The following is a 143708-nucleotide window of genomic DNA, read 5'->3' as shown; positions in this document are numbered from 1 at the left end:
CGATGTGCCTCATGTCTTCGCTCTGAAAGTTCTTTCCAGAGCCTGCTTCAAACTCTTGAGATGGGAGGAGAAGAGCTTGGAGGAGATTGATCATCAACAGCTGATGCTGGTGCCTGGAGAGTGATTGATGGGCCAGCTGCTGTTTGTTCAGCTGAGGAACTGGCTGGCAACTCTTCCAGGTCTGTTAACCCTTCCTGCTCCCCCTCATCAGGGCTCATGATGAGGCATGCCCAACACAACCCGAGCACACAGGGGTTTCGATATGGAGGACTTGGTGTAGGCTAAGAATTTCAGAGGGGGCCCAGCATGGCTTCTGGTCCGAGTCTCCAAGGTACTGGGGTTAGTTACAACCGAGGGCGGGTTCACTCTGAGGTGGCACATTGACCAGCTGTGGTCACGCAAGGCGCCTGGGGATGAGATCGAGGAAGACGGTGGGCCGCAGGACATACCAACCAGTGAGACTCCAACCTCCCCCAAACCGGCAACAGCTGCGATCCCAACCCCGGACCCTTTGCCGCAGCCGGAGGTACCCAGAGGCACTGAACCGCCCGTAGAAGTTCCAGCATCGCCAGCCCTTCCTCCTGTAGTTGCGGCTATCCCAGGAGCACAACAAGCCTGCTTACTTAAAGGACTATGTATGTCAAGGCTAATGAACTAGGAGGGGAAGGATGTTATGTATGTGGATTCGTGGAAGAACTGAATCAGGCGCTCCTGCCTGGCTTATTGGAGCCAGACGACCAGAACTTGGGGACTTGGGAACAATGGACAGCAGGATCCTGATTCCTGCTGCCCCGCTCCAATCACGGGTCCCTTGCTGGTTTGAATGGACCAATAGAGTGTTTGTGTGGGAACCCTGACGTGTATATAAGTTGGCCCTGTGGGCCCAGTCTTCAGTCTTATGCCTAGCCTTACAATGTAATCAATAAAGAGCTGATGTTTCACTGTTACCTCGACTCATCAATCCATTGAACCCACTATATTATACAGCCTGTTTCATCTTTCTATGGGAAGCCTTGCAGTGGTATCTTCAGAGTACAGCCTACTCCCCCCGCTATAGCAGTACCATCTAGCACATCAATAAAAAACACAGTCAGTATTTTTCATGTATAATTCCCCTCCACCTAAGACTAAAAGAAGAAGAAGGTCCTAATTGGATACTAAGGTCGTTTTCGCACTTACCTTATTCCGGAGCGACGTCCCTCTTCACCGTGCAGCGTCTGCACAGATTTCGCACTACTTGCTCCGCAGAACCCGGAAGTCCCGCGGCTTTTGCATCGCAAATGTAAACTGCCAAAAACCAGTTTACATTTGCAACGCAAAAGCTGCGGGACTTCCGGGTTCTGCGGAGCAAGTAGTGCGAAATCCGCGCAGATGCTGCACGCTGAAGAGGGACGTCGTTCCGGAATAAGGTAAGTGCGAAAATGACCTAAGATTATGAGGATGGGGGCGCTCAAACCCTCACTGGTTTAGCTCGCAATCTGTTTGCTAGCACCAAACAGGGAGCTGGTTGATCTTCATTCAGATCAGTTGTTAATGAACACTTGAAGCCAGTTCAGTTGGTCACTTTTCACATAATGAAAACATAGTGTTAGAAGCATTTGTCATGAGCCTGAGAAACAGACTTCTTGTTGTTGCACACCATTCATCATCCAACCATATAAATAAACAGTGAACAAATCAATCAGGCAGTCAGTAATTATAAACACTGTTTTAAAAAAAATTGTTTAGTGTTCATTTAAGCATATGTCATCAACGTTATTTTGCATGTGTTTCAGAGCATCATGTAAGGCTTCTCCCCTCTGCTCATCATTAAATTACCTGATGCAACTATCCATGACCCTGGATGGAATCATCTCACCAACTGCACAGATGAAAAAGTGCCCACAAGGCAAGGCAGTGGAATCCCACTGCCCCCTGCTACTGTGCAGCAGCAAAGATTTCAGCAGCTGCCCCAGGCAGGTGGGGGACAGGCGAATGGACTGAAAGTTTGGTTCATTGGTGATCACAACTATTGAATGCAGAATGCTATCAAACAACATCACGAAGTTTGTGGCATCCATACATGAGGTTTGAAAAGGGTTGAAAACAACTCCAGGGGTGGCCAACGGTAGCTCTCCAGATGTTTTTTGCCTACATCTCCCATCAGCCCAAGCCATTGGCCATGCTGACTGGGGCTGATGGGAGTTGTAGGCAAAAAACATCTGGAGAGCTACCGTTGGCCACCCCTGAACTAGACCAAGCCATATAGTGAAGTTCTGTACAACAGTAGAGAATCCAACAACTTTAATCCAGAAGTAACCAGATACTTGGGCAGTCCCCCACTGCCCCATAAAACCCCTCAAAGTTCCTGGAGATTGGTAACTTTACAGCTTAGGTTCCCTGCACCCAAACAGTCTAAGAATGCCACCATAGGGAGAGGAAGGGGTCCTGCCTTCTCACCCAAGCCATTTTCCTGCACTGAAGCAATGCTGGAGCAAGTTTATCCCCCCCTCCACTTTAGCTGATCCATCCAAACTCATGGAACTAATCCCCCATGTGCTGTTTTGGTGCAGGAAAACTTTAATTTTTAATTTATTTTGCGATTTATATTCTGCCCTATCCCATAACTTCTTGGGGGATGAGGTAGGAGTTCTTCCTCTGGGACAGTGTTGTGAAACTGTTAAGGCTCTCCTTTTAAAAAAAATTCCCTGCAGCTATTGTGTAGCTACAGGGAACCTGAGTTTGGTACCAACTCTAAAAACAGAAGTGTGTACTTTTGGCCCTTTGTCTGAGGGCTGAGTCACATGTTGCAAAGCTCATGAGACCCTCACATGGACTTTCAAGGGATGCGGTTCTGGAAGCCCCCTACTGGGGATTTAATTGCCAGGCACAAGCATGTACCAATTTGAATCAGGACCACAGTGTGCATACAACAGACCTTTAGTCTCCTCCCCAGTGCCATTTTCTGATTTCCAGGGAATCTCATTTTGCTTACTGGGGAATGTAAATATTCTGATGGCTACACATAACTTTTATCAATAGTGACTCCCCAAGGTCATTTCAGGTAGAGATAACAGTGCAAGAGAGGAGATCTAAGCCACTTCTCATCATGCATTGAAGTCCTGATCCAAATTGGGCCTGCACTCTCAGGCAAATTGAGTTCTCAGCATGGAACTTCAAGTGACAACTGATCCAAAGACCTTGTGGTGGCCACAGGTCCACCATGTGGACTTGGCAATGTGTGCATCTGGATTCTATGTAGAGTAGTTGCTAAACAGAGTAGCTCATGCTACAGTAGATGCTTCAGTCATCTCATACAGTATAAGGCACCTTCATATGTTGAACAGTCTGCTGGTGTGCTTCTCAGCCAGCCAGCGATTGAAGCATGGCTGACTGGATGGAAGCAAGCAAGTCTGCATGTTTTTTCAGTTTGGCAAAGGCCTCTGTTGTGGATTTGGTACCAACGGAAGGAAAGGGATAGCCCTTATTTTCCTTCCCATCTCTCAGTCTCAAATTAATTGTGGGTGAGACTGCTTTGGAATCATGGCTGAAAACAATTTGTATTCATCTTCAGAGTCTAAGACAAGACACACCGGGTGGCTAAAGTAGAGCAAATGCACCATTATCCTTCAGCTCTGAAGCCATTCTATAGCTCAGGCGATGGAATTCCAAGGAGGACTCATACTGTATACATACCCAGGAATTTGCAGGTCATAATAATTGCCTTCTGTATGGTGTTCTTATAATTTTATTTTTATTTCTTTTCCCCTACCCTCTTTCTTTATTCTGTATCCCTATAAAAAGTTAAAAATAAAATTAAAGAAAGAATTCTCAGGACATAACTCCCACGGGATCCCCAAAGGGTATAGAAATCACTTGTGAGACAGAGAAAAAGGAAACAAAAACCTCTTCTCTCTGATCAGGGGCTTGTGTCTCCCCAGAGTGTTTGCTTGGAGGCTTGAACAGTGAACCTGTCCTGGGTCCAGACTAAGGGTGTGTTCATACACACTAAATAATGCACTTTGCTACTGGATTTTTACTGTGTAAGAGTGGCAAGGTCCACTTGCAAACAGTCACTTTGTGGAAGCACCCGAAGGTTGGCCACGTCCAGGTGGAACCTGAAGCTCTCTTAGAATTTCAGCTGATCTGTAGTATGGAGAAAATGGCAGCTTTGAAGAACAGACTCTATGGAATCCCATCTCTGCTGAGCTCCTCCCTCCCTAACCCAAACTTCACCCTCTCCAGGCACTTCCCCTAAATCTCCAGGAATTTCCCAAAATAGAGTCAGCAATCCTAATCCAAACACCAGAGCAGTCTCTTTTTCTGCTCTGGTCACCCAGTTCCTAGCACATGGTAGGCAGGGAGTCAGCCACAGCATCAAGAAAAATGGCTATAACATTATGATCAGTAATGGTCTTGATTGAAATGGGAAAGGAATCCCAGACCTCTGGCATTTAAATTACTTGCTCTTTGTATGAATATTCAAATACCATCTATAGTTTGTGCATTATTTTCTTTCCTCTTGCCCTGTTTTAATGTTTAGAATATGAAAGAGTCACCTTGCAGGCTCACAGACAAATATGAAATCTGCCTTCCCTAGAAAACAGTTTCCCCAGCACCAATCCATTACGCAAGAGGACTTTCAAAATAATAAAGATCATTTTCACAATGATACAGTACCTCATCTCAGATTAATATTTCAGATAAATAGGCAGAGCGCTGAATGAGAACGTGGTTCAAACAAAGATTTCTATTGAGCAGGAAAAGATGAAAGACAGATGGGTTGTTAAACATTGCCAACATACCTTACAGAGCCATTTGGCGGTCACTGCAAATGTTAACAGAAGGCATTGTGAACCAGCTCCATTTACTAATATCACTTAAGCCAAAACTGGGGAAGGGCTGTTGCGAATGTCCTGTTAAAAGAGCTCAGTTCTAGGCAATTTTGCAGAGGGAAGAAGTATTTGAAGTATTTTATTTCTGTACCCCTCCCCTAACACATTATCCAGGAAGCACTCCTCTTGCCAGACATGTTCAGGTAGTGGCAGCACTTCTCCTCAGCTCTGGCTGGCTATTGCTTTGGCTTCCATTCTTCTTCCTAGAAACAGTCCCTAATGTCTGGCTATGTGATGAAGTCCCTGTAGGCATTGGCCTCTCTCTGGGTGGGATCACACTGGGAATTGGGTGCAGCAGTATCCCCGCTTTGAAAAAGCTGATTCTCCTTGATGTGAATTGCAGCAATCACACAGCCACCACCCTGCTGCAGGGAGAGCCATGGGCTGCACATGCTCAAGAGGAGCATTCAGACTGCTCCCGTGGGTGCAGGGCACTTGCATAATGCGCTCCGGCCATTCAGACAGCCAGGAAATGTGTCCTGCCTGAGTTTTAGGGATTTGCTTTTGGGAAATTCATCCTAAGACAAGGTAAGTGTGAGTGGGACTTGGGGTACAAGTGTGATCATGCACATTAAATCTGGAGGGGAGGCCAAATCTCTCATGTGAGTTAGCTAGGTTTGCCCTCATCACTGAGGGCATTGCCAATTTGACAGGGCTGCACGGCTGTCTGGAGGAGAAAAGTCAGTTTGAAAATTTAAAATGGCACTAAATGAGCAGAAAATTGAAGCTACGGACCAGCTGTGAATAAGGAGAGGCAGCAGGTGGGGTGTCAATAGTTAGGTTCCCCAATCCCCACTCCAAATTCCTACTTTCATGCCAAAGATGTGTGGCTGTGATTAGGACTAGAGCTACCATTAGGCCAACTGGGTGGCCTAGAGCACAGACCTCAGAGAGGTGCAGAACTGACAAGCGGCATTAGGGTGTGCAATCTGTCACACATCTATCAGGTGTAAATTTTCTAAGTAAAAAGGAGGAAGTTGAGGTAAACAATGTGAAGCCTGTCATAAATCTTCCAAGGGTGAATTCTCTATGCAATTGTCTAGAGCAGAATTAGCAGTTAGTAGCAATGAGATTAAGGAACAAAGGGATAATTAAAAAAAATGTTGTAGCAGGCTCAGAAGGAAGTAAAGAAAAAAACAGAGAAGAACAGGACTGTGGTTCATTCTTTTCTGACATATAATAAGGAATTTAGGTCCAGAAGTGAACACAAATCTTTTTTGACTAATATATGCTAACCCACAGGGATCTTCTAGAACATTCAATGGGTGACCTCAAAGTTGCTGTTTTACTGCAAAGGAACTTCGAGAACAGAGTGGAGAGAGAAATTGCTGAATTACAAATTATTATGACACTTGGAACAAACACCTCCCCAGGACTGAACAGGGATATTGGTTTTTTATTTCATTACAGATGCTAAACCCACTCTCACTGAGTATAGCTATATAGCCACAATATTCCAATATATTTATCTTTTAGAATATTTTATCAGAATGTTTTTTGTATTGACATACTCAAATAAGGGATATTGGCTGCTTATCACATTACATATACTAAACCCATCTTCGACTAGATTTTAATGTATTCTTTTTTTCTAATGGCAAACTAGAATGATCTTTATATGTATGTTGCATGTTAAAAAGTAAATTAGGTGGACAGGAAAAACCTCTAAGAAAGAAATGTCCTCATTTTAACACAGACTTGCAAGCAATAGAGTAATTAACAAACATTTATTACCTCATTCTCCCATTCTGACATGTTACTGTTTTACTGGTTTACCACGCAAAAGCTATCCAGACCCAATGTTCTTCCAATTTGTTAATTGCACTGTTTTGCTATTGGATTCTAACTTTATACCACTTTGCATTCTAAACCACTGCCTACCAGCTATAAGTAGCTCTGCTCACTATAACCCATTCCATTGTCTGATGAAATATGCATGCATACAAAAGCTTACATTCTGAATAAAACTTCGTTGGTCTTAAAGGTGCTACTGGACTCCTACTTTGTTCTACCACAGGAAACGTATTCACAGAAGATGGGATGGTTGTGGTGTTTCATGTTTACTCTGAAGACTGAAAGTTTCTGGGAGAGGATCCCACCTGTGGGAACCTCAGGGATCATGCCACTGTTTACTTGAGTTTATGTTTAGTCACTTAAAAAAGAATCCTACTTCCAGCCTGATCCTATACACTTTATTTTATTTACTTTATATATGGTCTACCTTTCTCACTGAGTCTCAAAATGGTTTACACAATGTAAATAATTCACATGCAATAAGACTAGGATTACAGCTATTTGAAACAGAGCAAAAATAACTATGCTTGGTATGTCAAAAAAATGATATTAATAAAGGTAGAAAGCAACCTAACCTCCAAGACAAACCAAGCTGAACACTTGGTACATGTGAGAACAGACTTAGCATGTGCACATTTCTTCACATACATTGAAACAGATTTCCTCAAAGATTACATGCAGGTAGTGGGGTTAGTTGTCAGGAAGATAATTAGAGTCAAGGTGCATAAGTAACAAAGCAATAAATACAGCAAGATTGGAATGACAATATGGTAGGACATGTAAATATCAGCAAACTGGCACACAGACAATAAAGGCATTAAGAACAGTTAACAATGCGAGAACCAAGTCTGAGTCCAGTGGCTCCTTTAAGACCAACAAATTTTTAATTTCTGGCTATAAGTAAGAAATGAATCACTTATTGTGTGTTGTGAGATAAGAAGCCAATATCTCTGTTAAGCCCTGGGGGTTCAATTGTCCTGAGTGTTGTAATAACTTTTAATTCAACAACAGCATTATTGACTTGATGATTCGTCATATCCCAGCCGAAGCTGGACGCTAGGCAATATACAACAATAAAATACATATAATAAATATTAAAACCAATTAGCTAAAAACAAAGTACAAACCCGATGATGTCTGTTATAAAGTTGCTATGTATGTGGACTCAAGGGAAGACTTTGAGTGTTCCTGCCTGGTTCATTGGAGCCCAAACCATCATAACACAGTTCAAGGTTAGTGTGGCTCTTGGGACCTTCCAGATTTTGATGGACTCTCTTCTTAAAGGTATCCCTGGGGTCCAACCGTTCTTCGACGATTTGCTGATAGCAGCAGCCACCGAAGAAGACTTCGCCAGCTGCCTCCAGACAGTGTTGCAGCATTTTGATGGAGCGGGGTTGAAGATATAATGGGAGAAATGTGTGTTGGGGGTGCCCACCATAGATTATCTGGGGTATACGGTGGACACCGGCGGCATTCACCCAGCCCAGGACAAAATAAAGGCCATTTGTGACGTACTTGCCCCCACCAACAAGGTGGCACTACAATCCTTCCTGGGCCTCCTCAACTTCTACCATGCTTTTCTTCCTCACAAGGCTGCGGTAGCAGAGCCCTTACACAGACTGTTGAACAAAAGGGCGCCATAGATTTGGGGTTGCTGGCAAGCCGCTGCTTTTCAGGCAATAAAGGACATTTTGACTTCAAATAGCTTGCTGGCGCATTTCGACGAGCAGCTACCCATCATTTTAGTATGTGACGCTTTGCCTTATGGGGTGGGTGCCGTGTTGGCCCATGTGTTACCGGATGACTGAGAGGTTCTGGTAGCGTATTATTCTAGGACCTTACAGAAACCGGAGTGAAACTACGCTCAGATAGACAAAGAGATAGGCATCGGGGCAGGGGTTAAAAAATTCCATGACTACCTGTACGGCCGGGCCTTCACCATTCTGACGGACCACAAACCCCTGCTGGGCCTGTTCACCCCTGACTGCCAGACTCCCCAAATGCTTTCACCGTGGGTGTTGAGGTGGTCCATCTTCCTAGCAGGGTACCAGTACCAGTACGACCCAGGAAAGGCGATGGGTCACACCGACGCTCTGAGCTGTCCTCAACGGACCGCGATCCAGCCCCGGTGTTCCAGGTCATGTAACTGTAGTCCTTCCCGGATTGCCCGGTTCACACCAAGGACATTGCCTGCTGCTCCACTAAGGACAAAACCCTCTCCCGGGTTCTGGACTGGATGTGGAGGGGGTGGCCTGAGGGCTGGGTGGGTGCGGAATTCTTGTTATTTGTGCCCTGCCAGGATGAACTGTCTGTACATAAAGGGTGTCTGTTGTGGGGAAGCAGGGTGGTAGTGCCCCCAGTACTGCAGTAGCAAGTACTAACAGCGCTGCACGAAACCCATCCGGGGATTGTGCGCATGAAGGCGCTGGCCAGAAGCTATGTGTGGTTGCTGGGAATAGATGATGCCATTGAGTCCTGGGTGGCCCGATGTCAGCCATGCCAGGAGACCTATCCAGCACCACTATGCGCCCCAGCCCAACAGTGGGAGTCCACTCGCAACCCCTGGTCCCGCCTGCACCTCAACTTCGCGGGGCCTTTCCAGGGGCATATATTCTTCCTGACTGTGGACTCCTCCTTTAAGTGGCTGGAAGTAGTACCAATAGCATCCATATCCTCCCAGGCAGCATTAGGGGCTCTCTGCAGGGTTTTTGCCACACACAGCCTCCCCTACACGTTGGTATCTGATAACGGGACAGCCTTCACCTTGGCCAAGTTTCAGGATTTCTGCGGCCGAAACATAATAAGGCACATAAGGTTGGCCTCCTTTTACCCAGTCACCAATGGCCAAGCTGAAAGGATGGTGTGGGCTATGAAGGAAACTCTCCTCAGTATCATCCATGGGGAGTGGGAAGCCCACCTCACCAAGTGCCTCCTGGCACAGCATTCCATCCCTAGTACAGTCACCAGCCTCAGCGCAGCCGAGCTTCTCATGGGCCGGCGGCTGAATACCCTGCTTGACTGCATGCACCCAGACCGAGCCCCAGGCCTACAAGAAGTACCAGAGGCTGTCCAAGCTTCCCGGGGTTTCAAAACAGGGGACTTAGTGTTTGCCAAAAACTTCGGGGGGGGCACATGGGTACCAGCTCACGTATCCAGAGTATTGGGTTCCATCATGTATGAAGTCACTTCCAAGGGAGGTTTCACGATGAGGTGGCACATTGATCAATTAAGGGCACATGAGACTCATCAATGCGTAGAACCCACTATATAATAAAAGTGCTACCAATTTCTGATTTCTAGACACTGCATCAGGGGCAGGGGTTTTCCCTTGGAGGAGGGGTGGGAAAGGGGTGCCTGCCTGGCAACCATTGCTGTCCTCAAACAAAAGCCTGGAGGAACCTCTCTCCCTTACAGGCCCTGTGAAATTGTAAAAGATCCCTATTCTCTTCCGGCAGAGGGTTCCATCAAGGACAACTGGACCTCTTTAGGGCCAGGGATCACCAGCAGATTCCGTCCTGCAGAGCGTAATGCTCTTCCAGGGACAATCTCCCATTCCAGTCTGTTTCTAAAATCCCTTTGAAATAAAACAGCTACTTTGAGGTCCCCCAATGAGTGCTCTGGGAGGTTGAAATGTTGTACAGGATTCTCAGTTTTGTGATTCTTGTTGTCAGATTTGTGTCCATTTATCCTTTGGCATAGTGTTTGATCTGTTGTCCAATGAGGAGAACTGAAGGACATTGTTGGCATTTAATAGCATATACAATGTTAGAAGATGAACCGGTGGATAAACCTGAGATGGTGTCGTTAGGTTCAGTGATTGCATTGTCTGAGTATATGTGACAGCAACGTTGACATCTGGGTTTATTGCAAGCTCTGGTATCAGTGTCATGTTCAAATTAGATGCATTATTGTGAGTGAGGAGTTGTTTGAGATTGGGGGGGCTGGACAATAACAGCTCCCTTTCACAAGTGACTATTAGTGATATTTTGTTATTGTCTCTTTTGGGCCTGTCTTAGAAGAAGGTTCTCTTTTAATTCTGCAGATTATGTAAAACAGTTGCTTGGGAGTGCATTTTTATAAATCTTATAGAGAACAGGGCTGTAGTCTATGCCACAACATACACTGTATATTGCTGATTTGTTTTATCACACTTCTGCAGCATTGTTTTCGATTTTTGTAATTCCATTTTCTGCATTGCTTGACATAGCATTTTTTTTTGCATTCTAGTAATTTTTGTTAAGCTTAGTCCTATAGTATTATTAGATCTCATATGCTATTTGATTACAGTATTCTATACCATGTAGTCCATCTTGAGTCTCAAGTAGAAAACTGATAAAAAATTTATACATAAATAATGTAAATAAATAATGATGATCACAACTATACTCATTTTGCCCCTCCAATAAAATTTTTCTGGCTATGGGCTGTGTATGGAAAGAAATGGGCAATAAGACAGCTTCATGGCCACAAGAAAGGAGAGGAAAGTAGGAAAATCCTGCAAAGGAGCAAATGCAGGGAAAAATACCTCTGTACTAAGAATTTTGCAACTGCTCCCACACCCTCCTCTTTCCAGGCTCCGGCTGGGCTCCGGCTGGCATGGAGCTCCTGCAGGGGCCTCTGCTGGTCGCCACTGACCACCCAAGGAGGAAGGAGCACACATTTCTGTTGCCCTCTCCCCTCTGGCACTCTGCCCTGTTTCCTTCTCCTGCTACTTGTGAGCAGGAAAAGAGAAAACACAATGCCTGCCTCAGATAGGGTTGCCAAGTCCAATTCAAGAAATATCTGGAGACTTTGGGGGTGGAGCCAGGAGACTTTGGGGTGGAACCAGAAGACATGGGGGTGGAGCCAGGAGAAAGGTTGTGACAAACATAATTGAATTCCAAAGGGAGTGCTGGCCATCACATTTAAAGGGACCACACACTTTTTAAATTCCTTCCCTCCACTGGAAATAATGAAGGATAGGGGCACCTTCTTTTGGGGCTCATAGAATTGGACCCCTCAGTCCAATCTTTTTGAAACTTGGAGGGTATTTTGAGGAGAGGCATTGGATACTATGCTGCAAATTTGGTGCATCTACCTCAAAACGAAGCCCCCCCCCCACCAGAGCCCTAGATACCCATGGATCAATTCTCCATTATTCCCTATGGGAATCGGTCATCATAGGGAATAATAGAGTGCCCAGCAGACATTTCCCTCCCCCCCCCTGCTTTCTGATGACCCTAAAGCGGGGGAAGGGCCTCCAAACCAGGGGATCCCCTGCCCCCACCTGGGGATTGGGGAAACAAAGCATAAAGCTGCTGTGATATTCAATATCCAAAAAATTAAACCAAGAGTCCAAAATTAAAATTAAACCAAGAGTCCCTCTATTCCTGCAATCAAATAATTAATAAAGATGTTGAACAAAACAGGCCCCAGGACAGATCCTTGAGGCACTCCACTTGTTACTCCTCTCAAAGAGGATGACGAACCATTCACAAGCACTCTTTGGGTGCGATCTGTCAACCAGTTACAGATCCACCTAACGGCAACAGGATCCAAACCACATTTTACCAACTTGTCAACAATGATAGTATGTGAAACCTTATCAAAAGCCTTACTGAAATCAAGATAAACAATGTCTACAGCATTCCCCTGATCCAGCAAGGTAGTCACTTTCTTTAAAAAAAATGAGATCAGGTTAGTCTGACATGACGTGTTCTTGAGAAACCCATGCTGTCAACCTACGCCAGGCTGAGTGGGGTGAAGGAATCCAGAGATGGATCAGAAGACGTGCTTGGTGCCTCAAGTTCTTTCACTGTATCAATTGTCACAGGGAGGTCGTGTCGGAGCGACAAGACCTTATCTGCGAAAAAACTGCCCCTATGCTGATCCTAGGTTTGAACTTCATACCCTCATTATATGTTCTGTTTTTATCATGTTGAGCACTGTTTCCCTCAGAAGAGAAGACTGAGGAAAAGCAGGAATTGACCAGTTCCGCCACCTCTTCATTACCTGTTACAATTTCACTTTCCTGCCCTCGCAAGGGGCCTATCATGTCCTTGCTCTTTTTCTTACTCTGAACATAAGAAAAGAACCCTTTTTTGTTGTTTTTAGCATCTTTGGCCAGCCTAAGCTCACCCTTGACCTGGAAATGACACCACGGGGAATGACATTATTTCCTGTCTCCTGGCTCCACCCCCAAATTTTAGTGGGCCATGAAGGAGAAGTGTAAAAATAACTGAGCCATGGGGGGGAAATTTTGGGAAACCCTGCACTAGTTGATCTGTTCTCCACCAGCAGCAAAGCCTGGAGCGAAGGGTCACATGACATGGGTTGACACACTATAGCCTCACTATTGCTCACCCCATGATTGGCTAGCTTCACTCCATGCAACATGCTCCACCCTAAACCCAACTGTCTCCTGGTCTTGCTTAGCTTGACTAACTAAGGCTTATTCCTGGACAGATCTTAAACTTATTTAGAAAATATGGTCATTTTTCTAGGAAGCAAATGGGTATCTAGAGCTCAGTTCTGCAAAGACAGAAAGAGCTAAGGAGCAAGCAAGGGAAGATGGGTTCATCCAGAAATTTTTTTAGAAATTGGTTAGCGGGGAAGGGGAGATGCAATTAGCCGTACCTAGGGTGCAAAAAAGCCTGGCACCAGTCCTGGCTGTGATCATTCAACAGAACCCTACTAATTTCTGCAAGATTTTGCCAGTTGCTGACCCAAAGTATCCAAGTTAAGAATGGTTTGAATTCAAACAATGGTAATTGTTATTGGAAACAAAAGATAGTCACAAAAGTTAAGCTCCCCCCAGTGTCCTTTATCAGGGCTTTTTTTGTAGAAAAAGCCCAGCAGGTATTCATTAGCATATTAGGCCAGACCCCTGACAGCAAAAACTCGTTAGAATATTAGGCCACACCCCATGGTGTGGCCAGAAGTGGTCATCCAGCCACACCCACCTCATAGAGTTTCTGGTGATTGATTTCATGTATGTGTGTTCTCACACAGCCCAATGAGATGCCTTGTTTGCACCCCACCCCCCAACACAGACCTGTCATCTTTGCATATTGCTCCACAACAGGTTCTTTCAATAGGAAGCAAACCAAACCAATCCGTCATTTATAAATAATGTGTTTTTAAGAAGTATTAACATTTGGCGTTCATTTTCATTCATGTCATTAAGTTAGTTCAGGTTACTGAGTTTTCACACTGCATACTGGGAAATGCAATCCCCACATAATAGAATTACTTTATAAATACCTTCTCACTGGGACTCTAGCTGGATTATGCAGTGTAATTGTAATTCTGAATATGGCCCTAGATGCAGACTGATAAATTCACAGAACATGGTCATGTTCTCTCTAAAGCACAATTATACAAGGAATTTGTAACTGGACAGTAGGAGAGTGTTGTGTCCTAGGCTCAAATGGGAGAACTGTTACTTTTGGAGGGAACTGTTACTTTTGGAGGGAAGCCGAACAAGCCAGAGCTTGAACCAGGGTTTCAGAGAAGGCCTAAGTGTGCCCAATCAGGGGAAGGATTGAAACATAAGTAGCCAATCAACATCCAGGCTCATACTGTACCCTGATAGGCCCTTAGGGCCCTGTAAATAGCCAATCCGTGTAGATAGTTAAGGACCAATCAGAAGGGGGCAAGAATTGTATAAAGGAGCGGGAAGTTTGAACAGAGCTCAGTGTGTTGTGTGTGTGTTCCTGAAATCACTCTCCGACTCTGGTCTCCTACTGCGCCGACCCCAGTACTTTACAGAGAGACACTGAAATCTTCTGTTTCCCATCTGAAGAAGGGAGCAGTAACTCATGAAAGCTCATCCCCACCACAAATTTTGTTAGTTTTTAAGGTGCTACTGGTCTTTTGCTCCTTTCTACTTATAATATGGTGGGTTCAATGCAATGAAGAGGCGAGGTGGTCGTGATCATCAGCTCTATTAGGCACAGCATAGTATAGGGCTGCACTCTGAGACTGTCTAACCAGGCCCACGGGGCCAGCTATATACAACCCAGGGTTCCCGCGCAAGCACGTTATTAGATCATTCAAACCAGCAGGGGGCCTGTGATTGGAGCAGGGCAGTGGGGATTTGGATCTTGCTGCCCATTGTTCCCCAATCCCCAAGCTCAGTCCTTATGGCGCCAATGAGCCTTGCAGGAACACCCAGTAAGTCTTCACTAAGGTCCGCATACATAGCACTACCATTACAGACAAACATTGCTACCCGTCTTGATCACCCTCCTCCATCAAACATGATGTTTAACTGAAGTTTAAATTAGAAGTATATATGGGGGAGAATTAGGGTCAGGGTCTCCCATGGTAGCCATTTGGGACCTACGACATCTTTCTCAAAATTTCAAAACATGCCCACAGGCTCAACAAGGTGTAGGATGCCTGTTTTGGGGTGTGAAGATCTTATTTTCTATCATTTCCCAAGGGGAAGGAATGGGGTTTAAAAAAAAAAAAAGAGCTGCACCATAGAATATGATCCCCTCAAGCATTGGGTACTGTGGCAGACCAGTCCTGCCCCGGCCCATCCCAGCCCTTCCCAGCATTCTGACCTGAAAGGGCTGCTCCACTTTGCTCCTCAGGATATATGCTACCACCACTGTCCCTGTCCGGGGCTCTAGTTGGGTGGGACAGCCTCCGAACCTCCCTCTGGATTCACTAGGAACCCTACTCAGGGCTTCCCATGGAACTTTGGGGCTCCCCTGGAGAGTTGGCAAACAGCTATTTCACCACTTCTCTCCACCCTAGGGATTTTCCAACCCATTCCTAGCCTGGAGAGGAGGCGGCTGAGAGGTGATATGATCACCATCTTCAAGTACTTGAAGGGCTGTCATATAGAGGAGGGTGTGGAATTGTTTTCTGTGGCCCCAGAAGGTAGGATCAGAACCAATAGGTTGCTATTAAATCAAAAGAGTTTCCGCCTCAACATTAGGAAGAACTTCCTGACCGTTAGAGTGATTCCTCAGTGGAACAGGCTTCCTTGGGAGGTGGTGGGTTCTCCTTCCTTGGAGGTTTTTAAACAGAGGCTAGATGGCCATCTGACAGCAATGAAGATCCTGTGAATTTAGGGGGAGGTATTTGTGAGTTTCCTGCATTGTTCAGGGATTGATGACCTTAGAGGTCCCTTCCAACTCTATGATTCTATGATTCCAAGCAGTTGGGGGAACTAGGTGGTACAGAGGGACTCCACTTTAAACAGACAAAATATTTATTTACAAGATATAACTATGTACAGGCATTTTAAAATAGTGAACAGAAGAAACAAATCAAAGTAGGGAAAAAACGCTCCTTCTTTCCCTGTTCTAATACTTGCCCTAACTAGATGACATGCAGGACAGGCACCTGACTTGGACTGTTGCAAGCCTGACCATACCTTCTTCAGACTGTTTCCATACTCACTGCCTGACTGTCCACTTTAACTGTCCGTTTTCCCGCCCAAAATCTCCAATATAAAATCCAGTTCCCGCCTAGGAATTGGTCTACCTCTTGCAGCATTCTGGGACGTCCTGTCTCTCTAGAAGGCTCCCCCCAGAATTGCTGGTTTCATACAGGAGGGGAGGAGGAAGAGACTACGCCCAAAGTCTGCCTAGAGTTTAATAAACTCCTCTAGCCAACACCCAGTGAAAGACCAGCCAAAATGGTGTTTCTCCACAGGTACCGCTGCATGTGAAGCCCCAGGACTGTAGGCGGAAGAGAAGAAATGTCACTAAATTTCACATGGTGCATCCATCTCTGTACTGAAATGACCCCGCCCTTGGAAGCAGGGTGCAGCAGCCTCTGCACCACCACCTCCTCCTCTTCATGTTTCTTGGACTCCACAAACTGGTTATATTCCAAGAACATCGGCATTTCCGGGGATGTAACTTCTTTTTGCAATATTTTGTAAAATTACAATAAATGTCTATTGCAAACAGATTAATAAATAGGCTGCCTAGGCCAGTGCCTAAGGGCTCCACACATCCGTGGGGCCCTGGTGTCTCCATTTTTACAGCGCAGGATTTTGCTTGACCCGATGACCCTCCAATGAGCCCAGCCACCCCACTGAGCCCGCCGAGCCTCACATGGCTCTTTCCCGCCCCCTCCAGGTACTGAGTGGGCCGCAGGCACCAGCACCACCTCCCAGAACCTGGCAGGTGTCAAGGTGGGTGTCAAGGTGACTGGACTTCCCTGCCTAGCTGGGCTCAGGGCTGGGCCGCTGCAAGGAGGATGCCTAGGGAGTGGGGACAGCTGCTGCTGTGTCCTCTCCATTTCATGTGCATAGGGTGGCAGGTAGAAACAGTGACTGCACAGAGAGAGGAGAGAGAACCACATGTGGAACCAACTAACTAGGGAGGTCAGAGTCTTGCGGGACCTTGCCCAGTTCCACAAGGCCTGCAAGACAATATTATTTCAGTTAGCTTTTAACTGAAACCACTGAGATATTAGATTTAAATGCATGTCTAAAAACCAGGGTTTGGGGGGGGGTAGAAAAATCCCAGCAGGAACTCATTTGCATATTAGACCACACCCCCTGATGTCACTCCTGTTTCACATAGGGCTTTTGGTGGGAAAAGCCCAGCAGGGGTTCATTTGCATATTAAGCCACACCCCCTGACACCAAGCCAACCGGAACTGTGTTCCTGCTCAAAAAAGCCCTGCTAAGAATACTGAATGCCATCTGTAACTAAATGGAAATTAGCACTAAATTGTTTAAATTGTTTTAACTGTTCTAATTTAATGCTTAATTTGTTTTATTGTGACTTTATTGTGCATCGTGAGCTCCTCTGAGCCTGCTTCAGCAGAGAGAGTGGGATATAAATCGAATAAACGAAACTAAACTATGTGCTACCCCTGTGCTCTTGCCTGCTGCCATGCTGTCCGTCGTCTTTGCTGCCACCAGTGGGATCTTCCTCCCTCTGTGTCCTTGGAGCCTCGGCAGAATTCGCTTTGGTTGCTTGGCCAGGAGGAGGTAGAGCTTGGTTGGAGTGGAAGAGCACTGTTGCTGCCTTTGCTGAAGGGGGGGGGGGGCAAGTGGGTGAGGGAAAGCGAAGGAGCCCCTGCTGCTCTGCAAAAGTGAAACCATGTCCCCCTCGTGAGTGAGTAAGGGGACCTTTGCCAGTCAGTCTTGGCTGGGGAAAGGGCTGAGCTCTCAGAAGAGGGTGCCTTGATTGCCCAGGCGTTTCCAGAGGGGTTTGTCCACTTCTGAGCAAAGGGAGGATAGGTGAGGTTAAGCAGAAGTAAGAGAGAAAAGAAACTTTGGCCCTTTCTTGAGTGCCCCTAAGGGACTCATGACTTGTTTCCTTAAGGCCACGTATCTTCCCTCTCCCCCACATCTTTTTTTTTAAAGTATTAAGGGGCTATGGGACCCGCCCTTGAGCTTCCAGGTGCTTTCTGAAGGAAGCTTAAAAGTAAAGTGACAGTATATTTAAGAGCATAGGTGTTTCCAGGGCCTCCTTTTAAAATTTCTTTTTGAGGAACCTAACATCTTTTGAGCTGCCAGTGACTTCTAACCTACTCTGTGTTGCCAACAAAAAGCTTTTGCAAAGGAATGTAAAGATTCTTGCACTGCCATTTCTGTTCATGGGGAATCTAAATTTTTGTTGAAGGGGTTGGACTTCCTTCTCTGAACTTGTATTTTGTGGTGAGATTTAATTTTTGAGAGGAAAGGTGTATGTATTAATAGCAGTCTGTCTGCATGGTGAATAAAATTTGTCCTGCCTTTTAAGCTATTTATGATGATATAGTTTCCTGAAAGGCAGAGGGTGTCATGTAGTTAAATCACTTAAGTGGCCTTATCTCTGTGAGCATCATTTGCTGTGAGCAGTATGGTGTTAGCAAAAAAAATTATGACTCTTAACAAAACCTTATCATTTGGGGAGCTCTATGCATATATTGCTCTTCTGTTTTTGTCAAAATAGTTCTTACCAGAGCTTTAAAAAGTGTGAGGAACAAACTCTCTCCATACTTTAATATCAGTTTAATTTTCCTTGTACTTTGATACTATTAATACTATTTCAAAACCTTGGTTTCTTACATTTCTGTTGTGGTGTTTTGCCATCAAGTCACAATATACTTATGGTGACCCTGTAGGAGTTTTCAAAGAAGAAGATGATATTGGATTTATATCCCGCCCTCCACTCCGAAGAGTCTCAGAGCGGCTCACAATCTTCTTTACCTTCCTCCCCCCCCCACAACAGACACCCTGTGAGGTGGGTGGAGCTGAAAGGGCTCTCACAGCAGCTGCCCTTTCAAGGACAACCTCTGCCAGAGTTATGGCTGACCCAAGGCCATTCCATCAGGTGCAAGGGGAGGAGTGGGGAATCAAACCCGGTTCTCCCAGATAAGAGACCTTTGGCTGATCCAAGGCCATTCTATAGGGTTGCCAAGTCCAATTGAAAAAATACCTGGGAACTTTGGGGGTGGAGCCAGGAGACTTTGGGGGTGGAGCCAGGAGATGTTAGGGGTGGAGCCAAGATCAAGGCTGTGACCAGCGCCGCAGCCGCAGGTTCCCGCGCCGCAGCCGCCGCCTGAGGAGGAAGCTGTCCCTTCCTCCTCCTCCCGCTCGTCCTCCCCGCCCTTCGGCCCTGCCTGAGGCTGGAAGCCTGGGTGAAGCAGGGCAGTGGCGCAGACATGGAGAGCGGGGCCGGGGGCTCGGGGCCTCCTCCTCGGCCTCCGGCGCTGCCGCGCTGGTGCTGGCGGGGCTGTGGTGCCAACGCCGGAGGCCGAGGAGCTGCCTCCGGCGCTGCCGAGGTGCTGCTTCCGGCGCTGCCGAGGTGCTGCTTCCGGCGCTGCCGCGCTGGTGCTGGCGGGGCTGTGCTGGCGGGGCTGTGCTGCCAACGTCGCCAACCAGCGAGGCCCTCGGCCGACAGCTCCTCCGCCACCGCCGCCGCCTCCTCCTGCTGCTGGGCGCCGGCGGGCCCGCCGCCTGCGGCCTCACTGGACTGGAAGGGGGCGGCAGCGGCGCGGCGGCCTCGCACGCTGCGGGACGGGGCGGCTCGCCATTTCCCCCCTCTCCCCCCGCTTCCATTTTGGGGGGGAGCGGGGGAAAAGGGGGGAAATCCTGGGATCCCCCGCCAGGGCGGGAGGGTTGGGACCCCTACCATTCTAGCAGGTGCAAGTGGAGGAGTGGGGAATCAAACCTGGTTCTCCCAGATAAGAGTCCGCACACTTAACCACTACACCAAACTGGCTCTCCAAGAGCAAGAGACATTCAGAGGTGATGTGCCATAGCTTGCCTCTGCATAGAGTCCTTTTACTTTCTTGGGTCTCCCATCCAAAAAACTAGCCAGAGCTGATCATGCTTAGCTTTCAAGATCATCCAGCCTGGATCTGGACACCTTTCTGCCACCCACCTAAACTGTGGTCTTTATCCTGTGTTTTTTTTTTTCCTGGACAAAACTGCTCCAAAGCCTTGTCATTGCCTGCAGTTCTGCATTTGTTGCAAATCTTGTGTGTGGAATGATGCAGTAGTATCAGGGGTCATTTTGTAGGAAAAAGAGATGCTGGAGCTCATTAGCATAACTCATTTGCATATGCCACACACCCCCTGACATCACCAGAAGGTGGACTAAATTATATCAGCTCAGCACCTACCTTAAAATGCTTCTTGAATTAGAATTGTCAGAAAACCTTACTCCCATCATACTTTTTAAATTACTTTCTCCTATGTGGCCACATTGGCATAAAGATTTCCATCTGTCTGTTTGATATGTTTTGTTTATTTCCCCATTTTTTTTGTGGGGGAAAATATTAGAAAGTTTGTCAAATCTTAGAATTCAGCAAAATTCTCACAGGGGATTTGAACAATGGAGCCCAGAAGCAAGGGTGCTTTTTTTTGGGGGGGGGGGGGGAGGTAAGAAAGAAAGAGCACAATAAAATGTAGAGGTTCCGGAGCTCCACTCCTGTGAGCTTCTGCCCAAAATGAGGCCTGAGTAGTATCGTTACTGATACTCTCATTACTGGGGTTAAGAGGGATCCTAAGACAATTCAAGAGGCCTAGCCAGACGTTTCCAGTAGCTGAATGTGTGCCTTAGAACAGAATTTTCTGCAATATTGTTCTGTGTCAGATGTCTGTAAACAGTGTTCCCTCTAAGCTGAGTTAGTGTGAGCAAGCTCACAGTTTTTTAGTCTCCGGCTCACACGTTTTTGACCTAGCTCAGGAAGGATGGTCCCAGAGCAAACTAATTCATGCAGTAGCTCACAACTTCAATGCCAGTAGCTCATGAAGTAGAATGTTTCATCACAAGACTCCACAGTTTAAAGGGAGTATTGCCTGTGAAGGGTGAATTTATGTGGATGAGGCTTTTCCAAGGGACAGGTTGAAAGCCAGTGTCCTACACCATATGGAAGACTTCCTGTTAGAAGTTGAGCTTCTATCCTCTGGGCCTTATAACTGACTTTCAAGACATGTGATAGTGCCCCCACCCCAAACCTGTTTTGTAAGGGTTTTTTGCTTTGGAAATTATGGCTATTGTACTCTGTACATGTGCTCAGGATTTGTGCTCATGAATACTGACATGCCCATAAATCAACTGGAGAGCCAGTGAGGTTAATATGGAAGAGAGGGAAATGGTGTGTAATGCAATTAAGGTGTTGTACTAGGATCTAGGAAACCCAGATTGTAATAAAATTGTTGGTAAAATTAAAAACATATTAGGAGATATATATTATATATTTTCGATATTAATTTTTCATTATCTCCAAGCAGAAGCTTTTCCATTTCTGTTTGTTCGCGTCTAATTCCTTCAGATTTAATATCATTTTCCATCAAGCTTTTTATTTGTTGCATTTGAAACCAATCATACTTATTGTTCAGCTCTTCAGCAGATTTCAGTTCAATTTTGCCACCTTGCATCTTTAGTAACTGATTATATGACAACCCTCTCTCTTCATCAGATTCTACCGTTATTTTTATTATTTCTGCTGGTACTATCCATAATGGCTTTCTTTCATCACCATATTTCTTGTACTTTATCCATGTATTTAACAAATTATTTCTGATATAATGGTGAGAAAAAAACCATCCATCTTTTTTTTCCCCATAATACATATAAGCATGCCAGCCGAATTTGTTTCCATGAGCTTCCAGCATTAAAAGTTTTTTATTTAACAACATCACCCAATCCTTTATCCATGCCAAACAAACTGCATCGTGATATAATCTTAAATCTGGAAGCTGAAATCCTCCCCTCTCTTTCTCATCTGTTAAAATTTTCATCTTGATCCTTGTTTTTTCCCCAGCCCATACAAATTCTGAAATCTTCCTTTGCCATTTATTAAATTGTTTACTGTCTTTCACAATCTGAATAGTTTGAAACAAATACATTATTCTTGGCAAAATGTTCATCTTAATTACAGCAATCCTACCCAACAAAGACAAATTAAGTTTATTCCATTTCACCATATCTTCATCCATCTTACGCCATAACTTTTCATAATTGTTTTTGTACAAATCAATATTCTTCATTGTTATCTCTAAACCCAAATATTTAACTTTAGAGGTAACTTCACACCCCGTCAGACTCTGCAGTTCTTTCTGTTTATTTAGTTGCATATTTTTACAAAGAAATTTCGATTTTTCTTTATTTATGTAAAGTCCTGCCATTTCTCCATATTCTTTTATCTTAGCTAACAACAAAGGTATCACTTGTATCGGATTTTCAGTTATAAACATAATGTCATCCACAAATGCTCTATATTTATAAGAAAATCCTCTGATTTTCAGTCCTTCTATTTCTTTATCATCTTGTATTTGCCTTAGCAAAATTTCAAGAGTCATTATAAACAACAATGGTGAAAGCAGACATCCTTGTCTTGTACCTTTGCTCATCCTTTGATATCATTTGTAAGATCTGCATTTATACACAACTTTGCATGTTGTTCCATATATATTGCTTTTGTCATTCTTATAAAATGTTCTCCAAGATTTATCTTTTCCATTACTGCAAACATAAAGTCCCAGTTCAAATTATCAAAGGCTTTCTCTGCATCCACAAAAAATAATGCCACCTCTTTTTCTGGATGTTTCTCATAGTATTCTACAATATTTACAACTGTTCTTATATTGTCTCTTATTTGCCTTTTAGGGAGAAATCCAGCTTGATCTTCTTTTATAAAATTAATCAAATATTGTTTGAGTCGTTCTGCCAAGATTCTTGTATATATCTTATAGTCATTGTTTAATAGTGAAATTGGTCTATAATTCTTTACATTTGTGACATCTCTATCTTTCTTAGGAATCAACGAGACTACAGCTTCTTTCCTTTTGTTCTTATCGTATTCATCAATTTTTGCAATTTTGGTACTATCTCTTCTTTAAAGGTTTTATAAAAATTAGCTGTATATCCATCCAGCCCACGAGCCTTACCCATTTTCATTACATTGATTGCTGCTTCAATTTCAATTTTTTCTATTGGATCATTCAAAATCTTTTTCATATATTCAGTCAAGGGTGCTATTTTAATATTTTGTAAATACTCCACCATTTTTTCTTTTTTTATTTTCACACCTTTGAATAGATTTGCATAATATTTGAAAAATTCCCTTTGTATTCCTTCTTGGTCTACTATCTCTTTTCCATTAGCCACAATTTTATTAATAATTTTATTTTCTTTCCTTCTCTTCAATTGCCAGGCTAAATACTTTCCAGGTTTGTTCGCACCTTCAAACGATTTCTGTTGCAATTTTTTTTAAATTCCATTCCAATTCTTTATTCAACAAATGTCTCATTTGAGTCTGTAATATAGTAATTTCCCTTATTATTTTTCTTTTTCCCTTGTCTTTTTCTCAGTTCCCCATCTTTTTTCTTTATTTCATTTTGAATGTCTAACATCTGTTTTTCTTTTGGTGGGAAGCAGAAATCTCCACAGAGCACCACAACATTGATTTAAAAAATTTGGGGGACTGAGAGGGCCGGGTGCACAGAAAGTGCTGGGGCAGCAGAAAATGGCCATTGAAAAAACAACTGCTCTAATAGGCTTTGAGGTGTTTTCTTTTACAGTAACCTCCATGGTCCTGGCTTTGATAGCCAGTTGATGAATCTGAACTGGAGTCAGCTTCTATGAAAAATAACAAGTCCCTGGGTACAGATGGTTTTCATCTGAGTTTTATAAAACCTTCTGGTCAGTACTTGCTCCACATCTGCTAGACCAGGGCCGAGGCCAGACGCACATAAACTGATGAGATGGGCATGGATGAAAGCCAGATGCATGTCGGATTTTATGCGGTTGTCCAAACGTCAGCATCTGGAAATGGTCATTGGCTCGTTCATGTCCTGAACTGCCACGACTGACACGCGGACTTTTTTGATAGTACATTAAATCCGGAATAAGAATGCTTCCAACGACTCCCGTGCATACTTTCTATGTTTAAACGTTCCATTGTAGCCGGCTCATCGCAAGCGCACATCCGCTTCCCTGCAAGAGCCCACTCCAAATTATATCATTGCGCCAGCAATTGTTGACTCAGCCTTCCAACCTTCCGAGGTCGGTAAAATATGTACCCAGCTTGCTGGGGGGGGGGGGGGAAGTATAGATGACTGGGGAAGGCAATGGCAAACCACCCCGTAAAAGGTCTGCCATGAAAACATTGTGAAAGCAGCGTCACCCCAGAGTCGAAAACGACTGGTGCTTGCACAGAGGATCTTTCCTAAATGGAGGGGGGAGGAGGATCGCCCACCTTGGCTGTCTCCCTGCCAGGGGAGGAAGATGACCCTCCTTTGCCGTCTCCCTGCCAGGCGGAGAGACAGCAAAGAATGCTCCTGGGCTTCCCCTTCCTTTCTGGGTGTTTAAATGGGGGGGACAGATCGCCCACCTTTGGCACCTTTTTTTAAAAAAAAAGCCAAGTACAAAATCCCATGTACTGCGCTTGTGCGAGTGTGGAATGCCATCTCAAAAAATGAGGTCCGGTTGAGACCTCTGATCCACCAGCGACGGGACCAACGCTACTTAGAACTGAAGGTTGGAGGGATGTCTGATCAGGAGATTCGTTGTAAAAAAGCTGCGGGGTATAATAGCGACAGGTTAGGGATGGATTTAATGGTGAGTGTGACCGCGGCCCAGGAGTGTCAAACATATGTATGTTTGATACTCCTTGTCTGGCAGATGTGAAGCCAATACTGACTGGAAGGTTTTATAAAATTCAGATGAAAAGCTGTACCCAGGGACTTGTTATTTTTCATAGAAGGGCTGGATCCAGCCCCCAGAGGGCTCCAATCAGGCCCTCCAGCAACTGGCTGTTGTCTGCTTCATTCTCCCTTGCCTGCTTTCTTCGGTCACCATTTTGTGTTTCTCCCCCAATAAGCCAGCCAGCCAGCAAAGAAGCTTCACCCTGATCTTTCCCTCTTCCCCCTCCCTGCTGTGTTGATGAAGTTTGCCAGGTGCAATCAATCACACTGCAGAGCTACTGAGCCAAGCGTCTCTTCTTTCTAGAGGCTGAAGCTCCTCCCCGTCCTAGTGCCTTGGGGAAGGAAGGAAAGAGCCGGAGCTTCCTTTGCCCAGTTCCAGAGAGATACAAAGAAAGCTCTTTTAAGACTAGTGACATTTTATTGAAGGTATGAGCTTTTTGCCTTGCTGGGGGTAGGGGGGGTGTTGGTCTTGTTATGGGTGCAGCTGAGTTCTCCTCCTCTTTTTCACTGTATTCATGCCCTCCAGTCTTTCTCAATAGGAAAGCATGTGAACTATTTAGAAGAGCAATAACAAGCCAGGATTAGACAGAGTATGTGTCCAGGTTTTTTCACCAGGTTTACTCAGCAAGTTCCCCTTGATTTTTCTTTCACACTTTCATTTGATTGGTGATCTTGAACTTAGACTTCCCAGACAGTAAGTAGACTGATACTGACCACTGTACATGGCTGTCTCTCTGTTCTTACACTACCACATAGGAACTGTAGTTATTTTTCTGGGGAAAACTATAGTTTTGTAGATGGGCACATAGTCCCTCAGTCTGTGCCATGGTGCCTTCACATGGTGACAAGCACATGAAGCAACTTCTGTACAAAAGCTCACAATGCCCAGCTGCTTCATGTTTTCCTCTGGGTCTTAAACTCAAAGATTGACCATGAGATCTCTGTAATGAATGTCAATAAATCAAAAGGAGGTTTTTCAACTTACAGATGTGCACACCTGAACAGCATATTCAAGATTGGTATAGCACAGACATTGCCTGCAGTTTTTGATGCAATAATTCATTGCAAGAGGTGACATTTATCAGAGACTAAAGTAAGAAACCTAAAAGGTTAATATGCAATTAAAGGGCCGAGCATTAAAAACAAAGTGTAAAAAAATCATAAATCAACATACATGTATTTATTGTTGAAAGCTAAAACCATTTAAGGGCCCATCATAAGCCTCTATCCTATGTAAAATCATAAAACCTCAATGTGGACCCACTCAACTTGACCTGACGCGTTTCGACCTAATTTGGTCTTCTTCAGAGGTCAGAAAGGTAAGTACACATATTGGCTCATAATACAGAACAGAATAAAACAATAGAACAATGCTGGACCACAAGGTAATATAATTTCTGTAATATAAAAGAGAAAAATTATAAATTTGTAAAAATATTTGTTCATGCTATTTCAGGATAATATTTAGAATTAATTACTTACAGTGAAGTGACAAAGGCTTAGAGATATCCTTGAGGCCTCTTGTTCTATAGCCTTATGTCTTAATCAAGAGCATACCTATAGCATTCAGTGTTTTTTTGTATGCCTAAGGACAAAATATTAACCAAAATATAAAAGTTAAACCACACTAAAACTAATACCAAATAAAACCATAAATTTCAAATTTAATCAGTTTTCTCACCATGTGGTCCAGAATTAATAATAATAATAATAATAATAATAATAATTTTTATTTATATTCCGCCCTCCGCGCCAAGATCAGAGTCAGAGCCTATGTGCCAAGAGTTGTGTGTGGTGCACTGAAGCTGGTGCTCAGCTTAAAAATGCTAAGAACCAGATGATACAATCCTGGCCCAATCAAAGCACATGATGTAATTAGAACAAAGGTCATGTCTTCTCCTTGGCCTTGTCTAGGCTTCCCAATCCCCAGTTCCCAGCGGGGGATCCCCCGTTTTTACAGGCTTCCCCCCCTCCCCCAGCCAGCTGGCCAGCGGGGGAAGCCCCGCCCCCACAGTCATTATACAGTTCTAGAGCTCCTGCAGGTTTAGCACCTGCAAACAGGTCCCTTTTTAAAATGTGTTCCTTTAAGGCTGAGCAGGAAACAGGAAGGGCTTCATGGGAAAGGGTCAGTAACAGTTTCGTCAGAGAAGGGCCCCTCCCCTTGTTTTAGTTTTGTTTTCAGAGCAAGTAAAGTTCTGCAGGAACAAGACCCAGTAAGTATTTGTGTGTGAGAGAGAGGGAGGGGGCAGGGGATTCCCTGGTTTGGAGGCCCTCCCCCCGCTTTAGAAAGCATGGGGGGTGAGGGGAATGTCTACTGGGCACTCTATTATTTCCTATGGAGAACAATTCCCATAGGGAATAATGGGAAATTGATCCGTAGGTATTGGGCGCTCTGGGGGGCTATGTTTTGAGGTAGAGGCACCATATTTTTAGTATAGCATCTATATGCCTCTCCCCAAAATACCCCCCAAGTTTCAAAACGATTGGACCAGAGGGTCCAATTCTATCAGGCCCAAAAGATGGTGCCCCTATCCTTCATTATTTCTTATGGAAGAAAGGCATTTAAAACGGTGTGCTGTCCCTTTAAATGTGATGGCCAGAACTCCCTTGGAGTTCAATTATGTTTGTCACACCCTTGTTCCTGGCTCAACCCCCAATGTCTCCTGGCTCCGCCCCCAAAGTTCCCAGATATTTCTTGAATTGGACTTGGCAACCCTAGCCTTGCCCCCAGGACCCCTCTTCTGCTGCCTGTCACTCATGTCATTCTTGGCCAGTCTCACACAACCTGAACTGAGAGTGGGTTTTTTTACAAACCTAACTCACTACACTGTATCCTGAACCAATAGGTGCCCTGACTTCTTTTTAAAAACCTTCCCACCAAAACTTGTTTGTTTGTTTGTTTGTTTGGTCCCTAACCGTCCTTCTTTGGGTTGGGGTAGCAGTAGTCTGGTAAAGTTTAGGAGACTAGGTGATCCTGCCTCTACCTGGCTACAATTTTTAACAGGCTACCTTGAGATGAAAGCAATCCTTGTTATATCCTCCTAGTTAAACTTCTCCTAACTAGATCCTGGGACAAACCAGATTTCCTTGCAAACTAGAAATCAGGTGACCGCTATAACTAGAGAGAAGCTGTGGTTTACCCTATGGAAATCTAAGGATGCACCAGCTTTCAGTGGCTGAAAGCATGATGCACTGCAACCCTAGTCTCTTTAAAAGGGAGCCTGATGTGGCATAGTAGTCACGTTGCCTTTTATGAGAAACCTAAAATCTTTTTAAATTGTCCCTTCTGGCCTAATTGAATTTTGAAAGAAGATAAAGCCCTAAACTGGATTATTTTTTTTTTAATTTCAAAAAACACAATCCCTAAAAACACCCTTATTAGTGGAGCAGCCTATTTAGTGGCCCTAGCCAAACTGAAAGCACCCTCAGACTCCAAAAATAACTCTATAAAAACATGAAAGTGACCCAGCCCACACACCAACCAGAGGAAATTTTAAAACCCAAAACATAACAGAAAGAAACTTAACTTTTAATGCCCCCCCCCCAAAAAAAAACCACCAGAACCAGGAAAAGGGACAACAGGACAGGATGCAAAACCAACAGCAGCAGATCCAAACAAATCACTGAGAAAAGGCCAAGAAACTCAAATGTTAGAAAGACGGCCTTTTTAACAATAAAAAACCTCAGACCAAATCAGTCAACACATCCCCCCCCAAAACCAGAACCAGGAAAAGAGACAATAGGACAGGATGCAAAACCAACAACAACAGATCCAAACAAATCACTGAGAAAAGGCCAAGAAACAAAACTGTTAAAAAAACTGATGTTTTAACAATGAAAATTAGGCCAAACAGCCCTCCCCAAGAACCAGAACCAGAAGAGAAAAGGAACAGCAGCAGCACAACACAGCAGCAACAAATCAAACACAGAATCCTTTTAAAACAGTAAAAAACTTGACTTTTAACAATACAGGAACTTTACCAACCCCTCCCCCACAAAAAAACCTTCACCATAACCCCAAGAAATCCAAGCCACCCAAATCAGGAAAAGTAAAAGGACACTGCACTTTTAAAAGTCCTCTCATTAAAGTAAGATATAGGCAAATTGGCAAACCCCCCCACCCCAGGCCCTCTGTGAGGAAACAACCCCTCTTTCCCAAATATTATAGTCACAAGCATGGTTGCCAGGGTGCCTGGAGAAGTGAGCTTGCATCTGTCTGGCCAGAGAGTGCGAGTAAAGCCATCCAGGAACCAAATGGGACTCATGTGTACAAACAGCATAATTGTGCAGGCATTCTAAACAGGCACGGAGTGCTTGCCAACATGCACGAACGTTTCCCCCGTCACTGAGCGGGCCCGCCATGGTGAGGAAGAAGCTGCGCCGCCATGGAGCTGTCCAGGCGACCGGTGTTGAAGCGCTAAGCATGGAAACCACTGTGTTTCGCTAACACCACTTGTAGCCATCTCCCTGCCAGGCTGCACTTCATTCCTTCTTAGTGAGAATCTCACGTACGCACCCTGAGTCATTCCTAGCCCGCAAGCAACCTATCCGTTTTATGAATAGATTAACAGTTCAACTGTTGATCCTAATTGCTCAGCAATATCCTGAACAATAACTCTTGCCCAGGAGATGATGAGAAAAGAGGAAGGATCTCTCCTGCCACATCCAAGTCTTTTGTATACACCGGGGATACCTAGGTCAATATTTGATTCCCTATTGTCACCTTCCCAGATAATCCCATCTCATCCCAAGCACCCAGCCATTTCCATACTGATACCATCGGAGCCGCCTCAGGCCCTGTCGCAACCTGGAAGTTTCCAGGATGCCCAGGACGAAGGTGAAGTTCATTGGTCAAAGCAAACACCCAATCAGGTGTCACCAAAGACTCACCATTGGTTCAGCCGATGTCCAGCCTTCGTGGTCATCAGCAGAACCTCCCATCTCCCCTCCCAGTCACCTCCTATCCCCTCGTGACTCGGGTGACTCTTTATAACCTGTGGACTAGCTACCCACAGGTGTGCTTCTATTCAGCAACCCATTTCCCGCTGTGTAGATCCATCCCCGATTCCTGATCAGTTTCGGGTCCTCCCCCAATCCCTCACTTGTCGCCATCGGAGTCTTCCTTGGAGTCTGCGAGAGGTAATATCACCCTGTCTGTTTATCCATATATGTCCCCCTATCAATCTATCTATATTTCCTAGACCTGTGTGAATGTGTGATTGTTTTGTATTTTTATCTTGTGTGAAAGAACTGTTATTCCAAATAAATTACAATTGATTTTATTAAATTAGAGTCCTTTTATTGAGCATTCACTATCTGGATGGTTGAGCCTGGTATACATTTGGTAAAAAGATTCCTATTAAGCCGGGTGTCCACCTAACTAATTCCCCAACCTCGTTTTGAGGGCATTTCGGCTTACACCTCACCTCCAGCAGAACCCCCTAACCCCAAATAAGCTACCCAGTACTCACCCACCCAAATCTAGATAAGTAAAGGGACTCTGAGTCTTAAAAAGTCCTTTTACTAACTAAAATAAAAACAAGAACCCCAAGACTGTCTTACCTTAGATATTTCTCTTCTTCAGGCAGGTCAGGCAAGGCTGAGAGAGAGCAGCAGCAGCTGAGGCCAAGGGCCAGCGCAGCACAATCTCTCACACCAACACAGCAACAATGGAATGGAGTCCAGCCAGGCAGTCTCCTTAAAAAGGTTCTCTGGCCCTACACAGAGCAGTTTCAAAAAATACCACTGCTCTGTGATTGGCCAGAGAACACTGTTTACTTGGCTACCCAAAAGAACAACAATGTTGCTGATGGCTGGGGGATTAGCCCAGCCATCAGCTACACAACAGCACTGCAAAGCATGCATTTGCAATGCATTTTGCAAATGCATGCTTTGGATTGGCTCCTGGGGCTGCTCTCCCCCTCCCCCTCCCTCCCTGATCCCAGGAAGGCTATGGAGAGATGGGAAAAGGCTTCCAAAGATGGGAAAGGAGGCAAACAGCTCCCCTGAGGCTGCAGGAGCTCCTTTCCCGCCTTTTCTATGAACTTCTGAATACTTCCAAATATTGATTTGAAAGTATATGGGAGCCATATACGGCTCCCATATAATGCCTGTAAATTGGATTCGGAAGTATACGATGCCGTATACTTCTGAATCAGGGGGTATTTGGATGTTTATTCGGTTCAGCCGAACCAAATGCACACCCCTAGTTCAGAGTCCCCAGAGGCCTCCAGCTCAGTCAGGAGGGCTGGAGCCAGGGCCTTTGCTTTGGCCAGTTCCATTGATGAAGAAGTTGGAAGGCTGGCAGGTCATTGGGGCTGTCATCCTTGATCTCAGTGTTTTATAAGTATCGTTAATTCTTGCTTAAACTTTCATAATTTGGATCATAGTCTCAATATACATACAATACCTGGTAATAGTAATAGGTGAAAAATAATTATGTTTCACATCAGACAGTCTTAATCAGAAAATTAGCTAAGAGTGTCAAACCAAATGTATAATGGCTCCCAATTTTTTCTTGTTTCTTCTTTAGATTTGCCACTTAGTAATGAAGATAAATAGCCCATCTCAGCTATCTCCAATATTTTCCCAATCAACTCTTGCTTGTAGGCACTAGTTGTAATATCCATTTCTGCACGGACAAAATTCTGGCTGCTGTATTAAAATGTGCCATTAAATGTCTTGTCTTTTTTGTATATTCATTAGCGTATATGTTCAATAAAAATAACTCTGGTTTAAATTGGATCTGTATTTCAATATATTCGGTATTAGTTCTTGCACCATCTTCCAGTAGCTGTTCGCTATCTTGCAGGTCCACCACATATGATAGAAAGACCCAACATGGGTCATACATTTCCAACACTTATTTGACATATTAACATACATTTTTGATAATTTTTGAGGGGCTATATACCATCTGTAAAACATCTTACACATATTTTCTTTAAATGAAGTTGTCTTAGTCAATTTAATGTTAAATTTCCATACTGCCTATCACTCATCTAATGTTAGATTTCCATACTGCCTTTCACTCATCTAAAGTAATATTACAACCAATATTCTTGGCTCATGGTATCATACAACCTTTTACGGTCTCATCTTGCATTCTCATCTGCAGTAAATACTGTATGAGTATATTTTTGCAACCAATTTCTTCTGGAGCCCCAGAAGAATTTTATCAAATGCATATTGATCCATACTAAAACCCGTTGTTTTATCTTTAACATATCTAGATTCCAGTTGGGTTCTCAACCACCAACTCATATTAATATTCATAACCTCCAGTTCTTGCCAGGATTTCAACTGATTGTCTTGTTTCAACAGATCTTATTTTGCGTTAGAAGATTTGATTGTGTAAAGGCTTCAATTGGGGAAAACCATCTTGGTATCTTCTGATAAATTTTTGCCTTCAACCATGCCCATGTTGAGTAGAGGGATTTCTGTATCCAATGATTTTTAAAATAAGAGTGACCTTCCAGTCTTTGATACCATAGGTACACAAGCCAGCCTAAGGTAAGATCATAGCCTTCCTTTGTCTTTCCGTAACACCCAATCTCTTACACAAGCGAGTACACAGGCTTTTTAATATCTGCCAATCTGGAAGACCCATACCTGCTCTCACTTTAGAGTCTTGTAACACTTTTAGTTTGATTCTTGGTTTCTTCTTCCTCTAAATCAGGGGTGGCCAATGGTAGCTCTCCAGATGTTTTTGCCTACAACTCCCATCATCCCCAGCCATTGGCCATGCTGGCTGGGGCTGATGGGAGTCGTAGGCAAAAAAACATCTGGAGAACTACCATTGGCCACCCCTGCTGTAAATGAACCTTGAAACCATCTCTAGAGTGGGCTTAAGATGTCTGTTGTCCCGTTGTGTTCTGTATTTTACTAGTAATAAGCTCCAGCTCAATTATGAGAAATCCAAAATCTTAGTTTTCTCAAAAAAGTGGAGACTTTACAAATGGGTTATTGATGGTGAAGAGATAGAGTAAGTCAAGTATTTTAAATACTTAGGTGTTTATTTTCAATATAATGTGAGTTGGTCTACCCATTGCAAGTATGCAGTGAAGATAGCTAACATCAGTACATCTGCCACAGCTCACTTTTTTATGGCAGAGGTAACCAGTTTGTGCCAGCTGCCATAAAAATATTCAAAGCCAAAGTGATTTCACAACTTCTGTATGGCATCCCAATCTGGATTGGATCTTGTGAAGGTGCTATTGAACATGTCCAATCCAAATTCTTGCATAAAATTCTGGGCATGCCAAAATGTGTCCCATATGCAGTTATCTGCTTAGAAACTGGCATGTCTTTAATAGTTACTAGTGCATGGCTCATGACCTTCAAATTCTGGCTACGCTTGCACTACAACTCTAAACCAGGGAGCTATATCTCTCAAATGCTCTCTGAATTTAATTTGTCAAATTGTTCAGCACAAATTGAGAGAAAAATAAAAGTAATGGGTTTATCCCTAGAACTATTGTCCATGCTGTCCTTCACCATTGCAGTCCAACACATTAAAAACAGATTGCTAGATATTGAGCGCCAAGACCTATGCAGTCTGGCTAAGAAAACTTGTTCCCCACTGAGTTTTGAGATCTCTCTTAGTACTGGGAAAATGGCCTCATATCTATCCGTCTTTCAGGTGCCACAGCAGCGTAGAGCTTTTTCACTTGCCAGATGCAACGCCGTGCCCTCTGCCATTCTTTACTGCAGATTTAACAAGACAGTCTACTCAGTCAGGTACTGTCTCTGTAAGCAAAAATGTGTGGAGTCAGTTACTCATATTCTTCTTTATTGTAATTTGTATACAGATCTTCATCACAAGTATTTACATCCTCTTTTAGTTAGTATGGTTGATTGTTCTGATGCACTTAAGGTCTATAATCTTTTGAATGATACTTCATCTAGTGTCACTGAGAAAGTGGCTAAGTTTCTTTATTTCTGTTTTAAAGGCAGGCCAGAGGATCTAATAGAAATAGTTTATGTTTATGCTTTTCCTGATGTATATGTATGCAATCGTTCCATTTTATCTGATATATACATCTATATTTTATGCCAGTAAAGGCTAACTTGACTTGACTTGAATGTATCAACCAAGGGTTCCCCCCAACCCTGTTCACCATAAGACAAGCGGGGCATGAAGTCACATACTGGGAAATGTTTCGCATCTTTGGCCATCTGAACTGCCGCTGGGGGAGATGAAAGGTTTTCACATATCCAGAATGTTCAGTCACTTTATTATTATGACAGTGCTTAAGCACTTCTTGTCAAGTCTGCTATGGGTTACTCAATATCTGTATTAAGGTTGGTTCTGAAGTGAAGGAGTCTGGGTACTTTACAGTGTACACCGGGGGCTGCTAGCTCACTCTCCTGCCCCCTCTCTAGAAATGCCTTTGTTGTGTAACCTGCTTTGAAATGCTAACCTGTGAACAAGATAGTGGCGCCTTCCCAGCCTTGTTCTCTGTGGGGAGTATGGGGTGTCAAGACTTCGGTCTGGGAACGAAAGAAGTAGCATCCTAGTGTGAAGATGTGTTGCATAGATTGCCCCCCGTAGGAATCCTTTAGATTCATACTTTAAATACTGGATTAGTGCATATGTGTTTCAGTCCTTCAATCTCTGCCATGGTCCACAGTTCTGATTACAATAAACTTGCTACTTTGTCAAGAGACTCGTTATTGAATTCAGCCGACTTGACATTTTGAAGGACTCCCTATCTTGGAGTTCAACCTTTCCGGCAACTGAAAAGGCGATGTCCGAACAGTCTCCGGAGAATGGAGGATTCCCAACCAGAGTGGAGGGGGCCGAGACACCCTGGCACATCCATACTGCCAGAAGGACCGCGGCCTCCCCTCCACAGTTTCAGCTGGTGGCGACCCCACGGCAATACCAGCCAAGAACCTCCACTACGCTGATGGATCAAGCCCCGGTCCGTCGGGAGGCGATCATGACCCGCCACACCAAGCGGGTCCAACTGGCCGAGGCCGCCGCCGTCCACCCGGGCGAGGCGAGCGAAGGCGCCAGCACCGCGGGGGCGCAGGACCTCGAGAGTGGAAGCGAAGGGGCCGAGTGCGGAGCGGAGGACGGAGGGGCGAGCCCCAAGGACCAGACCGATGAGGAGTACGAGACGTTTCGCGCGATGGTCCGCAGGGAGATCGACGGGGCGGTGAGAGACCTAAAGGACCAGATGCAGACCCTGACCGCGCAGCTGGGCAGAGCGCTGGGGGTGACCGGGGCTCGCCAGCAACAGCCAGCCCCGGCGGGTCCGCGGGGACCCCCGGCTCGACAGGGCCCCGCCGCTCCTCCACCCGGAGCGGCCCCGCAAGCCCCAGCGGAGCCCCCCCCTGCCCCGGTCAGACAAAGAGACCTGGGGGGGGGCCGGGAGCTGGACGCCACGTTCGACGGGGACCCGGAGGAAGTGAACTACTTCGCGATCCAAGCAAACAGCTACATGCACTACTGGGGGGACTCATTCCCCGATGAGATGAGCCGCGTGGACTACCTCGGGTCGAAGCTACGGGGCGCAGCGAAGAAGTGGTATGTGAGCCTATGCGAAACCAACAGCCCGGTCCTCCATTTCGTAAACACTTTCGTGCAGGCCCTGCTGACCCAGTACGAGGACCCCCTGCAAGAAACCCGAGCGCTGGCGGCGCTGCGGAACATGAAGCAAGGGGCCCGATCCATCCGGGAGTACGCGGCCGACTTCCAGGCCAACGCCGCCCGGGCTCGGAACTGGAACGAGGTGATGAAGATCGAGCACTTCACCAATGGGCTGAACCCGAGCATCCTGGATAGAGCGCTCACGCAAGCCCGCCCCGATACCCTGGTGGGGTGGATTCAGCTGGCAGGGGAGGTGGAGACCAACCTGAAACGAGTGGCGATGCTGCGCCAAGCACTGGCTGCCGGCAGGGGAACGCCGAAAGCAAGCCCCGGGAAGGCTGAGCCACCTAAAGTCAAGAAGCAGGCGGTGGCTGCCCCGGGGGGGCCCCGACGTTGTTTTCGGTGTGGGGACCCCAACCATCTAGCCTCCGGCTGCCCCCAATCAGCCACCGGGGCCGCCCCACCGCAGGGAGCCACCCGCCCGGGCACCCCCGGCCCCAAGAAAACCACCGGCCGCCCTAAGGACGCGGCGAAGAGCAGCGCGCTCCTGGTGCAAGACGACCTACAAGAGGAGGAGGTGCGTCTGTCAGAGGAGCTGGCCGAGCTGGCGTGGGAAGAGGAGCCGGCGGGAAACGACGCCGACCTGCTTTGAACGGTGCCAACCAGCAGGTCGACCGAGAGGAGGCACCGCTCACGGTGAGACCCACGGGAAGGTTGTACTTTATAGTGGTCAAATTGTTGAACCCAAAGCTAAAAAGGTTCCTACAGATCCGGGCCCTCATAGACTCGGGCTGTAATAGAGAGCTGATTTCCCCCAAGGTGGTGGAGGCTCTGGGATTGAAACGCTTACAACTGCCCCACCCCATGCACTTTGAACAGATGGATGAGTCAGTAATGGGGGGGGAACCCTGCACGCAAGAGACTGAGCCGTGCCCCCTGGGGATTGAGGATCACTGGGACTCAGAGACGTTTGTGATCGCGCCCGCCTGCGGCTACCCCGTGGTCCTGGGAGTGGGGTGGTTGGAAAAGCACGAGCCCCTCATCCGCTGGAGAGCCCAGACCATCAGATTTCCCGACCCAAGTTGCAACCAGCACCTTTGGCAGGCAGCATGGGGGCCACGAGCGCCAGCCGCTCGGGAGAGGGCGTGCGTCCTGGTGGAAGAGGTGCACCATGTCCCGGACGCCTACCGCGACCTGATGGAGGTATTTAGTGAGCGGGAGGCCAACCAGCTACCCCCCCACAGGAGCACAGACTGTGCGATAGAACTAATCCCCGGGGAAAGCCTTCCCAGGGCCAAGCTCTACCAAATGGGGTGGGCTGAGAAGAAGGAGCTGCGAAAATTCCTAGACTTGAACTTGAAAAGGGGGTTCATCAGACCCGCGACGGCCCCCCACGCAGCCCCCGTGTTGTTTAGAAAGAAAAAGGACCACAGTCTTAGGCTTTGCACGGATTTTCGTGGGATTAACGCGATTTCCATGTCAAACGCCTACCCCATCCCCCTCATCAAAGATTTGCTAAGCACGGTGGCGGGGGGGAAGATTTTCACAAAGCTTGACCTGCGGGACGCGTACTTCCGAGTGCGCATCAAGGAGGGGGATGAGTGGAAAACGGCGTTCAACACCCCGATGGGGCAATTTGAATATTTAGTCATGCCGTTTGGATTGCAAGGGGCACCGGGGGTGTTCATGAATTTCATAAATGATGTATTGCGGGAATTTCTGTACAAGGGGGTGGTGGTGTACCTTGATGACATCATTATTTATTCGCAAGACGAACAATCCCATGTGAAACTAGTGAGGGAAGTGCTGGCCACCCTGCTGAAGCACCAGCTCTACGCCAAGCTGTCTAAATGCGAGTTCCACCGCACGGAACTAGACTATTTGGGCTTCCGGGTGTCTGGGGACGGGCTGGCCATGGATCCAGCCAAAGTTCAGGCAGTTCTAGAGTGGGCCCCCCCGAGGACACGTAGACAGCTCCAAAGTTTCCTCGGATTCTCCAATTTCTATAGGACATTCATTGAGGGGTTCGCCCAGATCGCTCTGCCCCTAACAGACCTCCTGAAGACGAAGGGGAAGGGGGAGGAGGCAAAGCGACCAGGGGCCAGGCTGAATTGGACACCGACTTGTCAGGCGGCTTTCGACCGGCTTAAACAACTGTTCACAAGCGAGCCGGTCTTAAGCCACCCAGATGAGCGGAAGGGGTTTGTGGTCCAATGCGACGCCTCCGACGTCGCCGTAGGAGCCATTCTCATGCAGAGGGATGAGGAGGGGAAGCTGAGACCCTGCGCTTACATTTCGCGAAAGTTCTCGGAGGAGCAGAGGAACTGGTCAGTGTGGGACAAAGAGGCTTTCGCTGTCATGTTTGCACTGAAAACTTGGAGGTCCTGGTTGGAGGGAGTCAGGGTGCCCTTTGAGATATGGACGGACCACAAAAATCTAGAGGCACTAACAGGGAAAAGAAAATTGAGTGAAAAGCAAATCAGGTGGGCGGGCTTCTTCTCCAGATTCGACTTCACCCTGAAACACATCCCGGGGACCCGCAATTTCCTAGCAGACGCCCTGTCCAGGCTCCCACAGCATGAGAGCCAGAGAGAGGAAGTGGTAGATTCCCTGATCCCCCCCACACAAGTGGCGGCTATGGTCACTACCCGCTCGCAGAGGAAAAAGGAATTGAGCGGGCTAAGCAAAGAACAAATCACCCTAGAGGCCGAACGGGAGGGAGGTGGGCGGCCGGAGGGGTTGCAGAAAAGAAAAGACGCTCTTTGGTACAAGGGGGAGAAACTGTACATCCCGGAAATATTAAGGAAAGAAATTCTCCAACTATGTCACTGCTCCAAATTAGCTGGGCACTTCGGCTATGTAAAAACCTTGCACTTGGTGCACCGGCAGTTCTGGTGGCCGTCCCTAAAGAAGGATGTGTCGGACTTTGTAGCTGGTTGCCCGGTGTGTGTGATGGCAAAAAGGAGGGGGGGGGAAACCCCCGGGACTCCTACAGCCTCTGGAAACAGCAAAACGGCCATGGGCCATGGTGTCCATGGACTTCATAGTCGAGCTACCCCCCTCCCGGGGGAAAACAGTCATACTGGTGGTGGTGGACACGTTTTCAAAACAAGCCCACTTCATCCCCTGCAGCCAATTACCCACGGCCAAGAAACTAGCGACTTTATTTTTCGACCACGTGGCCAAACATCACTCCATCCCTGACAAGGTCATAAGTGACAGGGGGCCTCAGTTCGTTGCCACCTTCTGGCGGGAGTTTTGTAAGTTACTAGGGATGGAACAGGGGCTAAGTTCTGCCTATCACCCCCAGACGGACGGACAGACTGAGAGAGTGAACGGGGTGCTAGAGCAGTACCTACGGTGCTTTGTAAGCCTACGCCAATCAGACTGGGTGGACCTCCTCCCCTTCGCAGAATACGCTTACAACAACAGCGCTCACAGTTCCACCAAAGCATCTCCCTTTGCAACAGTGTTTGGGTATGAGGGGAAGCCGATCCCCATGTTGCCAGGGGGGGAGGGATTGACGGGCTCAAGTTTCGAGCAATGGTGGCAAGGTCCCAGCCAATGTTGGCCAGCCATTCAAGAAAACCTGAAGCTGGCCAAGGAGGCGTATAAGAAACAGTACGATAAAAGCCATGTGCCAGTCTGGGACTTGAAGGTGGGGGACTCCGTGTACCTGTCAACAAAAAACCTGCCTCTGGCACAACCGTCTAGGAAATTGGCTTTTAAGTTCTTAGGGCCATTCAAAATCAAGCGGGTAATCAACCCGGTGACAGTAGAGTTAGACCTCCCCCCTGCTCTTGGTAAAGTCCACCCTGTTTTTCATTGCAGCCTACTGCGCAGATCTCCGGGGCCGTCCAAATGGCATTCACAAGATTCACCAACCCTCCCCTCGAAGGGGGAGTGCCGGAGCCTCTCGGGGCCCGAGTTCCGGAGCCATAAATGTGACTCGCCCTCCTTGCAAGGCCGCCCGGCAGGAGGGGGATCCTAGGGGGGGCAGTATGTCAAGTCTGCTATGGGTTACTCAATATCTGTATTAAGGTTGGTTCTGAAGTGAAGGAGTCTGGGTACTTTACAGTGTACACCGGGGGCTGCTAGCTCACTCTCCTGCCCCCTCTCTAGAAATGCCTTTGTTGTGTAACCTGCTTTGAAATGCTAACCTGTGAACAAGATAGTGGCGCCTTCCCAGCCTTGTTCTCTGTGGGGAGTATGGGGTGTCAAGACTTCGGTCTGGGAACGAAAGAAGTAGCATCCTAGTGTGAAGATGTGTTGCATAGATTGCCCCCCGTAGGAATCCTTTAGATTCATACTTTAAATACTGGATTAGTGCATATGTGTTTCAGTCCTTCAATCTCTGCCATGGTCCACAGTTCTGATTACAATAAACTTGCTACTTTGTCAAGAGACTCGTTATTGAATTCAGCCGACTTGACACTTCTCCCCTCAAAGCCTCTGAGACATACTAACAGCCATCTCCCTTGCACTCTTAGATTGATTTCCACTAGGCATCCCCCTCTTCCTTTTATTCTCTCTACCCCTTATTCTCTCTAGATTAGAAGGGGTGAGAAGGATGGATTCTTTTTTCACTTGGCTTCAAGTGGTAACTGTCCCTCCCAATTGTGAGGGCATGAACAATGAGTTGATCCATTTGCTATCATGTTGCAGATACCAGGCCAGAGGATTGCAGAGCTGCTACTGGACCATCCACTGTTGGGGCCTGTAATAACTCATTAGTGTAAGCAGGAAATGCATACAGCTTTTTGACCAAGTGAGAGAACTGCTTAAGAGAAGCTGGCTTTTCCCATTCAACTCTAACCTGTTTTTCAAAATATTCTGGGAATGGGAATACTTACTCAGAAGTTTCCCCCAGAGCAAGAACTCAGTATTTCCACTGGTTCTGGACTTAATCTTCTTTGAGTTAGCCACCTTGGCTTCCTCATCAATGGGCCCCTCCTCAATTTCAAATGCTGAAAGAGTTTTGGTTAGCAAAAACTGGTAATCTTCCTGACGGAAGAAACTATTAGCCTGCTGAGGTATTTTAGCCTCTTCCTGTTCCTCCTCTGAGAAACATTCCCCCTCTTCCCTATCCTCCTGATCAGAGCCAGACGCTATAGATTCAGGCTCAACAGGTAGAGACTGAGAAGGGTGTAAAGGGGTCTTCTGTGCTGCCTTGGTAGGCCAGGTGAAAGTGTGGAAAGAGCGGGGAGGATCTGAGGGAAAGGAGAATCCCTGTGGGAAAAGCCACATTCGGGCACAACAGGATCCCATCTCCTCCTGCATCGCTCTCCTAATAAAGAGCATAGCCTCTGGATTCAGAGGGTTGCTCATTACCCCCACCTTAGAAGCCTTCCAAATGTGGCTGTAGGTAGGTCCAAGCCTCCGGAGTGCCTGCCCTTAGGGGTCGGAAGGTCTGAGAGCTGAGATCCGCACTTCCAAAATGGCCACCGCTGTTCTGTGCCGCCCCAAGGCATGTAGCAGGGGCTTCCATTACACGCCGTTTCTTGGCACTGGCAGTCGATTCGTCTGTGGCCGCGTTGGGAAGGGCGCGAACAAGCCGCGAGGGTGAGTCGACACCTTCGATGAAATTTGCCGCCGCAAGAGGCGTGGCGTGCGTCTCTCCCTCCTCATCAGAGAGGAAGCCATCTCTGTTGCAGGCCATTTAGAAACGGCCCAAGTTGATCCTCCCTGCTGCTTTTGCCCAGTGAGGGGGAAAAGAAAAAGGAGGAAGAGAAATGGAAGGTAAAGTAGAGAAGAAAAGGGGCTTAGCCTAGACTTGTGCTGATGCTCCCAGTAGAGGCAGGAACAAAAACTGAGGACGGGGTTATTCCGAAGGCGCCAACAGGAAGGTGAAAAAGGTGTTTCCTGCCTCCCTGAAGGAACAGTAGGAATAACCCACAGAGATGTCCAACAACCTATGAGGGAGAACAACCTGTAGGGTGGTCTGCATGAATTCTCCCAGTGTGATTATCTCATAACCGAGTTCCTCTCCCATAGCCTGCATCTCAGCTCACAGGTGTTCACACTCATCTCTGCCTGTGTCTCTTGTGTGCCACTTGTGTACCACTACTTCTCGGCAATCAATCCCCCCCCCCACTCGGTCACTACTACTGTCAGGCTCCCCAGTCATCCAGCATTCTAGAAAGAGCCATGGCTGCCATTGGCTGCCATTTCTCAGTTTTTTCCAGCCACACAACCGCAGCCTCATCCCAGTCACGTTGCAACAGCTTCTGTCTCTGATAGGTAAGGTGCATGAAGGATGGGAGAGTGAATCCCACAGCTCCCTCATCCTGCTTCTTTGAATCAAAACCTTTCACCCTGTCTTCTGCATCAAGTTTGGATTTGGTTGTGCTGGCAGCCTCCTTTCTGTTCTCTCCAGCTTAGCTCGTGGTTCTGGGCGAATCAAGGCCATTCACAGCTTCAGGATGAGTCTGGCAATATGTAAGGTTTTGCCTAGAATCTGTCACAAGGATTCTTGAATAAATGCAGAAGCTTTTAATGAAGAATTATGTAGCAAACACTTGTAGCGTGTATATACAAGACTACTTGTTTTGCCAGACTGACAATAAGTGAAACGTACAGCCCAAATATAGCTTACAGGTTAATGACTCATCATTTCTCCCACCTAAACATCTCCCACCCAAAAGTCTTTAATGTCAAGGGGCCTTGCCATTAATGTTATCAATCTCGGTATTTGATGTAACTGTTCTGAGAAAGTTTGTTGGGGTTGGGCTTTGCTCACCTTGCTTTGCTCGCCTTGCTTTGTAACATATAAAATAATCATTCTGCCCTGACTGGGAAGCTTGTGTCTGGCTTTCAAGGACATGCTATCTTCTCCTCAGAGACTGTCTTGGCACCTGTTAACATGTAATGGAAGGCTGGGTGAGAAACTGTTACCTTTGCTTTGCACTGGCTTTTTTGCTTGAATTATGGCGGGCTCATAACAGCCCAGCTTAGGGTATATAAATCTGGCCCCAATTGTGAAAAACAGATCTGACACAATGAGTCATACTGCTGTGATGTGTCTATCAATAAGCTAAACCTTTTCTGAAGAAAGGCCTGTTTATTTGAGGACTATTCAGGAGATGACATTTGAATTCGTTCCCAAACCCTGGTGTTGCTTTTCTCCAAGGTCACATTCCAGTTTTGTAGACTTCTTTCGTTGGTACTGATTTCTTGTTACCAGGGAGGCAAAATTAGCCCTTAGCTTCCCATAATGATCTACCTTCTACTGTGACCTAATTTATTACCAACACTATCTTACATCGATCATATATACACACACACACACACACACACACACATATACACATATATACACACTCCTCAGCTACTTTTCACAAAAGTCCAGGCTCATGATTTAGGCAGGGAACAAATTGTTTAAAACAAAGGAAGGAACTTGGCAGAGAGGGGCAAGGAGCTGTCTTTGCAGAATTTATTGTAAATTGTTTTACAACAAGCACTTATGATTGACTATATTAACATATTTGAATGGAAGAAACAATTTTAACAAAATGGGTACTTGCTTTGTCGCCAACTCTGGTTGTTCAACAAAGAGCAGTTGCCCAAAATTCCCTTATCTTAGACACACTTTTTAAAATGAATTGAAACCAAATGCAAATTTTGCTCTTACTTCTGAAAAGTTTTACCTGTAGATTGCATAAGGATGAGTATGTCCATTGTGCGTCTGCTTGTTCAGAGTGGTGCTCCTCAGAAGGTAACTAATGAATAAAGCCAATAAATCAGGAATGACTGACTGAAGCAATCACACACAATTTTTGAAAATTTACATTATTTATAGCCCACTTTTCTCAGTTGGACTCGAGGTGGATTACATAGAGAGTAATGAATGATGAGATGCAGCAGAATCAGATAAGTGAGTTGTGCAGAGTTTTAATGGACATCCTCCTCCAGAAGCAAGTAATTCAATTGGATCTCTGCATTAGGATTGCATGATCCAGTCTCCCCGAATGCAGAAACACAGCAGAATTATTTGCCCCTCACAGAAACAAATGTTTGTCTTTGGGGGTCTGCCAGGCGACACAGTGGGTTCCAGGGCAGTGTTCAGCGAGTGTGGGATGTTCAGAGCCTCAGACAGTCACCTCTCTCACACCGGCCCCACACATTTCTCTCCCTTTTGACCCTAATGCCCCTAGCCACTCCCACCAGGTGGCCCTGTTCCTCTCACTAGTTGCAGGTGCCAGCAGGCTGACTCCTCAGAAGTCAGTCAGAGGCTGCAATGGTGCACTGTTGTGGACAGCAGCCACCTGGCAGGGAAGGGGTTGTCCTCCAGCTTTTCCTCCCTTCCTGGAGATGGTCGAGGGAAGCCAAGCGTCTCTTGGGTAAGTGTGTTGTGGCTCTGCTCCAGGGGGGAAGAGGCTGTGGTGGGATCCAGAGGGACACCCCAGGTTGCCGGGGGGCTGCCATAGTCCGGAGCCATACCAGAGTTGTCAACAATAACTGTGATAATAGACTACTGTAATGCATTCTGCATGGGAATGTTCTTGAGGACAATTCAAAAACATACACTGGTGCCAAATGTGGTAGCTTGCTTACTATCTGGAGCAAACTGCAACATGCAGATTTCACCAGTTTGAAAGCACTTTACTGGCTGCCTGTTAACTTCTCACCCTGACCTGGATAGCCCAGAAAACTGCCATGACATGTTCTGGACACTATACTTCTGTTAATACAGCCCAAAATTGCATTTGCCTTTTTAGCCACCACATCACACTGTTTACTTATGTTCAGCATATGATCCACTAAGACCCCTAGATCCTTTTCGCAGATACTACTGCTAAGGCAAGTCTTCCCCATCCTATAACCATGCATTGGATTTTTCCTACCGAATTGCAGAACTTTACATTTATCCCTGTTAAATTCATTTTATTGATTTTAGCCCAGTTTTCCAGCCTATCAAGGTCATCCTGTACCCTGTTTCTGTCTTCTTCTGTGTTTGCAACCCCTCCCAATTTAGTATCATTGGCAAATTTAATAAGCATTCCCTCTATTCCTTCATCCAAATCGTTTATAAAGATGTTGAACAAAACAGGTCCCAGGACAGATCCTTGAGGCACTCCACTTGTCACTCCTATCCAAGAGGATGAGGAACCATTCACAAGCACTCTGGGTGAGATCTGTCAACCAGTTACAGGTCCACCTAATGATAACGAGATCCAAACCACATTTTACCAACTTGTCAACAAGGATAGTGTGTGGTATCTTATCAAAAGCCTTACTGAAATCAAGATAAACAATGTCTACAGCATTTCCCTGATCCAGCAAGGTAGTCATTTTCTCAAAAAAAGAGATCAGGTTAGTTTGACATAACTTGTTCTTGAGAAACCCATGCTGGCTCTTAGTAATCACATCCATTCTTTCTAAATCATAGAATCATAGAGTAGGAAGGGACCTCCAGGGTCATCTAGTCCAACCCCCTGCACAATGCAGGAAACCCACAAATGTTCCAGGACCGACTGTTTGATGATTTGTTCTAAAACTTTTCCAGGTATAGACATCAAGCTGATGGGTCGGTAGTTACCCGGATCCTCTTTTTTCACCTTCTTGAAGATGGGGACAACATTCGCCCGCCTCCAGTCTTCCAGCACCTCTCCTGTTCTCCAAGAATTCTCAAAAATAATAGCCAGAGGCTCAGAAATTACATCTGCAAGCTCTTTTAGAATCCTTGGATGCAGTTCATCTGGCCCTGAGGACTTAGTTTCATTTAAAGGAACTAGGTGTTTATGTACTATCCGTATGCTGATCCTAGGTTGGAACGTCATACCCTCCTTATATGTTTTGTTTTTGCCATGTTGAGCACCGTTTCCCTTAGAAGAAGATTGAGGAAAAGTAGGAATTGAGCCGTTCTGCCCTCTCTTCATTATCCGTTACAATTTCACTTTCCTGCCCTCGCAATGGGCCTACCATGTCCTTGCTCTTTTTCTTACTCTGAACATAAGAAAAGAACCCTTTTTTTGTTGTTTTTAGCATCTTTGGCCAGCTTAAGCTCATACTGAGCTTTAGCTTTCCTAACTTTTTCTCTACAAGCACTTGTGATTTGTTTATATTCATTTCACATTGAGCCAGCAAAATCTGCTTCTGCTTCTTTCCTAAGTGATAGATGGCATCCCACACCACAGGAAAAGAGGGAGAAAGAATTTTTCACTGCATTTTTTGGAGAGCTGGGAACTAAAAGTTCTCTTTAAAACAAAATGAACTGCTACGCTCTATATAGATTGTAATATAGGAACAGATTTTGAAGAAGATGTGGAAAAGGAGCTTTGGCTATGTCTATGTTTCAGTGGCCATCTGTGATGGACACAGCTTATTTTCATGCTCATGCCCTGCCTCCTTCCATCCTGGGCTGAGCATGATTAAAGCCTTTTTGGCTGGAAAGGTTTGAGACCAAGGTAATTGTGAGTGAGATGGACATAAGGCTGCCAGCTTTTAGGTGGTATCTGATGAAAACAATATACTGTGAAAAAAACACTACAAAAACGTACAACAAAGAATTTTTACATCAAATATTGTGTGATTCTTTTACTTGAAAGCCATGTAATAATAAACTCCTAGATCTACGTATAAGGGCCCCGTGGCACAGAGTGGTAAAGCTGCAGTATAGCAGTCCAAGTTCTGCTCACGACCTGAGTTTGATCCCAGCAGAAGCTGAGTTCAGGTAGCCGGCTCATTGTTGACTCAGCCTTCTATCCTTCTGAGGTCGGTAAAATGAGTACCCAGCTTGCTGGGGGGGAAGTGTAGATGACCGGGGAAGGCAGTGGCAAACCACCCAGTAAAAAGGTCTGCCATGAAAACGTTGTGAAAGCAATGTCACTCCAGAATCAGAAACAACTGGTACTTGCACAGGGAATTACCTTTACCTTTTTAAATCTACATGTGTTCTCCAATATTATAACGTTATCATAAGAAACAGTCCCAAAATCTATAATGTATCAAACAGTCCAAAAAAAGACTCCTTACAAAAACACAGTCTTAAAGAAGGAAATGATAGAGGATGTGGGAATTTTCATTTTCCCATGGGGGTGTCTTCTTCCAGACATGGCATCCAGATTTTAAATAGCCAGTGTTTTAGAATCTCCTTCAGAAGACATATTCCAGTGTAACCAAATCTATAATCTGACTCCTGAAGGAGTTCTAGTATGTTGAAGAATGAGCCACCAATCCCACAAGTTAGTCAAAGTTCTAATTTGTGGGATTGATGCCCTGTTTTTCAATATACTAGAATTCTTTGGGAGCTGGATTATAATTTAAATACTCAGCATTTCATTATAGATTTTGGGGCTATTTGTTATATTGTTATAAAATTTGAGAACGCAACTTAAGTAGATCACACAGGAAGGAAGGTGGTGGCTGCTCTTTCAGCGGCTCACTCATCCTTCCCGCTGCTGCTGTTCCCTCAACCCCATGCTGATTGGGATCGTGCTGGAGGGCTGGCATAGGATTTTACCCGCCAATCAGCTGATTGGCAGGAGGCAGCCTTTAAAGAGCCCAGGGAGTGTGGCGCTCCACCGCCCCTTCTCCGGCATTGAAATTGTGAGAAAGGGAGGGAGGAGGAGGCATGGCGGGGGGGGTGCAGCTCTGTGGAGGGGTTCAGTAGTGCAGAGGTCCCCAACCCCTAGGCCGTGGCCTTTTAGCAACCGGGCCGTGAGTTGTATAATTATTTCATTAAATATTACAATGTAATAATAAGAAGAATATTATACTGGATTTATATCCTGCCCTCCACTCTGAATCTCAGAGTCCCAGAGCAGCTTACAATCTCCTTTATCTTCCTCCTCCACAGCAGACACCCTGTGAGGTGGGTGGGGCTGAGAGAGTTCTTACAGCAGCTGCCTTTCAAGGACAGTTCTGTGATAGCTATGGCTGACCCAAAGCCATTCTAGCAGCTGTAACTGGAAGAGTGGGGAATCAAACCTGGTTCTCCCAGATAAGAGTCTGCACCTTTAACCACTGCACCAAACAAATGGAAATAAACTGCACAATTATATCATCCCGAAACCATTCCCCCCCCCCCCCCGAGTCTGTGGAAGAATTATCTTCCACAATACCGGTCCCTGGTGCCACAAAGGTTGGAGACCTCTGCAGTAATGAATAGTTTTTTTCAAGTCATTATATGTGACTTGGCATTCTGAGGTCCACTTCAAGAAGGCCTCCGGTTTTTGGGCATCAGGTCCTTTCACCTTTGTTTTTAACAGGTCAGTTAGGGACAACACTATTTGGGCAAAGTTGCTGATGAAAGACCTATAGAAATTTGCAAAGTCCAAGAAACTCTGTAGCTGTTTTCTAGTTTGGGGGTTTCCTAATCAACCACTGCTTGGATTTTAGCAGGTCCCTTCCAACTCTATGATTCTAAAGACAACCTGTAGGATGTCTGGAAAGTTAACTTTACTGATAGATAGAACAGACACTTCACACAAAAGTGTCAAAACTAAAGCACCTGGAAAGGATTATATACCTTAACCTGGGCCGTTATTTTGCCTGCCAGAATCCAATAGCAAAAGTGTGCACTAACAGTTACAATTAGTTCTCACAGGATTGTTAGTTACAGACAGTAAGCGGTAACACTGTCTCAACAAACAGATAAAAATGACCTTGAGAGTCAGGCTGCGCTCTCCACCTGTGGAGTGCAAGGCGTACTTGTTTTTGTTACAGAGTAAAGGCATAGTTGCAGCAAGCTAGCAGAGCATATAAGCTAATACATGATTTACTTACGCAAGGGCACTTGACGCTCTAGAGTACAGGGGTCCCCCTCCATTGGGGTGTCATCCATTTGTTCAAACTTAAGGCTCTTGGAGCTTCACTGCATCCAAGCCCAGCCTAGTAATTACTGTAGGTGTAATCAAGTCCCAGCTGCACCCCGAGTCTAACAGGGCACATATGCTGATATGGGTTCCCAACCTGGGGTTCACTAGGGTGACAGGGATGTAAAACAGAGTTCCTTTATTTCTCACTGAGGTGGCATATCAATTCCCTGGACCTGCCACTTCACACTGTTTACAGCAGGTCTTGTTCATTTCCATCTTCCCTGGGTCTTCAAGGTTACAATGCATTACCTCTGTTGCTATTCCAGGTCATTGCCATAACTACCAGATAGTCAGCTCTTTAAAATAGCCACCCTCCTGCGCAGCTTAGAAGATTATGGTTACAAGCAAGCATGTAGGATAGATACAACACCTGTTGGATAAATCTGTGAATACATTGTCAGGGAACCTAACAGGTCGTTGGTCTGGTTGCAATCTCTTCTCAAGGCTGTCTGTGCTATAAGAAAAGCTGGATTTGCAACAAGTGCAACAATGTCATCCTAAGCATAGTTATACCCTCCTAAATCCACTGAAGGCACTTCAAAGTAAGTGCATTTTGATCATTTCTTTTACTTCGTGTAATGTATTCTACAGTTTTTTATCATTCCACATAAATGATTCTGCTTTTTTTAATCAAGAAGAAATGCAAGGAGCTCTGAAAGACACTGGGCACACCTCACCTCCCCTCCCCCTGACCAATGGAAATCTTATTCAGCAGTTCTTCTGGCTGCTGAGATTTTGGCATCTCATCATAACCAAAAGGACTAGAAACCTGATTTTAAAAAGAAAAATAAAAGGCAAGTTTCTCAACAAGATGGCTTTCATATTAAATACTGTAGCACAGGGGTGGCCAACGGTAGCTCTCCAGATGTTTTTTGCCTACAACTCCCATCAGCCCCAGCCACCATGACCAATGGCTGGGGCTGATGGGAGTTGTAGGCAAAAACCATCTGGAGAGCTACCGTTGGCCACCCCTGCTGTAGCAAATGAATGCTTTCACAGATCTGTACTGTTACACAGAATCTTGCCCATAGCAGTATGAATCCAAACAAAGAATACTGCAGGCTAAAACAGAGGATTTAATTTTCTCAGACAGAAGCTGTTTTATATCACATAAAAAGGAGGGATGGCTTCCTTCCAAACTTGTTGAGTTCCTTTCCACAAATGAGAGTTCCTTTTCCAGCCTGACAGAGCTTATGGATTTTTATCCAGTTTAACCATGAAGCTTTAAAATGTCACCTGCACAAAAGTCCTGATTAAAACCTTATCCCAATCATATTTCTTAAACGTGCATTTGCAGTGCTGTATTGACTTAAGTGTCAACCTTAATTTAAATCCATCATAACTATATTTGCTCCCTTAAATTTGTTCATTATGGGTACAGCAATCTCTCCCTCTCGCTTTGTCTAGTGTTTTGGAAATTAGCATTCTAAGTAACTACTTATCAGGATCATTCAACAAACCTTAATGTCTTGTTAATTAGCCTATCTTAGATGCTAAAAAGGGACAGCTAAGAAATGGAAGATGGTTTTGCTTCCTCTATCTTAACTAGGGAGATGTTTCAGCTGCTTTTCCAAAGCTGATTTCCATTTTAGATGAATGCATCCAAGGATTTTATTTCTTTAACTAGGAGTGAGGCCCATTGTGAAGAAAAATACAATGAGCTCTAGGAGGAGGCTCTGGGCGAGTGCCTGCCACCCTTGCTGCCTTCCCACCCACCCAAGTGAAGGCATTGCCCCCACCCACCTCAAGAGGAGCTAATGTCTGCCATCTAGAGAACACTTGTAAATCTGAGTGGTCTCTAAGTGCCTCCCCAGTAGGGTTGCCAATCCCCAGGTGGGGGCAGGGGATCCCCCGGTTTGGAGGCCCTCCCCCCGCTTCAGGGTCATCAGAAAGCAGGGGGAGGGGAGGGAAATGTCTGCTGGGAACTCTATTGTTCCCTATGGAAATTTATTCCCATAGGAAATAATTGAGAATTGATCTGCGGGTATCTGGGGCTATGGGGGGGCTGTTTTTTTTAGGTAGAGGCACCAAATTTTCAGTACAGCATCTAGTGCCTCTCCCCAAAATATCCCCCAAGTTTCAAAACGATTGGACCAGGGGGTCCAATTCTATGAGCCCCAAAAGAAGGTGCCCCTATCCTTCATTATTTCCTATGGAAGGAAGGCATTGAAAAGGTGTGCCATCCCTTTAAATGTGATGGCCAGAACTCCCTTTGGAGTTCAATTATGCTTGTCACAGCCTTGATCTTGGCTCCACCCCTAATGTCTCCTGGTTCCACCCCCAAAGTCTCCTGGCTCCACCCTCAAAGTCCCCAGGTATTTCTTAAATTGGACTTGGCAACTTTACTCCCCAGAAGGAAATGGCATTGTACCTGTCTGAGGTCCTATCCCTTCTCAAACCCCACCCTCTCCAGGCCCCACCCCTAACCTGGAGCTGGCCACCCTATCTCCTTTCCTTTATCTGCCCTTTTGACTTCAGCTTTCCATTGCCTTCCACCTCCCTGCAGCTTCTACAGTGGAGGGGCCAAAGCAGTTTGCATCATTCTCCTCTTCCCCCATGTGATCTGAATAGGGTGGCCAGACCATCCCGGGCGCCTGGGAATGTCCCGGTTCTGGCCCCCTATTCCCACCTCCCGGGCTGGCTATACCGGGACCATTTAGAGGTCCCGGTTTAGCCAGCCCCGGAAGGCGGTGGGCCGCGGGCGCCGGCGGGGAAGGCGGCGAGTGAGGGAGGGAGCATCTCTGCGCGTGTGCAGGCCCCCTGCACGCGCGCAGGGACGCTGCCTCCCTCACTCGCTGCCTTCCCCGCCCGCGCGCGGGGCCCGGCGGCGGTGGCGGAGGCCTCTCCGCGGCCTCCGCTGGTCGCTGGAGGCCCTCCAGAGACTCTGGAGGGTCTCCAGCGACCAGCGGAGGCCGCGGAGAGGCCGCGGAGCAGCCGGCGCTGGTCCCGGAAGGCCTTCCAGAGACTCTGGAGGGCCTTCCGGGACCAGCGCCGACCAGCGAAGGCCTCTCCGCGGCCTCCGCTGGTCGCTGGAGGCCCTCCAGAGACTCTGGAGGGCCTCCAGCGACCAGCAGAGGCTGCGGAGAGGCCGCGGAGCAGCCGGCGCTGGTCCCGGAAGGCCTTCCAGAGACTCTGGAGGGCCTTCCGGGACCAGTGCCGACCAGCGAAGGCCTCTCCGCAGCCTCCGCTGGTCGCTGGAGGCCCTCCAGAGACTCTGGAGGGCCTCCAGCGACCAGCGGAGGCTGCGGAGAGGCCGCGGAGCAGCCGGCGCTGGTCCCAGAAGGCCTTCCAGAGACTCTGGAGGGCCTTCCGGGACCAGTGCCGACCAGCGAAGGTTTCTCCGCGGACTCCGCTGGTCGCTGGAGGCCCTCCAGAGACTCTGGAGGGCCTCCAGCGACCAGCGGAGGCCGCGGAGAGGCCGCGCAGCAGCCGGTGCTGGTCCCGGAAGGCCTTCCAGAGATTCTGGAGGGCCTCCAGCGACCAGCGCCGACCGCGAAGAGGCCGGCGCTGGTCGCTGGAGGTCCTCCAGAGACCAGCGGAGGCCCTTCCCGGCCTCCGCAGCCGCCGCCAGCCTCACCAGCAGCACCAGCCGCCGGGAGGAGAGGCCGTCACCCGCCCTGGAAGAAGGTAAGCAGGGAGGGTGGGGGCCAAAAGCGGGGGGGGCTGGCGGGAGGGGGCGGTCTTCCTTCCCTCCCCCCTCCCTTCCTTCCTTCCTTCCTTCCTTCCTTCCTTCCTTCCTTCCTTCCTTCCTTCCTTCCTTCCTTCCTTCCTTCCTTCCTTCCTTCCTTTCTTCCTTCCTTCCTTCCTTCCTTCCCTCCCTTCCTTCCTTCCTTCCTTCCCTCCCTCCCTCCCTCCTCCCTTCCTTCCTTCCTTCCTTCCTTCCCTCCCTCCTCCCTTCCTTCCTTCCCTCCCTCCTCCCTTCCTTCCTTTCTTCCTTCCTTCCTTCCTTCCTTCCTTCCTTCCCTCCCTTCCTTCCTTCCCTCCCTCCCTCCCTCCTCCCTTCCTTCCCTCCCTCCCTCCCTCCCTCCCTCCCTTCCTTCCTTCCCTTCCTTCCTTCCCTCCCTTCCTTCCCTCCCTCCCTCCTCCCTTCCTTTCTTCCTTCCTTCCTTTCTTCCTTTCTTCCTTCCTTCCTTCCCTCCCTCCTTCCTTCCTTCCTTCCTTCCTTCCTTCCTTCCTTCCTTCCTTCCTTCCCTCCCTCGCTCCCTCCCTCCTTATGTTCTTATGTGACACAGAGTGTTGGACTGAATGGGCCACTGGCCTGATCCAACAGGGCTTCTCTTATGTTCTTATGTGACACAGAGTGTTGGACTGGATGGGCCACTGGCCTGATCCAACAGGGCTTCTCTTATGTTCTTATGTGACGCAGAGTGTTGGACTGGATGGGCCACTGGCCTGATCCAACAGGGCTTCTCTTATGTTCTTATGTGACGCAGAGTGTTGGACTGGATGGGCCACTGGCCTGATCCAACAGGGCTTCTCTTATGTTCTTATGTGACGCAGAGTGTTGGACTGGATGGGCCACTGGCCTGATCCAACAGGGCTTCTCTTATGTTCTTATGTGACGCAGAGTGTTGGACTGGATGGGCCACTGGCCTGATCCAACAGGGCTTCTCTTATGTTCTTATGTGACCCAGAGTGTTGGACTGGATGGGCCACTGGCCTGATCCAACAGGGCTTCTCTTATGTTCTTATGTGACGCAGAGTGTTGGACTGGATGGGCCACTGGCCTGATCCAACAGGGCTTCTCTTATGTTCTTATGTGACGCAGAGTGTTGGACTGGATGGGCCACTGGCCTGATCCAACAGGGCTTCTCTTATGTTCTTATGTGACGCAGAGTGTTGGACTGGATGGGCCACTGGCCTGATCCAACAGGGCTTCTGTTATGTTCTTATGTGACGCAGAGTGTTGGACTGGATGGGCCATTGGCCTGATCCAACATGGCTTCTCTTATGTTCTTATGTGACAATACTGACTTTGGTGGACCCAAGCACTGATTCAGTGTAAGGGAGCTTTGTGTTTGTGACTGGAGTGGACAATACTGACTTTGGTGGACCCAAGCACTGATTCAGTGTAAGGGAGCTTTGTGTTTGTGTCTTCTGGTGCAATTTTGTTCTCAGATCCTGTATTTACTTCATCAGTATATGGGATAAGGCACTTTCTCAACTGTGCTGCATAATGCAGCCTATTTATTTTGTCCTGTTGGCTCTGTCTGCGCCACCTTCATCACTTTCGGGGTGTGGATCCCCCAGTGGGGTGGTCTCGTGACTCCCTCCGCCGGCTGTTTCTGATAGCCCTGCGCCCCCTCTTTCATTTGATATGTGTCCCGTGCGGGTGCCACCCTCCCGCCGGGAGATGCCGCAAAATGAGCCCCCTTGAGGCTTATGGCGGCAGGGCTCGGGGGAAGCGAGCTAGACTGCTGTTCTTTTGAGGGGTTATAGAGTGTTTCGAGCCCGTCCCTGTGGCACCGGTCCCATCGTTGTAGGGCCCAGGGGGCCAGCGCAGTGGCTCGCTGAAGCAGCCTGTCGGTCACTTCCGGGTTCCTGTCCTGCATCTCGACCTGTGTCCTCGCCTACCCCCTGTGCCGGCTGCTGGCTTGGCAAAGTCCGGGGTGGGTGGGGGGTGGATCGGGCATTACAGGCCGTGGCTGAGTGGCTCAGACTGAGTGGACTGAGGCTAAATCCTGCGAAGACAGAGGTCCTTTGCTTGGGTCGTCGGGGACCAGGGGGGGAAATCCCCCTGCCAGTTTTTGACGGTGCGCCGCTGATGGCGGCGGACAGGGTCAAGAGCCTGGGGGTACTATTGGAGCCTTCCTTAAAGATGGAGGCTCAGATAGCAGCCACTGCCAAGTCCGCATTTTTCCATCTTAGGCGGGCAAGGCAGTTGGCTCCCTTCCTGGATCGCGACGATGTAGCAACAGTGATCCATGCTACGGTCACCTCGAGGTTGGACTACTGCAATGCCCTCCACATGGGGCTGCCCCTGTGCCGAACTCAGAAATTGCAGCTGGTGCAGAATGCCATGGCCCGGCTGCTATTGGGCCTCACAAGATGGGGACACATTCGGCTGGGTCTTCGGACTCTGCACTGGCTTCCAGTAATGTACCGAGTTCGGTACAAGGTGCTGGTCATTACCTTTAAAGCCCTATATGGCCTGGGTCCTGCCTACCTGAAGGACCGTCTCTCCCCACATGTTCCCCAGAGAGTACTGAGATCAGGAACCCAAAATCTTCTCGCTATCCCTGGGCCAAAAGAAGCCCGCCTAAAATCTACTAGGGATAGGGCCTTCTCTCTTATGGCCCCTACATGGTGGAATCAGCTGCCAGAGGAAGTGATGGCCCTGCGGGACCTTGTTCAGTTCCGCAGGGCCTGTAAGACAACCCTCTTCTGGCTAGCCTACACTTAACTGATATGAGAAACTAAATGTAGCTTTGCCAGACTCCTGTTATACATATTGTTGTAATGTTTAATGTTTTTAAGGTTTTAAAAGTTTTAAATGTTTTAAATGTTTATATATTTAAATACTTGTTTAATTTTGTGTTTGACTATCTGTTGTGAGCCGCCCTGAGCCACTTTTGTGGGAAGGGTGGGATATAAATCATAAATAAATAAAAATAAATAAAATAATATCCCAAACTGGGGCATGACTTTTATCATAGTGTTTTTTGTGTGTCTCTTTGGCTAGTTCCAGGTTTTCTTGGATAATTTCCCAAACTTTTCCCAGATTTCCCCACCAATGTTCAAAAGATGACGGTACATCGGGCATCACCCCCCCCGGGTAGTAGAGGAAAGGGGTTTCCTTCATAACCATTCCCTACTAAGAATGGAGAAGTCTTTGTAGAGCTATGCACACTGTTATTATATCTGTACTCTGCAAATGGGAGTAGCTCTACCCAATTCGATTGCTGATAGTTCACAAAACACCTCAAGTATTGTTCCAATAAAGCATTCATCCTCTCTGTCTGTCCGTCCGTTTGGGGATGGTATGCGGCACTCAATCCGTGTTCAATTCCAGTTAGTTTACAAAACTCCCGCCAGAAATTGGCAACGAACTGAGAACCCCGGTCTCATTTAGACATTTGTATGTCTAATCACCTTATCCAGGAACGAGTGTAATTTAACTATGTGTTGGGAAAATAACTGTGCTAATTTCTTAGCAGTGGGAATTTGAGTGCATGGAATGAAATGAGCTTGTTTTGAAAAGGTGTCCACTATTACTAAGATTACGGTTTTTCCCTGTGACGGAGGTAACTCCGCAATAAAGTCCATTGAGACAATCGACCATGGTCTGGTAGCTGTCTCCAAGGGTTATAACAGTCAGGGGGGGTTCCCCCCCTTCTTTTTGCCATTATGCATATTGGGCAAGAGGCAACATAGTTGGAGATGTCCCTCTTCATGAATGGCCACCAGAACTGCCGGTTTACTAAATGCCGCATTTTCACTTATCCAAAATGCCCTGAAAGTTTATTGTTGTGACAGAACTGCAGTACTTCTTTTCAGAGGCTTTCTGGTACATATAATTTACCGTCCTTGTACCAGAAGCCCCCATCGCCCTTTTTTACACCCTCAGGTTTGTCTTCCCCTTCTTTTTCAACTTCGCTGATCAGCCTCTTTCCCCCCCACTTTTCATCTAGATTTTCGCGCTTTGCTTTTGAGCGCGTAGACACTGCTCCCCCTAACTGGCTTGGCGGGATTATGGAGTCGATCATCTCCTCCCTCTAGCTATTATGCTGGCGAAGTCTCGACAATGCATCCACTAGAAAGTTTTTTTGATACGGGGATGTGCTTCAACATGAAATCAAATTTGGCAAAGAAACCCGCCCATCGGATTTTTCTCTGTTAATTTTCTACGCCCCATGAGAGCTTCCAAGTTTTTGTGATCTGTCCAAATTTCAAATGGGACCCTTGCACCCTCCAACCAAGATCTCCACGTTTTTAGGGCAAAAGTTACTGCAAAAGCCTCTTTGTCCCACACCGACCAATTTCTCTGTTCATGAGAGAATTTCTTGGAGATGTACGCACAGGGTTTTAAGGCCCCCTCCTCATCAGGTTGCATCAGAATTGCCCCCACAGCAACGTTGCTGGGGTCACATTGCACCACGAAGGGTTTTATTTCATTGGGATGGATTAGAATGGGCTCACTAGCGAATAGTCTTTTCAATTTGTTGAAAGCTTCTTGGCAGTTGGCGGTCCATTCTAATTTAGCTCCCAGCCACTTAGCCTCTGGACCTTTCCCCTTTGTTTTTAGGAGGTCCGTTAAAGGGAGCATGGTGTGAGTGAACCCCTGTATAAAATTACGATAAAAGTTCGCAAAACCAATAAATGATTGGAGCTGTCTACGTGTCCTCAGGGGTTCCCAATCTATTACAGCTTGTATTTTAGCCGGGTCCATGGCTAGCCCCCTCCCAGACACTCGGTATCCTAGGTAGTCCAATTCTGTTTAGTGGAACTCACATTTGGATAATTTGGCATACAGTTGGTTGTCATAAAGGGTTTTCAGAAATTCTCTGACCAATCTCACGTGAGACTGTAAGTCCTTAGAATAAATAATTATATCATCCAGGTATACTATGACCCCTTTGTGCAGGTACTTGCATAGGACTTCGTTTATAAAGTCCATGAAAACTCCAGGGGCTCCTTGTAACCCAAAAGGCATGACTAAATATTCAAACTGTCCCATAGGCATGTTAAATGCTATTTTCCATTCATCCGCCTCCTTTATACGCACCCAGAAATAAGAACCTCGCAAGTCTAACTTTGTGAAAATTTTCCCTTCGGAAACGGTACTAAGTAAATCCTTTATCAGGGGTATGGGGTACGCATTGGAGGTTGAAATTCCATTAATCCCCTGACAATCCATACAAAGCCAAAGCGCCCCGTCCTTTTTCCAGAAGAGCATGGGGGCAGCATGGGGTGCTATGGCAGGTCTTATGAATCCCCTTTTCAAATTTTTGTCCAGAAATTTGCTCAATTCGGCTTTTTCAGCCCACCTCATAGAGTATAGTTTCGTTTTCAGGAGTTCTTGTCCCGGGATTAATTCAATTGCACAGTCAGTGTTTCTATGGGGGGGGGGAGTTCATTGGCTTCCTCTTCGCTAAACACTCGTTTTAAGTTCCTGTATTCCTTAGAGATCAATTTTACTTCTTCAATCGTTAAACATATTTTTCATTTCTATGGGGTGGTTCCGGATCCCAATCCCCATTCCAGTGGTAGTGCTCACACCTCTTATCTCTAAAGTCTATGATCTGATCTCCCCACTTTATGTCGGGTTCGTGTTTGGCTAGCCACCCTACTCCTAACACAATGTCGAAGGATGATGATGGAGCTATTATAAATAGTTCAGTGTCCCAATGGTCCTCTATTCTCATTGGCACCTCTTGGGTCTGTTAGGTGCATGGTTCCCCTCGCATTATCATTCCGTCCATTTGCTCAAACTGTATGGGGTGAGATAATGGACTCTTAGGGAGCCCCAGGGCTTCCACTAACTTGGGCATGATTATGTCTCTAGTACACCCCGAATCGAGCAGAGCTCTAGCATGGATAAATCTTTTTAGTTTAGGGTTTAACAAAGTCAATGGAATGAAAAACAAAGTTCATGTTATTCTCACCCTCAATGGTGGCGTTAATTCCATGACCTGCTGCTCGGCACCTCTCAGTGCAGGTCATCCCTGTTTCCCGCCGGCTCGTCTTCCCAGGACATATCTCCAAGCTCGTCTACTATGATAATTTCCTCCTCGCGGGAAGTCGCGGATGCGGCGCTCCCTTTCGCCAACTCCTTCGCCCGACCATCCACCTTTTTCACCTTGGGTGTGCTGGGTTTCGGAGTGAGGGGGCGGACCTCAAGGTCATTCCGGGCAGTTGGCAGCCAAGTGATTTTGGTCACCACATTGAAAGCAACTTCTGGGGGTAGCTTGTTTGGTAGCTCCCCCAGCCTGGTTTGCCTTTTTCCTATCTGGTTTTGCCCCCAACCAAGACTCATGTCCCCCCTTTCCCCCTTGCTGCTGTTGATGCTGTAGGGCCACCCGCTTCATGTACATTTCAACTTCACCTGCCAGCTGCGCACACCCTACCAGTGTGGTAGGGCAAGCTTGTTGAAGAGCCCAATCCAGCACACTCGCATTTAAGCCGCACGGGAATTGCTCTATCTTCATTTGCTCATTCCATCCCTGTATCTTGGCCGTGTTTGCCCGGAACTCTGCAGTGTATTCTCGCACTGCTTTGGATCCTTGTTGTAGGTCCCTTAGTGCAGTAAGGGCTCTCGTTTTTTGTGGTGGATCTTCGTACTGTGTCAGTAGGGCCCTAAAGAACGCAGCTACTGTGTCTAACTCCAGGCTTCTAGTCTCATATAGACTCACGTACCATCTTTTGGTGGCCCCTTTCAATTTCGACCCCAGATAATCCACTCTGCTAAATTTGTCTGGGAAGGTGTTCCCCTAATAATGCATGAAGCTGTTAGCCTGAGAAATACTCCACCTCTTCAGAGTCTCCCTCAAAGGTGGCATCCAGGTCTCCCGTAGTTGCAAGGTAGCAGTGGCAATGGTGGTGGGGGTCACGGCTGTTGTATTACCAGAGGCAGTGGAGGAGGTAGTTGTCCTCCCCTTGGATCAGGTGGTTGTAGTGCTCTCTCCAACTGCCTCCTCATCTCTTGGGTCATAAAGGTAGCATTGGCTTGCATTTCATCTCTTAGCCCCTTGGCCATCTCTGCCATCTCCATTCTCATTGTTTGGAGGAAATCTCGGGCATCAGGATTTGGCTCTTCTTCTTCCTCCTCATCTGATTCTGGCTCTGGGCAGGGCTGTTCTCTGTCCTCCCAGCCATCCCCTCCACTCGCCTCCGAAGTGCCCTGGTCGCTGTCTTCCCTCGCTCTTGAACGCATGGAAGGCAGTGCCAGGTTCGCTTCTCTCCGAGCTGGTGCTTCATCCATCAAGGAGGTGGACGTTCTGGGGATTCACACTTTAGGAGTGATGAACAATTGCTGTATGTGCAGGGGAGACCTTCTCCCTGTTGCTCTCCAAGTGCCGAGGATGTGCCACGGAGGTGATTTCACCCCGGCACCATCTCCTCATACTTCACCCAGCAGTCTTTCTGGAGTGGTGGGAACTTTTCCGTTGTCTGGAGTTCTCTCCACCATACGGTCAGAAAGTTGCCAGTTCGGTTACATCCCCAAGTAAGATTACTTCCAAAATGTCAAGCATCGATATTTCTCAATAATCAAGCTTTTGTTCAAAAGTTGCTTTATTGTAAAACTCCATAGCTTAGTCAAGGATGGAATCCTTGGAAGTAATGACGTGCACAGCATTGAATAATTACTAATAGGAAAACTTCAAAAGGATGGCATACAGATAACTTCAAAAGGATAACATACAGATGCAATTTGAGTCATGGGTTCAATGACTACTAGCTAGTATCTCTTTTATGGCTAAGGAATGTAAGCTAATAAAAACATCTCTGTTTCTCACACTTTTTCTGAGAGCCAATAAGACCTGGCTGTATGAATCTGGGGGAGAGGCACTCTACACAGTTACTGCAAGATTAACCTAAACATCCTGGGTCCAGATGGATTTATTGTGCACCCTTTTGTTTTAAAGGTGGGGGGGGGGGGGAATAGGCCATGGTGGTGTCCTGCTTTATATCTGGCCTGTCTATTAGGTACATAGAAATAGCATGCTTGACAGGAAGCTAAGAAGGGCCAACCCTGACAAGTACTTGGATGGGAGCCCTCCAAGGAATACTAGGGCCAATATGCAGAGGCAGACAATAGCAGGCCACATCTCTGAATGTCCAGGCCCCACTCAGGGTTGGCAGAAGTCAACTGTATCTTCCAGGCATGCAAACACACAACCACACACAATACTTACCAGGAAAAGGGGGAGAGAGAGGGAGGAGGGGGAGGGGAGGGGGAAGGAGAGAGAGAGAAATAAAGAAATAAATATAGCTGAAGTTGGGGGAACAGCTAAAAGTTAGGTTGAAGGGTGCATGTGTGGGAAGGAGAGAAGGAAGCAGAGAAGGGTGCTGATATGGTGGTTGCAAGTTGGAGGGAAGGAAAAATAGTGTGGGGAAAGTGAGACAGGTAAATGGGGTGCCCCTTGCAAGTCTTTGCAGGTTCTCACTGTGCCACTGGGCCTGATATGGCACCAGGCACCACAGAACTGGGCCATATTTTTCCTGGGTAGGGGGTGCCAGGATAAGGAAGGGCGGAAAAATGGGGAGGAGATAAAGGCAGGTTGACTGGAAGATGGGAAGGAGAAAAGGAGGCATGAAAGGAAAGAGGCTATGTGGTTTTCAAGGAAGGGAAAGAGGAAAGAGATGGGGAGAGGGAAATTAGATGCACTTTGCAAGTCCTTCCAGCTTCCCACTTGTACTATATAATTGCACAACACCTCATGTGCTGGGTATTCATCCTACATCACTATCTGTTAGTCTTCATTGTGAATAAAATCAATTGTAAAATTTTGGTGCATGGATTCTTCATCCTCAGTAATTTCACTGAGTTTGATTTAAAAGATTACTATGCCCCACCTCTTATCCCAACCAATACCAGGGCTCCTCATGCTAGAATGTCTTTAACCATATGAAGCACTACCAGGGACAACAGGAGAAAATATAAATTCCTGTGCTCAGCTCTCCTCCCATCACCTCACAGCACAGAGAGCGCCTTACCCCCTGTTGCGGAATCACCATTTCGTCATGCATTTTTGTGCGCCTACCAGCAGGAGCCAATAATGTGGGGCTGGGAAGGGAACTGCACCATGAAATGATACCATAGCATGGTACGTTAAGTGGAAGAAAGGGGGATCTGTCAGGATGAGATCCAGAATGCATTCTGCAAAGGTCAGCCCTATAGACAGGTAAGTGTCTCTAAACAGATTCCCTGGCTGGATCAGAATATCTGATCAAAAGGAAATGTGGATCTGGAGGCATGCAAAATGTCAATGAGCATTCAGGGCATCCTATGCAGTCCCCGTTCCCTCTAAGCAGTATGGATAAGGTGAGCAATTCTTACTGCACTGTGGCTGATCTTTGTCCCTTAATCACATTCTCAAGTGGGGCAGAAGGACTGTATCTAGATCATGGTTGGTGTGTTCTTCAAAGCATTTGTAGTGTTGCTTCCCACCCCCCTCTGTCTCCACCTCTCTCTGTGCACACATACTTCTCTCTCTCTCTCTCTCTTTGAGGGAAGACACTTTTTGTGTAGGCACAGTGTGGAGCTCACAGTAGCAAATGGTAACTGGAGATAAACAGGTGCTTTCTTCTTTTTAGAAGCACGTGAGGTCAGCTCTTAAGACACAACAGAGACAATGGGAGTCCTTTTGCCTTTCAGTCTTTCCTCCTGACCACCCAGTAGAAGAAAAATCCCAGGGTTTTAGAGATCTGGCACTGCAAAAAGCACTGGGTAAAGCTTCTATTCTCTGCTAGGTGGTTCATTGATTGAAAATGTTCAATGTGATCACAGTAAACCAATCCCTTGTTGCCTCGTTTTGGGGTGTTTTTTTTTTTAAATAAAATGCCTTTTCACCTCAGGCATCCCTGTCAGTTAAGTTGACCTTCTAAAAAAATATTAAGCATGATAGCTGAGGTGTAGATTTAGGGGCAGGGATAATTTGTTATGCAAAGAAATATAGATCCTAGAAGAAGGGCTGTTTTTAAAGCTAATCTTATTCCATACTCTCCTTCAAAGGCACTACAGAAATTATAATAATTTTTAAGATCATTCTGTGATTATTTTTTTTTTTGTATGGAAGCCTTTGACTGGCTTTTCCAAGCACATATAAAAAACAAAACAAATGCTGCCTTTACTGGGTTACACGAAAGGCAATTTCCATCTCATGTACTTTGCACAATAAATAATAATTAACATTAGAACTACAGTATGTAGATTTGCTTGAAGAGAAGATACTCATCAATAGCTCCCCCACACCACATTTTTAAAAAAAGAATGCAGAAGGCAATAACTCATACAGGCCTGCAGGTGCATTCACCCTTTATGTTTGAAACTGGGGTACAAAAAGTGCTGTGTTTAAATGAGGAAAAAAATTATTCACTCTCCCTCGGTATAAGCAAGGAGCGGGATACCTGTCTTATAGCTATTTCCATTACTATTGTAAGAAAACCTGGCCATTTCAACCAATGTGCACCACTCACAATCCGTAGTGTGATGCACATATTTATTTTTCCATTTAAACTTTTCTGCATTTGGAGCAAATTGATGGCTGGTGGAAATTTATTCTATGAATGAAATCTGACTTTTTCCTTTAAAGTATGCACCTGTGTTTACAAGCGCATGTAAGGTCTGTAATGCAGCATGTAAATAAATCTACTTTTGGAAGCATGACAATTTGTGGTTTCATTCATACATACTTCCACGTGCTCTGTATGGAGTTGTTTGTATGTATGTTTGTGGTAGTTATCACACCCTGTGTTTCAGAGTGCATGAGATTATTTATCAGAATATTTTATCATCCATGAGATCTTCAAAAGCAACCACCACTGTCCTTCTTGTCAGTTTGATCTTGAATATATATTCAAGAGCAGGTCTTTGAACTTCGCAATGAATCTCCCTCTGTCCTGAAACCACCACTTCTACTGAAACTGGCCGACCCATTTGTACATTCCCAAATGTGTTTGGCATAATACCATTACGAGGTCTGCTTTTCCTATGTAAAGCAACAACTAAACAGCAATTCAAAAAAACAAGAGCAGCAAAATCTGAGAGACACTGAGTCTGAGATCCCAAGTATGCTCATTTGTTCAGCATATGGGCACAATCCACTATCAAGCCGCATGAATGGCAATGAGCAAAAGTACAAATCTCACCTTAAAAGAGTTGGGACACAAATGACTTAACTTTTCTCCCATGACAATCAGAAATTCAGCTGAGATTTTGATGTGTTTCTTCCCACCTCTGGAAGACAACAAAGGAAACCTGAATTCAAGCAAAAAAAAAATGCCATATCAAAACAGCCCACTGAATATGGTTCTGATTTTCCAGAAAGGGGATAAGATAACCTGATCAAGTGAATAAAAACGAGACAAATTTTAGCATAAATATGATCTGCATAAACTGAGACTTCTGTGAATAAATCCAGGCCTGAAGTTAGCTGGAGTCGCCACAGCTGTGTTCTTATCTGGCTGGATGAAGGAGAACAACAATAAAGAGACTCCGAAGTCCTGGCTGATGCCTGGGAAAGTCATTGGCTGGTGATTGTGGCTGCCCTTCTGCTGAGCAAATAGTTCAAACTGTTCATTCACGTCTCCTATTCTCTCCTCAGCACATTGTTTGTGCCCGTGCATTTCATTCTGCAAGGAAGATTGCTCTCAGGGCCTATAAGCAAACAGTCCAGAAAAAGAGCCAACTCGCCTTCTCTTTTCCCTGGAGAACTAGCATTTTTAGCTCCAGCTCCAAGCTGTCAGTGAGTTGGAGAGTTAATGTCAGTATCCTGAATTAATTGCTTTAAGCTGCAATGGGCAAAATGTGCCACCAAATGCCCAGAAGATGTTTATTAATAATGTTTCCCTTTTGGGGGGTGGGTGGGTAATTGCTTCAAGCTGTCTGTTCACACGCCATGGCCCCCTTCTCTCTGCATGAGCAGCTAGTCCAGCTGTAGGTTACACTGACTAAATACAAAGCACTTATGGGGAATTATGAATGCCTTGCAAGGTATCATCCAGCGGAGAGAGAAACACTTGCATGTTCCAAGTCTACAGCCACTGATGCTGCTGTGTCAGAAATTCCACATTAGATCCTCGACTGTAGGACAAAGGGATAGAGGAGGGAGTTAAGAAGAAGCAAGATCATGTTTACACATAAATATCTTTGAAAATTAACCTTCCACACACACACACACGCACACACTCATACACACACTAGTGTGGGAATGACAAAGGGGGTGGGAGCACAGGAATGGGAATGGGTATTATGTTTAACCATGCTGTATTTTAAAGTGGTCCCTTGTGTGAATGGCCCTCTTTAAGAGAATGAAATAATAAACCAATTTATATACCAATAGACAGCTAAGATCCTGAGTGCCGCTGTGTAAATTCTCCCCCTTGACTTTTCATTATCTACCTGTGCAAAATCAATCTATATGTATGGGATCAACATACAACTGGTAAGATAAAAGAGGAAATAAAATATGCTTTGCATATCCCCAAGATAACACGCACTGCTCCTCCATGTCTGCCGCTTTCCAGAGAGATGTGTTTTATTTTCTGTTTTTCAATCCAGGTTGTAAAGGTAAAGGAGAAAGACAGGACAGTGTCGCAAATGTTTACTTCTTTGCCTGAAGTATTGATTCTGTTATATGAACTGTGGTTAATAAGTAACCAGGGAAATAGTAGCTCATTTGTACCCTTAATTTATCCATACTATAGGAAAGAGAAAATCAAACCTCCTCCTGCTTTTTTATATGCTACATTGCATTCATTTAAAAAAAAATGTCTATAAAATACAGTCTGTGGGTAACGCTCTGGTCAATTGTGACAAGAGAGGATCATGAACCAGCTGTTTACACTAGATGGGGAACTTAAATGTACTTCCCTTTGGCTAGATTGTGTTACAAGCACCTTCAAGGGAGGGACCAGGTGACAAGAAAACCCTTCCGTTCCATTGCATTCCTGCTCCCATGGGCACTTTCCAAGGTCTAGCTGACACTTGGACTGGGGCACTTCTTACACACGTGTTAATCACTCAGCTGCAGAACCAGGTGCTGATGTGCATGTGTGGATGAAATCCCACAGACACAGGTTTCATATTATATCTAGAAATTATATAAAGTACTTGCATTTGTTAGGGAATGACGCGATGCCTTAGTATTACATATGCCATGAGAGTTTTGTGCCTTCTAGAGGCACGCTGGCTCTTTTGTTTTGAGGTCTTCAGACTTCCCTATGGAAAATCTATTGTAAAAATCTTGTAACTTACATGGCTATGTGTGAGTGTCACAGTGGCTCCCTGGGGCAGCATAACAAGGAGAAAACAGCAGGCGAGGGAGGCTGCAGCAGAAAAGAGACAGTGTGCATCTGGGAAGCACAAAACTACCATTGCACAAAGTTCTCATGTTATTCCCAACACACACACACGGACTTGTAATGTCTAGATGGACCCTCAGTATTTGGGGGTGGTGTTACCAAGTGATCAACCATGAAAGAATGAGAAAGCAAGCAATGCTCATGTGTCTATGAACTGCCTGTTTGTCTGCTTCTTTCTTCAGAGTGCGTAAGTGTGGATTTTCAGGTTGGATTGCCATCGATATGCCGATGACGCCCAGCTGTATCTGTTGATGAATGGCCAACCAGACACCACCCCATATAATCTGGCTGAAGGGCTGGAGGCCATGGTTGGATGGCTGAAGCAGAGCTGGCTGTGACAGAATCAATCTAAGATGGAGGTTCTGTGGCTGGGAGGTGGGATTCAGGGTTGGGGCACCAACTCCTAGCTCTGGATGGTGTGTCACTAATACCAGCTGTCAAGCATCAGTATTTCAAATAATCGAGCTATTGTTTAAATCAAAGACTCGTTTTATTGATAATCCAACACTTGCCCAAGGAACGATACCTTGGAAGTGATACAGAATGTTACATAGCATGGCATCTTAAAGGCTACTTCAAAGACAAAGTTCAGATAGCTTCAAAACATAACATACAGATGTGAATTGCATAGAAGGTTCAAAGCATACTATCAACTACCCATTTGGATACTATAACATCTCTCGGTTCCCACACGTTCCTGCCTTGCTGGGAACTCGGGGGAGAGACACTTCTTGCTTTACAATAAAAAGATTACTTGCATAGCCTGCATCCTTGAGAGTCCACAGGTGGGGAAACTTTGAAGAGAGATCTTTATTCAGAAAAGAGGGATAATAGAAAGGAGGGGGGTGGAAGTATGAACACAAAACGCATACTAAATTAATGCTCAGAAATATGCTTGACATACTGCCCCCTCTAAGATCTTGCTCGGGGTTTGGAGGGGTGCAACTTGTAGAATTTTCTTATTAAGTCTTTTGCTTGCACATTCGAGCTCTCTACCCATTCATCGTGGCTCAGTGAAAAATGCTTCCATCTGATTAAAAAATACAACGCCCCCTGTTTTAACTTAGCATCTAGGATTTCTTTAACTTCGTGGTGACTCTGACCCCCAATCTGGATAGGTTGTGGAGTTTGTGGTCGAGAGTGCCAAGACATAGCTCCAGGGTCTCTGCGGAGAAGACTGCAATGAAAAACAGGGTGTATTTTACTTAACATTTTTGGTAATTCTAATTCTACTGTCATCTTGTTGATTATTCTCTTTATTTTGAATGGACCAAGAAATTTGTATGCCAGCTTTTTGGATGATTGAGGCAATGGTCTCTCTTACTTTAAAATCCCACACAGGAGCATGATTTTTCTCATAATGCCTCTTGTAGCTGTCTTTAGCTGCTTCTAGTTTCTCTTGTATTACTTTCCATGTCTTCCCCAAACTCCCCCACCAATGTTCAAAAGAAGAAGGTAATTCCGGGATGGTTCCACCCGGTAATAAAGGGAAGGGTTTCCCCTCGTATCCATTCACTACCAGAAAAGGGAAGGTTTTGGTGGAGCTAAGCACACTGTTATTATAGCCATACTCTGCAAAAGGTAAGAGTTCCACCCAGTTTGATTGTTGGTGGTTGACATAAATACTGTTCTAGCAGCGTGTTCACTCTTTCCGTCTGTCTGTCCATCTGAGGGTGATACGCTGAGCTCAAACCTTGCTCTATTCCTGTTAACTTGCAGAACTCCCGCCAAAACTTGGCAATGAACTGAGATCCTCTGTCACTAATAACCTTATCTGGGAATGAGTGTAGTTTAACCACGTGCTGGAAAAACAGGTGAGCTAGTCTTTTTGCAGTGGGGAGTTGGGTGCAGGGAATGAAGTGTGCCTGTTTCGAGAACGTATCTACCACCACCAAAATAACCGTTTTCCCTTGAGATATTGGGAGCTCTACTATAAAGTCCATCGATACCACTGCCCATGGCCTGGTAGCGGTCTCCAGAGGTTACAATAACCCTGGGGGTTTTCCCTCCCTTTTTTTGGCCATTATGCATACTGGGCAAGAAGCCACATAGTTTGAAATGTCTTTTTTCAAGGATGGCCACCAGAACTGCCGATTCACTAAATGCAATGTCTTCACATACCCAAAATGTCCAGACAGTTTACTGTTATGGCAAAATTGTAACATTTCCTTCCTTAGGCTCTCGGGCACATAGAGCTTTCCCTCTCAGTACCAGAAGCCCCTTCTCCTTTAATAACACCATCAGTCTTCTAGTCGCCTTCTTTCTCTACTTCTGCAATCAGTCTTTCTCCCCCCCCCCCCCCACCACTTCTTTTCTAGGTTTTCTTGCTTGGCTTTGGAATGGGTAGTCACGGCCCCTCCTAAGTGACTCGGCGAGGTATTAGAGTCAATGACTTCTTCCCTTTGACTATTATGTTGGGGAAGTCGAGACAATGCATCAGCTAAGAAATTCTTTGAACCCGGGATGTGTTTTAGGGTAAAATCAAACTTGGTGAAAAAGCCCACCCAGCAAATTTGCTTTTCTGTCAATTGCCTGCATCCCATGAGTGCCTCTAGATTTTTGTGGTCTGTCCAGATTTCGAACAGCACCCGTGCCCCTTCTAACCATGACTGCCAGGTTTTCAATGCAAAAACCACCGCGAACGCCTCTTTATCCCAAATGGACCAAGTCCATTGCTCTTGGGAAAAATTTTTAGAGATATATGCACAAGGCTTTAACCCTCCCTTTTCATTGGGTTTTAGCTCATTGGGATGAATGAAGATAGGTTCATTGGTAAACAGTCTTTTTAATTTATTAAAGGCTTCTTGGCATTTGGTTGTCCATTCTAATTTAGCTGTTGGCCTTTTGGCTTCAGCCCCTTTTCCTTTAGTCTTTAAAAGGTCAGTCAGGGGTAACATCGTTTGCACAAATCCTTGTATGAAATTATGGTAAAAATTTGCGAAACTGAGGAAAGGTTGGAGCTGTCTACATGTCCTCAGGGGTTCCCAATCCAACACTGCTTGGATTTTGGCAGGATCCATGGTTAACTCTCGTTTTGACACACGGTACCCTAAATAGTCGAGTTCTGTTTTGTGGAATTTACATTTTGACAACTTGGCATACAGTTGGTGTTCATATAGAGTGCTTAGGACTTCCCGTACTAATTTCACATGCGATTGTAAATCCTTGGAATAAATAATTATACCAGGTACACCACGACCCCTTTGTACAAGTATTTCGTAGAACTAGTTCATAAATACTCCAGGTGCCCCTTGCAATCCAAAGGGCATGACTAAGTATTCAAATTTGCCCAGGGGGTATTGAAAGCTGTTTTCCATTCATCTCCCTCTTTTATGCGCACCTGAAAGTATGCGTCTCGTAAGTCTAGCTTGGTGAAAATTCTCCCCTCTGATACTGTGCTCAGCAGATCTTTGATCAGGGGTATGGGGTAAGCGTTCAAGGTGGAAATCCCATTAATCCCTAAAAAATCTGTGCAAAGCCAAAACCCGTCATCCTTCTTCTTCCTGAAGAGCACCAGAGCGGCATGAGGGGCCATGGCTGGCCGAATGAAACCTCTTTTTAAATTTTTGTCCAATAATTTCCTTAATTCGACTTTCTCTGCCCATCCCGTCAAGTAGAGCTTAGCTCTGGTGAGCTCCTGACCTGGAATGAGTTCTATAGCGCAATCAGTGTCTCTGTGGGGAGGAAGTTCATTTGCCTCCTCTTCACTAAATACTCTTTTCAAGTCTCTGTATTCTTTGAGGATTGACTGCACCTCCTCTATTGTCAAACACAGTTTTTCTTTCCTAGGAGGAGGCTCGGCTCCCCAGCCTCTGTCCCAGTGATGATGCTCACACTTTATATCAGTAAAGTCTATGGTTTGTTCTTCCCATTTAATATCAGGTTCATGCTTTGCTAACCACCCTACCCCTAATACGATGTCGAAGGACAAGGAGGGGGCTATTACAAAGAGTTCAGTGTCCCAGTGGTTTTCTACCCCCACCGGCACCTCTTGCATTTGTTCCACACATGGTTCCCCTTTCATTATAGTCCCATACATTTGCTCAAACGGAATGGGGTGTGGTAGTAATGTTTTATGGAGGCCCAGGGTTTCCACCAGCTTAGGGGTGATTATGTCTCTCATATACCCAGAATCGATTAGGGTCCAAACATGGATAAATCACTTTTAAGTTTGGGTTCAACAATGTCAGGGGAATGAAAAATAAAGTTCCAGTTATCCTCACCCTTAGTGGTGCCGTTAGTTCTGCGACCCGCTGCTCGGCACCTCTCAGTGCAGGTCGTCCCCATTTCCCGCCGGCTCATCCTCCCAGGACATCTCGCTCAGCTCATCAATGATGATGGTTTCTTCATCCGCTGGGATGGCAGCAATGGTGCTCCCTTTGGCGGAGTCCTTCTGGCATCCCTTGTTCTTCTTCGGTTTAGGGGTGCCGGGCTTCAGAGTAAGGGGGGGCCTCGAGGTCGCTCAGGGCAATTTGTGGCCAAGTGATTCGGGTCTCCACAATGGAAGCAACGCCATGGGGTGGCTGGTTTGGTAGCTCCTCCTGCAGGGTTCGCTTTTTTCCCATCGGGTTTTGCCCCGGACCAAGACTCATGTCCCCCCTTTCCTCCTTGCTGCTGCTGTCATTGCAGGGCCACTTTTTTCATGTTGGTTTCGACCTCACTGGCTAATTGCACCCACCCCACCAGCATGGTAGGGTGAGGTTGTTGCAATGCCCGATCCAACACGCTCGCATTTAGGCCCCTCTGGAACTGCTCTATTTTCATTAGTTCGTTCCATCCCCTCACCTTAGCCGTGTTCGCTCTGAATTCGGACGCATACTCTCTCACTGATTTTGATCCCTGTTGTAGGTCTTGCAAGGTGGTGAGGGCTCAGGTTTTTAGAAGGTGTCTTCATACAGCATCAGCAAGGCTTGTAGGAAAGCTGCTACAGTATCCAATTCAGGGCTCCTGGTTTCATACAGGCTTATGTACCAGTGCTTGGCGGCCCCTTTCAGTTTTGACCCCAGATAATCCACTTGGCTGAATTTGTCAGGGAAGGTGTTCCCCCAATAATGCATATAGCTGTTGGCTTGGATGGGAAAGTATTCTACTTCTTCCGGCTCCCCATCGAAAGTAGCATCCAGCTCCCTCCCTCTGCCATAATCTCATGGAGCTAGTGACAATGGAGGTTGTGGTGCTGCCGGCTGCCTCCTGGGAGGGAGTAGTTGGGTCCCTCTCGGATCTACTGGGGGCAGTACCTTCTCCAGCTGCCGTCTCATCTCTTGTGCCATGAAGGTGGTGTTGGCTTGCATCTCCTCCCATAAGCATTTTGCCATTTCAGCCATCTCGCTCCTCAACGTCTGGACAACTCCCTTACCCTTAGGCTCGGGGCCGTTGTCATCATCATCTGGCCATGGAGGGTTAGGGTTGTCATACTCTTCTCCCTTGTCTGATTGGGGTTCATCGCGATCTCCACCGCCCCCAGATCATGCGCCATCTTGGCTACTCTTGCTCGTCACTTTCACCCTCCGTGACGGCCATGCCAAGATCGCTTCTCTCCATGCCGATGCCTCGTCCATGAGTGTGGTAGATGTTCTGGGCACCCAGTCCTGGGGTGTGACGAGGAGTTGTTGGATATGCAGGGGAGACCCTCTCCCCGCTGCTCTACGGGCATCTAGGATATGCCACGGAGGGGTCCGTACTCCGGTTTCCTCCTCTCTGCATTCCCCTCATCTCCTCTCAGGGGATGTAGGGAGTCTACCGTTGTCTGGTGTTCTTTCCGCCATACGGTTAGAAAGTTGCCAGGTCAGTTAGAATCCCAAAAAGGATCACTTCCAAAATGTCAAGCATCGGTATTTCAAATAATCGAGCTATTATTTAAATCAAAGACTCTTTTTATTGATAATCCAACACTTGCCCAAGGAACGATACTTTGGAAGTGATACAGAATGTTACATAGCATGGCATCTTAAAGGCTACTTCAAAGACAAAGTTCAGATAGCTTCAAAACATAACATACAGATGTGAATTACATAGAAGGTTCAAAGTATACTATAACTACCCATTTGGATACTATAACATCTCTCGGTTCCCACACATTCCTGCCTTGTTGATATATATGGGAACTCGGGGGAGAGGCACTTCTTGCTTTACAATAGGAAGATTACTTGCATATCCTGCATCCTTGAGAGTCCACAGGTGGGGGAACTTTGAAGAGAGATCTTTATTCAGAAAAGAGGGATAATAGAAAAGAGGGGGGGTGGAAGTATGAACACAAAATGCATACTAAATTAATGCACAAAAATATCATGCTTGACTGCATACTAAATTAATGCCACTGTAAAGAGCCTGGGTGTGTTCCTGAATGCCTCTTTGCTGATGGAGACCCAGATCACTAATGTTGCCAGACTGGTGTTTCTTCAGCTGCACCAGGTCATGCAACAGGCCCCCTTCTTGTCACTCCCTGACCTAGTCACAGTAATCCATGCAATGGTTCCCTCCAGACTAGAATACTGTAACTCAACTCTACACAAGGCTACCCTTGAGGATGACTTGGAACTTACAACTAGTCCAGAATGCAGTGGTGCAAGTTCTTACCAGAACCCCATGGACAGCAGACATTCAGACAGCACTCTGCCAGCTGCACTGGCTATAGGTAGAATATCAGATCAAGCTCAAGATTTTAGTATTAACCTTTAAGGCCCTAAACTGTCTGGGTACAGTTGAGGACAGCAATCATAGGCATAAACTATGTGGGGGCTCCGGGGCTTGAGCCCCCCCCCCCAGATTTTCCCAGCGGGGGCTAAGCCCACTTCGGGCAACCAACACAGGACTTCTGGGCTTCTAATTTAAATTTTCAAGGAGGAGAGATTATTATCTTCAAAGGCATGAATGGGGTGGTAGTGTCCATGTGTGATTTTCCCTCTGGGCTGCAAAGTAGTTAGTGGTGTTAATGACTTTACAACCCCAGCTTCTTAGAAATGCTAATAGAGCTAAAACTTTGTTTGTCTTAAAGGTGTTACTGGTCTCAAACTTTGTTCAACTAGTTAATGATTGAGGGGAGGAATAACACTGTATTGCTATGTTGCATACATATTGCTATAATATTTGGGGGTTCTTTTGGCAGATAGATACTTTGTGTCTTCTTCAAGCCTGTGATTGTTTACATTCATTTAAGTGGATGCTGAACCAGATCCTTTTGAAAATTAATGGCCCCAGCAAGCCTTTTTTTCTTCTCAAAATGACTACACTCTTAAAGACTTGGTCAAGTAGATGTGTATTGATAACTGTTCACCATCTAGGCATAGGGCTGCCAATCCCCAGTTGGGGGCAGGGGATCCCTCAGTTTGGAGGCCCTCCCCCTGCTTCAGGGTCATCAGAAAACAGCAGGTGGAAGGGAAATGTCTGCTGGACACTCCATTATTCCCTATGGAGATCATTCCCATAGGGTATAATGATAAATTGATCTGTGGGTATCTAGAGTTCTGGAGGGGCTGGTTTTTGAGGTAGAGGCACTAAATTTTCAGCATAGCATTCGGTGCCTCTCTTCAAAACACCATCCAAGTTTCAAAAACTTTGGAACAGGGGATCCAATTCTATGAGCACATGATATGTATATTTGCAGATCTTAAAGTGACTATTCTAAAAGTGAATCTCAAAAACAGGACACAGCAAGAGACCTCTGAGATACCACTATAACCACTGGCCAACTCCCACCTTTTCCTGGGTTTGGTCCGGTCCATGGGCATTGTTGGGGGGGGGGGTGCTCCCTAAATTTATGGGGAGGAAGCTTCTCCATAAATTCATAGGTAGTGATGATGGAGGCCCCTCCCTGTGATGTCACTGGCTCCACCCTATGATGTCACTGGATCAAATGCCTCTGACTGGGCCCCAGCCCGGGAAATTGAAAAGTCTATGCCCCTGACAGCAATAGTCTTTGTTTGCCTTGCCTACCTTCATTTCTCTACCCCTTGGAGTAAGGATAAATCTGGCTTTTAGATGCCATCTGGAATGGTTATTGTACCTGTTTTGTTGTTTTTAACTTGTTTTATTGTTTTTAACCTGCTTATGATTGTATCTCTTTGAATATTCAATACCACCCTTAACCCCAACTATGGGAGAGGGCAGTTTAGAAACTGAATTTATAAATAAATATAATATGAAGAAAATCTAATGTGAATTAATTAACCTATCCGCACCTCTTCCTTGCGAAACAAATGAACTTTTGTTTTGTTTTGCTACAACTGACCAACATAGCAACCCCTCTCCAGTTTTAAGGAAATGTGTGCTCAGCTCTGCTACTAAAACTATTTGAACTTAAAATGTCGATCTTCCTGGTCTCTCCCTATCCATGTTTACTCAGATATTCTACCTATTCTTAGGCTTCCTATATGCCTGCTTCTGGCGGGAGATCCCTTGCTGCCCCTGCCTGATCCCACTCAGCAGGTCAGCAGGAGGAAACTGGCAAGTTTAAATGGGGGGGGGCATGACAGTCATCCCTGCATGAGCATGCAGTGTCTGGTTTGACTCACAAGTGACATCATCATGCTGTAGGCAATGCTCTAGCATTCACCATAAAGTTCGAGACAAGTGCGCCAGGGCCGGCACGAGGGGTTCTGCCGCTCGAGGCAGACCCCAGCGCCGCCCACCCCCCACAAGTTCCCTTTATGGAGCTCATTGTGCGCAGCCGCACAGCGCATATGCGGCTTCATGATGTCACCAAAAGTGATGTCATCGTGCAGAAGGGCAGGGGACGAGAGAGCAACAGGTGGCGCACAAGAGTGCTGCCACGCCGCCATTTTCTCCCTGCTCTAAGCTCTTTGGAGGCTTTCCAGAGGAGGATAGGGAGGAGTCCCCAGCTCATCAAGGGAAGCACTTTTCTGGCTGTTTCCTTACTCCTCCCTTCCTCAGTCAATCGAGGGAAGTGTTTCTTTCTTTCTGTGAATCAGTGCAGCATGCAGCTCAACCAATGGGAGAGTAGGGAGAGCCAGTAACTGCCAGAACTAAGACTGGTTGCCTTTTACTGACAAAATCAGCTTTGCTGGCTAGCAACAGTCACTTGGGTGGGAGAGAGGAGTAGACTCAACAAATGGCATGCAAGTTTGGTGTGGAGAGCCAGTTTGGTGTAGTGGTTAAGTGTGCGGACTCTTATCTAGGAGAACCGGGTTTGATTCCCCACTCCTCCACTTGCACCTGCTGGAATGGCCTTGGGTCAGCCATAGCTCTGGCAGAGGTTGTCCTTGAAAGGGCAGCTGCTGTGAGAACCCTCTCCAGCCCCACCCACCTCACAGGGTGTCTGTTGTGGGGGAGGAAGGTAAAGGAGATTGTGAGCCGCTCTGAGACTTTTCGGAGTGGAGGTCGGGATATAAATCCAATATCTTCTTCTTCTACTGAAATTAAAAGTGGAATTAAATAAAGTTATTGATAGTTTGATAGGCCAAAGATTTATGCACCACAGTCCCGCACAGTCTCGACCCATCAGGTTGCTCAGTTTTGCCAAGATGAAAGTGGTTTTATTATATTATAGATTGCCTTTCTTTTCTTTCATTTATAGTTGGTCTGAAACTCAAGGCATATTACACAGATTTTTTAAAAATATATATAATACAGTAAATAATGCAATCAAAATGAATTTTTAATCAAATACATTTTCTAATATAAATGTACGGTACTTTGATTTCCTTTAAAACCATTGAATTGTGAATACAGCATGCACAGAAACCCATCATATGAAACCATTCCCCTACTTTTAAACTTACTTTACTCTTTGGGACATATTTACAAAATAACTGTATGTTACAAAGCATAAAATGCAATAATTTCACCTAAATTTACATTGTACAAGTTTATATTTTCTTTTTCACATTTAGCATTTATAAAGATGTACCATTAGAAGAAGAGACTCCAAAGAGTCTCAGAGCGGCTCACAATCTCCTTTACCTTCCTCCCCCACAACAGACACCCTGTGAGGTGGGTGGGGCTGGAGAGGGCTCTCACAGCAGCGTCCCTTTCAAGGACAACCTCTGCCAGAGCTATGGTTGACCCAAGGCCATTCCAGCAGGCGCAAGTGGAGGAGTGAGGAATCAAACCCGGTTCTCCCAGATAAGAGTCCGCACACTTAACCACTACACCAAACTGGCTCTCCAGTTTACTGAGCGACAGGATGTATTTCATTGCCATCTGGAATGTTATGCAGAGACCACCCCACATTTCCTATATCTTCTTCTCTAGGCTTTCTTTGTTTCTTTTCTTTCCTACTGGACTTGCAATCCACCTGAGATAATAACCCACTCTTGGATCATAGAACAAAATCATAGAGTCTGAAGGAACCTGCAGGGTCATCTAGTCCAATCCCCTGCACAATGCAGGAAACTCACAAATACTACCACCACCACCCAGGTTCAGAATCAACATTGCTGTCAGATGGCCATCTAGCTTCTGTTTAAAAACTTCCAAAGAAGAATAGCCCACCACCTCCTGAGGAAGCCTGTTCCATTGAGGAACCGCTCTAACAGCCAGGAAGTTCTTCTTAATGTTGAGACGGAAACTCTTTTGATTTAATTTCAACCCATTAGTTCTGGTCCTACCTTCTGGGGCCACAGAAAACAATTCTACACCATCCTCTAGATGACAGCCCTTCAAGTACTTGAAGATGGTGACCACATCACCTCTCAGCCGCCTCCTCTCCAGGCCCAGCTTCTTCAACCTTTCTTCATAGAACTTGGTCCCCAGACCCCTTACCATCTTCGTCACTCTTCTCTGGACCCATTCCAGCTTTTCCATATCCTTCTTAAAATGTGGTGCCCAAAACTGAACACAATACTCCAGGCGAGGTCTTACCAGAGCGGAGTAAAGTGATATCACTTCACGTGATCTGGACACGTGAACTTCTGGACTTCTGTTAATACAGCCCAAAATTGCATTTGCCTTTTTAGCCACTGCATCACACTGTTGACTTATGTTCAGTGTATGGTCCACTAAGACCCCTAGATCCTTTTCACACATACTACTGCTATGACAAGTCTCCCCATCCTATAACCATGCATTGGATTTTTCCTACCTAAATGCAGATCTTTATATTTATCTCTGTTAAAATTCATTTTATTGATTTTAGCCCAGTTTTCCAGCCTGTCAAGGTCATCCTGTATCCTTTCTTTTCCCTGTATCCTGTTTCTGTCTTCTACTGTATTTGCAACCCCTCCCAATTTAGCATTATCTGCAAATTTAATAGGCATTCCTTCTATGCCTTCATCCAAATCATGTGGAAAGATGTTCAACAAAACAGGTCCCTGGACAGATCCTTGAGGCATTCCACTTGTCGCTCCTCTCCAAGAGGATGAGGAACCATTCGCAAGCACTCTTTGGGTGCGATCTGTCAACCAGTTACAGATCCACCTAACTGTAACAGGATCCAAACCACATTTTACCAACTTGTCAACAAGAATAGTATGTGGAACCTTATCAAAAGCCTTACTGAAATCAAGATAATGTTTAGTTGAAAACTCTTCAGATTTTATTTCAATTCATTGGTTCTGGTCCAACCTTCTGGGGCAACAGAAATCAACTCTGCATCATCCTGACCTACAGTTCAAGTATAACCATCCTAGGTTACGCAAGAGGTGATGCTCTGGAAGTGTCATGGCCAGGTAAGCCCTGTGAATAAAAACTTGGCGTTAATATTTGCCCCAAAAGCTACAATCTTTTTTTTTCAAAATTTCAAAATTTTGATTTTGGTAGGCATCACTATGAAAACTCAGAAGCAACCATCAGTGAAATGTTGCCAAACACCACTGTGTTTCAGTCTTCTTATGCTGTCAAAACAGTACCTTTAAGACCAGCACCTTTAAGACCAATGAAGTTTAATTCTGGGTATAAGTTTTCTTGTGCCTGCACACTTATTGAGGCTTGAAGAAGTTTATTTCAATGTATCTAAAGAAGTCTGCGTGCACATGAAAGTTTATACGCAGAGTTAAACTCTGTTGGTCTTAAAGGTATCACTGGACTCAAACGTTGTTCTGTTGCTTCAGACCAACATGGCTGCCCACCTGAATGAATCAAATTCAAAACACTGCTGAATGCTATCAAACACTTTTCATGCTAAACACCATTAAAAATTAGCCATTGAATATTATCCCGTGTTAAGAAATATGGCAACAACTATCCCCAGCAATAAAAATCTGTTCTTTAATACTATATGGAAACAACCCACCATACCTCAAAATTCACAGAGGATTTGAACTTCTTGGAGAACGTTTGTGTCTATTGTACAGTGCCTGGGTCTTGTAAATTACATTTCTTGAGACTTGACCTTGGAAGTTATCTTTTGTAAATTTTGAACAGGATGCATCCCCACACCAACCAAGGACGTAAGTAGAGATGCTCAAGTTAGTGCCCTGTTCACCTGTCAAGAACAAGGACCTGATTTTTCAGTGGTCAATTTGATGAATAATTGATTTATTTGCTGATTTTTAAGAAGAAGATATTGGATTTATATCCCGCCCTCCACTCCGAAGAGTCTCAGAGCGGCTCACAATCTCCTTTACCTTCCTCCCCCGCAACAGACACCCTGTGAGGTGGGTGGGGCTGGAGAGGGCTCTCAATTCAGCTGCCCTTTCAAGGACAACCTCTGCCAGAGCTATGGCTGACCCAAGGCCATGCTGGCAGGTTCGAGTGGAGGAGTGGGGAATCAAACCCGGTTCTCCCAGATAAGAGTCCGCACACTTAACCACTACACCAAACTGGCTCTTAATGCATTACTTCATTGTAATTCTTCACTGAATTCCTTCCTACTGATGTGGCATAGTGGAACTGCCTTTTGAAGAGTATGTACTCTTAAGTCACTCAGCCCAGTCCAAGTCACTCGGCGCAGTCACCCCTTCCATTCCCTGCTGCACAGCTGCTCCATCAAATGGATAATTATATTACTCACAAATCTTATAAATCAGTTACTAATAAATGCAGCATATCATTAAAATACTGGCCTTCAGTGATCATCTAAGTAGCTCTCAATGATGCTGCTGACCATCAGTTAGTTTGAATCAGCAGCATCTTTGCGCATGCATAGTTTTTTACAGAAACTCAACACAAATCAGTTTGGCAGGTGTTTGCAGCTGTTTGTCATGAACCAAACAGATTGGGAGAATGACTTGTATTTAACCAATGCCTCTGAACACTATTGAACACATTCATGACAAAATGCACAGCATAACTAGATAGGAGACAAACAGATCAATCTAATACCAAAATTCCCACGACAGATTCAAGGTATTTTATTGCAACAAGCAAGGTACACCTGTGACTTCCTGATCTCAAGCCACTGCTGTCCAGGTTCAAGTCAAGCCCCTGCAGCATTGTCCCAAGAATTAGTTTTACACACAACTAGCAGTGGTGTGAAACCAGTATAACCTTGTCATGAGATGGCAAGCCATGAGAAATATTTGGGAAGGTGCTGTGGCTAGAGCATCTGTTTGACAAGAAGATATTTGCATTTCAGCCATTATAGGGTTAACATTCTACCCTCAACCCATTCCAGTCCAGCTTCCGTCCACGTCATGGGATGGAGACTGTTTTGGTCGTTCTCACAGATGACCTCAGAAGGCATCAGAATTAAGGCAAGTCAGTGCTGCTGCTGCTGCTGCTTTAAGATCTATCAGCAGCATTCAAAACAGTCAACTACTATCTAATGACCCACTACTTTGCCAACATTGGAATTCAGGGGGTTGCCTTACAGTGGTTCTCCTCCTTTCTCTGTGGTCGGCGACAAAGGGTGGCGCTTGGCAAGCAGACCTCCCTGCAGCATCCACTCAAATGTAGTGTGCCTCAGGGAGCTATTCTCTCGCCAATGATGTTTAACATCTATATGCGCACCCTTGCCCTGATTGCTCGAGGTTTTGGGCTGGGTGGTTGCAGCAAAGTCAGCTGAAGCTTAATCCAGCAAAGATGGAGGTCCTACACTTGAGCCAAGCGGGATTAGAGTTGGGCTTCCATCCCTGGATGGTGCATCTCTTGTGCCAGCTCAGAAGATAAAGAGCTGAGGTATGATACTGGATGCCCCACTTTCCTGGAGGCCCAGGTCACAGTGGTTGCTCGATCTGCCTTTTACTACCTTCAGCAAATCAGACAGCAACAACTCTACCTATCCCCCAGGACTTAGTTACAGCAATCCATGTGACAGTCACTTCCAGATTGGATTACTGTAACTTGCTGGATGCAGGCTTGCCCTTGGAGCTGATCTGGAAACACCAGTTGGTGCAAAATGCAGCAGCACAGCTGTTAACTGCATTGCCTTTCCAGGCAAGGATTCAACCGGTGCTGTACTAGTCAGGCCTGGCACTAGGGTTTCTGGTGCCCCACGCCGCACCCTGCTCTGGCACTCCCTTCTATGTTCTATGTGACGTCATCGGGCCGTGCACGCTTTGCGCAAACACTCAGCCTGGCTCTCTCCCTCTTCAAAGGGAGCCGGGAAAATGGCAGCCTCTTGCTGGCTCCCGCTGAAAAGGGAGAGGGACAGGCAATGGACGAGCTGAGCCACGTTTGGGAAGGGTGGAGGCCGGGGTCCCAGAGGCCGCCCCCCTCCCCCCAACCAAGAGCAGCCTAAAGTCACTCCTGCCACTGCCCAGCAAGGGACGAGGCCGAGCCGTGTTCGGGAGGGGCAGATGCCAGGGCCGCCTCCCTTCCCCCCAAGAGCAGCTGAAAGTTGCTCCTGCTGCTGCCCAGCAAGGGATGACTGAGCCAGGTTCAGGTCGGTGGGGCAGGGGTGCTCTCTCCCACCCCTGCGGCAAAGTGGCCACCTACTTCGCCGACACCCACGCGCTGGCCCTGGTACTAATTGCACAGTTGAGTACCAGATCTGCTTCAAGGTTCTGGTTTTGACATTTAAAGCCTTATGAGGACTGGGATTGACATACCTGCGGAACCGCCTCTCCCCATAGGCACCCAGGAGATGGCTGCAATCTGCTTTACAGCATCGTCTGACCATCTCTGGCCTGAAGGACGTCCGACTTGCCTCAACCAGGGCCTTTTCAGCCTTGGTCCTGGCCTGGTGGAATCAGCTCTCCATGGAGATCTGGGCCCTATCTGATTTATTAGCTTTTCATAGGGCATGCAAGACGGAGCTATTCCACCAGGCCTTTGGTTGAGGCAGAGGGTGTCCTTATTCCATCTGTTTGGCCTCCCTTGCTGGGATGCTATCTTATTTTTACCAACTTATTGTTACCATCTTACTATTATATTCCTGGGCCTTTACCTGTATTGATTTGTAGAATGTGCCCAATGGAAACTATGGTGTATATTACTGTTTGGTTTTATTGTATCGTTATTTGGTTTTAATCTGTACATTTTAATTGTTTTCATCTATGTCATTATCCACCCTGAATCTATTCACAGGAAAGGGTGGCATATAAGTCAACAAAATTAAATAAATAAATAAAAACAGATGTTGTTTGCTGGAAAACGGGATATGATGTATCGTAGTTTATATCCAATTAGGAATTGGCTGAAGTAAGCCTGGGGAAATCCAGGATGAAATTGTTTGACATGTAACTTCTGTATTGGTTCGTTAACACCTTTGTGCATAAGAATGCTTTGATCTTGTATGCAAGCTAAACAGCTGTCCTTCCGTACCCTGTGCTCTGTGGGAAGAAGAAAGCGAAGGACCACCATTCTTAGAAGTAGCCATGTAGCTGTAAGGATGTAGTAAGCAATGTAGAATGCATTGTTTTATTTTCTTTTGTCCCGTGTGCCTTTCCCTGATATTTTGAACTTGTAAACTTTATTCCTTTTGGTAGGCAGAAGTCTTGTCCCCTTTTATGCATGCAAATCACCTCTGATTTAAAACAAATATCTCAGCAAAGGGTCTGGCAACAGGTGATGTGAAAGATCAGCCTGAGACCATGGAGAGCTGACAATACTGCCTTTGATGGACCAAGACTGAGTGATTCAGCATGCCTGGACATTGGAGGCGCTACATCACTCTCGCAATTGGTGCCACCCTAGACAAGGCTAACTATTTGTGGAGAACCCCTCTTGCTTTGCTCGCACCTTAGATCTTTCTGCCTTTTGTTTGTGGAACTGAGCTCCAGGTGACTGTTTTCTATCAGCCATAACTCCCTAGGAAAATGCCATATTTTCTAAATAAGTTTAAGGTCAGTCCGGAGATAAGGCAGGACTGTAGTTAGTACAAACCACTTAGTGCAAGCCAAGCAAGACCAGGAGACAGTTGGGTTTTGGGCGGAGCCTGCTGCATGAGAGTGAAGCAAACCAACTGTGGGGTGAACAGTAGTCAGGTTATAGTATGTCAACACATGCCATGTGACCCTTCACTGCAGGCTTTGCTGCTGGTGGAGAACAGATCCATTTATTAGATTTGTATTCTGCTTCTTTCCCTGCCAAGCAGGGAAGATAAAATAGAAACAAAGCTAGAAGGTATCTCCAGGGTCATCTAGTCCAACCCCCGAAGCAGGAAATTCACTACTTCCCCACCCCAGCTCCCACAGCGACCCTCCCGGTCTATGCCCAGAGGAAGGCGAAAAACCCTCCAGGATCTCTGGGCCAATCTGGCCTGGAGGAAAAGTCCTTCCTGACCCCCAAGTGGCAATTGGTGTTACTGGAGCATATAAGAAAGAGCCACAAGAGCCAAGCACTGGCTCACAAATTATTGTAATTCATGGTATATGCCATGTCCTGTGAGCCGCCCTGAGCCCGCTTCGGCGGGGGAGGGCGGGATATAAGAATAAATTTATTATTATTATTATTATTACCCCTTCCTGTCCTCCACCTCACAATCTGTCTAAATTCATAGTGAGTCATTGAAACAGTGTTGCTCCAGATGAAAGAGGGAATGTAAGGGTGGAAGAATGCTGTAAGTCATTTTGGGTCCCCCTTGGATAAAAAAATAGGATGCGCAAGAAGTACTTAAGATAAAGCAGAGGGAAATGGGGCAGGGACTGAAACTGGGAATGGTGCTATGTAATTTGTCCATCCAGTATTTTATTCAAGGGTGAGCCAACTCTGCCGGTGACACCAAATTGCTCCAAAGAGTGGCACCAATATGGATAGTGTTCTGCGGTCATGCGGTCAATGAAATTGCTGACTCAGAATGCAGCCACAGGAAGGAAAACAAATGCTGAGCCAGGGTCAGAATGGTCAGTTATTGTAAAGCCCCTGCTTGGATCTACGACATAGGCACATTTGGAATACGAAGCACTGTTATGCAAGGGAAGGCAGGTTCTGAGGAGCACAGGCATGCCTTGCCACCCTCACCTTCCCAGGTCTGGCAAGGCCAGGGGCAGGGCCTAGGGTGCCAGAGCCCCTGGTGCCAGCCCTTCCAAAGTCCAAACTCATAAAGGAAGCTGCCCGCTGTTTCTCTGAGTGATTGATTACTCTGGTATTCCTTTCTTTCAATCAGCCTCTGCTGAGAAGAGGTAATTTAGTGTCTAGAGTGACAGATAAAATTCATTTGACCTCAGAGAATGTGGACTGTTAGATTTCCGCCTGATTCAGTGCTCTGAGCTTGCAGTCTTTGAATTAAGAAGCCAGATTAGTGACTCATGCAGAGAACAACAGCTGGAGTCCAAAGAAGTCAGGCCATTTTGGGGTTACAAACTCGAAACCTTGTTACGGTACAAGAGTGAAATATATGTCCAATTTTAATTCAGAAGAAGCGTCCTTCTGTTGCTAAAAATAGGAGAGGGGCACTGCCCTAGGGATGTGGTAGTCGAAATTCTGAAAAATCACAGTCAACAAGATTCCCGCCCCCCCCCCTTGCAAAGGAGAGGATTACACTCCCATGGTCATGTTTGTTTGTCCAGTAGTATTCTGTTGATATGATACTCTTGTTTTGTCTGCCCAGATGCCCAAGTAGAATGTGTCTTATCTGCTGTTAACTCAGGCTGTTTGTGATATTCAGAGCACTGAATCCAGGAAGGGGCTAGAGGAGTCAAGATTCATGTGGTGGTTGTGAGGAGGGGCTGCACTTGACAGCTGCATTTACAGCCAAATCCTACCATCAGCAAGCGGCTCTCAATAGCTGAAAATGGGAAAGCCCAAGATGCACTGTGGGGGAGGGGGACTTGTGAGACGGTCACTTACAATGCCTAGTCCACTCACTGCACGTTTGAACCAGTTTCAGGTTGGTGGAATGGCCGTGATTCCGGCTACAAAACCCTGTAGAGAAAGAAGAATCTGTGATAAAAATCTTAGAGGCAATATATTCAGTAAAAAGGTAAAGGTAGTCCCCTGTGCAAGCACCAGTCGTTTCCGACTCTGGGGTGACGTTGCTTTCACAATGTTTCCACGGCAGTCTTTTTACGGGGTGGTTTGCCATTGCCTTCCCCAGTCCTCTACACTTCCCCCCCCCCCAGCAAGCTGGGGGACTCACTTGACCGACCTCGGAAGGATGGAAGGCTGAGTCAACCTGGAGCCGGCTACCTGAACTCAGCTTCCCACTGGGATCAAACTCAGGTCGTGAGCAGAGCTTAGGACTGCAGGACTGCAGCTTGACCACTCTGTGCCATGGGGCTTGTTGATATATTCAGTAGCACCAACCCAAATAGATCAGAGTGGTGTTACAGAAATTTGTGCGTTAGAAGCAGGCCTGGCGCAACCCGGTAGGCTAGGCAGGCAGCCGTCTAAGGTTCCGCTTGGCCTGAGGGGCAGGTGGTGGGAACCCTGCTGCCCCCAGTGCCCCTGCCCTGCCACCCACACATGCCCAGGCAGCAGCAGAGAAGGGGCTGAGCGGGGGTTGGAGGTCAGCACTGCGGCAAGGGAGTGCCTCACACTGCACGCCCTGCCCTGCCCCTGCTTAGCCTTCCGGGGTCTGTGCTTCAGACCTGGGAAGGCTGAGTGGAGCAGGGCAGCATGTACACTGGGCCTGAGAGGTGCTCAGAGCCCGTCTTCCCTTGCTGCGTGCCCTGCTGCTGCCATGCTCACCCTCGCTGCTACCCAGGAAGGTGGTGGGGATGGAAGGGGCTTAGCAGAGGCAGTGGAGGTGCCACAGCAAGGGAGGACCAGCTCCAATTGCCTCCCAGGCAGTGCACATGATGCCCCACCCCTGCTCAGCCTTCCTGGGCCTGATAGACCCGGGAAGGCCGAGCAGGGGCAGGGCAATGCATGCACTGGGAGGCCCTCAAAGCCAGCCCTCCCTTGCCATGGCACTCCTGCTGCGGCAGTGCTTGCCCTTGCTGCTGTCCAGTGGAAAAGAGGCTGAGCAGGGCAGAGGGGGCAGTGCTGCAATGGATGCACCGTGGCAAGGGGGTCCGGACTCCAAGCACCTACCAGTGCACGAACCTGTCGGTGTATATGGAGTCCTCCTTTACACAGCCTGACAGGAGCAACATGCCAGCAGGATCTATCTGACAGGTCAGGTCAGAGTGGCCTTGTCAGCAAGCCGGTTCTGGCTGGACAAGGACAAAGGGAAAGTACCTGCTGGAGTCAGCAAGATTATGGACTGCCTTGATTAGCTGATGTACATATATAAGGACTGCATTGCCTGTCTATAGTTCTCTCACTTGAGAGGTGGATGCTGGCGGAGCACTTTGTCACTGAGATCTATGTTTGTCACTGCACTAGTTACTTTGTATATATTCTGTAAATACACTGTTTTAATACTAGTTGCAGGTGTGTGGCTCACTTTCTTACCGGAGCTCACTATTGTACATATCTCTGTCCCTCACTCTGCACACACACGCACCGATAGAACCACCCCCGCTCACACCTAGAAAGTCTGAGCAGGGGTGGTGGGGCAGCTCGTGAGCTCAGAGGCACTTGGAACTAAGGGCCCCCAGGTGGCCCGATAATAGACAGGAGCATGCAAAATTTAGTCAAGGCTATGGTATTGGCGGGTAAGGCAGTCATCGCTTTGGGTTGGAAGGACAAAAGTAAATGGACAGTAGAAATCTGGCGCAATTGTTTGATTGAATTTATACAGTCAGACATTGTGGCAGTACTTAACAAGGAGACAACATGGGATGTGAAAACCAAGGAAATTACGACCAGATGGAAGACCTACCTAGATTGGACAGCGATAGAAGGAAGGGCGGACATTCATTGGAAGACTAAGACTTTGTGCCCATGGCTGGGGGGGAAGAGACTAGGAGTAAAGGGTGGGAGGGGAGGGAGGAAGGGCGTGTTGAAAATACAAATATTTGTTGTAATGGACTAAATAGAATAACAAATAAAGACTATTTATTTATTTATTTTTAAAAAGGAACTAAGGGCCCCTTGCCACCTAGGGTGCCAGAAATCCTGGCACTGGCACTGACTAGAAGTACGGATTGAACAGGCATCAGTCGTGATGACTTGTTCTAGTTTCCAGATTTGCAAGACATGGACAAGTTTTACTCTCTCAACTGTGCCCCATCCTTGACAGAAAGATAGGCTGGTGCCCAGGGGGGGGGGGGGGGAACTTTGAAACAGTTGATAGTTCACAGTTTATATACAAATACATCTATGGGAAATTCCTTCTAGGCTCAGAGAAACACTCATATACCGTCAGGAATGACAAATTGGGCATGGTCATGTGGATTTCATGCAAATGGACCGATAACATAGTCGCACCCAGAACATCCCTGAATATCTCAGATGTGGGTGTGTGAGACCATCTAATCTTTCTAAAAGATCTTTTAGAGATCGTTTAATCTCAAAATAAAGGAAAAAATAATTATGTGTATGCATTTCTGTTTCTGATTTCATTTACGATATTTGTAGGACAGGCTCAGGGCGGGTTACACCATTAAAAAAATCAACAATAAAAACAAGCAAAGACCAATTTAAAATATATAAAATCTAAAATAATAGACTAAAATGGCAACTTCTGCCTCACAGACATGGCTTATTGTCCGGGTCCGCTGTGGATAGTGCCAGCAGAAGTAATAAAAATAACAGCTGAATCCGACGATAAAAGAGAAATGTCATATAACCAACTGCTCAAGATTCGAGGAGATAAAATTGAATTAAAATCTTCGGAAGAGCTAGACAATAAATATGATTGGTTTCAAATGCAACAAATTAAAAGCCTGTTGGAAAATGATATAAAATTGGAAGGAATTAGACGAGAACAAACAGAATTGGAAAGGGTCCTGCTTGGTGATAATGAAAAATTGATATCAAAAGTATATAAGTTATTATTGAAATGGTCTACAGAAGAAGAAGTAGTAAAATCTCAAATGGTCAAATGGGCAATCAGTGTGAATAGAGAAATACAAATGGATGCATGGGAATACCTTTGGAAGAACTCAATGAAGATATCAACTTGTCAGAGCATAAAAGAAAATTGTTTTAAGATGATGTACAGGTGGTATATGACCCCGAAAAAATTGGCCAAGATGAGCAAGAAAATGTCGGATAGATGTTGGAAGTGTAAAAAACATGAAGGTTCTTTCTTCCATATGTGGTGGACATGTGAAAAAGCGAAAGAGTATTGGAAGATGATACAACAAGAAATCTCCAAAATATTGGGTTACGACTTTAAGAAAATTGCAGAGACATTTTTGCTTGGATTACAATTAGAAAAATATCCAAAGGAAGATAGGACTCTAATTTGGTACCTGCTATCAGCTGCTAGGACATTGTATGCGCAGCTTTGGAAGCAAGAAAAAATACCGGATAAATGGGATTGGACTATGAAAGTTCTATCGTGGAGTGAAATGGATAAATTAACTAGAACATTAAGAGACTATGATTTGGAGATATTTAAAAAAGAGTGGAGGAAGTTTAAAGAATACATAGAGAAAGAGTCGAATGTAAGAAGACATTGGACAATTTTTTAGTAATAAGGGGGGGGGGGAACGAAGAAGCAAGAAGGGGGGGGAAATATATATATATAACGAATTTTGATTAGTCAGATGTATCTTTAGTATTGAATTAGAATCTATAACCTCGGGGAAGTCTATATTGGAGGGAGGGGGGATTGAAAAGTCATATGGGTTAGTATTGAAGCAACGAAGGGAAATTAAGTTCTGTAACCATATGCTATCAATAAATTGGTAAAACACAAGAATAATTAGATAGGTGTTAAATAAAAAACTTAAAGAGTAAACCTAAGTGATCTTTGGCTGGGACTCCTGGAAGTAGATAAACTTCTGACTTCTCTTCAGTCTAAAGGCTGTAACCTATAAAGACTGGGAATCAAAGAGAATGGTCATCTCAATACAACCCTGTGATTAAGTAGCTAATGTGTTGCTTTGGAATAAGCAAACAGACCATTTGTTTCCCCCTGTCTGTTTTGAAGGGAATGCTTCCCTTACGGGGACTTCACCTGCATGGCCAGTGCGTGGGAGTAGGCCGAGTCGATGGCTGCCTAGGGCACCGCCCGGCCTAGAGGACTCCACCAGGCACCAGCTCTCCCCACGTGCAGCGCGTGTGCTGCTTGGAGTCTGCCTTCCCCAGTGGAAAGAAGGCTCCATGGAGTGCAGATGCTGCCGTCTGGTTTTGTGTTCCCCGGGTCTGTTATAAACCCAGGTAACGCAAAAGCAGACAGTGCCTGCTCAGTGCACTCCTCAGAGCCCAGCGGGAATAAATTAACCAATTGTAAAACCTGAAGAAGAGCCAATTACAGTTTCTAAAAATTGGCTCCTGTTGAAGTTGTCTGCTGCCACTCATCCTTCCTACTCTACTTTAACAGAGCCATGGGGTGGGAACCACAGCTCAGTGGTATAGTGTCCAGATCACACAAAGTGATGGTATCATTTTCCTCTACTCTGGTGAGACCTCACCTGGAGTATTGTGTTCAGTTTTGGGCACCACATGTTAAAAAGGATGAAGACAAGCTGGAACGGGTCCACAGGAGGGCAATGAAGATGGTGAGGGGTCTGGAGACCAAGTCCTATGAAGAAAGGTTGAAGGAGCTGGGCATGTTTAGCCTGGAGAGGAGGCGGCTGAGAGGTGATAGGATCACCATCTTCAAGTACTTGAAGTGCTGTCATATAGAGGAGGGTGTGGAATTGTTTTCTGTGGCCCCAGAAGGTAGGATCAGAACTAATGGGTTGAAATTAAATCAAGAGTTTCCATCTCAACATTAGGAAGAACTTCCTGACTGTTAGAGCGATTCCTCAGTGGAACAGACTCCCTCGGGAGGTGGGGGGCTCTCCTTCCTTGGAGGTTTTTAAACAGAGGCTAGATGGCCATCTGACAGCAATGAAGTTCCTGTGAATTTAGGGAGAGGTATTTGTGTGTTTCCTGCATTGTGCAGGGGGTTGGACTAGATGACCCTGGAGGTCCCTTCCAACTCTATGATTCTATGTAAAGCATCTTTCTCGCATGCAACAGGTCTTGTCCCTGGCACTTCCAGCTAAAGCCAGTTTGGTGTAGTGGTTAAGTGTGCAGACCCTTATCTGGGAGAACCGGGTTTGATTCCCCACTCCTCCACTTGCACCTGCTAGCATGGCCTTGGGTCAGCTATAGCTCTGGCAGAGGTTGTCCTTGAAAGGGCAGCTGCTGTGAGAGCCCTCTCCAGCCCCACCCACCTCACAGGGTGTCTGTTGTGGGGGAGGAAGGTAAAGGAGATTGTGAGCCGCTCTGAGACTCTTCGGAGTGGAGGGCGGGATATAAATCCAATATCTTCTTCTTCATCTTCTTCTTCTAAAAGGATCAATTTGTATTGCTTAATCTCACAAGTTTTTTTTTTAATTAAAATTTAAAAAGCAAAATTAAAAATGTAAATAGTTTCAAGCATCGTCATTTCTCCTACAATTCTCTGTTTTTTTTTAAATTTCTGTCGTGGGCAGCTCACCTGGGGCACCAAAAACCCTAGCACTGGCCCTGTCACCCGTTACAGTGGTAAGCGAGACACCAGAAAATGGCAGTCATCAAGGTTCTGGGCACACCTGCTCATCATGTCATTCCAGTTTAAAAAGGTTTTTCATCTCTAACCAATAATTCTCAGCACCTCCAGAAAAACTGCAATTCCCGTTATTATAGGGAGGTTGGAAAAAACTCCATGACTCTAGATGTAACGTGGCTCTGGATATGAAGTGTGTCAGATTTATCAGAGTGGTGAAATCCAGATTTATCAGAGTGGTGCTGATGCAGTCCAGAGGAAGAGCCGTATTAGCCTGATATGTCATAAACGGTAAGCTACAGCATCCGGGGTCTCGTGAAAACTTGTACCACAGCAAATATATTCCTCTTTAAGGTGTCATAAGACTTCGTTGTTCTGGCATCAGTGCAGCTCCCAACACGTTCAGAGATGCTGACCCTGGGTTCGTTTCACTTCTCAGCTGTTCACTGCTTGGGTGTTAATTAGAAGTGCACCATGTGGATTATGGTGCACATCATTGGAACTGTATAAGATTTAGGATTTGCGTTCATGCAAGCTCAGGTCTGTGAGTACATCTGACAAAAAAACAACCACCACCAAACCCCTCAGTTCTTTTCCACAGTCATCTGAACCCAGACTCTGCACTACTGGGGGAGTACCACAAGACTCCTTACTTGATCACATGGCATCCTCAAGGTCACTGGGTACGAATGACTACTTGCACTTTCCTCCTCATTGTGGATAAGGACTTCCATGCTTGAATGTTCACCAACAGCATCAACGAAACCATCATGGAAAACTTGGATGTTACACATGGTTGAATATTTACCAGGCAGTGAATCTGAACTATGACACTTGGATCCTATGATCAAGCTCCACACATGCTAGAGAGCCCAGCACGCTTCCCCATGCATTAGCATGCCCATTCATGCAGGGGCTCATTGAAAACCACTGATCCTATCCTAACACAATTGCAGGCTGGAGCAGACAATGTGCACACCAAAACTAGATTAGGTGTCATGAAAAGATTTCGTCTCTCTTCCATATTTATACTGTCAGATTACCAGTTTAAATAATCCCCACTGAGATTACTCTTCTCAAACAGAAGAAGAAAAGAGAAGAAAGCCATTGATCTGGTGCAAATGGAATCACAAGGGGCAGCATGTTCCATGGCTGAGGCTGTCCAGCTGATACCCATTTGTGGAACCAAAGCCACACAGGATTCTCCCAGTGCATCTTTAGATTAATTCAGAGATTGTGTTTTAGTTTAACCCAAGGTCTATGTGCTACAGTCTTGGTGAAATTCTTACAAAGGTTGCTGGATCCCGGCTCACAGCCATGGGGGAAGGGGGCAGTAAGGACCTATTTCAAACCCCTTCCCTATAACAGGGGTGGCCAATGGTAGCTCTCCAGATGTTTTTTGCCTACAACTCCCATCAGCCCCAGCCAGCATGGCCAATGGCTGGGGCTGATGGGAGCTGTAGGCAAAAAACATCTGGAGAGCTACCGTTGGCCACCCCTGCCCTATAGGAGCAGTTTGTTGTTTTTTTAAAAAGTGTCAAGTTGTAAGTTATGTCAAGTTACTTTATTACTTTGTGGGGTCATAGGGGAAAGTATGATAGTTTCAAAGGAGCCGCCTTTGAAGTCTGTCTCAGGTCCAAATGTTTGGATGGAGAAAGATACGGTACAGCCCCATCTCATTAGATTTCAGCAGCTAAGTTGGGTCAGTATTGGGATGGTGGACCATCGAGGAAGCCTTTGCACAGGAAGGCAGCAGCAAATCAGCTCAGCTTCTCACTTGCCTGGACAACCCCTTGCCGCCTTCAGTCAGTCATGACTTGACAACACATACATAAAAAACGAGACGCTCTCCGTGGCTGGCGAAGCCGGCTCTGCAAATGCTTCTGCTCGCATTAAAAGAAAAGGTTGGTCCTTAGGGTGCCGCAAGACTCCTGCTTATACAAGGAAAAGCAGATGCGGGACATCCAGACCAATCGATTAGACGGCCCCTGCCTCTCCCAGAGTGCCCTGTGGCCACAGGCGCATTGAGAAAAAAACCACACGCTGAGAGCACTTATTTTAAAATGTGGTGGGACTGAAATGATATGAAGATGCTGTTAAATCCATGTCACGACTCCCAAGTTACTTGGCTTCTGTTGCTGGCTGCCCTTCCCTACAAAATAAAGTATTTGTGAATTCCCTGCATTTGTGCAGGGGTTTGGACTCACCCGGGAGATCCCTTCTAACTCTGTGATTCTATGAATTGGCTTTGGGCTTGGGATCCAATTGAGACATTTCCTGTGTTTTTTAGTGCAATTGTGTATGTTCTGGGTCACTTCACTCATATTAACTCAGGTCTTGGTACTTGCTTTGTAAATCAAAAAGGCTCGGGACATTGGGATGTTTCCCCCCAGAAAGCAGAGAACTAGCAAAACCGGTTAGCCCCATAACAACGAAGTCAGCAGCACCACAGGTTCATTCAGTGTCTTCAGAGAGCCAGTTCAGTGTAGTGGTGAAGTGCGCGGAATCTTATCTGGGAGAACTGGGTTTGATTCCCCACTCCTCCACTTGCACCTGCTGGAATGGCCTTGGGTCAGCCATAGCTCTCTTATCTGGGAGAACTGGGTTTGATTCCACACTCCTCCACTTACACCTGCTGGAATGGCCTTGGGTCAGCCACAGCTCTCTTATCTGGGAGAACCGGGTTTGATTCCCCAATCCTCCACTTGCACCTGCTGGAATGGCCTTGGGTCAGCCATAGCTCTCTTATCTGGGAGAACTGGGTTTGATTCCACACTCCTCCACTTACAGCTGCTGGAATGGCCTTGGGTCAGCCACAGCTCTCTTATCTTGGAGAACCGGGTTTGATTCCCCACTCCTCCACTTGCACCTGCTGGAATGGCCTTGGGTCAGCCATAGCTCTCTTATCTGGGAGAACTGGGTTTGATTCCACACTCCTCCACTTACACCTGCTGGAATGGCCTTGGGTCAGCCACAGCTCTCTTATCTTGGAGAACCGGGTTTGATTCCCCACTCCTCCACTTGCACCTGCTGGAATGGCCTTGGGTCAGCCACAGCTCTCTTATCTGGGAGAACCGGGTTTGATTCCCCACTCCTCCACTTGCACCTGCTGGAATGGCCTTGAGTCAGCCATAGCTCTCTTATCTTGGAGAACCGGGTTTGATTCCCCACTCCTCCACTTGCACCTGCTGGAATGGCCTTGGGTTAGCCATAGCTCTTGCAGGAGTTGTCCTTGAAAGAGCAGCTTCTATCAGAGCTCTTAGCCCCACCCACCTCACAGGATGTCTGTTGTGGGGGAAGAAGATAAAGGAGATTGTAGGCCGCTCTGAGACTCTGATTCAAAGAGAAGGGCGGGGTATACATCTTCAGTTTTTCTTCTTCCTTTATCCTCCTCCTTCAGCGGCTAACGTTGTTCTTCTTCCCTCCAGAGAAGAAGTCTTGTCCTCTCAGATGTGAGGTAGGCTAGACTGAGTGTGCATGACCTCCCCAAAGTATCCCAATTCCAGCTTCTAGGGCAGAGCGGGGATTCGAACCTGGCTCTCCCTGATCCCAGTCCCACAGGCCAACCTCTGCAGCTCTCTGGCAACTAAGCAAGCACTCTGCTTTTCCAGCCTCGGTCCAAAGGCTGGAGTGCCAAAGAGAAGCCGGCGTTCTATCATTCATCGCTCTGACTGGGGAATGCGAAGGGAAACAGGTTCGGGTACGTCAAGTCAATTAGTAATGAGATGAACGATTGCGGGTGGCAATTAGCTTCCCGCTAATTAAATCGCATTTATAGGATTAACGCCCCGTGATTCGAAACAAAGCCGAGACGTGATGGGGAAATGTCCCTGTCCCGCAGCCCTGGCGAGGTCCGAATCCCTCTGTTTGCTTTGAAATCAGACAAAGGAGGCGGGCAAGCGTGTCAGTTTCCCCCGCCCGGGCCAGGCTGCGCCCCTTGCCCCGACGGCCCCGCACCGCTCTCCGGCAACCGGGCAGGCAAAGAGCTCCAGCTCCCTTCCGAATCCCGAAAATGGATTCCAGCAGCCGAGAAGGAAGTTCGGATGGGTCGAGACGAGAGCGAATCTGCCCACCGCGGCCGAAAGAGGGAGACCGGGAAAGGAACGCATCTCTGTCGCCCGCAGCCGGTGAACCGCAGAGCGCCGCGGGCTTAGAGACAGTCTTGGGCTGGTCCGATTCTCCCGGAGCAGAGAGGTGGAGCGCGATCCCGCCCAGATTAAGCACTTTCAACCCGGATAGGTGTCAAGGGCGGCGAATAAAGATGTTCAACAGCACACCGCTGCATACCGGATCCTCGTGATTTCCAAGTATGAAGTAGCCGAAGAATCGTGTTTGAAAGGGCCAGTGGAAGACATTGCAAAGCACATAAGCGTCTGACAAATAATAAATAAATAAGCAAAGAACAAGTATTAAGTACGCTTTCCTATGTCTAATCTGAGTGAAATTAGGTAGGATGGTCCGTTAACATGTTCCGTTGGAAATGAGCTGCTTGGAATTATCCGGAGCCCGATGCAAATTGTCGAGGGTCCGACTAGGGCTTGAGAGACCCGGGTTCAAATCTGCATTCTGTACGGAAGCTTGCACAGGAAAGCTTACACCCGGAATTAAACTCTGTTGGTCTTAAAGGTGCCGCTGGACGCAAACTTTGTTCTGTCGCTTTGGACCAACGCGGCCACCCACCTGAATCGGCCTATAGTGAAGTAAGAGCTTGGTGCAGCCAAGACCATTTAAAGAGGATTAATTACTCTTTAAACACCGTCGCCTACTGGGTGGTCCTCGTGATGATAGCTTGTGGGGGGGGGGGCGGTGGAATGGAAATCTATCCACGTTTGTTCTCTGAGCTCAGCAAAGGAAGGGCAACGCAGGGGTAGTTCTCGAGATCAGGGGCAGAAAGCAGGACACGACGTCCTTTTTACTCCCCGTTTATGACGCTCGGGAACAACCGGCGCTTGGCAGCGAGCAGCTTCAGCGAAGCAATGCATTGGCGCAGGGTGGGGGGATGATCTATTCGCCCGTTGGGTCACATGAATCCTACGCTCGCAAAAGGAATAGATTACAACGTTCCTGGGGGGTGGAATCCTAGACCCCTCCCCGAATCGCTTTTTTCTTTAAATGCACCGCTTGGCTAGAGAAACGTTGCCTTCGTATTGCCAATGGGAATGAGCTGGGAATGGTTAGTCCCACTACAAAATATATTCTCTGATTGAGGCAGGCAAACTAAAACGCATTCTCTGTACCAGCGGTTATGTGGCTGAGACTCTGAGACTCTGCTTGGAATACGAAGAAGATGAAGAAGATATTGGATTTATATCCCGCCCTCCACTCCGAAGAGTCTCAGAGCGGCTCACAATCTCCTTTACTTTCCTCCCCCACAACAGACACCCTGTGAGGTAGATGAAGATATTGGATTTATATCCCGCCCTCCACTCCAGAGAGTCTCAGAGCAGCTCACAGTCTCCTTTACCTTCCTCCCCCACAACAAACACCCTGTGAGGTGGGTGGGGCTGGAGAGGGCTCTCCCAGCAGCTGCCCTTTCAAGGACAACCTCTGCCGGAGCTCTGGCTGACCCAAGGCCATTCCAGCAGGTGCAAGTGGAGGAGTGGGGAATCAAACCCGGTTCTCCCAGATAAGGGTCTACACACTTAACCACTGCACCAAACTGGCTCTCCACGAAGGGTCTCCGGTTCAATCGCCAGAGTCTCCGGTTCAAAGGCCCAGGCAGTGATAGGAAAGACTTCTGCCTGGGGCCCTGGAGAGCCGCTGCCAGTCTGAGTGTAGACGATACTGCCCTAGATGGAACAATGTTCTAACTCAGAGCTGTGGCTCAGCGGTTGAACTTCCGCTCGGCATGCAGAAGGTTCCAGGTTCTGTCCTCGGCATCTCCAGTTAAAAGAACCAGGCAGCGCAGGTGACGAAAAGGACCTCTGCCTGAGACCCTGGAGAGCCGCGGCCAGCCTGAGTAGACAAGACTGGCGTTGGCGGACCAGTGGTTTGATTCCGCCTAAGGCAGCTTAGTGTGTCGGCGTGTGTTCAACAGACCCTTCTTTACCGCCTTGGTAGCGACGCTATGCTATGTCATTGAGGCTCGCTGCATTTGCAAACTTGTTGCTCGCTGCTGAGTGGCTGTTTCTGGGCTGGGCCGCGTCAAGACCAGCATTTCCCCTTGTCTCGATTGTCTTCCCCGCCCCAGGCCCCGCGCACGCCAGGTGAACGTGTGGAAGGAGGAAGGCGAGCTAGACAGCTCCTCCCGGAACTCTCTCGCTCCCTGCCTGGAAATGCCCCGAGTGCATGAAAGGACCATTCCGCGTGGTGAATCCTGAAGGGACCGAGCCCAGGCGGCCACCTAAGCTGCTTCTGGCGAGGCCTGGGCGGCCCCGTGAAAAGATTAACGACGCTGTTCAAGGCAGTCTGAGGAGCGCAAATTAAATTAAACTCAACCATGATTCACTGTGGCCATTTAACAGGCTTGGGAACAAGAGCGCCGGGGGGGGGGGGAGGGGGAGTGAAGAGAAATCAAGACGAGCGCGCAATAAAATGGGTGAAGTCTCCTGCCTCTGGCGAAGGAGCATCAGGACAACACAGCAGCGCCCAGATCAGATCAAGTTGCCTTGTTTTCGTGGATCTTTGGGGAATGCCTGCCACGTTCTTCGTTCCGTTTCAATCCCCCGGGAGGTTCTCCTGCACAAGACTCATTGAAAGCAGGGAGAATCAGTGGAGACAAAAGAACAGGGGACCATCTGTGTAAAGAAAATATTGTAGAATTAAGGTTTTTATGAAAGTGTTCCGATACAAAATAATACCAGAACGTATTGTGTTTTCTTTTTTACTTTATCCCATTCCCCGTTCCTTTCCCTGTTGAAAACCAATAAAACTTGTTGGAAACCCTGAAATCAGGGAGAAGAGCTTTTGTGCAGCTTCCCCTTCCTGACAAGGGGGCGTCGACTCTGGAGAGCTTGGCCTGGCTCTTTTGGGACGTGGGCAATTAGCAGGTCAGTTTGACAGCACAGGCAATGGCCGGACTTTCTCTGCCCTTCCTTTCCCGGCCCTTGTCTACCGTTATTTCTAAGGATAACCCAGTCCACCCTGAGCGGAAATTATTTGTTGCCCTCCTTGAGATGTAGGATGCCTGTAGCAGCACCTCTGTTGAAAGACACCAGCTGCAATCGCGGAAGGGAAGAGGTCAGACTAGGTTGGAAATCCCCTCTCGGTGCCCTAGAAGCTGGCATGGCGACCTTCTTCAGCCAGTCCCTTCCTCTCAGCCCAGCCTGCCTCCCAAGGCTGTTGACTTGAGGATAACCAGGAGCAGAAAAGAACGACGATGTAAGCCGCTTCGGGTCCCCAGCGGGGAGAAAAGCGGCCTATACGTATAAGAAACGAATGCGTGAGCTTCACATTTCGCTCTTGTGTGCCATGGCAGTGTTCAGTCGATTCAGGGATGGAAAACCGTCGTGTTTCTTTTTTTAAAAAAAAAGGGATGAAAGATCTTTGGCTTAAAGGTGGTTCTGGATTGCATCGAGCAGCCGTTGGGGGGCGGGGGGCTGAATTGTTTTCAGTACAAAACCCCCTGGGGTCCCACTCCTCATATCTGACCACACCCATCTACAGCTAGGCGCGCCCCCGCCGTCCAAAACAAAGCTTTCTTCTGCGGAACCAGGAAAAGGCAAGTTGTCCGTTGATTGATCGGCATTCCCATGACGAATTGCCTACGGTTCTTTTCTAAATAGAAAGCCAGAGAGAGAGAGGTTCCCGCCCGGCCCCGCCCCAAGCTTTAGGTGAGAAGTGGAAGGCAGGAGAGGAATTGGGCACGCGAAGGGCCGCGGCCCAGGCTGGGACTCTGCGCTGCTGAACGGCTGCTTAATGGCAGGACTGCAGGGCCGTGAAGACCCCGCGGCTCAGCAAACAGCAGCCTAAGCAGCCCTCCCGCTGCACGAGTCCGGCACGAAGCCTGCGTAAAGCAACTCGAAGGGAAATGCTGCTCTTCTCAGAGAAGCCAGAACCAGAGCCTGCCCCCTGGGTCGGGGGGGGGGGGCGGGGCTGGCGGCAGTTGCTGAGGGGGGAGGCCAGCGGGGGGAGGGTCCGGAGAGGTTCTTGCTCCTTCTGCGGGGCCAGGAAGGGCGGTGTGCAAAGGATGCGTGGCTTGTTCGGCTGAGCGTCGCGAAGCCCTGGCAGGAAAACGCCCCTAAAGCCCCGGCAGCCCTGTCGGGCGTCTCCTTTCCTCTCGGCCTGGCAGGTTTCTTCTTTCCCCGGAAAGCACCTCGCTGTCAGCACAGGTTCCCCGGGCGGCTGCATCACAGAAAGCTGCTGAATGCTCCGCTTTGCGCTTCCGCCACCCGCCCCACCCTCCTGTGAACAGCCAAAGCCCCGCCGCTGCAGAGATACCTGCCCGGTTCAAAGAGCCCCTCCCTCCCTTCCTCCTTCCTTCCTTCCTTCCTCCATTTCCTTCCTCCATTTCCTTCCTTCCATCCCTCCCTCCTTCCTCCCTCCCTTCCTTTCCTTCCTTCCTTTCCTTCCTTCCTCCCTTCCTTTCCTTCCTTCCGCCCTTCCCTCCCTCCTTCCTCCCTCCCTCCCTTTTCCTTCCTTCCATCATTCCTTCCTTCCTTCCTTCCTCCATTTCCTTCCTTCCATCCCTCCTTCCTCCCTCCCTCTTCTCCCTCCCTTCCTTCCTTCCTTCCTTCCTTCCTTCCTTCCTTCCTTCCTTCCTTTCTTTCTTTCTTTCTTCTTTCTTCCTCCCTCCCTCCCTCCCTTTCCTTCCTTCCTTTCTTTCTTGTCCTTCCTTCCTTTCCTTCCTTCCCTCCCTCCTTCCTCCCTCCTTTCTTTCTTTCCTTCCTCCCTCCTTTCCTCCAACTTCCTTTCCTCCCTCCCTATCTTCCTCCCTTCCTTTCCTTCCTTCCTTCTATCCTTTCCTTCCCTCCTTTCCTTCCTTCCCTTCCTTCCTTTCTTTCCTTTCTTCCTTCCCTTCTTCCTTCCTTCTTCCCTTCCTTTCCTCCCTCCCTTCCTTTCTTTCCTTCCCTCCTTCCCTCCTTTCCTTCCTTTCCTTCCTTTCTTTACTTTCCTTCTTTCATTTCCTTCCTTTCCTTCCCTCCTTCTCTTCCCTCCTTCTCTTCCCTCCTTCTCCTCCTTCCTTCCTTTTCTTCCTTCCCTCCTTTCCTTCCCTCCTTCTCTTCCTTCCTTCTCTTCCTTCCTTCCTTTCCTTCCCTCCTACCCTTCTTCCTTCCTTTCTTTCCCTCCTTCCTTTCTTTCCTTCCCTTCCTCCTTCCTTCCCTTCTTTTCCTTCCTTCATTTCCTTTCCTTCCCTTCCTTCCTTCCTTCCCTCCCATCCCTTCCTTCCTTTCCTTCCTTCCCTTTCCTTCCCTCCTTCCCTCCCTTCCTTCCTTCCTTTCCTTCGTTCCCTTCCTTCATTCCTTCCTTTCCTTCCCTCCTTCTCTTCCCTCCTTCCTTCCTTCCTTTCCTTCCCTCCTTCCCTTCTTCCTTCCTTCCCTTCTTCCTTTCCTTTCTTTCCTTCCTTTCCTTCCCTTCCCTTCTCTTCCTTCGCTTCCTTCCCTCCTTCTCTTCCTTTCCCTTCTTCCTTCCTTCCCTTCTTCCTTTCCTTTCTTTCCTTCCTTTCCTTCCCTTCCCTTCTCTTCCTTCGCTTCCTTCCCTCCTTCTCTTCCTTTCCCTTCTTCCTTCCTTCCCTTCTTCCTTCCTTCCTTTCATTCCCTCCTTCCTTCCTTCCTTCCCTTCCCTCCTTCCTTCCTTCCTTTCCTTTCGTTTCCTTCCTCTCCTTCCTTTCCTTCCTTTCCTTCCTTCCTTTCCTTCCTTCCTTTCCTTCCTTTCCTTCCTTTCCTTCCTTCCTTCCTTCCTTCCTTCCCACGCCCCAGAGGCCCTCAGTACGAGAACGCTGGGGCGGGATGGTTCCAGCCGCTGGGCCTCCGGGGGAAACTTGTCGGGGGCCACTTCCCGCCGCAGCTTTCGGGCTCCCCTCCTGATATCTACAGAGCGGTCGCTCTTCCTGTACGGGGCTCGGAAGGAAGGCCGAGGGAGTCCACGGCGATTTGCTCTCCCGCGTGCCCGCGCTTTACTGGGTGGAGTGACCGGAGCCGCCTGGATGTTTCTAGAGGATTTGTTTTCCTTAATACTGCTCTCTGCTCGTTCTGCTTTCCCGAGATCCCATCAAGGAGAGGGGAGTTCCAGGGGTGTCTCCCCCCCCCACCCCCCGCCCGGCAAGCAGCCGCCTCTCGTTCAAACTTTTCCGTGTTTCTTCTGTATGTGAAGAAGGGAGGAGTGACGCGCCGCCGCTCCTGCCGGGTCTCGAAAGCGCGCGGGGCCGCTGGCTCTTTTCCTGCTGCTACAGACAGCAACGCGGCTCTCGGTCTTGATCTGTTTCTTCGGGCTGGCTGTGATTTGCATGGTGTGTGCGCGTGTGTGTGTGTGTGCGTCCACCCAGCCTTTTGTTAATTTCATGCTTGGTTTCCAGTGTCAACAGCGCCCTTTCCCCCCTGCCTGGGCTCCCGCAGGAAACGCGCTTGGAAACCTTCCTCTCCTCCTGCGGAGGCGGCCTGCGCTGCTGTCTGCGGGCTCCACGGGAGAGGACAGCGGTGCAAGACGGAGCCGCCGGCCTGCTCCAAAGCGGTGCTGCGCAAGACACCCCGGGCTCTCTTTCTGCCTCGGCAGCTTGTGCCAGCGCAGCCGGCCAAGGTCGCGCCCGCCTCGGAGCCGCTGGCTTGGCACGAAGGCCGCGAAAACTCGGCGGTGCTTCCTTCGAAGTCCGCACGGCCAGCAGCCCGTATCAGGCCTGTCCTACCCAAACTAGGCAGACTTCAGGGCCAGCTTGGCTGCGCCCACTGACCGTTCTTAGTCTTTAAGGTGCTACAGATTTTTTTTTTTCTACTGCTACGTAAAACCCTTCGTAGTCCGGTTGACTGAAGCGCGTTTAGGAACTCGGAGGAACTCAGCCTAGCGGCGGGGGGGCAGTTCTTGTCAAGGGCGGGAGGGCCGCCCCACCTACCTAGGGATGATCGTCTTCGGGGCTCATTTGACCCTTTTCACTTGTATCAGAATCTAGCCCCCTTCTGGGGTGAAGGGAGCCAAAAACGAGAGACGTTTTAGTGGTGGTGGTGGTGGTGGTGTTGAAGACTGCATTCCAGGGGGTTTTGTTTCCAAAGAGAAGCGCGAAAGCATCGTGGCCGGCCTCCACTTTCCCAGCGCTCAACACGTTTGATCTCGCTCTGCTAACGTTTCCCACCAGGGTAGGAGCGAGCCACTGCTTGCAGGCAGGCTGCCGCTTGCAGCGTCCAAAGCGCCCTCGAAGCGCGGGACTCCCAGCGCGTGAGAGTCCGGTTTTTAAAAATCCCCAGGAGTTCTGGATAGGAATCCCCCAGTCACAACTTGGGCAGCCCGCTTCTGCCCACATTGATTCAGCACGCCCGCAGAGTTGCGTGGTAGACCACTGAGGAAGGCAATGGCAAACCACCCCGTCAAAAGTCTGCCGTGAAAACGTTGTGAAAGCAACGTCACCCCAGAGTCGGAAACGACTGGTGCTTGCACAAGGGACCTTTCCTTTCCAGAGTTGCGGGGGCTTCACTCCCAAGGGAGGAAATCTCTTTGGGCCATTAATGGATGAAGGCTGCAGTCCGAAACACACCTAGAGAAAATCCCTTTGATCTCAGCTGGATTTACTTCCGAGTAAATATGCATGGGCTCTAGCTGCGCGGCGCTGGCGGGCCAGGTTTAAAGCCCAAAGCAAACCGTGGAAGCCGCAGGCCGTGGGGCCAGGAGATGTTGGAGTGTCCTTGCCGCATGTTTTTCTCTTTTGAACGGAGAGAAAACTTCACAAGGCCGGAGGTATCCGCGCCTCCCCAAAAGGCCACCAGGCTGCGACCCCCAGAATATGCAAATAGATCGACCAATCGGTTCAAAGGATTGATCAAAACTGGTTAACAGCCCTAATGAGCGATGTACACGACTTGACTCCACAGCTCGCCCTTTTTTCCTTCCACGGTGAAATTCCCCGGGGCGAGGCGTCTCTCCGCGGGGCCTTCCTGTATAAACGATTGGACCCCGCAGGCCTATGAAGGACTCTGGCCCGCTGGAAGCGTGGCCACTTGCGCAGGGTCAAGGAGCCCTGCTGGATCAGCTGAGGGAGGGTCTGTCTATCTCCTCCAGCCTCCGGTCCCACCCAGGGACCAACCAACAGGGCACAGAGGCCGCGGTCTTCTCCTGCCGGCTGCCTCCTTGCGCTGGGATTAGGGCCCCCGGACGTGGAGGATCCTACTTGGGCCGCCAGGGCTCCCAAAATAAAATGAAATCTGGGCGCAAAACCCTCGGCCTGAAAGTCAGGCCCAACTTCAGCCGGCACTGCCGGGCCCCCCTCCTGCCCGCCCCCAGTCTCTCGGGGATCTCTCGGCCTGCAGCGACCTCCGAGCTCCGGACGAGGTGTCGCTTGCCGGCGGCTCTGCCGGCTGACGAAAAGGGCCGGGGGGCCTTGTTTGCTGAGCCGAGGCGAGGGAGGGGCGCCCAAGGGCGCTTTCCAGGATCAACGGCGCAGCATCTCAGGTTACAGAGCTGCGCTCCCTAAATGCGTCTGGCCGGCTGATAAGTGCGATTAAAGGCACCTGAGATAAACGGCTTCCAGTGCCTTGATGGCAGCCGAGATAAGGGGGAGAACGGATCGGGGGCTTATCGGAGACAGATGGCCCCGGCAGGAGACCCAGAAGCCCTCTGGGAGGCTCTCGGTGCCGGGGGGGAGGGAGGGAGGGGGAGGGGCGCGTCGCAAAGGGCAGGTAGCTGGAACTGGGCAGCAGAGATGGAATTGTGCAATGATCCTATAGGAAAGGACAAGAATCCAGGAGCGCCTTAAAGACTAATCACGTTTGTGTCAAGGGAGGAGCTTTCGTGCATGAGCCCAATGTAAAACTATACAAAGAGGAAATGAGCAGGCGTCCAGCAGCGCCTTAAAGACGGCGGGATCTGCGGCTGGCTCGGAGCTTTCAGGAGTCACTCACCCAGTTCATCCTCTGCCACAAATTTGGTGAGTCGTTTGTGCCGCTACAGAAAACTAACAGGGCTACCCATCTTGATCTATGCGGTGATCCAGACCGTCCTCACTCCAGATCCACAGCTCGCGATGACTGTTAGATTGATCAAATCGTCTCCCAGCTTCGGAGTCTTGTGGGTCTTTCGTCTGAATAAACCTTCAAACTACTGGGTTATCAAAGCAGCTACAGTATACTCAGAAGGAGAAATATTGTTTCGGCCATTAGAACGAAAGTTTACTGCGAAGTAGAACTCAAACTCCTTTGGAGGTCTTTTCCTTAGTAATTAATGCAGACTCAGCATCCGTGTGATGGAAACAAAACTTTACAGACTGGGAAGAAGTTTAAAACACCGGAAGCCTGTCCTCGAATGGCCCTTTCTTTTTACGGGGGGGGGGGGGGGAGGGGCTAGCTCCGTAACCAGGCACTTGCTTTGTCCACTCAAAGTCCCAAGGAAAGACCCCTCAAAGCGGCTGCCAGTCGGAAGAGACAATATTGGACTAAAAGGACCAATAGAATAAGGCTTCTTACAATGTTCCTGAGGTGCTTCAACGCCGAGATTCGCTGAATCCCAGACCCAAACGTGCCAGCCATGAAGACCCGGCCAAACGGGCCATTTCCGCAATTCTGGGCCATTCCTACTTCCAGCTGTTCACTTTAAGCTGGTTGCAGCGGTTACCATGGTTCTTCTGGATCTCGCAGCAGCTCCTGTGACATTTCAGCAAAGAGGGGGGGCTGCACTATTCAACTGAACAACATCGTGACTATTGACCCCAATCTTTTCATGACCCCAATAATTGAATCGAAGGCTACAGGGCCATTTAGAAAGCCTGTTAGGCTGCTACCTATTGGATTCCGGCCACTTTCGTATATCTTCAGCAGCCCTCTGAAAGTCAGACTTTTCACATCACTTCAGTAATACCAGAACTCCTTCTCCCACTAAACCCCTGAGGCAGCTGAAGGAGACACGGGAATGGGGGGGGGGGGAGGCCCTTACCACCTGGCAACCTCCCTACCCATTCATACTCTCCGATTTGAAGTGCGGCCCTTTGAGAAACAGGCTCTGCAGAAATTATACGCCTCCGGTGATAAAGAGGCATACAATGTTCTTAAAACATCCCAGCTAGACTCCCCACCACCACCACCCCCGCGCCTTTTTTTAACTGCCCCTCCTCCCAGACCAGGGCTGCAGTTTTAACTGGTTGTTGAAACTCCTGAAAAGTAACTGTGCTCCGGTGCCATTTGCTGTGATTTGCGGGGGACTGGTCACGGAAACCCCCAGCCAACCCGTTTCCTCCAGAACAATTCGTTTGGCTTTTGACCGGACTAGATCAGCGCTTAGAACGCCTCAGGGAATCAGTAAATGAGCAAATCTTCCTTCCTTCCTTCCTTCCTTCCTTCCTTCCTTCCTTCCTTCCTTCCTTCCTTCCGGTTGAAAGGAACCGTAGGAGAACTGGGAGGCCCGAAAGCAGCCGAGGGCACACAGGCGCACTTGAAAAGGTGGGAAGCAGCGGTGCATTTTTCTTGACGCCAATAAAGAACTATTTGTAAAATTCTCCGCCCGCTGAAAGCAACAGACAAATAAATACAAAACAAATAAAACGCGCTCCTGCTCCAGTCACGCTCTTTCAAAGCTGCAGCACTTTGCGCGTTACTTGGAGAGTAACCGGTGGGGCAGGATCAGTGCTGCGTAAATGCGCCCGACGCCAGCCACCTTCGGTGTTTCGAGTGCTGGTTAGAAAATAGAAGTTCCGGGAGTTTCCTAATATAACCACACACCCTTTTCCCGAGATCTGTCTGGGAGAGGCTGACTCAGAAGGAAGTACTATTGAGACGAGGATTTTCTTCCCAGGTTGGTAGGCCTTGTGTATACAACATAAAGCAGGGGCGACGCGAAAGAGACAGACAGATCTGTTTGTCTTACTATCACAGGTGGGTAAGCGATCCCTCTTCTAGCGACCAGGCGGTCACTCGGAAGTATGTTATTCTGTCCTCACGGACAGTGTTGCGGTTCGCTCAGAAAACACCCGACTTGCAAGGGAGCGCTTGGGGAGGCCGCGCCAATGCAGGACCAAAACTGAGATCCTCAGCTTGCTTTACCAAGTCCGAATAAACTCGTGGAACTCACATGATCCGAGTAAAGGTGCTGGCGGGGGTGTGTATTTCAAGGCAGAGCTACAGAGAGCTGGGAGAAACCAGAGCACATCCCAGGTGCCCGGGGCACGTTAGAGCCCGGTTCCCACCTCTCCCACTGGTCACGGCACGGTGTCCAGCTTTTCCGCCGCGGCTTGATCCGGCCCCACCAGCAGAGCCCGTTTGCAGCCCTGCCCACAGAAACTTCCTACAAGGGCAGATGGAGCCACCTCGGTGAAAGGCAGAAGGGCAGATTAATCCGGCCGGGGGGAAGCGAGCAAACAAATATGGGCAAGAAGCCAAACGGTGCAAGAAAGAGATGATCTATTGCACAATTCCCCCCCCCCCCCCAAATGGATTTTATAGTCCAGCTTTCTATCCCGACCTCGATGCCTGTGGTGTCAGCTTCAGCTTGGGATCTTCTTGGGTAATGGGTGAGGACGGTCCCGGTGGAAGCGAATGACAAAAACGTAGGGTGTAAAAGCCTTTCTTTTTATTGGGATTGGAATGTAAAAAAATATCTCCCCCCCCCCAAGCCTATTGTTGTCTAATAACCATTCTCTTTCTTGCGCCATTGGCCTCCCCCCCCCCCACCCGCATTGCTCTATAAGAATAAACCGCGTCTTTTGCGGGGCGACTTCTGCAATTTGTTTCAGCTGGATCCTAAATGAGCAACGATTTGGAAAAGCAAGAATAAAATATCAGCCTCAACCCATCACGGTTGAAATGAGCGGAATGAGTTTATAGAGGCCACCCGGGTAGGGCGTGCAGCCCCCTCTCTCATAAGAGTCCTCCATCCAGTTTTGCCGTTTTACATGATCATACGAGTAGCCGCAGAAATCAATGCGAGGATGGCACGTACTCGTTTAACGCGTCCATCCATTCATATGTTTGCATATATAATTGTCACTTGTGATCTTTGATTATAACAAAGCAAACGAGCTAAAGATTTCTATAATAAAAATTTATCCTGCTGCTAAAAATTGAGACGTTGGAGGGAGTCTACTTAAAGAAAGGTTTGAAGTGTTATTTGTCAAATTCCTAAATATTTAACCGATTTCACTGCATATTGCAAGGGAATTCCTAAAACGTCGTTTACAGAATGTGAGAAGCCATCGCTCCATCCTTAAAAGTTTCCTGGTAAGTCCAGCACGTTCAATGGAACTTTCTTCCGAGTGCAAAGCAGGATTCGAATCCAACGCACTTTACTTCTGAGTAAGCGCTCAAAGGCTGCAGAGACACGGCTAGCTTCTGGTGGACTCGGGCGAGTTTTAAACTGCGCAAAATACTCGGGATTCTTTTGTTTTGTTAGAAAAATACAAACAATATAATTTTTTTCCGGGAAGCGGGGGGGGGGGGGGAGTTGAGAATTCCCTAAGGATATGGCAAAGTCACAGACTCCGGGCCTGAACGACAAGGAGGACAGCAGGCTAGTAGAGATCGGGGGAGGCTATTTTTGTTGTTTTGTTTAACTTGGGCGTGTTTTGTTTGTTTCTTGGAGAAATTGCCCAACGATCCGTCAGGGAAAGAGATGATCCGTGGACCACACAAATGCCCCTTCTGACTGTTTTATATTTACTGGTGCTAAGGGAGGCGTCGACGGGTTGGTAAAATCGGCCGTGGGTGCCCCCGGTTCTCATCCCACTTGGATCCACGAAATTGCTAGATTAATACTGGGGAGGGCGGGGGTTTGGGAGAATCGCCTTCTTGAACGGCAGGATTAGGAATATTTCTGGAAAGAAAGAAGAGGGTGTGAATTGATTTTAGCTTCCACTCGTCTAAAGCGGAATTACAGCTTGTAAAATAGGTCTCCATCAGTCTCCCAGGAGACCGGCTCAGTTCGACTTGGGTGTTCCTTCGCCTTGTTAGCCCTCACAATAATTAGACCCATCGCGGTCCCAAGCGTGTGTCCTCCGGCTCGCCCCTCCTCCCGCGCCCGTTCCCTTATCCCCAAGACCTGGGTTTGGGGTGGTTGTTCAGCCCCAGTTTCTGCAGCCTTTTGGGGGCACCCTCTTTCTGAAGCGGGCATTTTGCAAATCTGTGGGTCCCCCCGCCGCCGCGGAGGCAAGGGCGCCGAGAGGGGGGCCCGTCTGCTTCCAAGCCCTTTCGGAGTGTGACTTTCTTATCAAAGGGCGGGAAATGTCATTTTCTTTGTGCTTTGATGTCTGGTCGTCTTTCAGCCCCCTCGGTGCATGTCATTAGGAAGCTCCCAGCGAAGAAAGAGGTATGGGGAGGGGGGGGAATGGGAAGTAAAGAAAGGCAAAGAGAGAAAACAGCCGAAGACAATTAGGTGATTTCTGCCCTTCTATTACAGCTGTGAATGGCAGCTAGAAAGGGGGACCGGCGGGGCTATTCTAAGCAGAACACTTTTGCATATGCTGGTTAAAAAGCGGTTTCGATTCCCCCCTCCTCCCCCACCAAGCCTTCACTTTGCAGAAAGTTGCCTTTGAGGCAATTTGTATCCAGATTTTTAAAAAGCACTGAATCGATATTCCACGGTTCCAGCTCCTTCCTAGAGGAGAGAGGGCTTCCGTCCCTCCTTATATTCCCGAGTTACATCACTTCCGAAGTTAGATGCCACCCCCCACCCACACCGCCCCAGTCCTAGTACAGCCAAACACGTTTCGATGCAACTTATTTCACTGCTATCTTGCAGAAGATCGCAGCAGGATCTTCCTGCTACTACTTCCGAGTAAATGTGTCACCCCCAGAGTCGGAAACTACTGGTGCTTGCACAGGGGACTACCTTTGCCTTTTAAAATCTGCACTGAATTCAGTGGGGCTTCCTTTTAAGTAAAGATGGCGCTAGAAAGCTACATTTTTTTTTTTTTGCATATGTACTAGGAAGTGCCCAGTTCTATTGAACCGGAAAGCAAGTCTGGTGTAGTGGTTAAGTGTGCGGACTCTTATCTGGGAGAACCGGGTTTGATTCCCCACTCCTCCACTTGCACCTGCTAGCTTGGCCTTGGGTCAGCCATAGCTCTGGCAGAGGTTGTCCTTGAAAGGGCAGCTGCTGTGAGAGCCCTCTCCAGCCCCACCCACCTCACCGGGTGTCTGTTGTGGGGGAGGAAGGGAAAGGAGATTGTGAGCCGCTCTGAGACTCTGTCCTTGAAAGGGCAGCTGCTGTGAGAGCCCTCTCCAGCCCCACCCACCTCACAGGTTGTCTGTTGTGGGGGAGGAAGGTAAAGGAGATTGTAGGCCGCTCTGAGACTCTGTCCTTGAAAGGGCAGCTGCTGTGAGAGTCCTCTCAGACCCACCCACCTCACAGGGTGTCTGTTGTGGGGGAGGAAGGGAAAGGAGATTGTAGGCCGCTCTGAGACTCTGTCCTTGAAAGGGCAGCTGCTGGGAGAGCCCTCTCCAGCCCCACCCACCTCACAGGGTGTCTGTTGTGGGGGAGGAAGGGAAAGGAGATTGTGAGCCGCTCTGAGACTCTTCGGAGTGGAGGGCGGGATATAAATCCAATATCATCATCATCTTCTTTAAAAAAAAGGTAGTAAGCCTGCAGATTTCAGTTTACTTCCTGATGCAACTGCAGAGACGCTGTAACGGCTGCTCCTTTGAACAGAGGCTTCCTGGGTATAAAATCATCGGCTGAAACTCTTCGTGGCCTGGGACTTATTAACACCGCCCGGAAATAAGACCCCATGAAACCTCTATTAAAAGGGCAAGACGTTTTTCTCCAGACAAGCTGGCAACCATAAGCAGGGCCTGAAGGTTCCAGGGGCAAAACTGTCCAGGCGCTCACAGAGGGTCAGAGGGAGCTTCACAAGAGTCACCCGAAAGACAGAAGGAGGAGGAGGAGGGAGGGAGGGAGGGGCAGATGGGGATGCGCGACCAGAACCAGAGAGAGAAGAGGAGACCCCACGGAAGAGCCCGTCGCTGGGGGGGGGGGGGGGGTGCCTCCGTGGGTGGCATCCCAGGAGCGAAGAGGCGGGGAGCCGGGAGGGCTCGGGGCATCTCCGGGGCGGATCATCGCACCTTCGGAGCCTCGGTCAAGACGCGTCGCCAGGCCTTGGTTGCAGCTAAGCGCGCCGGGCCTTTGGAATGCGGCGCCGGGTTGCTGGGGTGGGAGCTGGGCGGGGGAGGCTGGACATTCTTCCCTCGCGATCGATATTCCCCTCGGCCGCCTCCTCCCTCCCACCTCGGGCCTGAAACTTCTGCTCTCTGCCCTTCGCTCCGTCCAGGCCGGGCGGGTCAGAAAGGCACCCGGGAGACCTTCAAGGGGACGAAGAGGCTTCGGGCTTGCAGCCAGCCTGCTCGGGTACCCCTGCGCTCACAGCACCGACACGGATCAGTCCACGAACTTGATTCCAAAGCTCTCAAGTTCTCCTCAAAAGGGCATGGAGTTGGGGCTTGCACGGGCTTCGGTTGGGTTGGGAAAGCACCTTGGGTGTCGGTTTTTTAAAAAATTAATTTTGGACTTCTGTCCCGCCCCTCCCCTCCCCTCCCCTGTGTCACAGGACTCGGGCGGCTCGTAGCATCCGCTGAACAATCTACACAACCCTTGGGGCATGGCGACCCTGTCCTTTGCTCATGACTTCCTAACTGTTGTAACAGTTAGCAGGAGTATCTGAAGGAATTTGCATGCACTGGAAAGCTTATACCCAGAATCAAACTTTGTCGGCTTCGGAGGCGTGCATGCGCACGAAAGCCTGTGCCCAGAATGAAACCTCTTGGCCTTAAAGGTGCCACTGGACTCTAAACTGTTCTCCACGTTAGCGGCACCTTAACGGACACGCCAATATTACACACGAAGAGGAGAGGTTTCCTTTCATGCACGCCTTCTCCTTCTTCAAGGAGACAAGACTCAGAGGGAAGACGGCTCGCTAAGTGGGGTGGCGAGGGGGAGATCCCCCTGCACAAGCTCAGAGGAGTTCTTTCTCCCTTCCCTGAGCCCGGGCAGCGCAAACAATTCCCTTAGTGCCGATGGATACGCTTCCAAAATGTCTGCGGCCAGACACTTGGCTTGTTTGTTTTCTGCCCAACTCCGTTGCCAGTTTGGCCCCGCTCCTCTTGTGCCTTTCAAGGCAGCCCGAGAGGGTGAAATTGGAAGGTGGGTGGCTGGGAAGCCTTCAGTTATTGACTTTAGGCGCAAGAGTTGGGCCAGTTGGAGCCAAAAAGCAGGCCGCCCCAAACCAGCCTGGTGTCTGCTGGACCCACGGCAGAGGCGTGAGAAGAAGGATCGGAAACGCACCGTTGCCATTTGGCAGATTAAATCTCTTCCTGGCACCGGCGGAGAGGCGGTCCAGCCTGCCTCCCGGAAGCCCGCGGCACCGCCACGCCCGCCCGCCCGCCCCCCCCCCCCCCCCATCCAAGGCCTCCAAGCGCGGGACGCCCACAGACCTTCGGTTAATGACAAGTAATGGACAACTCCGAGAGGCCGCATTACGAGCAGACGAGGGGGGTATTAATTATTGAAAAACCATTAGCCTCTTTCTGTGTTCCGCCGCGATCCCATCTTGTTCTGAAAATATAACCTGTCACGTCAGGGAGATTGGGGGCGGGGAATCAGATGAGGGGCTTCTCTTCGCCCCGTCCCCCTCCCCTCCCCTCCCCACAGCGCCCCGGCAGTTCTGTCCTGGGGGAATGAAAAGCTCCGACAGCCGGTCACCAAACCGAGACCTCTGTCTCAAAGCCTGCTGGCTTTCGAGGCCAAAAGCCTCCCCCCCCCCCAATCCGCTTGCCCTCCCGAAGGTCTCCGCTGTCCCAGAGAGAGGAGGGTCTCGTTATTTGGATCAATCGAGAATGTCGGGGAGAGAATCTTCTTGCAAGTTAAAATCCGTTTGGCATGAAGTCAACTATGCATCCAAGTAATAGAGACAGAGCTCCACGAAGAAAGCATGTGGTACCCTGCTATCCTCGCCCCTGCTGGCCTTCTGGGAGTCCTGGGTGGGTTTTTTTTTTTTCATCAAATAAAAGAGAGAAATGTTCCCCCTTTGATTTCATACCAGTCTTAGCTGAGCCTGGGAATGGGGAGAATCATTAGACCTGAGCCTCAGTGGTCAGATCTGTAAAATGGGCCTCGTGGTATAGCGCACGGAGGCTGGAGGGAAAGTATTGTTAACAGCGTTATTGCCGCCCTTACTCTTTCTAGGAGAGTTTAGGTCCCGCCGACCGAGAGGCAGGAATGTGCTTCCCCGTTGGCTGGATCTTGTCCTTCTTTTCCTGCTTGCATAGAGCATTTCAATATGCGCTCTCGCAATGACGATGCCTGGATAGACAGCACTGCAAAGAACTTCCTAGGCGGAGAACTGCGCTCTCAATCCTCCCGGGTGTTGCCTATTTGGAACCAATTCTGCTCCAAGCGCTGCGCTGAGCCGGGAAGCGCCCGGCCTCTGCTCCCGTCTATCCGTGGCCGCCCTGGAATGAATGGGGAGCGGCCGGGAGCGCCTAGCCCCTGTGCTTATTACCCCAGCTGTCAAGTGAAGCGGCCTTGGCCAGTTCTCCCCCGCCGCCTTTCCAGCAAAACAAGCGGCCTTGGAGGCGAGGCGAAAGGACAGGGAGGCTTGAAGGGCACTTCTCTCAACAACCGCAGGGCGATGGGTTTGGGGTGAATAATTCGGCCTTTGTCGGAAGAGCAAAGAGCGCAGCGCCTGTCCTGCAGCTGCTGAGAAGGAGCCCAGTTGGGGAAGCGGCGCCTCCGGTCTCTGCTTCGCTGGCTCCGAGCCCAGGCCCGCGGCTTCCGGACTCCAGTTGGGCCCAAGGGCGCGCGGCGGCGTCGGAGAGCCCCCCGGAACTCAGACGCGCTTGCTGCAGGCCACGGGCAGCCTGAGGCTCGCTGCCTCTCGGCAGGGCAGCTGGGAAGAGCCGCTTCCCGGCTTGGCGCAGTGGGGCAGCCCAGGGGGGGCGGGGGCGGGATGCTGAGATTCCCCCCAGGTGGGTAGGAGACAAGGCAGGCCCACCGGCGGGGCTGTGGTGGGCCCCCTGCTGATCCAGAAGCGGCAGGAGTCGCTGGGGCTCCGGCCATCTGTCCTCCCTGCCCTCCCGCCCCCCTTCCCCCAAACGCTCCCCAGAAGCCCCCTACCTGGTGCCCGGAAGCCGCAAGCCGTGGAGGCGATGCCCGGCCGGAGCCCGCCGACTGCAGCTCCGCCAGAGTTCCCTCGCCGCCTTTATTGGCTCCGCTGTTGACTTTAGCACAAAGCAAAGATTTCACTGCCCGCTAGTTTAAAAATGAATATTTTACCAAGATATCGATCAGCGTTATAAAATTCAGTTAAGCACAATGGCTCCAAGGACTGGAGGCAAAACACACCCGCGCGCAGAGGCAGATACACACCCACAACACACATCCGGAGGTAACGCCCCGCGGCCCTAAGATCTGTGTAAATTTACCCAAGCCTGACATGCTGCGTAAAGTTTGCCCTCCTGGAATTTGGAGTCAGGATGGGATTTTTTTTTTTAATTGTTGTTGTTTGTTTACTGCGTTCGTTTATTCACAGATGATGGCAACTGAAATCACCAGCAGTTAAAAGATGGGGAGAGCGCCCCAGCTCCAGGGGACAGGAACGAGGGGAGGCGAAGCAAAATTCCGAGTCCCGCGGCACCCTTAAGACCAACAATGGTTCATTCAAAGGGTAAGCTTCCCTGTGCGCGCACTTCTCCAGGTATAGTGAAACAGATGTTCCTCAGCCATTACATATAGAAAAGGGGGGTAGTTGCAGGAAGGACCAGTCAGAGTCAAGGCAGAGACCGAAACAAAACTGGAAATTGCCAGTCCAAACATATAGCTGAGAAATAAATTCTCATACAGCATAATGAAGATATAATGTTTAACGGATTCAAGGACAGAAGAACAATAAGCTTGGTTTATCTGGCATCCCTCCACCCTTCTTGCTATATGGAACGACTGAGGACATTCCGATTCGCTATCTGAAGTGGGCCTGCAGAGAGAGGGAAGTTTAGACCCAGAATTCGTCTTTGTCGGTCTTAAAGGGGCCACTGGGCGCAAACTTTGTGGCGCCAGCGCAGCTTCCCACCTGAAGCTCTCTCTCCAGGAAGGCGGAGGAAGGCAGCCGCAGCTGACAGCGATCCAGGCAGGCAGCCCGGAGGTGACATCTCTGTCACCCACCCCGCCCTTCCTTTGCTGCCTCCTTTTTTGTTGCTGCGGAGGGAGGTGCCGGCTAAAGAGTTCCAAACGAGCGGGCCACAATGGAGCCAGGCGGGAGGGGGCCGGCGGGCCGGCCGCGGGGAGCGTCGCTCCTGCCGCCCACTGTCCGCCCAGCAGCACCCCTGGCCGGACCTCCATTCTCCTGCGCCGGGGGCGCCTTTGATGAAGGCCCATTTCTCGCTTGGCTTCACTCATGTGTGTCCTGGCCCGACAGGGGGAGCGAGCAGAGGGTCTCCAGTTTTTAAGGGGTGCCGGATCTATATTCCCGCCTTTGTGGGATTGAAAACATTTGCTTCCTTACTTTTAAAATCCATCTGTAAAGGCCTGGCGGGAAATTAACATGACCTGCTCTCTTGACTGAGTAGAATCGAGAGCATCATCATCATCATCGTGCAGAAGAAGAAGAAGAATTGCAGATTTATACCCCGCCCTTCTCTCTGAATCAGAGACTCAGAGCAGCTCACAATCTCCTTTACCTTCCTCCCCCACAACAGACACCCTGTGAGGTGGGTGGGGCTGGAGAGGGCTCTCCCAGCAGCTGCCCTTTCAAGGACAACCTCTGCCAGAGCTATGGCTGACCCAAGGCCATGCCAGCAGCTGCAAGTGGAGGAAGAAGAAGATGATATTGGATTTATATCCCGCCCTCCACTCCGAAGAGTCTCAGAGCGGCTCACAATCTCCTTTACCTTCCTCCCCCACAACAGACACCCTGTGAGGTGGGTGGGGCTGAGAGGACTCTCATAGCAGCTGCCCTTTCAAGGACAACCTCTGCCAGAGCTCTGGCTGACCCAAGGCCATGCCAGCAGGTGCAAGCGGAGGAGTGGGGAATCAAACCCGGTTCTTCCAGATAAGAGTCCGCACACTTAACCACTACACTAAACTGGACTAGATGACCCTGGAGGTCCCTTCCAACTCTATGGTTCTATGATCATCACCATCATTTTGTTTTGATTCTTTTTATTACGATGTAGGCCTGTCTGTAGCAGCAGAAAAGAGCAAGAATCCGGGAGCACCTTAAAGACGAAGGACCTCCGCGGCAGGCCGGGGCAGTGGAGGAGTGTTTGTGCGTCACTGCTTCACATGCCGCTAGCGTGTGAATCCACCTGTCCTTTATATCACCCGGCTGATGGATTTCCATTTCGTGCTGCTCAGTTAAGATAGATCAAGATGCGTAGCGTTGGTGGTCTGCTTTTAGCGGCAGAAAAGAGTCCGGCAGCAGCTTAAAAACTAACAAAGTGTGTGGGTGGGCAGGGGCTTCCATGGGTCGGGCAAGGACTCACAAAGGCTCCTACCCAGCCCCAAATTTTGTTAGTCTTTAAGGTGCTCCGGAACTCTGCTTTTTTCCTGCTGTTATGTCCAACCCAAGAGGGGTACACGCGTTTTAATGCGCACACACACACACACCACACACGCATCCATACATAAAGGCTTCCTGACAGCAATTCAAGGAGTCGAAGGTTTCGTATCCGGGCGAGGTGTTAACAGGGTGGCGGAATAAATCAGTCCGGCTGCCGAGGATTGCACGGTGCGTGTTTGGGGCTGGGGTAGTAATACGCGTATGGTTGATGTTCTGACCTAATTATAGACAGATGAAATAGGGTGCAAAGCTGACATTCGGCTGATGTTAACATTGACCCGGAGGCCTCCAGACTGAAGCTGGCGTGAAGGAATCAGTTGTGATCCAGTCGCAGTTCTTCGCAGGCCGGCAACCCTTGCAGGTGCTCTGGTCAGCCCTCCGGCTGGTTCTTGAGGTTTCACCGGCTGGCCTGGAGTTCGAGAGATGAAAGAGGGGGGGACTCGCCACGCCCGGAAGAAATGCAAGAAATAAATTCCCCACCAAGTTCCACCTTCCCCACCCCGAAGCCAGCTCAGCCGTGCAGCAGCTGCGAGACAGAGGGTCCTAAGAGAAGGGGATTCGCCACGTTTCGCTTCCCACCAAGACCGCTCACTGCTTCTGTTCCTCTCTACACGTCGAGGTGTCTTTCACACCCCGCGGGCGCTTCAGGTGTGGCTAACACAGACCTTGACCGGGTTCCTCTCGAGCCCACTAATCGGAACGATCGGGATTGTGGCCTGGCTGCCACTTTATAAGGAGGACCATTCGGCGTTGGGCCTCACCCCCCGCCCCCCGTGGCTTTGCTTGCTCTCTTCCCCTCCCTCACACAACTCACCCGACCAGACCGAAGATCTTGCAGATGTTAGTTTCATGTGGAAAGACACAACATATTAGCTCAAAACATTAATCTGCGCTGGGTGTATACCAGTAAATGCCACCTCGGATTCCAGGAGGGAAGGAAGGCGAGGAGCGGAAAGCCAAGAAGTCCATCCCGGGAAGGGGCATGTGCCTTCAGCCAAAGTCCCATGGGAATCCCATGCAATTTGCAGCCATCAAGGGAAAAACAGACCGGCAGTAGCCGTGGTGTAGTAGTTAGGCACCGAGGGAACTGCCAGCCCGGGGAGTATTTCCCCGACATACTAGTTCACAGCTGCGTGCACCGACTCTTGAGGACCACCATATACACCGAGGAGAATTCCCACATGAAAAAGTCGCGGAGATAAACCGGCCAGAAATCCCACCTTAGCAATAGAGCCGTTCATATGTTCGTGGACAGGTTACACCGTCCGTACGTGCGTGTGCGAACAGCCCCTAAGGCTGCTGAGACTTACTTTAGATTCCGCCTCTGAGGAGGCCCATTTTGGCGGCCGTGAGATATTAAATTCGTCCCCAGAACTTGAACGATGTAAAAAAACCCCAAAAACGTCGATTTAAATGCAATGAAAAGCCCACCGGGCGGAATCTCGTTTTAAGCGACGTCGGTTTTCGGCTGGGAAAGGTGGTGGCAGAAACCGGGCAAAACATTACACAGATCACACTAACTCAGCAGTCAGAATCGCAGGAAGATCCATGCTGGATCAGTCCCACCACGGCCCACCGGTGGGAGGGAGGGAGGGAGGGAGGGAGGAAGGAAGGAAGGAAGGAAGGAAGGAAGGAAGGAAGGAAGGAAGGAAGGAAGGAAGGAAGGAAGGAAGGGAGGGAGGGAGGGAGGGAGGGAGGGAGGGAGGGAGGGAGGAAGGAAGGAAGGAAGGAAGGAAGGAAGGAAGGAAGGAAGGAAGGAAGGAAGGAAGGAAGGAAGGAAGGAAGGAAGGAAGGGAGGGAGGAAGGGAGGAAGGGAACGGAGGGGGGAGGAAAGGAGGGAGGGATGGATGGAGAGAGAAAGGAAGGGAGAGAGGAAAGGGGGAGGGAGGAAAAGATGGGAGGGAGGACAGAAGGGAGGGAGGAGGTAAGGGAGGGAGGGAGGGAGGGAGGAAGGAAGGAAAGGAACGGAGGGGGGAGGAAAGGAGGGAGGGATGGGTGGAGAGAGAAAGGAAGGGAGAGAGGGAGGATGGAAGGGAGGGAGGAAAGGGGGAGGGAGGAAAAGAAGGGAAGGAGGACGGAAGGGAGGGAGGAAAGGAGGGAGGGAGGAGGTAAGGGAGGGAGGGAGGAAGGAAGGAAGGAAGGAGGAAGGAAGGAAGGGAGGGAGGGAGGAAAGGAAGGAGGGGAGGGAGGCACCGCCTGCGGCTCTCGCAGGAACCACTGAAGGCCGTTGCACGGGCCTTACTCCCCCCCACCCCTCACTCCGGCGTTCTTGGGGTTGCAAAAGTCCTGGGATGGGGGGGGGTCTATTTAAAACCAACCATGCATTGCAGATTCTACTGAGAATAATTTCTTAACTGTCACTCATCGGGGCGGTTAATTGTCCGTTAAAACGCTGGAGGTGCTAGAGCGGCCTTCACCACTTTAGAGAGCAGGTCGGAGGGGTCACGTTTTGGAGTCCCCCAACCGTGCTGAAGCGAGCCAAGAGCCCGTCTCCCAAGCAAGGGGGGATTCATTGCAGAGCGGGGTTTCTGCCCCGGTTGGGCTGCGGTTTCCCAGGGATCTCAATCTCAGCCCTGCTGCAAGATCCGGCGCAGCCCCTCCCTTTGAAGGGTTCCCCAGGGCTGTTAGTCCGTCGCGGCAGAAATCACCCAGAGCCTTCCTTGAGGCGCCTTAAGGAGAAACCGCTCCGGCCCAGCGCAGTCTTTCCTGTCCCGGAACCGCGTCTTCCCTCTCACTGGGCAGTTCGGGGGAGGGAGGATTTCATGGGGGGAGGAGGCAGAGTCGCCAGAAGCCTGAACTAATCTGGGAAAGCAGGAAAGCACAAATGGACGCGGGCGAAATGCAGAGCCCCTCCAACCTGGCTGGGGGGGGGGAGGGGGCGTGGGGGGGGGTGGCGCTGGTTGTCTGTCCTGAGGCGGGGCAGCCCCGCCGCCCTGCGCTAAAACAGCCACGATTCTAGCGAGACCAAAGCTCCGCCATCCTGCTTCATCGCGGGAGGGAAACGGAGATTCGTTTTCCAAAGTGTCGATCCGATTGAACGGGAGACCGACTTTCGAGTAAGCGCGCGTAGCCCTTCCTACTGGTTCCAGCCCGCGGCCTGATCCCAGGCATGTTAACGGAAAGCAAGCCCCCTCCTTCGCGTCCCGTGGGGCTGACTCCAGTTCCGTATGCAAAGAATCGCAGCCTCCAGTCACCGCGAGGCCCGTTTCGGATTCCTGCGCTTGGACGGTGGAGCGAGGGGGGAAGGCGGCTTTTCCCGACTGCCCAGCCCGCCCTTGACCAGCCACTGGCCGCCTTCCAAAGCGCCTCTCGGTGCGCTGCCCTCCCCTCCCCTCCCCTCCTCGGACCCCGTTTCCCCCTCCGGGTCCCTTCGACGCCTCTGCCTTCTCAGCGGTGAGGAGCCCGGGAGGAGCAGCGGCGGCTCCAAAATAGGTGCAGGAAGAACACGCCGCTCCCCAGCTCTCCCGGCGCTCCGGGACCCCGCTGCGGGGTCAGAAGCCTCAAAGCCGGCATTTCCCAGCGCCAGGCCCCGATTGTGTGATCGGTGCTCCACCTGGGTCCAATGCAGACCCAACCCGTCCAGACGTGGCTGGGAAAAAGAAGCTGTTCAGACACAAATGCGGGGGGAGGGGGGGGTCCTCCGGCTCTCGGGTCAGAGAGAAGCCTGTCCGAGGAATGACTTTGGGCCTCCCGCTTTGGCGGCTCCCGGAAGAGTCCCCAGCGCTTTCGCTCTGTAAGGAGACGGGACACGATCCGCAGAGAAAATCTCCCGGCGCGACAGCCGCCGCCTTGGAAGAGGGGCGCAAATTGCCCAGAGTGGTGCCGGGTCCTGCTAGACTAATAACCTGTTTCCCTCGTTCAAAGGACTCTGGGTCGAGCCTCAACTACCGCTGTGTATTCAGTGAGTGGTTTTAGAGAGGCTCCTTCAGCCCCACGCGCAGGAGGAGGACAGCGTGGTTTTCGGGATGCCTGAGAAATGTTACTTGGAGTTCTTTCAAATGGGCTGTCTGCACGCAGAAGGTTAGGAGAAGGATCCTGCCCAGCGCTTTGAAAGGTCGGATGAGCTGCTGGCATCGCTTGGGTCGGATCCTGCTGCCAGGCCTCAGTTCAACGGCTGCGCAAAAACAAGAAACAAAACATTACTTGGCCCTCACTAACCTCGACTAAGTCCCCTCCAGAGTCGCTCCAGCGGCCTGTGCAGGCGAAATAGCCGGATTGCGCCCGAATGGAGCTTCCCGTCGCAAACTGCAAACCGCGTCCCTGGGTGGTGCTGGGGGCGGGGGGGGCGGGATTCCTTTCGAATGCAGCCGACAAGAATGCTCTGTTCTGTCCAGTCCGACGCCTGATGGGATTGACTCCTGAGAAAGGGTCTACTTAACTGAGGCCTTGCTGCCTTATCCCGAGCACTCTGAAATGAGGCATGCCACAGGACTTCCTGACAAATGAGTGCACATAAACGTCAATGTTTACTCAGGAGTAAACGGCCTTGAATTTTCTTCCCAATAACTAGCATACGTCTAGACCTGAGGGGGCCCTATTGAACTCAGGGGGGCTGATTTCTGAGTAAAGACGCACACGGCTTGCTTCAGAGTAAACGCTCAGAGAATCGGAATCTGGGTTCGGGACTGGGGCTTCTGGATGCCTTAAAGCTGCGCCTCCTCTGCCCGGGCTCCTCCCTGCCCCCCCTCCCCAATATTCGATAAAAGATCCGTACAGTAAACACACTGGCAGGTCAGGATTATTTGGAATGGACACGATCTTTCGTGCATTGCATCTTTTCACCAAAAGGAGAAAAAAAAATTTAAAAAAAAATTAAGGGATGGGGGAGAAATCTCCAATAGTATTTTAATATAGGTTTGTGAGAATTTGGCTGGTCGTTACCAGATTACACATTTATAAGCCATAAATAAAGTGTACAGAAACGATAAATTAACGCAGTCGAAATGGTTTACTGTCCCGGTAACATGAAACGTTCCTGGGTCGTAAAGTTCTCTTTCCCTCCTTTTTCTTGTCGTTTTTGTCTTCACAACGCGAGGAGTCTTTTGATCTTCCCTTTGGAGCTCTAACACCGGTTCACACACACTTACATTTGGGTCTCTTTCACACCACAAAAGAGATATATTTCCAACTCCCAGAAACAGAGGAAAAAAACCTACAAGAAATGGCCTAAAAAATACTCCCAGGAAATAAAGTTAGATTGGTCTGAAAAATAAACTAAGGTGGGAGCGAAAGCCCCTGAAGGCTGGAGACCTGGGCTTCCCCAGTCCTTTCATCTTTCTTTCTTTCTTTCTTTCTTTCTTTCTTTCTTTCTTTCTTTCTTTCTTTCTTTCTTTCTTTCTTTCTTTCTTTCTTTCTTTCTTTCTTTCTTTCTTTCTTTCCAGACGCTGCTGAAAAAGGGACAGACGAAAGTGAGCCAGACTTATAGGACACCAAATATGACAGAGACCTCCGAGGTGGAACACCCTGGTTGAAGACCCGACAGTCATTCGCGGGGCAGGGCGACTTCCCCGAAGTAAGTCTATTTTTTAAGGTTATTATTTTAAATATCAGGCTCGAGAACCGTTAAGGGGATATGCAGGGGGGGGGGGTGTGTCTACGCAGTGCTCTCATCTGTTCTGCCGGATTCTCTTAGTCCGTCGGGCTTCGGACAAGGGCTGGGAGGGGGCCGGAGAGGGGCTGAGGGCAGGCTGCAGATCGCTTCGGGCCGAAGGATCCGGGCCAGGGTGTCTGGGGCTCTCCTTCTGCGCAGGCTCCTGTCCCGGCCCCCTAAGACGAGTTCATGATGGGTCGCGAGTAAATCCCTTGGTAATAGGAAGGGTCTCCGGCGGCCTCGAGGGCGCTTTTGTTCGTGACCGAGCCCATGGCCAAGCTCCCGGGCACTGGGGAGCCGTAGCCTCCGCCGGCGTAGTGCATCACCTGCTCGTAGGCCTTGAGGTCCATTTTGGGGTGGGGGTGCTGGTGGGGGTGCTGCGGGGGGTGGGCGTGGGGGTGGGCGTGGGGAGGCGGCGGCGGCTGCTGCTCGGGGGAGGACATCAGGTTGGTGATGGAGAAGGGGTGGTTGAAGGCGTAGTGGTGCTGGTGCTCGGCCTTGAGGTGGGCCTCGTGGGCCAGTCCGGCGTGGGCGTGATGCTGGGCGAGCAGGTGCTGCTGCGGCTGGGGCTGGGCGGGCGAGGGGGCGGGCTCGGGGTGGCCTTTCAGGTCGGCCAGGGCGCGCTTGTGCTCGTGGCAGGGGGAGGCGCTGGCGCGGGGCGACTCGGGGCCTCCGTTGGGCAGGTCGCGCTCGGGCTGCGGCTGCGAAGGCGCCTTCTTGCCGTGGCCCGACGGGGTCCCCTGCGGGTGCTGCTGCTGCGGCGGCGGCTGCTGCTGCTTGGGGCCCGGCGGCTTGTCGCACTTGAAGCGTTTCTGGCGGCGCAGGTAGCAGCCGTTCTCGAACATGTTGCCCGAGTCGGGGTGCAGCGTCCAGAAGGAGCCTTTGCCGGGCTTGTCGGGCGAGCGCGGCACCTTGAGGAAGCAGTCGTTGAAGGAGAGCGAGTGGCGGATGGAGTTCTGCCAGCGCTGCTGGTTCTGCCGGTAGAAGGGGAAGAGGTCCATGATCCACTGGTAGATCTCGCTCAGGGTCAGCATCTTGTTGGGCGACTGCTGGATGGCCATGGTGATGAGCGAGATGTACGAGTAGGGCGGCTTGGCGTGCGTGTAGCTGCGCCGGTAGCTCTTGGCGTCCCGCGAGCGGCCCAGCCCGGCCGCCTGGCCGTAGGCGCCGCCGCCGCCGCCCCCGACGGGGCTCAGGGCCGAGTAGGCGCCCAGCGCGCCCCCCATGGAGCCGGCCTGGCCGCCCAGCGGGCTCAAACTGGGGCTCAGGTGGGCCGCCATGCCGGCCATGGCCCCCGCGCCCGGGGAGAGGCTCATGCCCGCCGGGCCGGCTGCGTAAGACATACCCATCGAGCCGCTGGTCGCCACCGTGGTCATGTTGCCCGCCGGGCCCATGCCAGCCATGCCCATGTAGCTGTTCATGCCCAGGCCCGCGTTCATAGACGAGTAACCCTGCAGAGGCGACAAGAGGAAGGAGGCTGGCGGTTAGTGGCCGTCGCCCTCCCCTCCCCGCGCCCGCAGCCCCTCCCCAACCGCCCCGCCGAGAGGGCAGCGCGGCCGTCCCGCTTCCTAACACCCCGCGGCCTCCTGACCCTTCAGCGTGGGTCACCCCGCAAGCGGGGCCTTTGGGGGTTCGCACAATCGCGGCTGGCAAAGCTGATTTGGAAAGAAGCGCGGTTGAAATCTGGCAGCGGCGGGGAGCGGGAAACAGTCCCGGGAAAGCCCTGGATCGGGCCCGCGGTTCGGAGGGAAGCTCCAGGGATCGCAGACCGGGATTCTAAACGCCAGAAATGGGGGGCTGAACCCGCTGGCTGCCGAACCAACACTGAAGACCAGTCAAGTGGGGCGTCCCTCGCCCTCCAGTCTTAAAAGAACCCCCGCGACGGAAGTCGCCACTGCCTTCGTTTTCATGGCACTTTCCCCCAAGTCAAACGTTTAGTATTTCGATGGAAGGAGGGGGGGGGGGGGGCTTCTCCAGTACTAGTTAGCCGCGGGTCCCAGTCCTTGCAGAGACACCCGCGAGCCGAAACAGATTTCCCCTGTGAACCTAGTCTCTGTTCCTGAGCCATGCAAACTAGCTTCTCCCAAAGCCCGGGTTGCCGATCCGAAGCGAATCCCCTTTGATTGTCCTCCAAAGTAACGCTCAAACCCGCCAGCAGCCTTGATTAGGAACCAAATCATAAACCACAAACCGGTTAAGCCAGAAATGGCTGGGGCAGATTCTTGCTTTGTTTCGTTTTGCGTTTCCATTTTAGAGAATTCTGCTTCCGCACGAGCCCTCAAACTCAAGTCCTTGGTGGTCGCTCCCCCCCCCCCCCCCACCCTGCTCAAGAGATTGTGGTCGGCTCCCGGGTCCCACACCCCGGCCTTAGCTAGAGACAAAAGCCGAGGAAATCAGTTGGGGCTGATTTGCCGCCCAGCGCCTGGAGAATCAAGGACTAAAGTGGGGTCACAGCTAAGGACCCCCGCCCCAGAGGACCCAGCTCAAAATGCACTTTGAATTGAGGGGAAAGGTGTGCGTGTGGATGGCGGGGGACGCTACTCCGAATTCTAAAGAGCGCTCTGTTTTCTGGAGCGCGAGCCTCCGAAGCCTGCGAAAGCGCCCTGGTAAAGAAACCTGGCTGGGCTCGGGGCTTCGCTCCCTCCCCCCTCTAAACCCTTCGGATGCGAGCTCGAAATGTCTCCCCTTGTCCCCTGGCTTCTTATAACCCCCGACGCCCTTCCTCTACCCCCCACCCCCCAACCTCTCCCTGCCAAACACAACTTTGTTAGGATAGCGCGGCTAGGCATGGCGAAAGGATTTGGAAGGCTTCGCAAGTCAATATTTGATCACAAAGTTAATATTATCTCAAGGCTAACAGTGTTGTATAAAAAGAGGGGGCGAGAGAGAGGGAGGGAGGGAGGGAGGGAGTCCTGTTTTTTAGCAGGAGGCGGCGGCGGCGGCTTTGGGGACGGGGTGGGGGGGCCACACACAACACAGCAAGCGAGACACCCGCGCGCAGGCAAACACTCGGCCGTTGCCATTTACCTCCGGCTCGCCATAGTAGTTGGTCCACTCGGCGTGCTCGTGTCCTTCCATTTTCACGACTCCCAGCATACTGGAAGCGGAGTGCAGGGCAGTTTAAAATTTAACAGCCGCAGCCAGCGACGGCAGAGGGAGAGAGAGCGACCCAAAAAGGGGGGGGAGGAGAGCTCCCCCCTCGGCCGCCCGCCCCCTCCCTCCTTCCTCCCGCCCTCCCTCCCGCCCTCCCTCCCTCGGAGCGTCGCCTTCCCCTCCCTCTCCCGCGGGCGGGCGGGGGAGAGCGGGCGGGGGGGGGGGTCGCCGGCTCGGGCTTGGCTCGGCTCCCTCGTCGCTGCCGCTGCCGCCGCCGCCGCCGCGCTGCCTGGGCGGGTTTGGCAGGGAAGAGGCGCCGCGCCGGGGCTGGAGGCGCGGCGGGAGGGAGGGAGGGAGGGGACGGAGCGCTGATGTGACGTGGGCCCCCGAGCCTGGAGCCGCCGGCCGCCTTCCAAGCGCCCAGTGGCAGGCCGGCAATTGGGGAGAGCAGCCCGAAGGCGGCGCTCCTGGGCCGCCCCCGCCCCCTCCCCAAAGCCCCCCCCCCCGCTCTCCCGCAGACCCGCCTCGGCCGCAGAGAAAGCGGCGGGCTTCGCCTCGGGCTCCAGCTAGGGCTGCGGGGGGGGAGGGGCAGCTCTGCAGCGCGCCTTCCTTTCCCGGACCCCGCAGAGGGACGGAGAGGGACGGAGAGCAGAGGGACGGAGAGGGTGGGTCCGCATCCCCTCGGGAAGCATCTCTTCGGGCCGTCGCGCTCAAAACGGACACCGTTCCCGACGTGGGTGGGAGGGGGAGCGATTCAGTGTCCCCCCTCCCCCTCCCAACCTCACTGTGGATTTCAGGAGAGAGATTTCCCCCCCACACACACCCCCATGCCGGTGACAGGCCAGTACCTGCGAGGGCCGAGTGGAACCTCCACGTGCAGCAGCAGTCTACCTGGCTCTCGCTGAGGTTGAGGAGAAGGCGTCGGGAACGAAGCGGCCCTCCTGCGGGGTTGTTTGCGGGCTCCCCGGAGCCTCTGACCGTCGGGAACCAAGAGGTGGGGCTGAGCAGAGGGCCTCTGCAGGCTGGACCGGATCGACATGTTTTTGGAGGGGGGGGGACAAAAGGATGCCCCCCTTATGGGCCATTATATCTTATGGTCCCATTGAATACAGTGGACTCCATAGCCTAACCCTCCTCCCTTGGCGCCGGGGCAAGCGCCCCCTTCGCCCCCCCCCCCCATGCGGCCCAGCTGCAGGGTGTGAGGCTGCCCAAGGGCTTCTTTGGCGTGCGGAGCTGCCGGGAGCGGCGGTCCAAGGCGAAGGCGCGCCGCGGCTCGCAACGTTTCCTAACTAAAACAAACCAGGCGGCTGCAGGTCCCCCAGCCAGGCCGGCAGGAGCCTTCCAAGGGCAGCCCGCTGAAGGACTGCCTTCTCTCTCCACCGCCCCGGGAGCCCAAAGCGCGATGGCAGCGCGGGCACCGCAAGCCAGGGGGAGCGGGAAAGGAAGCCGCCGCCGCCGCCTGCCCAAGACCTGCGCTTTGGGTGCCCGCAGGCCTAAAAGGCGCGTGGTGCGGCGGGCCCCGGGCGAGAGAGGGCTGCGGAATCAGTCCTAGGCTGCTTGCTCACGAGTCAGCATCACTGAGCTCAAGGAGCAGTGCCCTTAAGAGCCGCCCAATTCTGGGGAAGAGAGCCCCAAGGGCTGAGCCCCCGGGATTGCAAGGAAGGCTTTTGATAAGGTTCCATATCCTGTTCGTGTTGACAAGTTGGCAAAATGTGGTTTGGATCCTGTTAGCATTAGGTGGCTCCCTAACTGGTTGACTGATCGCACCCAAAGAGTGCTCGTGAATGGCTCCTCATCCTCTTGGAGAGGAGTGACAAATGGAGTGCCTTAAGGATTTGTCCTGGGACCTGTTTTCTTCAACATTTTTATCAATAGTTTGGATGAAGGAATAGAGGGAATGCTTATTAAATTTGCCTATGATACTAAATTGGGAAGGGGTTGCAGATACAGTAGAAGACAGAAAGAGGATACAGGATGATCCTGACAGACTGGAAAACTGGGCTAAAACCAATGAAATGAATTCTAACAGGGATAAATATAAAGTTCTGCATTTAGGTAGGGGAAAAACCCAATGCATCATTATAGGATGAGGGAGGCTTGTCTTCGCCGTCGTTTGTGTGAAAAGGATCTAGGGGTCTTAGTGGACCATACGCTGAACACGAGTCAGCAGTGTGATGCAGTCATTTAAAAGGCCACTGCGATTTTGGGCGGTATCAACAGAAGTATAGTGTCCAGATCACATGAAGTGATGGTGTCACATTACTCTGCTCTGGTTAGACTTCACCTAGATTACTGTGTTCCGTTCTGAGCACCACAATTTAAGGACAGAGGAGGGCAACGAAGACGGTGAGGGAAATGGAGACCGTCCTATGAGGAAAGGCTGAAGGAGATGGGTACCTTTAGCCTGGAGAGGAGACGACTGAGAAGTGATATGATGACCATCTTAAAGTACTTGAAGGGATGTCATATGAAGGATGGCGCAGCGTTGCTTTCTTTTGCCCCAGAAGGTCGGACCAGAACCAACTAGCTGAAATGAAGAGATTTCGACTTAACATCACGAGGAACTTCCTGACACAGCAGTGCCTCAGTGGAGTGCAGCCAGCTTCCTCAGGAGGAGGTGGGCTCTCCTTCTCTGGAAGTTTCCTAACAGAGGCTAGATGGCTATCTGACAGCGATGCTGATTCCGTAAACTTAGCAGATCATGGGAAAGAGGGCAGGAAGGGTTGCATCCAGGCTTCGTTCTGGTGCCCCTTTTTCCACACCCAGGGAAATGCTGGTCGTCACTTTTCTCCAGGCCATTCTGTCCAGGGATACTGCAGGGTTCCCCAAGCTCCCCCCATCTCCTGGGCATGGAGCAGTGGTTATTAGGGGTCTGTAAAGGTAAAGGTAGTCCTCTGTGAAAGCACCAGTCGTTTCACGACGTTTTCACGGCAGTCATCTCCACTTCCCTAGTCATCTCCACTCCCCCCGCCCCCCAGGCATCCCTTCAAGTACTCATTTTACCGACCTCGGAAGAATGGAAGGCTGAGTCGACCTCGAACCGGCTATCTGAACCCAGCTTCCGGCAGGATCGAACTAGGTGGTGAGCAGACAGTAGACTCCAGTACTGCAGTTTTACCACTCTGCGCCAGGGGGAGGCATTTGTGAATTTCCTGCATTGTGCAGGGAGGTTGGACTTGATAACCCTAGAGGTCCCTTCCAACTCAATTATTTTATGATTCTGCAGGCAAGAAAACTGAGCTTTAAAAAAAAAAAAATAGCTGGGAAGTCCAGACAGGCGTCTCCCTGGGCACCGTGACCTCCGGATGGGCTTCCCACGATCCTCCCCCTTTAAAACCAAGGGCCCCCCGAAGTGCTTCCTGATCTTATTTCTCCCACTAGTTTCCAGAAGCTTGCGCTGACAACTTCCCCGCCGGATTCAGCGGTGCTTGAAAATGCTTGGCTCGGCCTGGATCGTGCCCCGGGTGGACAAGGTCCTCCTGTCTCGCCAATGTTAAGGAAGCCTGATTTGTGGGGGGGGGGGGGGGCGGGGAGTGGAGAGAAGGAAAAGCAGGGGCTGGAGTGGTCGCATGGCTGAACCCTGGGTGAAGTCCCCACTTGCTATGACGTCGACTGGGCCATTCCTTCTCTCTTTTCAGCCTAATCTACACCATAGGGTTGTTGTGACAATATAATGGAGGGAGGGTCACCCGGGGATCCGTAGAAGGAGAATAGGATGAAAAGGAGGGGAAGTCAAACGAATAAAACTCTGGCTAGAATTGTTTCCATTCTGGGATCTAAAAGGAGGGCTGGGCTGAAGGAGTCTTGATGGCCATCTTTTGTCTGGGCTATTCAATCCCAGCATTAGGAGCGGAAGCCACCACTTTCTGCACAGACTCCGAGGTGTTTTTTATTTGTTTGCTTTTGCCATTAAGTCACAGCCGATGTATGGCGATCCTGTGGGGTTTTCAAAGCAAGAGAGGGCCGGAGGCAGTTTGCTGTGTCACGACCTTGGACTTCTGTGGAGAGCTCCCATCCAAGGACTAACCAGAGCCTTGCTTAGCTCTCCAGAGGTGACCAGATCAGGTGAGCTTGGGCTGTCCAAATCAGGGTTCTTCTCCTTATCAGTGGCCTGAAAGATGGAACACAGATTCTGGGCTCGATCCTGATAGACAGCGAATGAGGGGTGGATTTGGCTTGCTTCAGCCAAAACAAGGAAGACTCTTGGGCACCTTACAGACTCGCCGGTGGGCATAAAGCTGTCCTGCGCCCATGTCCGGCCAGCTTTCTGGAGAGATTTTGTGCATCCTGTAATCTGAGCAACTGTCCTTTCCACAGCACTCTCTTAGGTCACCTCTACCTTTTCATGGGAATCTCCAGGTGCTTGGCAACACAACGCTTGGCCACGCTCCCACTCTGTGTACGGGTCTTTTTCGGGACAGGGTAAAAGCCGGAACGGGCCAGAACAGCTCAGAACGGGCATAAAACAACGTATGTCACAAAAAACACTGGGATGCATCACAGACACTTAAGAACAAATATTCTAGAACTGAAAAAGCGAAACTCACATGTCCTTATTACCCCGTTCTGGGCCAAAATGCCTCCAGAACACCCCAGAACAGGCCAGAACGGGCAACAAACAACCTGGGCTGCCACAAAAAACACTGGCATGCATCACAGACACTCCAGAACAATATTCTAGAACAGAAAAAGTGAAACTCACATGTCCTTATTACCTCGTTCCGGGCCAAAATGCCACCGGAACAGGCATCAAACAACCGGGGCTGCCACAGAAAACACTGGCACGCACCACCAACACTCCAGAATAATATTCTAGAACAGAAAAAGCAGAACTCACAGGTCTTTATTAGCACATTTAGGGCCAAAATGCTTCCACAACAGGGTGGAACGGGCATTAGAGAAATAATAGTACTGTGAAAAACAGTGAGATGTGTTAACTGCACTGTAAAATACTATTCTGGAAATCCAGACATTAAAATATTCTGTTCCAGGCCAAAATGCTCCTGGAGCACCCCAGATCAGGCAGAAGGGTCATTCAACAAATAACAGTATATTAAAAAAAAACAACAACCAGTGGGATGTAAAATAGGCACTTTAGAGGAATATTTTGGAAATCCAAATGCAGAAATGTCATGCACTTATTAATCTGTTCTGGGCCATAATGCCTCCAGAACACAACGAGATGGGCATTCAAGAAATAATAGCATCACTGAAAAAGGTGGGATGCATTACAGGCACTCCAGAACAAAATTTTGGAAAACAAAACACGGAAAGAGTACACTCTTATTAACCCTTCCTGTCTTCAGGTAACAGTGCTTTCATTTAACTTTCCAACCATTCAAACCCAGTCTTTACTGGTTTTGTTCACATTAATTAAGCCACAGTGCACTAGGGACATCCCCCCCCCCCCATTGCTTTATTATTTTGATCCACTGCATGGATTAAGATGGATTAAGGTGGTCCTGCAGAAGTGGTGTAGTACAGTGGTTGAGAATACCACAGAAGGTTCACGTCTTGTCATGTTCAGTTAAAGAAGAATCTCTACAAGCCAGCCTAGAAAACTTGTTCTGTTAGAAAACCTGGGACAGCCACCACTAGTCTGAATAGATGCGACTGGCTACGTGGAGTAGTGCATAAACTGTATGAAATCTCTGTTCTATTGTTAGTTGGCTAAATACTGCACCAGGTCTTGTGGAATGCAAACAAACTAACTGATGTGTGAGTGGGGAACCTGCAAAAACCCTTGGAGAGCCAGTTCGGTGTAGTGGTTAAGTGTGCAGACTCTTATCTGGGAAAACCGGGTTTGATTCCCCACTCCTCCACTTGCACCTGCTGGAATGGCCTTGGGTCAGCCATAGCTCTGGCAGAGGTTGTCCTTGAAAGGGCAGCTGCTGTGAGAGCCCTCCCCAGCCCCACCCACCTCACAGGGTGTTTGTTGTGGGGGAGGAAGGGAAAGGAGATTGTGAGCCGCTCTGAGACTCTTCGGAGTGGAGGGCAGGATATAAATCCAATATCTTCATCTACCTCACAGGGTGTCTGTTGCGGGGGAGGAAGGTAAAGGAGATTGTGAGCCGCTCTGAGACTCTTCGGAGTGGAGGGCGGGATATAAATCCAATATCCTCTTCATCTTCTTCTTCTTCTTCCACTGCCAGCCCTTGGCACTGTGCTGTGCAGCCTGCAGCTACTTGACCCACATTAGTTTAAGGCCGTGATTTAAGCCCCAAACCACACCAGACAGGACAGTTCAGGAGCCTTGGAGTTAAAAGTATGTCTGGCGCATTTTTGGCCCTGACCCTGATGCCTGCCACTGAGACTCTGATTCAGAGAGAGGGGAGGGTATAAATCTTCAGTCGTCTTCACTAAATAGAATGTTTGCTCATAAGACTCCACAGCTTAGAGGAAGTATTGGTTGTAAGGGTTAAAACAGAGGAGAGGGAAGTCAAGGGTGCCACCCTGAATGCCCTGGAGGGGTGGTGGATAAATGTGCAAAATCAATACATCAATAAGTGGGCCCTTGCCTGTTCTGGTGCACCTGGATTGGCAAGCAAAAAGGGCAGTTCTCCAGAGGGGTCTCTGTGAGCATTGCGGGCAGGCCGACTTCACTGCAACCCTCCAGAAGGAAGAGAGCCCTCCCCTGCCTGGCTGAGTTGTAATAAGGGCAAGAGGGCACAACGCTGAGGGACACGGGGAAAATACATTAAAGTATGTGTCTTATATTATTTTTTATATATATCGTGTTTTTATATCCTGCCTTTCTCCACAATGGGAACCCCAAACAGCTTCTAATTGTTTCCTCTCCTTGGTTTTTATCCTCACAGTAACCCTGTGAGGTAGGTTAGGTGGAGAGTGTGTGACTGGCCCAAAGTCACTCAGGGAGCTTCCACGGTGGAAGGGGGATTTGAATCTGCGTCCCAGATCCTAACCCGACACTTTAACTGCTATGCCATGCTGGCTGTCATCTGCAAAGCCCATGGCTGCCCAAAGGTAAAGAAGAAAAGACAAGAGTTCAGGAGCACCTTAAAGAACCAGCAGCATCTGTGGCTGGGTAGGAACTTATCATTGCTTTTCTTCCAGATGTAGTACACAAAGGCTATAATTCTAAATATGCTTACTTGTGAGTAAGCCCCATTAGGCTCAGTTGGACTTCTGAGTCAATAAAATGCTGAAGACTGCCTGAAAGACTTTCTTTTCCCCGATATACTTTCTGTTTGCTTTTTAACATCCAGTCTTTTGAAGAATTCCGAAGAGCTTGAAAACTTGCATACTGTGCTGGGTTGTCTTGGTTGAACATAAAAACATAAAAGATGCCATGTTGGATCAGGCCATTGGCCCATCCAGTCCTACACTCTGTGTCACACAGTGGCCAAAATCCTGATGCCAGAAGCCCTCCCAATATTGTCCTCCATGTACCAAGAATATAGAGCATCCCTGTCCAAGATGTAGTGTTAAATCTATACCTTGATGTTAACAGCCACTGATTGACCCCTGCATCATATGTTTATCCAGTCTTTTCCTGTAGCTGCCACCACCTTGCAATAGTGAATTCCATGTGTTAATTATTCTTTGGGTGAAGTACTATTAAAATTAATAAAAGTATAAAAGTATTAACAGTCACACAGTCGAGTCCAACTCTTTGCAACCCCATGGACCAAGTCACCCCAGGCCCTCCTGTTTACCACCATCCTTTGAAGTCCATTCATGTTGGTTATATCAGTAACGCTGTCCAGCCATCACATCTTTTGCCATCCGCTTCTTCTTTTGCCTTCTGTCTTTCCCAGCATAAGGGTCTTCTCCAGTGAATGCTCCCTTCTCATTTGGTGGCCAAAATATTTGAGCTTCAGCTTAAGAATCTGATCTTCCAGGGAACAGTCAGGGTTGATTTCCCTTAGGACTGACTGATTTGATCTTGGAGTCCCGGAGACTCTCAAGAGTCTTCTCAAGCACCATCTATTCTTCTGCGCTCAGCCTTCCTTATGGTCCAGCTCTAACAGTCATACATTACTACTGGGAATACCATTGCTTTGACTATAGGGACTTTTGTTGGCTAAGTGATGTCTCTACTTTTTATTACAATGCCTAGGTTTGCCATAGCAAAAGCTCTCGCAATATTGTCCTCCAAGTACCAAGAATACAGAGCATCCCTGTCCAAAATGTTGTATTGATTTTTGTATTGTATTTTTTGTATTGATTTTTGTATTGTATTTGATCCCTGTCCAAGATGATGTATTGATTTTGTCCAAGATGTCCAAGATTTGCTCCCAAGGAGCAAATGTCTTAATTTCATGGCTCCATTCACCATCTGCAGTGATCTTGGATTCCAGGAATGTGAAGTCTGTCACTACGTCCATGTCTTCTCCTTCTATTTGTCAAGGAGTGATGGGGCTGGATGTTTTCATGTTGGGTTTTTGATGTTGAGTTTCAAGACTACTTTTGCACTTTCCTCTTTCACCGTCAACAAAAGGTTCTTTAGGTCCTCTTCACTTTCTGCCATTAGAGTGGTGTCGTCTGCATATCTGAGGTGGTTGATGTTTTTCCTGGCGATCTTAATTCCAGCTGGTGATTCATCCAGGCCAGCATTCCGCATGATGTACTCTGCATATAAATTAAATAAGAAGGGTGACAATCTATATCCTTGTTGAACTCCTTTTCCTATTCTAAACCAATCAGTTGTTCCATATCCTGTTCTGACAGTTGCTTCTTGACCCTTATACAGGTTTCTCAGGAGACATGTGAGGTGGTCTGGTACTCCCATCTCTTTAAGGACTTGCCACAGTTTGTTGTGATCCACACAATCAAAGGCTTTAGCATAGTCAATGAAACAGAAATAGACGTTTTTCTGGTACTCCCGTGCTTTCTCCATAATCCATCGAATGTTGGCAATTTGATCTCTAGTTCCTCTACCTCTCCAAAACCCAGCTTGTACTTCTGGTAGTTCTTGATCCACATACTGCTAAAGCCTAGCCTGAAAGATCTTTAACATGACCTTACTGGCATGTGAAATGAGTGCAATGGTGCAATAGTTTGAACATTCCTTGGCATTATCCTTCTTTGGGATTGAAATATAAACTGACCTTTTCCAATCCTGTGGCCATTGTTGCATTTTCCAAATTTGCTGACATAATGAATGCATCACTTTAACAGCATTGTCTTTTAGGACTTTGAATAGCTCAATAGGGATACTGTCATCTCCCCTCGCTTTGTTGTTTGTAATGCTTTCTAAGGCCCATTTGACTTTGCACTCCAGGATATCTGACTTGAGGTCAGCGATTTCACAGGCCTGTAGCCACGGGAGGGGGGAATGGCTCCCCCAATCCCCACTTGGACCTTTATGGCCCCTCCTTTCCTGGCCCCCACTCTCTCCACCACCACTTTTCTGGCGGCCCCAATCTCCCCTCCACTCTGGTGCCCTGCCTCCCTCCACGCAGCACCTCCCCTCCTTCCCACCAACCCACTCACCAACCAGGTGAAACAGTCAAGAGCGGGCTCCTGGGGGTCTTTCAAAATGCCCCCTGCCGATCACCTGATCGGCGGGGAAAGCTGCGCTGAGGCCGGCGGTTCCTACGCCAGCTTTCCAGCACACTCAGCCCGTTCAGTGCTGACCGCCTCAGCGCTGAATGTGCTGAGCACGTTGGAAAGCCAGTAGGGGCCGGGGGGCACCTTGAAAGAGCCCCAGGAGCCTGCTCTTTGCTGTTTCACCGGGTTGGTGAGTAGGTGGGAGGGGGGAGGGGGAAGGCAGGGTGCCAGCGTGGCGGGGAGATTGGGGCTGCCAGAAAAGTGGCAGTGGAGAGAGCAGGTGCCACCAGAGGGGGGGCCTTCCACCCAATTTTTTTTCCATGGGTCCCCCCAACTAGAATTTTCTGGCTACAGGCCTGCAAGGACATAGAAATTCTTCTTGTATAATTCTTCTGTGTATTCTTGCCACCTCTTCCTAATCTCTTTTGCTTCCGTTAGGTACCTTCTGTTTTTGTCCTTTATCATTGGCATCTTTGCATGAAACGTTCCCTTGATTTCTCCAATATTCTTGAATAGATCTCTTGTCCTTCCCATTCTATTATTTTCCTCTATTGCTTTGCATTGTTCCTTCAGGAAGGCCTCCTTATCTCTCCTTGCTGTTCTCTGGAAATCTGCATTCAGCTGGGTGAATCTTTCCTTTTCACCTTTGCCTTTCGCTTTCCTTCTTTCCTCAGCTATTTGTACAGCCTCATCAGACAGCCACTTTGCTTTCTTGCATTTCTTTTTCTTTGAGATCCTGCTGATTATTGCCTTCTGTACAATGTCATGAACCTCCGTTCATAGTTCTTCAGGCACTCTGTCTATCAACTCTAGTTCCTTAAACCTATTCTTCACCTCCACTGTATATTCATAAGGAATGTGATCAAGGTCAGACCTGAATGGCCTAATGGCTTCCCCAGTTTTCTTCAGTTTAAGCCTGAATTTTGCAAAGAGTAGCTCATGATCTGAGCCGCAGTCAGCTCCAGGTCTTGTTTTTGCTGACTGTAAGGAGCTTCAACATCTTTGACTGCAGAGTATATAATCAATCCGATTTCTTTGTTGCCCATTAGGTGATGTCCACATGTAGAATTGCCTTTTAGGTTGTTGGAGAGGATGTTCGCTACAACCAGCTTGTTCTCTTGACAAAACTCTATTAGCCTTAGCCCGGCTTTATTTTGTTCTCCAAGTCCAAACTTTTCAGTTGTTCCGGTCACCTTTTGACTTCCTACGTTGGCATTCCAGTCCCCTAAGATGAGGAGGACATCCTTTTTTTGGTGTTAATTCTAGAAGGTGTTGTAGATCTTCTTCGAACTGGTCCACTTCAGCCTCTTCTGCATCAGTGGTTGGGGCATAGACTTGGATTACTGTGATATGGAATGGTTTGCCTTGGATATGGACCGAGATCATTCTGTCATTTTTGAGATTGTATCCCATTACTGCCTTCCTCACTCTCTTGTTAAATATAAAGGCCACACCATTTCTTCTACGGGACTCTTGGTCACAATAATAGATGTAGAGATCCTCTGAGTTAAATTCACCCATTCCCGTCCATTTTAAGAACATAAGAGAAGCCATGTTAGATCAGGTCAATGACCCATCCAGTCCAACATTCTGTGTCACACAGCAGCCAAATACACACACACACTGTGGCTAATAGACACTGATGGACCTCTGCTCCATATTTTTATCTAACCCCCTCTTGAAGGTGGCTATGCTTGTGGCCGCCACCACCTCCTGTGGCAGTGAATTCCACATGTTAATCACCCTTTGGGTGAAGAAGGACTTCCTTTTATCGTGTCTGTGAGCTGCCCTGAGCCCGCCATTGGCGGGGGAGTGCGGGATATAAAAATAAATTTATCTTATCTTATCCGTTTTAACCTGACTGCTCAGCAATTTCATCGAATGCCCACGAGTTCTTGTATTGTGAGAAAGGGAGAAAAGGACTTCTTCCTCTACTTTCTCCATCCCATGCATCATCTTGTAAGTTCACAAGATAAGTTTATTTTAGTTCACTGATTCCCAAGATGTTGATGTCTGCCTAGAGAACACCAAAAGAAAGGTTGCGTTATTATTCTAGTTTCTTGTTGTTTATGTAATCACCTTTTTACCAAAATAAGTGCTGTATGGGTATGGCTGGGGGTGCAATTGTATGTTCTTGCCTCCGGCACAAAATAGCTAGTAGCAGCTCTGTTGCCTGGCCTCTGTAATAACAACTAGCACCAGAAAGGACTTCCAGTGAGGCTTCTAAGGCTGGGACAGGTCATAAGAAGAGTAGGAACCAATGCACTCTCCTCACTCCAAGGTATTCGCCCCTCCCGCCTCAGCACAGATCTTGATCTGGGCTGTAATCCTAAAAAAAAAAAAAAAACATGGAAAAAATCCTAATTGATCAAAATTGGGCTTGCTTCTGAAAAGACCTGCTTAGAGTTGCTCTACACCCATGTTTCCCCATGAACTGGAATCAGGTGAAAACAGGGGATTCAGGGCTGGTTCAAGGTATTGTTTTCATAGAATCATAGAATCACAGAGTTGGAAGGAACCTCAAGCGTCATCTAGTCCAACCCCCTGCACAATGCAGGAAAATCACAAGTACTTTCCTTCTCATAAACTGCCTAAGTTCACAGAATCAGCATTGCTGTCAAATGGCCATCCAGCCTCTGTTTAAAAACCTGTAAAAAAGGAGAGCCCATCATCCCACAAGGAAGCCTGTTCCACTGAGGAATCGCTCTGTCAGGACGTTCTTCCTAATGTTTAGCTGAGAATTATTTTCATTTAATTCCAACCCATTGGTTCTGGTCCAACATTCCGGGGCAACAGAAAACAACTCCACACTATACTCCAGATGACAGCCATTCAGGTATTTGAAGGTGGTGATCATATCAATCAAGTTTATTATGGTCAAAAGACCAACAAGGTTAAATACAGCTAAAAAGATAGTTTTTAAATTTAAGAATGTAAGAGAAGCCAAGTTGGATCAGGCCAATGGCCCCTCCAGTCCAACACTGTATCACAGAAGAACATAAGAGAAGCCATGTTGGATCAGGCCAATGGCCCATCCAGTCCAACACTCTGTGTCACATAAGAACATAAGAGAAGCCATGTTGGATCAGGCCAATGGCCCATCCAGTCCAACACTCTGTGTCACATAAGAGAAGCCGTGTTGGATCAGGCCAATGGCCCATCCAGTCCAACACTCTGTGTCACATAAGAGAAGCCATGTTGGATCAGGCCAATGGCCCATCCAGTCCAACACTCTGTGTCACATAAGAACATAAGAGAAGCCATGTTGGATCAGGCCAATGGCCCATCCAGTCCAACACTCTGTGTCACATAAGAACATAAGAGAAGCCATGTTGGATCAGGCCAATGGCCCATCCAGTCCAACACTCTGTGTCACAGAAGAACATAAGAGAAGCCATGTTGGATCAGGCCAATGGCCCATCCAGTCCAACACTCTGTGTCACATAAGAACATAAGAGAAGCCATGTTGGATCAGGCCAATGGCCCATCCAGTCCAACACTCTGTGTCACAGAGTGGCAAAAAAAAAAAAAACCCAGGCTCCATCAGGAGGTCCATCAGTGAGGCCAGGTCCACAGTCCTCCCACTGTGCCCCCCCCCCCAAGCACAAGAATACAGAGCATCACTGCCCCAGACAGAGAGTTCCAACAATACAATGTGGCTAATAGCCACTGATGGACCTCTGCTCCATATGTTTATCCAATCCGCTCTTGAAGCCGTCTATGCTTGCAGCTGCCACCATCTCCTGTGGCAATGAATTCCATGTCTTAATCACCCTTTGGGTGAAGAAATACTTCCTTTTATTCGTTCTAACCCAATTGCTCAGTAATTTAATTGAGTGCCCATGAGTTCTTGCATTGTGAGAAAGGGAGAAAGTCCTTCTTCCTCTACCTTCTCTATCCCATGCACAATCTTGTAAACCTCTATCATGTCACCCCTCAGTCAACATTTCTCCAAGCTAAAGAGCCCCAAGTGTTGTCACCTTTCTTCATAGGGAAAGTGTTCCAACCCTTGAATCATTCTAGTTGCCCTCTTCTACATTTTTTACAGTGCTATAATATCTGTTTTGAGGTGTGGTGACCAGAATTGTACACAGTACTCCAAATGAAGCTACACCATCGATTTATACAGGGGCATTATGTTACTGGATGATTCGTTTTCAATCCCCTTCCTAATAATTCCCAGCATAGCATTAGCCTTTTTTATTGCAATTGTATGCTGTCTTGAGTGAGTGATTTGCAGGAAACCTTGATTCTGGATCTCCTTTTCTAAAGTTGGAAGCACAGATTGATAGCCATTGCCCCTCATCCCACCTTTCTCAATATTATTTAGAATCCCACCCCACAATCTTTTGCGCTGCAAATATCTTTCAAGAGAAGAATGACATTATTGTTGTTGTTGTTATATTTATATTCTGCCCATTCCACCATGGGGGCTCAGAGCAGAATATATCATAAATGATAAAATCACAATAACATCACGATAAAAATAAATTACAATATTCAGTAACAGTACAACAAGGATGGTCCAGCAAGACGGTATAATAAGATAGTATAGAAGGACAGTATAACAGATCAGCACAGTAAGATAGTACAGTAGGGGAGGCCAACCGATCTAATGGATAGATGCCCGCTGCCTCATCCGAAAGCCTGGTGAAACAGCTCCATTTTACAGGTCCTATGAAAGGCAAATAAGCCAGGTAGGGCCCGGATTTTCATAGGGAGCTGATTCCACCAGGTTGGGGCCAGGACCGAAAAGGTCCTGGCCCTGGTAGAGGCAAGACAGGCATCTCTTGGGTCAGGGATGGTCAACCTATCTTGGGAGGCCGAACGAAGCGACCTCCAGGGCATATATGGGAAGAGACAGTCCCGCAGGTATGTTGGACCCAGGCCACATAAGGCTTTAAAAGTAAAACTAACACCTTGAATCAGTTCCGGTACTCTATAGGCAGCCAGTGCAGGCCACGGAGCACCAGCTGTATGCTCACCCGTACAGCTGCCGCATTCTATACCCGCTGCAGTTTCTGGATCAGTTTCAAGGGCAAGCCAGAGTAGAGCGAGTTACAGTAATCTAGCCTGGAAGTAACCATTGCATGGGTCACTGTGGCCAGTTCTTGGGGGGGGGGGGATAGATATGGTGCTAGTTGCCTGATCTGCCATGGATGGTAAAAGGCAGACCCAGCTACCGCCATGACCTGGGCCTCCATAGAAAGAGAGGCAACCAGGATCACTCCCAAACTCTTTACCTGCTGGGCCAGCACTAAAACAGCACCATCCAAGACTGGGAGTTGGATGCACGAACCCACCCCGCCTTGACTCAAGCACAGGACCTTCGTCTTAGTTGGATTTAACTTCAATCACCTCTACTGTAGCCATCCCACCACTGCTCCTAATGCCTTGGATAGATGTTCAGGGGCAGAAGACTGTCTGCCATCCATCAACAGATGGTTCCATCAACAGCATACTGGTGACAACCCAGTCCAAAACCTCGGGCAAACTGGGCAAGGGGGCACATATAGATATTAAATAATATGGGCAGGAGAATAGTTCCCTGCGCACTCCACATATAAGTGGGTGTCGCAGGGAGGTCTGCTCGCCAACCATCACCCTTTGTCCCCATCCTTGGAGGAAAGAGAAAAACCTCTGCAAGGTTACCCCCCGTATTCCAGTGATGGTGAGGCGGTGGGTCAATAGATCATAGTTGGCTATGTCAAACGCTGCTGACAGGTCAAGAAGAATCAGCAGCGCCAACCTTCCTTGGTCCAGATGCCTTCTTAGGTCATCTGTGAGGGTGACTAATACCATCTCCATCCCATGGCCAGGCGGAAACCGGATTGGAATGAGTCCAGGGCAGACATTTCATCCAGGAAGACCTGTAGCTGCTCCGCCACTGCTTTCTCAACTACCTTTCCCAGGAACACAAGGTAAATGTACCAAGGGCTGATTGATCAATTTGCAACCCCTTTTCCAAGGGTGATTGATGAGATGCCATGCTATAGAAATGTTAGCCTCAAAACCCCCAAAAGTACATTCTAACTTTTTAAGTATTTAACTCTGGGTTTTGTTTTACTCCACAGTACCAAGTTCCTCATCAAAGATTTACTTTTTGTAATTCAGCAGATCCAGCAAAAGATGATTTTATTCAGATTCAGGAAGCTCATTCGTAAGGCTTTCCTTAAATGCATATGGACATTTAAAAAACAATCACTAAATCTTCTCAGTCAAAGGAAGGGATCCCAGCAAGTGTGAGAAACAAAACAATTGCATCAGGAAATCTCAAGCTAAGCCCCCCTTTTCCTTGTTGAGGAAGTGCCTCCTTTCGGAGTCCCTGGGGATCTCCAGAGGTGTTAATCTCTGTTTTCTTTCCCGCAGCTACACTGGTGACTCTGAGATCCACAACTACAGACTGGGTGCCAAGGGCAGCCTCTTTCACAAAGGCAAAGAATCCATAATGGCTTTCCTGTAAATGGTACCCAGGGACTGATTAATCCTGTTACAGCTTCACATCCTTGTTAGTTTTCAATAAACACTTAGTGAGAATGACGGTTTAGACCTCTCTTTGGAAGAGATGAAGCATCCCAGGACAGGGTGGAAATAACATGCTGATTTGCTAATCTTGAGCTTGCCTTGAACTTACAGGGAAGAAAGGGCCTGGCAGCAATGCAGAAACCTATGATTTAACTGGTTTGTGGATTAGCCTCTGGGAGTAAATTGGGGTCTGTATCTGTTAACATTCATTTCCTATTTTCTTGTCAGGAAGCAACCCTTCCCCCAAGCCACTTAAGAACTGAGAGATCATGAGTATCTCTCCAGATGTTTCAAAGCTCTTGGATATCAGTGATGTTTTTTTGTAGTCTTTTAAAAAGTTTGCTTTTTAAAAGTTTGGGATAAAAACAGTATATATTGCTTTAATATCAGAGGGGAAGGAGGCAGGTAGACAAAACTGTAATTAGAGATTTAAATAGATGTCGGGGAAAATGTAACCTGTGAAGAAATTTCCTGCTTTCTACTGGTCTCTTGATTTCAAGGTCTCTACTTTCCAGTACTTCTTTGAGTGGTGAGGTCCAGGAGAAATGAATGGTCACTTCCTGTCTGCCATATCTCCTTCAATATGTACAGATAAACAAGCTATTTAAAAACCATTCATTTAAGTCAGCAGAGGCAAGTTTCACAAGAGTCAGAAGATGATCAAGGTCAAAGAATTTATTTTTCTGTACAAATAGATCTCCTCTCATTAGCCTCAAGGATGGCTGCGGAGCTCAGGCACTGGGTGCTGCTGTATCCCTGTTCCACACAACTCTAAAACATTTTTTTCTTTATGAGTGAAGCTGTGAGAAAACAAAAAAGCCAACAAAAAAGAATAGGTAGCCACATTGATCTATACGAAAACCTCCAAAAAGAAGAAGTTTTACCTTACCTTGTAAAAAGTTGATAAGCCTGCTTGTTGTGATTAGTATTAATAATATCATCTTGAAGAATAACATGGGGAGGGGAGGGCTTATTAATGACCAAACTTGCTTCCAGGAAAATCCACTTTGGGTGTGATTCAGCCTTCTGCTGCCGCTTGAGCGTAACAGGGTTACGTCTTCCTTGTTTAATGGAGGGTGTTCTGATTCTTGGAAGCTTTTGCTAGATTGACTTTTGATTATCTTATAGTACTTCTGGAAACCTGTTATGTTTTGCTTCTTCAGCAAGCGCAACTGCCTCTCTGGGGCTGCTAGGGACGCCAGCCTCCAGGTTGGAGCTGGGAATCCTTTGAAATCACAGCTCATCTCCAAACTATAAAACTTGGTGGTCCTGGAGAAAATGCATGTTTTGAAGGGTGAACTCTATGGCAGGGGTAGCTCTCCAGATGTTTTTTTTGCCTACAACTCCCATCAGCCCCAGCCATTGGCCATGATGACTGGGGCTGATGGGAGTTGTAGGCAAAAAAACATCCGGAGAGCTACTGTTGGCCACCCCTGCTCTATGGCATTGTACCCCACTGAGGTCTCTATCCTCCCCAGGCTCCACCCCAAATCTTCAGGCATTTCCTAATCTGGACCTGGCGACCCTATTTCCCCATCCCTCACCAATTAACTCTGCTAATATTTAAAGTATCTCCCAATAATGTATGAGGTCATGGGTGTATCCTGGCTTGCTTGCACAGATCTGTTGTTTAACTGACATGCTGAGCAGATCCCGGCTATATTTTTGCATTGTATTCTGGGGGTCTCAAACTATCTAGGGTATGTGGTCATATGCCTTGAGACAGGGCAAGATCTTCTGACAACTAGGGCTTGGCTCTTGATAGTGAAATTATGCCTATACCTCCATTACAGGTCAGGGTCTCATAGTTACATCTCCCTGATGCTGTCAGATACATTTTTATCTAACTGGCTTTTAAAAATCTCAAACAATTCCTATGAGAAGGAAAACTGGGATGAGCCTAAAGAAGCCAAGGGGTCTCCATAAACAGCTCTATAAAGACTGTAGAAATAAAAAAAAGACTCATTTAGGAAATGGAAGGAGGGTCTTATGAACAAGGATGAATATAAACAAATAACCAAATCTTGTAGAGAAAGAGTTAGGAAAGTTAAAGCTCAGTGTGAGCTTAGACTAGCAAGAGATGTTAAAAATGTTTCTTTTCTTATGTTCAAAGTAAGAAAAAGAGCAAGGACATGGTAAGTCCCTTGCAGGGACAGGAAAGTGAAATTTCCTCAGTCTTCTCTTCTCCGGGAACTGTGCTTAACATGGCAAAAACAGAACATATGATGAAGGAAAGGAGTTGCAGCCTAGGACCAAAAGAGGGATAGCATATAAATACCTCATTTCTTTAAATGAAACAAAGTCCTCAGTGTCATGACAATAATCCAGGAGAACCATTGTTTTGTGTATCACTTCTCCCTGCCTCCTGCTTGTGCTTAGCCACTATCTCTGTGTAACTGTTAAAGCTATTTTCTGCCCGGTCTCAGAGACATTCAAGGCTGTGAAGGGGCCTGGAAACGAGTTTTGGTGGGAGGGGATGCTTGCTTGGTGCCTTTGTATTTGAACAAGTAATGGCTACTGGGGGAATGTATTAAACTGAGAACGTGGGGATCACCAGCAGTTTTTGCAAGGACCATCTTGCCTTATGAATGTCAGTATATCAATAAAAGCCATTTATCCAAGATGACAAGTGTTGATAACTGAACGACCTGGGGACTTGACACTCAGGATCAGATGAACTGCACCCAAGGGTACTAATAGAACTTGCAGCTGTAATTTCTTAGCCTCTGTCGATTTTTTTTTTAAGTTCTTGGCGAATGTGAGGTGCCAGAAGAGTGGAGGTGGGCAAATGTAGTCCCCATCTTTAAGAAGGAGAAAAAGGAGGATCCGGGCAACTACCAACTCATCAGTTTAACATTTATACCTGAAAATGTTTTAGAACAAATCATCAAACAGTCAGTCCTTGAGCATTTAGAAAAGATGGCCGTGATTACTAAGAGCCAGCATGAATTTCTCAAGAACGAGGCATATGTCAGACTAACTTGATCTTTTTTGAGAAAGTTACTGCCTTGCTGGATCAGGGGAATGCTGTAGACATCATTTATCTTGATTCCAGTAAGGCTTTGATAAGGTTCCACATATTCATCTTCTCGACAAGTTAGTAAAATGTGGTTTGGATTCTGTTACTGTTAGGTGGATCTGTAACTGGTTGACAGATTGCACCCAAAGAGTGCTTGTTAGGAGTGACAAGTGATGTGTCTCAAAGATCTGTCCTGGGATTTGTTTTGTTCAACATCTTCATAAATGATTTTGACGAAGGAATAGGAATTTAATGCTTATTAAATTTGCAGATGATACTAAATTTGGAAGGGTTGCAAATACGATAGAAGACAAAGACAGGATACAAGATGATCTTGACAGGCTGGAAAACTGGGCTAAAACAAATAAAATTAATTTTTACATGGATAAACCTGAAGTTCTACATTTGGGTAAGAAGAATCCAATACATCATTATAGGATGTGAGAGACTCGTCTTAGCATAGCATGTGTGAAAAGAATCTAGGGTAGGTGTGTCAATCTCATTTGTTATGAGGGCCAGATCTGACATAAATGAGACCTTGTCGAGCTGGGCCATGTCGTATTGGGCCATGTGTGTACCTATTTAAAATTAGGTAGCAGAGATATAAAGTTTATAAAGGAAACAAATGCAATTAAAATATGGCTAAAACATTAGCACTCGTTGGTCTTAAAGGTGCTTTCTTTGTATTTCTCCCATGAAATCCAGGAAACTGGACAAAGGAAGCTCTGGCTCTTTCCTTCCTTCCCCAGAGGACCAGGAGGGGGAGGAGCCTCAGTCGATAAAAGGAAGAGAGGCTTTGCTCACTAGCTCTGCTGTGCAATTGAGAGACCCTAACAAAGCAAGCTATTCCTCCCCCCCTTCCTCCCTAAGAGAGGAGCCTCAGCCAATTGAGAAAATAGGTTTTCTCTGTAGCTCCTGTGTGATTGAGCAAGCCTTGCAAAGCAAGCTGTTATGTAGAAGGAAGCAAGAGAGAGGGAGAAGGAAGCAAATGACTGCCAGTTGCTCGGAGGCCTGAAAGGAGCCCCCTGGGGGCCTATTCGCATGTTTGACACCCCTGATCTAAAGGTTTTAGTGGACCATACACTGAACATGTCAGCAGTATGATGCAGTGGCTGAAATGGAAAATGCAATTTTGGGCTGTATCAACATAAGTAGAGTGTCCAGACCACATGAAATGATGGTATTGCTTTAGACAGCTCTGGTTAGACCTCACATTAAGTATTGTGTTTAATTTTGGGCATAACATTTTAAGAAGGATAGAGACAAGCTGGAATGTGTCCAGAGGAGGGCAACAAAGATGGCGAGGGGTCTGAAGACAAGTCCTGTGAGGAAAGGTTGAAGGAGCTGGGTAAATTTATTTGAAATTAAATCAAAAGAGTTTCCAGCTCAACATTAGGAAGAACTTCCTGACAGAGTGGTTCCTCAGTGGAACAGGCTTCCTCAGGAGGTAGTGGGCTTTCCTTCTTTGGAGGTTTTTTTAACAGTGGGGTTTTTTTTTTACAGTAATGTTGATTCTACAAGAGTTGACCTATTTAAATTGATTTGGAAATAAAATTATGTAAGTGGTTTGTCAATGATGATAACATGGATGTTACTGATAGACCTTTGTACCCCAAGTCTACTTTCAATCCTAATATTTATCATCCAAGCATTGTTACTTTTGAAAGAATAGTACTGAGAGATATTAAAATATGTGAAAGCAACTTTAACAATACATGAAATAACTTGTCTAAAAATGAATCTGAGGCTTTGCAAGGCCTTATGAACAATGGGAATATTGTCATTAAGCCAGCTGATAAGGACAGTGCAATGGTTATAATGAACATAAACATGATTACTGCTCAGAGATAGAACGACAATTAGCAGATGCAAATAATTACAAATCATGATCTGACACGCCATATCTTGAGGCTTATAAAAATTGTTTTGGATGAGGCAGAGATTTAAGGCATTTTTGACAAGAATTTATATGAATTTTTGCACAATGAATCGCATAATGAATCGCATAATGAAATTTTGCATAATGAATTTATATGAATTTTTGCATAATGAATGTATATGAATCGCACACCAGCAATTGCTAAAAATACACAAATTGGGCTTCCCCCTTGGGATGCCCGATTATATTGAGATCTAATTCCATATTAGAGCCACTTTCAAAATATATTGATTCTTTCTTATAACCATTTGTTTTTACTATGAGTTACTATAAGAGGCACGAAATATTTTATAAGCCTTGTGGAGGGTATGGATATACCATCAGAAGCAGTACTATTAACTATCGATGTAAATTCTCTTTATATGTCCATACCCCATGAAGATGCTAGAATTGTAATTGAGAGCACATGGGACAGAAGAGACCTTAAGGATCTCCCAACATACTTTTTAAATGGAATTGACA

The 143708-nt window shown here is 48.2% G+C and overlaps 1 protein-coding gene and 1 long non-coding RNA gene across 2 annotated transcripts; both read right to left on the bottom strand.

Annotated features, from left to right (window-relative positions):
- Positions 1 to 65679: 65679 nt before the first annotated feature.
- Positions 65680 to 111384, bottom strand: LOC132582187 (uncharacterized). The gene is made up of 4 exons (XR_009556178.1): positions 111128 to 111384; positions 83275 to 83349; positions 76661 to 76839; positions 65680 to 66385 (listed from the first exon to the last, which is right to left on the bottom strand). It is a non-coding gene; the product is annotated as an uncharacterized LOC132582187 (long non-coding RNA).
- Positions 111385 to 119330: 7946 nt separating this feature from the next.
- FOXA2 (forkhead box A2) lies at positions 119331 to 122338 on the bottom strand. The gene is made up of 2 exons (XM_060253682.1): positions 122185 to 122338; positions 119331 to 120608 (listed from the first exon to the last, which is right to left on the bottom strand). Exons 1-2 carry the CDS (start codon positions 122251 to 122253, stop codon positions 119334 to 119336), a joined length of 1344 nt encoding a protein of 447 aa, XP_060109665.1. The 5' UTR covers positions 122254 to 122338; the 3' UTR covers positions 119331 to 119333.
- Positions 122339 to 143708: the final 21370 nt, after the last annotated feature.

This window comes from Heteronotia binoei, chromosome 14 (genome assembly GCF_032191835.1).
Source record: "Heteronotia binoei isolate CCM8104 ecotype False Entrance Well chromosome 14, APGP_CSIRO_Hbin_v1, whole genome shotgun sequence".
Lineage (NCBI taxonomy): Eukaryota > Metazoa > Chordata > Lepidosauria > Squamata > Gekkonidae > Heteronotia > Heteronotia binoei.
The sequence above is the reverse complement of the archived record's forward strand: the minus strand, read 5'-3'. Positions and strand labels throughout refer to the sequence as shown.

Coding starts and splice junctions, on each gene's coding strand:
- FOXA2 (XM_060253682.1), bottom strand. CDS start 122,253: ATGCTGGGAGTCGTGAAAATGGAAGGACACGAGCACGCCGAGTGGACC. Junction 120,609..122,184: donor ACTACTATGGCGAGCCGGAG/GTAAATGGCAAC, acceptor TCGCCTCTGCAG/GGTTACTCGTCTATGAACGC.